This window comes from Ranitomeya imitator, chromosome 9, assembly GCF_032444005.1.
Source record: "Ranitomeya imitator isolate aRanImi1 chromosome 9, aRanImi1.pri, whole genome shotgun sequence".
NCBI lineage: Eukaryota > Metazoa > Chordata > Amphibia > Anura > Dendrobatidae > Ranitomeya > Ranitomeya imitator.
Genome location: NC_091290.1, coordinates 148,436,310 through 148,580,488, shown reverse-complemented (window position 1 = coordinate 148,580,488; position 144,179 = coordinate 148,436,310).

The following is a 144,179-nucleotide window of genomic DNA, read 5'->3' as shown; positions in this document are numbered from 1 at the left end:
AACTAAGGACCCATGCACTGGAAGGTAATGGAGCTAACCACTGAGCCACTGTGCTTACTAAGCTTTATGTGGTGGCTAGGTCATCAATATGTCTATCAGTGCCCAACGACAGGTCATGAAATACTAGAGCGGGTCCAATTGTAATTTCTAAAATACAACTGAGAGGTAGAGTTACTCAGACCTCAGTTGGAATTGAACTAAGGACCAAAGCATAGAAATGTAATCGAGCAAACTACTGAGCCACCATGCTGCTTGAGTATTACGCGATGGTTATGTCATCAATGTGTCTATCCGTGCATACCGACAGTTTGTCAAAAACTAGAACAAGTCCACTTGTATATGTATATCAGTGTAAACCAAAAGGTCATGAAAAAGTAGAGTGGGTCCATTTGCAATTTCTAAAGTGCAACAGAGAGGTAGAATTACTCAGATCTCAGTCACAATTGAACTAAGGACACATGCACTGGAAGGTAATGGAGCTAACCACTGAGCCACTGTGCTTACTAAGCTTTATGTGGTGGCTAGGTCATCAATATGTCCATCAGTGCCCAACGACTGGTCATGAAATACTAGAGAGGGTCCACTTGTAGTTTCTAAAGTACAACTGAGAGGTAGAATTACTCAGACCTCAGTCACAATTGAACTAAGGACCCATGCACTGGAAGGTAATGGAGCTAACCACTGAGCCACTGTGCTTACTAAGCTTTATGTGGTGGCTAGGTCATCAATATGTCTATTAGTGCCCAACGACAGGTCATGAAATACTAGAGCGGGTTCATTTGTAATTTCTTAAGTACAACAGAGGTAGAATTACTCAGACCTCAGCCACAATTGAACTAAAGACCCAATCATTGAAAGGTAATCGAACTAACCTCTGAGCCACTGTGCTGCCTGAGCATACGTGCTACGTGAGCAACTATGCTGCTAGAGCATCCGTGCTGCCTGAGCATGCTTGCTGCCTGAGCATCAGTGCTGCCTGAACATTATAGGTTGGCTAGGTCATCAATTTGTATATCAGTGCACACCAACAGGTCATAAAAAACTAGAGTGGGTCCATTTGCAATTTCTAAAGTGCAACTGAGAGGTAGAATTACTCAGACCTCAGTCACAACTGAACTAAGGACCCATGCACTGGAAGGTAATGGAGCTAACCACTGAGCCACTGTGCTTACTAAGCTTTATGTGGTGGCTAGGTCATCAATATGTCTATCAGTGCCCAACGACTGGTCATGAAATACTAGAGAGGGTCCACTTGTAGTTTCTAAAGTACAACGGAGAGGTAGAATTACTCAGACCTCAGTCACAATTCAACTAAGGACCCATGCACTGGAAGGTAATGGAGCTAACCACTGAGCCACTGTGCTTACTAAGCTTTATGTGGTGGCTAGGTCATCAATATGTCTATCAGTGCCCAACGACTGGTCATGAAATACTAGAGAGGGTCCACTTGTAGTTTCTAAAGTACAACTGAGAGGTAGAATTACTCAGACCTCAGTCACAATTGAACTAAGGACCCATGCACTGGAAGGTAATGGAGCTAACCACTGAGCCACTGTGCTTACTAAGCTTTATGTGGTGGCTAGGTCATCAATATGTCTATCAGTGCCCAACGACTGGTCATGAAATACTAGAGAGGGTCCACTTGTAGTTTCTAAAGTACAACGGAGAGGTAGAATTACTCAGACCTCAGTCACAATTCAACTAAGGACCCATGCACTGGAAGGTAATGGAGCTAACCACTGAGCCACTGTGCTTACTAAGCTTTATGTGGTGGCTAGGTCATCAATATATCTATTAGTGCCCAACGACAGGTCATGAAATACTGGAGCGGGTTCATTTGTAATTTCTTAAGTACAACTGAGAGGTAGAATTACTCAGACCTCAGCCACAATTGAACTAAAGACCCAATCATTGAAAGGTAATCGAACTAACCTCTGAGCCACTGTGCTGCCTGAGCATACGTGCTACGTGAGCAACTATGCTGCTAGAGCATCCGTGCTGCCTGAGCATGCTTGCTGCCTGAGCATCAGTGCTGCCTGAACATTATAGGTTGGCTAGGTCATCAATTTGTATATCAGTGCACACCAACAGGTCATAAAAAACTAGAGTGGGTCCATTTGCAATTTCTAAAGTGCAACTGAGAGGTAGAATTACTCAGACCTCAGTCACAACTGAACTAAGGACCCATGCACTGGAAGGTAATGGAGCTAACCACTGAGCCACTGTGCTTACTAAGCTTTATGTGGTGGCTAGGTCATCAATATGTCTATCAGTGCCCAACGACAGGTCATGAATTACTAGAGCAGGTCCAATTGTAATTTCTAAAATACAACTGAGAGGTAGAGTTACTCAGACCTCAGTTGGAATTGAACTAAGGACCAAAGCATAGAAATGTAATCGAGCAAACTACTGAGCCACCATGCTGCTTGAGTATTACGCGATGGTTATGTCATCAATGTGTCTATCAGTGCATACCGACAGTTTGTCAAAAACTAGAACAAGTCCACTTGTATGTATATGTATATCAGTGTAAACCAACAGGTCTTGAAAAACTAGAGTGGGTCCATTTGCAATTTCTAAAGTGCAACAGAGAGGTAGAATTACTCAGATCTCAGTCACAATTGAACTAAGGACACATGCACTGGAAGGTAATGGAGCTAACCACTAAGCCACTGTGCTTACTAAGCTTTATGTGGTGGCTAGGTCATCAATATGTCCATCAGTGCCCAACGGCTGGTCATGAAATACTAGAGAGGGTCCACTTGTAGTTTCTAAAGTACAACTGAGAGGTAGAATTACTCAGACCTCAGTCACAATTGAACTAAGGACCCATGCACTGGAAGGTAATGGAGCTAACCACTGAGCCACTGTGCTTACTAAGCTTTATGTGGTGGCTAGGTCATCAATATGTCTATTAGTGCCCAACGACAGGGCATGAAATACTAGAGCGGGTTCATTTGTAATTTCTTAAGTACAACTGAGAGGTAGAATTACTCAGACCTCAGCCACAATTGAACTAAAGACCCAATCATTGAAAGGTAATCGAACTAACCTCTGAGACACTGTGCTGCCTGAGCATACGTGTTACGTGGGCAACTATGCTGCTAGAACATCCGTGCTGCCTGAGCATGCTTGCTGCCTGAGCATCAGTGCTGCCTGAACATTATAGGTTGGCTAGGTCATCAATTTGTATATCAGTGCACACCAACAGGTCATAAAAAACTAGAGTGGGTCCATTTGCAATTTCTAAAGTACAACTGAGAGGTAGAATTACTCAGACCTCAGTCACAATTGAACTAAGGACCCATGCACTGGAAGGTAATGGAGCTAACCACTGAGCCACTGTGCTTACTAAGCTTTATGTGGTGGCTAGGTCATCAATATGTCTATCAGTGCCCAACGACAGGTCATGAAATACTAGAGCGGGTCCAATTGTAATTTCTAAAGTACAACTGAGAGGTAGAGTTACTCAGACCTCAGTTGGAATTGAACTAAGGACCAAAGCATAGAAATGTAATCGAGCAAACTACTGAGCCACCATGCTGCATGAGCATTACGCAATGGTTATGTCATCAATGTGCCTATCAGTGCATACCGACAGTCTGTCAAAAACTAGAACAAGTCCAATTGTATGTATATGTATATCAGTGTAAACCAACAGGTCATGAAAAACTAGAGTGGGTCCATTTGCAATTTCTAAAGTGCAACAGAGAGGTAGAATTACTCAGATCTCAGTCACAATTGAACTAAGGACACATGCACTGGAAGGTAATGGAGCTAACCACTGAGCCACTGTGCTTACTAAGCTTTATGTGGTGACTAGGTCATCAATATGTCTATCAGTGCCCAACGACTGGTCATGAAATACTAGAGAGGGTCCACTTGTAGTTTCTAAAGTACAACTGAGAGGTAGAATTACTCAGACCTCAGTCACAATTGAACTAAGGACCCATGCACTGGAAGGTAATGGAGCTAACCACTGAGCCACTGTGCTTACTAAGCTTTATGTGGTGGCTAGGTCATCAATATGTCCATCAGTGCCCAACGACTGGTCATGAAATACTAGAGAGGGTCCACTTGTAGTTTCTAAAGTACAACGGAGAGGTAGAATTACTAAGACCTCAGTCACAATTCAACTAAGGACCCATGCACTGGAAGGTAATGGAGCTAACCACTGAGCCACTGTGCTTACTAAGCTTTATGTGGTGGCTAGGTCATCAATATGTCCATCAGTGCCCAACGACTGGTCATGAAATACTAGAGAGGGTCCACTTGTAGTTTCTAAAGTACAACTGAGAGGTAGAATTACTCAGACCTCAGTCACAATTGAACTAAAGACCCAATCATTGAAAGGTAATCGAACTAACCTCTGAGCCACTGTGCTGCCTGAGCATACGTGCTACGTGAGCAACTATGCTGCTAGAGCATCCGTGCTGCCTGAGCATGCTTGCTGCCTGAGCATCAGTGCTGCCTGAACATTATAGGTTGGCTAGGTCATCAATTTGTATATCAGTGCACACCAACAGGTCATAAAAAACTAGAGTGGGTCCATTTGCAATTTCTAAAGTGCAACTGAGAGGTAGAATTACTCAGACCTCAGTCACAACTCAACTAAGGACCCATGCACTGGAAGGTAATGGAGCTAACCACTGAGCCACTGTGCTTACTAAGCTTTATGTGGTGGCTAGGTCATCAATATGTCTATCAGTGCCCAACGACTGGTCATGAAATACTAGAGAGGGTCCACTTGTAGTTTCTAAAGTACAACTGAGAGGTAGAATTACTCAGACCTCAGTCACAATTGAACTAAGGACCCATGCACTGGAAGGTAATGGAGCTAACCACTGAGCCACTGTGCTTACTAAGCTTTATGTGGTGGCTAGGTCATCAATATGTCTATCAGTGCCCAACGACAGGTCATGAAATACTAGAGCGGGTCCAATTGTAATTTCTAAAATACAACTGAGAGGTAGAGTTACTCAGACCTCAGTTGGAATTGAACTAAGGACCAAAGCATAGAAATGTAATCGAGCAAACTACTGAGCCACCATGCTGCTTGAGTATTACGCGATGGTTATGTCATCAATGTGTCTATCCGTGCATACCGACAGTTTGTCAAAAACTAGAACAAGTCCACTTGTATGTATATGTATATCAGTGTAAACCAAAAGGTCATGAAAAACTAGAGTGGGTCCATTTGCAATTTCTAAAGTGCAACAGAGAGGTAGAATTATTCAGATCTCAGTCACAATTGAACTAAGGACACATGCACTGGAAGGTAATGGAGCTAACCACTGAGCCACTGTGCTTACTAAGCTTTATGTGGTGGCTAGGTCATCAATATGTCTATCAGTGCCCAACGACTGGTCATGAAATACTAGAGAGGGTCCACTTGTAGTTTCTAAAGTACAACTGAGAGGTAGAATTACTCAGACCTCAGTCACAATTGAACTAAGGACCCATGCACTGGAAGGTAATGGAGCTAACCACTGAGCCACTGTGCTTACTAAGCTTTACGTGGTGGCTAGGTCATCAATATGTCTATTAGTGCCCAACGACAGGTCATGAAATACTAGAGCGGGTTCATTTGTAATTTCTTAAGTACAACTGAGAGGTAGAATTACTCAGACCTCAGCCACAATTGAACTAAAGACCCAATCATTGAAAGGTAATCGAACTAACCTCTGAGCCACTGTGCTGCCTGAGCATATGTGCTACGTGAGCAACTATGCTGCTAGAGCATCCGTGCTGCCTGAGCATGCTTGCTGCCTGAGCATCAGTGCTGCCTGAACATTATAGGTTGGCTAGGTCATCAATTTGTATATCAGTGCACACCAACAGGTCATAAAAAACTAGAGTGGGTCCATTTGCAATTTCTAAAGTGCAACTGAGAGGTAGAATTACTCAGACCTCAGTCACAACTGAACTAAGGACCCATGCACTGGAAGGTAATGGAGCTAACCACTGAGCCACTGTGCTTACTAAGCTTTATGTGGTGGCTAGGTCATCAATATGTCTATCAGTGCCCAACGACAGGTCATGAATTACTAGAGCGGGTCCAATTGTAATTTCTAAAATACAACTGAGAGGTAGAGTTACTCAGACCTCAGTTGGAATTGAACTAAGGACCAAAGCATAGAAATGTAATCGAGCAAACTACTGAGCCACCATGCTGCTTGAGTATTACGCGATGGTTATGTCATCAATGTGTCTATCAGTGCATACCGACAGTTTGTCAAAAACTAGAACAAGTCCACTTGTATGTATATGTATATCAGTGTAAACCAACAGGTCATGAAAAACTAGAGTGGGTCCATTTGCAATTTCTAAAGTGCAACAGAGAGGTAGAATTACTCAGACCTCAGTCACAATTGAACTAAAGACCCAATCATTGAAAGGTAATCGAACTAACCTCTGAGCCACTGTGCTGCCTGAGCATACGTGCTACGTGAGCAACTATGCTGCTAGAGCATCCGTGCTGCCTGAGCATGCTTGCTGCCTGAGCATCAGTGCTGCCTGAACATTATAGGTTGGCTAGGTCATCAATTTGTATATCAGTGCACACCAACAGGTCATAAAAAACTAGAGTGGGTCCATTTGCAATTTCTAAAGTGCAACTGAGAGGTAGAATTACTCAGACCTCAGTCACAACTGAACTAAGGACCCATGCACTGGAAGGTAATGGAGCTAACCACTGAGCCACTGTGCTTACTAAGCTTTATGTGGTGGCTAGGTCATCAATATGTCTATCAGTGCCCAACGACTGGTCATGAAATACTAGAGAGGGTCCACTTGTAGTTTCTAAAGTACAACGGAGAGGTAGAATTACTCAGACCTCAGTCACAATTCAACTAAGGACCCATGCACTGGAAGGTAATGGAGCTAACCACTGAGCCACTGTGCTTACTAAGCTTTATGTGGTGGCTAGGTCATCAATATGTCTATCAGTGCCCAACGACTGGTCATGAAATACTAGAGAGGGTCCACTTGTAGTTTCTAAAGTACAACTGAGAGGTAGAATTACTCAGACCTCAGTCACAATTGAACTAAGGACCCATGCACTGGAAGGTAATGGAGCTAACCACTGAGCCACTGTGCTTACTAAGCTTTATGTGGTGGCTAGGTCATCAATATGTCTATCAGTGCCCAACGACTGGTCATGAAATACTAGAGAGGGTCCACTTGTAGTTTCTAAAGTACAACGGAGAGGTAGAATTACTCAGACCTCAGTCACAATTCAACTAAGGACCCATGCACTGGAAGGTAATGGAGCTAACCACTGAGCCACTGTGCTTACTAAGCTTTATGTGGTGGCTAGGTCATCAATGTCTATTAGTGCCCAACGACAGGTCATGAAATACTAGAGCGGGTCCAATTGTAATTTCTAAAGTACAACTGAGAGGTAGAGTTACTCAGACCTCAGTTGGAATTGAACTAAGGACCAAAGCATAGAAATGTAATCGAGCAAACTACTGAGCCACCATGCTGCTTGAGTATTACGCGATGGTTATGTCATCAATGTGTCTATCAGTGCATACCGACAGTTTGTCAAAAACTAGAACAAGTCCACTTGTATGTATATGTATATCAGTGTAAACCAACAGGTCATGAAAAACTAGAGTGGGTCCATTTGCAATTTCTAAAGTGCAACAGAGAGGTAGAATTACTCAGATCTCAGTCACAATTAAACTAAGGACACATGCACTGGAAGGTAATGGAGCTAACCACTGAGCCACTGTGCTTACTAAGCTTTATGTGGTGGCTAGGTCATCAATGTCTATTAGTGCCCAACGACAGGTCATGAAATACTAGAGCGGGTTCATTTGTAATTTCTTAAGTACAACTGAGAGGTAGAATTACTCAGACCTCAGCCACAATTGAACTAAAGACCCAATCATTGAAAGGTAATCGAACTAACCTCTGAGCCACTGTGCTGCCTGAGCATACGTGCTACGTGAGCAACTATGCTGCTAGAGCATCCGTGCTGCCTGAGCATGCTTGCTGCCTGAGCATCAGTGCTGCCTGAACATTATAGGTTGGCTAGGTCATCAATTTGTATATCAGTGCACACCAACAGGTCATAAAAAACTAGAGTGGGTCCATTTGCAATTTCTAAAGTGCAACTGAGAGGTAGAATTACTCAGACCTCAGTCACAACTGAACTAAGGACCCATGCACTGGAAGGTAATGGAGCTAACCACTGAGCCACTGTGCTTACTAAGCTTTATGTGGTGGCTAGGTCATCAATATGTCTATCAGTGCCCAACGACAGGTCATGAATTACTAGAGCGGGTCCAATTGTAATTTCTAAAATACAACTGAGAGGTAGAGTTACTCAGACCTCAGTTGGAATTGAACTAAGGACCAAAGCATAGAAATGTAATCGAGCAAACTACTGAGCCACCATGCTGCTTGAGTATTATGCGATGGTTATGTAATCAATGTGTCTATCAGTGCATACCGACAGTTTGTCAAAAACTAGAACAAGTCCACTTGTATGTATATGTATATCAGTGTAAACCAACAGGTCATGAAAAACTAGAGTGGGTCCATTTGCAATTTCTAAAGTGCAACAGAGAGGTAGAATTACTCAGATCTCAGTCACAATTGAACTAAGGACACATGCACTGGAAGGTAATGGAGCTAACCACTGAGCCACTGTGCTTACTAAGCTTTATGTGGTGGCTAGGTCATCAATATGTCTATCAGTGCCCAACGACTGGTCATGAAATACTAGAGAGGGTCCACTTGTAGTTTCTAAAGTACAACTGAGAGGTAGAATTACTCAGACCTCAGTCACAATTGAACTAAGGACCCATGCACTGTAAGGTAATGGAGCTAACCACTGAGCCACTGTGCTTACTAAGCTTTATGTGGTGGCTAGGTCATCATTATGTCTATTAGTGCCCAACGACAGGTCATGAAATACTAGAGCGGGTTCATTTGTAATTTCTTAAGTACAACTGAGAGGTAGAATTACTCAGACCTCAGCCACAATTGAACTAAAGACCCAATCATTGAAAGGTAATCGAACTAACCTCTGAGCCACTGTGCTGCCTGAGCATACGTGCTACGTGAGCAACTATGCTGCTAGAGCATCCGTGCTGCCTGAGCATGCTTGCTGCCTGAGCATCAGTGCTGCCTGAACATTATAGGTTGGCTAGGTCATCAATTTGTATATCAGTGCACACCAACAGGTCATAAAAAACTAGAGTGGGTCCATTTGCAATTTCTAAAGTGCAACTGAGAGGTAGAATTACTCAGACCTCAGTCACAACTGAACTAAGGACCCATGCACTGGAAGGTAATGGAGCTAACCACTGAGCCACTGTGCTTACTAAGCTTTATGTGGTGGCTAGGTCATCAATATGTCTATCAGTGCCCAACGACAGGTCATGAATTACTAGAGCGGGTCCAATTGTAATTTCTAAAATACAACTGAGAGGTAGAGTTACTCAGACCTCAGTTGGAATTGAACTAAGGACCAAAGCATAGAAATGTAATCGAGCAAACTACTGAGCCACCATGCTGCTTGAGTATTACGCGATGGTTATGTCATCAATGTGTCTATCAGTGCATACCAACAGTTTGTCAAAAACTAGAACAAGTCCACTTGTATGTATATGTATATCAGTGTAAACCAACAGGTCATGAAAAACTAGAGTGGGTCCATTTGCAATTTCTAAAGTGCAATTGAGAGGTAGAATTACTCAGACCTCAGTCACAACTGAACTAAGGACCCATGCACTGGAAGGTAATGGAGCTAACCACTGAGCCACTGTGCTTACTAAGCTTTATGTGGTGGCTAGGTCATCAATATGTCTATCAGTGCCCAACGACAGGTCATGAACTACTAGAGCGGGTCCAATTGTAATTTCTAAAGTACAACTGAGAGGTAGAGTTACTCAGACCTCAGTTGGAATTGAACTAAGGACCAAAGCATAGAAATGTAATCGAGCAAACTACTGAGCCACCATGCTGCTTGAGTATTACGCGATGGTTATGTCATCAGTGTGTCTATCAGTGCATACCGACAGTTTGTCAAAAACTAGAACAAGTCCACTTGTATGTATATGTATATCAGTGTAAACCAACAGGTCATGAAAAACTAGAGTGGGTCCATTTGCAATTTCTAAAGTGCAACAGAGAGGTAGAATTACTCAGATCTCAGTCACAATTGAACTAAGGACACATGCACTGGAAGGTAATGGAGCTAACCACTGAGCCACTGTGCTTACTAAGCTTTATGTGGTGGCTAGGTCATCAATATGTCCATCAGTGCCCAACGACTGGTCATGAAATACTAGAGAGGGTCCACTTGTAGTTTCTAAAGTACAACTGAGAGGTAGAATTACTCAGACCTCAGTCACAATTGAACTAAGGACCCATGCACTGGAAGGTAATGGAGCTAACCACTGAGCCACTGTGCTTACTAAGCTTTATGTGGTGGCTAGGTCATCAATATGTCTATTAGTGCCCAACGACAGGTCATGAAATACTAGAGCGGGTTCATTTGTAATTTCTTAAGTACAACTGAGAGGTAGAATTACTCAGACCTCAGCCACAATTGAACTAAAGACCCAATCATTGAAAGGTAATCGAACTAACCTCTGAGCCACTGTGCTGCCTGAGCATACGTGTTACGTGAGCAACTATGCTGCTAGAGCATCCGTGCTGCCTGAGCATGCTTGCTGCCTGAGCATCAGTGCTGCCTGAACATTATAGGTTGGCTAGGTCATCAATTTGTATATCAGTGCACACCAACAGGTCATAAAAAACTAGAGTGGGTCCATTTGCAATTTCTAAAGTGCAACAGAGAGGTAGAATTACTCAGACCTCAGTCACAACTGAACTAAGGACCCATGCACTGGAAGGTAATGGAGCTAACCACTGAGCCACTGTGCTTACTAAGCTTTATGTGGTGGCTAGGTCATCAATATGTCTATCAGTGCCCAACGACTGGTCATGAAATACTAGAGAGGGTCCACTTGTAGTTTCTAAAGTACAACTGAGAGGTAGAATTACTCAGACCTCAGTCACAATTGAACTAAGGACCCATGCACTGGAAGGTAATGGAGCTAACCACTGAGCCACTGTGCTTACTAAGCTTTATGTGGTGGCTAGGTCATCAATATGTCCATCAGTGCCCAACGACTGGTCATGAAATACTAGAGAGGGTCCACTTGTAGTTTCTAAAGTACAACTGAGAGGTAGAATTACTCAGACCTCAGTCACAATTGAACTAAGGACCCATGCACTGGAAGGTAATGGAGCTAACCACTGAGCCACTGTGCTTACTAAGCTTTATGTGGTGGCTAGGTCATCAATATGTCTATTAGTGCCCAACGACAGGTCATGAAATACTAGAGCGGGTTCATTTGTAATTTCTTAAGTACAACAGAGGTAGAATTACTCAGACCTCAGCCACAATTGAACTAAAGACCCAATCATTGAAAGGTAATCGAACTAACCTCTGAGCCACTGTGCTGCCTGAGCATACGTGCTACGTGAGCAACTATGCTGCTAGAGCATCCGTGCTGCCTGAGCATGCTTGCTGCCTGAGCATCAGTGCTGCCTGAACATTATAGGTTGGCTAGGTCATCAATTTGTATATCAGTGCACACCAACAGGTCATAAAAAACTAGAGTGGGTCCATTTGCAATTTCTAAAGTGCAACTGAGAGGTAGAATTACTCAGACCTCAGTCACAACTGAACTAAGGACCCATGCACTGGAAGGTAATGGAGCTAACCACTGAGCCACTGTGCTTACTAAGCTTTATGTGGTGGCTAGGTCATCAATATGTCTATCAGTGCCCAACGACAGGTCATGAATTACTAGAGCGGGTCCAATTGTAATTTCTAAAATACAACTGAGAGGTAGAGTTACTCAGACCTCAGTTGGAATTGAACTAAGGACCAAAGCATAGAAATGTAATCGAGCAAACTACTGAGCCACCATGCTGCTTGAGTATTACGCGATGGTTATGTCATCAATGTGTCTATCAGTGCATACCGACAGTTTGTCAAAAACTAGAACAAGTCCACTTGTATGTATATGTATATCAGTGTAAACCAACAGGTCATGAAAAACTAGAGTGGGTCCATTTGCAATTTCTAAAGTGCAACAGAGAGGTAGAATTACTCAGATCTCAGTCACAATTGAACTAAGGACACATGCACTGGAAGGTAATGGAGCTAACCACTGAGCCACTGTGCTTACTAAGCTTTATGTGGTGGCTAGGTCATCAATATGTCTATCAGTGCCCAACGACTGGTCATGAAATACTAGAGAGGGTCCACTTGTAGTTTCTAAAGTACAACTGAGAGGTAGAATTACTCAGACCTCAGTCACAATTGAACTAAGGACCCATGCACTGGAAGGTAATGGAGCTAACCACTGAGCCACTGTGCTTACTAAGCTTTATGTGGTGGCTAGGTCATCATTATGTCTATTAGTGCCCAACGACAGGTCATGAAATACTAGAGCGGGTTCATTTGTAATTTCTTAAGTACAACTGAGAGGTAGAATTACTCAGACCTCAGCCACAATTGAACTAAAGACCCAATCATTGAAAGGTAATCGAACTAACCTCTGAGCCACTGTGCTGCCTGAGCATACGTGCTACGTGAGCAACTATGCTGCTAGAGCATCCGTGCTGCCTGAGCATGCTTGCTGCCTGAGCATCAGTGCTGCCTGAACATTATAGGTTGGCTAGGTCATCAATTTGTATATCAGTGCACACCAACAGGTCATAAAAAACTAGAGTGGGTCCATTTGCAATTTCTAAAGTGCAACTGAGAGGTAGAATTACTCAGACCTCAGTCACAACTGAACTAAGGACCCATGCACTGGAAGGTAATGGAGCTAACCACTGAGCCACTGTGCTTACTAAGCTTTATGTGGTGGCTAGGTCATCAATATGTCTATCAGTGCCCAACGACAGGTCATGAATTACTAGAGCGGGTCCAATTGTAATTTCTAAAATACAACTGAGAGGTAGAGTTACTCAGACCTCAGTTGGAATTGAACTAAGGACCAAAGCATAGAAATGTAATCGAGCAAACTACTGAGCCACCATGCTGCTTGAGTATTACGCGATGGTTATGTCATCAATGTGTCTATCAGTGCATACCGACAGTTTGTCAAAAACTAGAACAAGTCCACTTGTATGTATATGTATATCAGTGTAAACCAACAGGTCATGAAAAACTAGAGTGGGTCCATTTGCAATTTCTAAAGTGCAACAGAGAGGTAGAATTACTCAGATCTCAGTCACAATTGAACTAAGGACACATGCACTGGAAGGTAATGGAGCTAACCACTGAGCCACTGTGCTTACTAAGCTTTATGTGGTGGCTAGGTCATCAATATGTCTATCAGTGCCCAACGACTGGTCATGAAATACTAGAGAGGGTCCACTTGTAGTTTCTAAAGTACAACTGAGAGGTAGAATTACTCAGACCTCAGTCACAATTGAACTAAGGACCCATGCACTGGAAGGTAATGGAGCTAACCACTGAGCCACTGTGCTTACTAAGCTTTATGTGGTGGCTAGGTCATCATTATGTCTATTAGTGCCCAACGACAGGTCATGAAATACTAGAGCGGGTTCATTTGTAATTTCTTAAGTACAACTGAGAGGTAGAATTACTCAGACCTCAGCCACAATTGAACTAAAGACCCAATCATTGAAAGGTAATCGAACTAACCTCTGAGCCACTGTGCTGCCTGAGCATACGTGCTACGTGAGCAACTATGCTGCTAGAGCATCCGTGCTGCCTGAGCATGCTTGCTGCCTGAGCATCAGTGCTGCCTGAACATTATAGGTTGGCTAGGTCATCAATTTGTATATCAGTGCACACCAACAGGTCATAAAAAACTAGAGTGGGTCCATTTGCAATTTCTAAAGTGCAACTGAGAGGTAGAATTACTCAGACCTCAGTCACAACTGAACTAAGGACCCATGCACTGGAAGGTAATGGAGCTAACCACTGAGCCACTGTGCTTACTAAGCTTTATGTGGTGGCTAGGTCATCAATATGTCTATCAGTGCCCAACGACAGGTCATGAATTACTAGAGCGGGTCCAATTGTAATTTCTAAAATACAACTGAGAGGTAGAGTTACTCAGACCTCAGTTGGAATTGAACTAAGGACCAAAGCATAGAAATGTAATCGAGCAAACTACTGAGCCACCATGCTGCTTGAGTATTACGCGATGGTTATGTCATCAATGTGTCTATCAGTGCATACCGACAGTTTGTCAAAAACTAGAACAAGTCCACTTGTATGTATATGTATATCAGTGTAAACCAACAGGTCATGAAAAACTAGAGTGGGTCCATTTGCAATTTCTAAAGTGCAACAGAGAGGTAGAATTACTCAGATCTCAGTCACAATTGAACTAAGGACACATGCACTGGAAGGTAATGGAGCTAACCACTGAGCCACTGTGCTTACTAAGCTTTATGTGGTGGCTAGGTCATCAATATGTCTATCAGTGCCCAACGACTGGTCATGAAATACTAGAGAGGGTCCACTTGTAGTTTCTAAAGTACAACTGAGAGGTAGAATTACTCAGACCTCAGTCACAATTGAACTAAGGACCCATGCACTGGAAGGTAATGGAGCTAACCACTGAGCCACTGTGCTTACTAAGCTTTATGTGGTGGCTAGGTCATCATTATGTCTATTAGTGCCCAACGACAGGTCATGAAATACTAGAGCGGGTTCATTTGTAATTTCTTAAGTACAACTGAGAGGTAGAATTACTCAGACCTCAGCCACAATTGAACTAAAGACCCAATCATTGAAAGGTAATCGAACTAACCTCTGAGCCACTGTGCTGCCTGAGCATACGTGCTACGTGAGCAACTATGCTGCTAGAGCATCCGTGCTGCCTGAGCATGCTTGCTGCCTGAGCATCAGTGCTGCCTGAACATTATAGGTTGGCTAGGTCATCAATTTGTATATCAGTGCACACCAACAGGTCATAAAAAACTAGAGTGGGTCCATTTGCAATTTCTAAAGTGCAACTGAGAGGTAGAATTACTCAGACCTCAGTCACAACTGAACTAAGGACCCATGCACTGGAAGGTAATGGAGCTAACCACTGAGCCACTGTGCTTACTAAGCTTTATGTGGTGGCTAGGTCATCAATATGTCTATCAGTGCCCAACGACAGGTCATGAATTACTAGAGCGGGTCCAATTGTAATTTCTAAAATACAACTGAGAGGTAGAGTTACTCAGACCTCAGTTGGAATTGAACTAAGGACCAAAGCATAGAAATGTAATCGAGCAAACTACTGAGCCACCATGCTGCTTGAGTATTACGCGATGGTTATGTCATCAATGTGTCTATCAGTGCATACCAACAGTTTGTCAAAAACTAGAACAAGTCCACTTGTATGTATATGTATATCAGTGTAAACCAACAGGTCATGAAAAACTAGAGTGGGTCCATTTGCAATTTCTAAAGTGCAATTGAGAGGTAGAATTACTCAGACCTCAGTCACAACTGAACTAAGGACCCATGCACTGGAAGGTAATGGAGCTAACCACTGAGCCACTGTGCTTACTAAGCTTTATGTGGTGGCTAGGTCATCAATATGTCTATCAGTGCCCAACGACTGGTCATGAAATACTAGAGAGGGTCCACTTGTAGTTTCTAAAGTACAACTGAGAGGTAGAATTACTCAGACCTCAGTCACAATTGAACTAAGGACCCATGCACTGGAAGGTAATGGAGCTAACCACTGAGCCACTGTGCTTACTAAGCTTTATGTGGTGGCTAGGTCATCATTATGTCTATTAGTGCCCAACGACAGGTCATGAAATACTAGAGCGGGTTCATTTGTAATTTCTTAAGTACAACTGAGAGGTAGAATTACTCAGACCTCAGCCACAATTGAACTAAAGACCCAATCATTGAAAGGTAATCGAACTAACCTCTGAGCCACTGTGCTGCCTGAGCATACGTGCTACGTGAGCAACTATGCTGCTAGAGCATCCGTGCTGCCTGAGCATGCTTGCTGCCTGAGCATCAGTGCTGCCTGAACATTATAGGTTGGCTAGGTCATCAATTTGTATATCAGTGCACACCAACAGGTCATAAAAAACTAGAGTGGGTCCATTTGCAATTTCTAAAGTGCAACTGAGAGGTAGAATTACTCAGACCTCAGTCACAACTGAACTAAGGACCCATGCACTGGAAGGTAATGGAGCTAACCACTGAGCCACTGTGCTTACTAAGCTTTATGTGGTGGCTAGGTCATCAATATGTCTATCAGTGCCCAACGACAGGTCATGAATTACTAGAGCGGGTCCAATTGTAATTTCTAAAATACAACTGAGAGGTAGAGTTACTCAGACCTCAGTTGGAATTGAACTAAGGACCAAAGCATAGAAATGTAATCGAGCAAACTACTGAGCCACCATGCTGCTTGAGTATTACGCGATGGTTATGTCATCAATGTGTCTATCAGTGCATACCGACAGTTTGTCAAAAACTAGAACAAGTCCACTTGTATGTATATGTATATCAGTGTAAACCAACAGGTCATGAAAAACTAGAGTGGGTCCATTTGCAATTTCTAAAGTGCAACAGAGAGGTAGAATTACTCAGATCTCAGTCACAATTGAACTAAGGACACATGCACTGGAAGGTAATGGAGCTAACCACTGAGCCACTGTGCTTACTAAGCTTTATGTGGTGGCTAGGTCATCAATATGTCTATCAGTGCCCAACGACTGGTCATGAAATACTAGAGAGGGTCCACTTGTAGTTTCTAAAGTACAACTGAGAGGTAGAATTACTCAGACCTCAGTCACAATTGAACTAAGGACCCATGCACTGGAAGGTAATGGAGCTAACCACTGAGCCACTGTGCTTACTAAGCTTTATGTGGTGGCTAGGTCATCATTATGTCTATTAGTGCCCAACGACAGGTCATGAAATACTAGAGCGGGTTCATTTGTAATTTCTTAAGTACAACTGAGAGGTAGAATTACTCAGACCTCAGCCACAATTGAACTAAAGACCCAATCATTGAAAGGTAATCGAACTAACCTCTGAGCCACTGTGCTGCCTGAGCATACGTGCTACGTGAGCAACTATGCTGCTAGAGCATCCGTGCTGCCTGAGCATGCTTGCTGCCTGAGCATCAGTGCTGCCTGAACATTATAGGTTGGCTAGGTCATCAATTTGTATATCAGTGCACACCAACAGGTCATAAAAAACTAGAGTGGGTCCATTTGCAATTTCTAAAGTGCAACTGAGAGGTAGAATTACTCAGACCTCAGTCACAACTGAACTAAGGACCCATGCACTGGAAGGTAATGGAGCTAACCACTGAGCCACTGTGCTTACTAAGCTTTATGTGGTGGCTAGGTCATCAATATGTCTATCAGTGCCCAACGACAGGTCATGAATTACTAGAGCGGGTCCAATTGTAATTTCTAAAATACAACTGAGAGGTAGAGTTACTCAGACCTCAGTTGGAATTGAACTAAGGACCAAAGCATAGAAATGTAATCGAGCAAACTACTGAGCCACCATGCTGCTTGAGTATTACGCGATGGTTATGTCATCAATGTGTCTATCAGTGCATACCGACAGTTTGTCAAAAACTAGAACAAGTCCACTTGTATGTATATGTATATCAGTGTAAACCAACAGGTCATGAAAAACTAGAGTGGGTCCATTTGCAATTTCTAAAGTGCAACAGAGAGGTAGAATTACTCAGATCTCAGTCACAATTGAACTAAGGACACATGCACTGGAAGGTAATGGAGCTAACCACTGAGCCACTGTGCTTACTAAGCTTTATGTGGTGGCTAGGTCATCAATATGTCTATCAGTGCCCAACGACTGGTCATGAAATACTAGAGAGGGTCCACTTGTAGTTTCTAAAGTACAACTGAGAGGTAGAATTACTCAGACCTCAGTCACAATTGAACTAAGGACCCATGCACTGGAAGGTAATGGAGCTAACCACTGAGCCACTGTGCTTACTAAGCTTTATGTGGTGGCTAGGTCATCATTATGTCTATTAGTGCCCAACGACAGGTCATGAAATACTAGAGCGGGTTCATTTGTAATTTCTTAAGTACAACTGAGAGGTAGAATTACTCAGACCTCAGCCACAATTGAACTAAAGACCCAATCATTGAAAGGTAATCGAACTAACCTCTGAGCCACTGTGCTGCCTGAGCATACGTGCTACGTGAGCAACTATGCTGCTAGAGCATCCGTGCTGCCTGAGCATGCTTGCTGCCTGAGCATCAGTGCTGCCTGAACATTATAGGTTGGCTAGGTCATCAATTTGTATATCAGTGCACACCAACAGGTCATAAAAAACTAGAGTGGGTCCATTTGCAATTTCTAAAGTGCAACTGAGAGGTAGAATTACTCAGACCTCAGTCACAACTGAACTAAGGACCCATGCACTGGAAGGTAATGGAGCTAACCACTGAGCCACTGTGCTTACTAAGCTTTATGTGGTGGCTAGGTCATCAATATGTCTATCAGTGCCCAACGACAGGTCATGAATTACTAGAGCGGGTCCAATTGTAATTTCTAAAATACAACTGAGAGGTAGAGTTACTCAGACCTCAGTTGGAATTGAACTAAGGACCAAAGCATAGAAATGTAATCGAGCAAACTACTGAGCCACCATGCTGCTTGAGTATTACGCGATGGTTATGTCATCAATGTGTCTATCAGTGCATACCAACAGTTTGTCAAAAACTAGAACAAGTCCACTTGTATGTATATGTATATCAGTGTAAACCAACAGGTCATGAAAAACTAGAGTGGGTCCATTTGCAATTTCTAAAGTGCAATTGAGAGGTAGAATTACTCAGACCTCAGTCACAACTGAACTAAGGACCCATGCACTGGAAGGTAATGGAGCTAACCACTGAGCCACTGTGCTTACTAAGCTTTATGTGGTGGCTAGGTCATCAATATGTCTATCAGTGCCCAACGACTGGTCATGAAATACTAGAGAGGGTCCACTTGTAGTTTCTAAAGTACAACTGAGAGGTAGAATTACTCAGACCTCAGTCACAATTGAACTAAGGACCCATGCACTGGAAGGTAATGGAGCTAACCACTGAGCCACTGTGCTTACTAAGCTTTATGTGGTGGCTAGGTCATCATTATGTCTATTAGTGCCCAACGACAGGTCATGAAATACTAGAGCGGGTTCATTTGTAATTTCTTAAGTACAACTGAGAGGTAGAATTACTCAGACCTCAGCCACAATTGAACTAAAGACCCAATCATTGAAAGGTAATCGAACTAACCTCTGAGCCACTGTGCTGCCTGAGCATACGTGCTACGTGAGCAACTATGCTGCTAGAGCATCCGTGCTGCCTGAGCATGCTTGCTGCCTGAGCATCAGTGCTGCCTGAACATTATAGGTTGGCTAGGTCATCAATTTGTATATCAGTGCACACCAACAGGTCATAAAAAACTAGAGTGGGTCCATTTGCAATTTCTAAAGTGCAACTGAGAGGTAGAATTACTCAGACCTCAGTCACAACTGAACTAAGGACCCATGCACTGGAAGGTAATGGAGCTAACCACTGAGCCACTGTGCTTACTAAGCTTTATGTGGTGGCTAGGTCATCAATATGTCTATCAGTGCCCAACGACAGGTCATGAATTACTAGAGCGGGTCCAATTGTAATTTCTAAAATACAACTGAGAGGTAGAGTTACTCAGACCTCAGTTGGAATTGAACTAAGGACCAAAGCATAGAAATGTAATCGAGCAAACTACTGAGCCACCATGCTGCTTGAGTATTACGCGATGGTTATGTCATCAATGTGTCTATCAGTGCATACCAACAGTTTGTCAAAAACTAGAACAAGTCCACTTGTATGTATATGTATATCAGTGTAAACCAACAGGTCATGAAAAACTAGAGTGGGTCCATTTGCAATTTCTAAAGTGCAATTGAGAGGTAGAATTACTCAGACCTCAGTCACAACTGAACTAAGGACCCATGCACTGGAAGGTAATGGAGCTAACCACTGAGCCACTGTGCTTACTAAGCTTTATGTGGTGGCTAGGTCATCAATATGTCTATCAGTGCCCAACGACTGGTCATGAAATACTAGAGAGGGTCCACTTGTAGTTTCTAAAGTACAACTGAGAGGTAGAATTACTCAGACCTCAGTCACAATTGAACTAAGGACCCATGCACTGGAAGGTAATGGAGCTAACCACTGAGCCACTGTGCTTACTAAGCTTTATGTGGTGGCTAGGTCATCATTATGTCTATTAGTGCCCAACGACAGGTCATGAAATACTAGAGCGGGTTCATTTGTAATTTCTTAAGTACAACTGAGAGGTAGAATTACTCAGACCTCAGCCACAATTGAACTAAAGACCCAATCATTGAAAGGTAATCGAACTAACCTCTGAGCCACTGTGCTGCCTGAGCATACGTGCTACGTGAGCAACTATGCTGCTAGAGCATCCGTGCTGCCTGAGCATGCTTGCTGCCTGAGCATCAGTGCTGCCTGAACATTATAGGTTGGCTAGGTCATCAATTTGTATATCAGTGCACACCAACAGGTCATAAAAAACTAGAGTGGGTCCATTTGCAATTTCTAAAGTGCAACTGAGAGGTAGAATTACTCAGACCTCAGTCACAACTGAACTAAGGACCCATGCACTGGAAGGTAATGGAGCTAACCACTGAGCCACTGTGCTTACTAAGCTTTATGTGGTGGCTAGGTCATCAATATGTCTATCAGTGCCCAACGACAGGTCATGAATTACTAGAGCGGGTCCAATTGTAATTTCTAAAATACAACTGAGAGGTAGAGTTACTCAGACCTCAGTTGGAATTGAACTAAGGACCAAAGCATAGAAATGTAATCGAGCAAACTACTGAGCCACCATGCTGCTTGAGTATTACGCGATGGTTATGTCATCAATGTGTCTATCAGTGCATACCAACAGTTTGTCAAAAACTAGAACAAGTCCACTTGTATGTATATGTATATCAGTGTAAACCAACAGGTCATGAAAAACTAGAGTGGGTCCATTTGCAATTTCTAAAGTGCAATTGAGAGGTAGAATTACTCAGACCTCAGTCACAACTGAACTAAGGACCCATGCACTGGAAGGTAATGGAGCTAACCACTGAGCCACTGTGCTTACTAAGCTTTATGTGGTGGCTAGGTCATCAATATGTCTATCAGTGCCCAACGACAGGTCATGAAATACTAGAGCGGGTTCATTTGTAATTTCTTAAGTACAACAGAGGTAGAATTACTCAGACCTCAGCCACAATTGAACTAAAGACCCAATCATTGAAAGGTAATCGAACTAACCTCTGAGCCACTGTGCTGCCTGAGCATACGTGCTACGTGAGCAACTATGCTGCTAGAGCATCCGTGCTGCCTGAGCATGCTTGCTGCCTGAGCATCAGTGCTGCCTGAACATTATAGGTTGGCTAGGTCATCAATTTGTATATCAGTGCACACCAACAGGTCATAAAAAACTAGAGTGGGTCCATTTGCAATTTCTAAAGTGCAACTGAGAGGTAGAATTACTCAGACCTCAGTCACAACTGAACTAAGGACCCATGCACTGGAAGGTAATGGAGCTAACCACTGAGCCACTGTGCTTACTAAGCTTTATGTGGTGGCTAGGTCATCAATATGTCTATCAGTGCCCAACGACAGGTCATGAATTACTAGAGCGGGTCCAATTGTAATTTCTAAAATACAACTGAGAGGTAGAGTTACTCAGACCTCAGTTGGAATTGAACTAAGGACCAAAGCATAGAAATGTAATCGAGCAAACTACTGAGCCACCATGCTGCTTGAGTATTACGCGATGGTTATGTCATCAATGTGTCTATCAGTGCATACCGACAGTTTGTCAAAAACTAGAACAAGTCCACTTGTATGTATATGTATATCAGTGTAAACCAACAGGTCATGAAAAACTAGAGTGGGTCCATTTGCAATTTCTAAAGTGCAACAGAGAGGTAGAATTACTCAGATCTCAGTCACAATTGAACTAAGGACACATGCACTGGAAGGTAATGGAGCTAACCACTGAGCCACTGTGCTTACTAAGCTTTATGTGGTGGCTAGGTCATCAATATGTCTATCAGTGCCCAACGACTGGTCATGAAATACTAGAGAGGGTCCACTTGTAGTTTCTAAAGTACAACTGAGAGGTAGAATTACTCAGACCTCAGTCACAATTGAACTAAGGACCCATGCACTGGAAGGTAATGGAGCTAACCACTGAGCCACTGTGCTTACTAAGCTTTATGTGGTGGCTAGGTCATCATTATGTCTATTAGTGCCCAACGACAGGTCATGAAATACTAGAGCGGGTTCATTTGTAATTTCTTAAGTACAACTGAGAGGTAGAATTACTCAGACCTCAGCCACAATTGAACTAAAGACCCAATCATTGAAAGGTAATCGAACTAACCTCTGAGCCACTGTGCTGCCTGAGCATACGTGCTACGTGAGCAACTATGCTGCTAGAGCATCCGTGCTGCCTGAGCATGCTTGCTGCCTGAGCATCAGTGCTGCCTGAACATTATAGGTTGGCTAGATCATCAATTTGTATATCAGTGCACACCAACAGGTCATAAAAAACTAGAGTGGGTCCATTTGCAATTTCTAAAGTGCAACTGAGAGGTAGAATTACTCAGACCTCAGTCACAACTGAACTAAGGACCCATGCACTGGAAGGTAATGGAGCTAACCACTGAGCCACTGTGCTTACTAAGCTTTATGTGGTGGCTAGGTCATCAATATGTCTATCAGTGCCCAACGACAGGTCATGAATTACTAGAGCGGGTCCAATTGTAATTTCTAAAATACAACTGAGAGGTAGAGTTACTCAGACCTCAGTTGGAATTGAACTAAGGACCAAAGCATAGAAATGTAATCGAGCAAACTACTGAGCCACCATGCTGCTTGAGTATTACGCGATGGTTATGTCATCAATGTGTCTATCAGTGCATACCGACAGTTTGTCAAAAACTAGAACAAGTCCACTTGTATGTATATGTATATCAGTGTAAACCAACAGGTCATGAAAAACTAGAGTGGGTCCATTTGCAATTTCTAAAGTGCAACAGAGAGGTAGAATTACTCAGATCTCAGTCACAATTGAACTAAGGACACATGCACTGGAAGGTAATGGAGCTAACCACTGAGCCACTGTGCTTACTAAGCTTTATGTGGTGGCTAGGTCATCAATATGTCTATCAGTGCCCAACGACTGGTCATGAAATACTAGAGAGGGTCCACTTGTAGTTTCTAAAGTACAACTGAGAGGTAGAATTACTCAGACCTCAGTCACAATTGAACTAAGGACCCATGCACTGGAAGGTAATGGAGCTAACCACTGAGCCACTGTGCTTACTAAGCTTTATGTGGTGGCTAGGTCATCATTATGTCTATTAGTGCCCAACGACAGGTCATGAAATACTAGAGCGGGTTCATTTGTAATTTCTTAAGTACAACTGAGAGGTAGAATTACTCAGACCTCAGCCACAATTGAACTAAAGACCCAATCATTGAAAGGTAATCGAACTAACCTCTGAGCCACTGTGCTGCCTGAGCATACGTGCTACGTGAGCAACTATGCTGCTAGAGCATCCGTGCTGCCTGAGCATGCTTGCTGCCTGAGCATCAGTGCTGCCTGAACATTATAGGTTGGCTAGGTCATCAATTTGTATATCAGTGCACACCAACAGGTCATAAAAAACTAGAGTGGGTCCATTTGCAATTTCTAAAGTGCAACTGAGAGGTAGAATTACTCAGACCTCAGTCACAACTGAACTAAGGACCCATGCACTGGAAGGTAATGGAGCTAACCACTGAGCCACTGTGCTTACTAAGCTTTATGTGGTGGCTAGGTCATCAATATGTCTATCAGTGCCCAACGACAGGTCATGAATTACTAGAGCGGGTCCAATTGTAATTTCTAAAATACAACTGAGAGGTAGAGTTACTCAGACCTCAGTTGGAATTGAACTAAGGACCAAAGCATAGAAATGTAATCGAGCAAACTACTGAGCCACCATGCTGCTTGAGTATTACGCGATGGTTATGTCATCAATGTGTCTATCAGTGCATACCGACAGTTTGTCAAAAACTAGAACAAGTCCACTTGTATGTATATGTATATCAGTGTAAACCAACAGGTCATGAAAAACTAGAGTGGGTCCATTTGCAATTTCTAAAGTGCAACAGAGAGGTAGAATTACTCAGATCTCAGTCACAATTGAACTAAGGACACATGCACTGGAAGGTAATGGAGCTAACCACTGAGCCACTGTGCTTACTAAGCTTTATGTGGTGGCTAGGTCATCAATATGTCTATCAGTGCCCAACGACTGGTCATGAAATACTAGAGAGGGTCCACTTGTAGTTTCTAAAGTACAACTGAGAGGTAGAATTACTCAGACCTCAGTCACAATTGAACTAAGGACCCATGCACTGGAAGGTAATGGAGCTAACCACTGAGCCACTGTGCTTACTAAGCTTTATGTGGTGGCTAGGTCATCATTATGTCTATTAGTGCCCAACGACAGGTCATGAAATACTAGAGCGGGTTCATTTGTAATTTCTTAAGTACAACTGAGAGGTAGAATTACTCAGACCTCAGCCACAATTGAACTAAAGACCCAATCATTGAAAGGTAATCGAACTAACCTCTGAGCCACTGTGCTGCCTGAGCATACGTGCTACGTGAGCAACTATGCTGCTAGAGCATCCGTGCTGCCTGAGCATGCTTGCTGCCTGAGCATCAGTGCTGCCTGAACATTATAGGTTGGCTAGGTCATCAATTTGTATATCAGTGCACACCAACAGGTCATAAAAAACTAGAGTGGGTCCATTTGCAATTTCTAAAGTGCAACTGAGAGGTAGAATTACTCAGACCTCAGTCACAACTGAACTAAGGACCCATGCACTGGAAGGTAATGGAGCTAACCACTGAGCCACTGTGCTTACTAAGCTTTATGTGGTGGCTAGGTCATCAATATGTCTATCAGTGCCCAACGACAGGTCATGAATTACTAGAGCGGGTCCAATTGTAATTTCTAAAATACAACTGAGAGGTAGAGTTACTCAGACCTCAGTTGGAATTGAACTAAGGACCAAAGCATAGAAATGTAATCGAGCAAACTACTGAGCCACCATGCTGCTTGAGTATTACGCGATGGTTATGTCATCAATGTGTCTATCAGTGCATACCGACAGTTTGTCAAAAACTAGAACAAGTCCACTTGTATGTATATGTATATCAGTGTAAACCAACAGGTCATGAAAAACTAGAGTGGGTCCATTTGCAATTTCTAAAGTGCAACAGAGAGGTAGAATTACTCAGATCTCAGTCACAATTGAACTAAGGACACATGCACTGGAAGGTAATGGAGCTAACCACTGAGCCACTGTGCTTACTAAGCTTTATGTGGTGGCTAGGTCATCAATATGTCTATCAGTGCCCAACGACTGGTCATGAAATACTAGAGAGGGTCCACTTGTAGTTTCTAAAGTACAACTGAGAGGTAGAATTACTCAGACCTCAGTCACAATTGAACTAAGGACCCATGCACTGGAAGGTAATGGAGCTAACCACTGAGCCACTGTGCTTACTAAGCTTTATGTGGTGGCTAGGTCATCATTATGTCTATTAGTGCCCAACGACAGGTCATGAAATACTAGAGCGGGTTCATTTGTAATTTCTTAAGTACAACTGAGAGGTAGAATTACTCAGACCTCAGCCACAATTGAACTAAAGACCCAATCATTGAAAGGTAATCGAACTAACCTCTGAGCCACTGTGCTGCCTGAGCATACGTGCTACGTGAGCAACTATGCTGCTAGAGCATCCGTGCTGCCTGAGCATGCTTGCTGCCTGAGCATCAGTGCTGCCTGAACATTATAGGTTGGCTAGGTCATCAATTTGTATATCAGTGCACACCAACAGGTCATAAAAAACTAGAGTGGGTCCATTTGCAATTTCTAAAGTGCAACTGAGAGGTAGAATTACTCAGACCTCAGTCACAACTGAACTAAGGACCCATGCACTGGAAGGTAATGGAGCTAACCACTGAGCCACTGTGCTTACTAAGCTTTATGTGGTGGCTAGGTCATCAATATGTCTATCAGTGCCCAACGACAGGTCATGAATTACTAGAGCGGGTCCAATTGTAATTTCTAAAATACAACTGAGAGGTAGAGTTACTCAGACCTCAGTTGGAATTGAACTAAGGACCAAAGCATAGAAATGTAATCGAGCAAACTACTGAGCCACCATGCTGCTTGAGTATTACGCGATGGTTATGTCATCAATGTGTCTATCAGTGCATACCAACAGTTTGTCAAAAACTAGAACAAGTCCACTTGTATGTATATGTATATCAGTGTAAACCAACAGGTCATGAAAAACTAGAGTGGGTCCATTTGCAATTTCTAAAGTGCAATTGAGAGGTAGAATTACTCAGACCTCAGTCACAACTGAACTAAGGACCCATGCACTGGAAGGTAATGGAGCTAACCACTGAGCCACTGTGCTTACTAAGCTTTATGTGGTGGCTAGGTCATCAATATGTCTATCAGTGCCCAACGACAGGTCATGAACTACTAGAGCGGGTCCAATTGTAATTTCTAAAGTACAACTGAGAGGTAGAGTTACTCAGACCTCAGTTGGAATTGAACTAAGGACCAAAGCATAGAAATGTAATCGAGCAAACTACGGAGCCACCATGCTGCTTGAGTATTACGCGATGGTTATGTCATCAGTGTGTCTATCAGTGCATACCGACAGTTTGTCAAAAACTAGAACAAGTCCACTTGTATGTATATGTATATCAGTGTAAACCAACAGGTCATGAAAAACTAGAGTGGGTCCATTTGCAATTTCTAAAGTGCAACAGAGAGGTAGAATTACTCAGATCTCAGTCACAATTGAACTAAGGACACATGCACTGGAAGGTAATGGAGCTAACCACTGAGCCACTGTGCTTACTAAGCTTTATGTGGTGGCTAGGTCATCAATATGTCTATCAGTGCCCAACGACTGGTCATGAAATACTAGAGAGGGTCCACTTGTAGTTTCTAAAGTACAACTGAGAGGTAGAATTACTCAGACCTCAGTCACAATTGAACTAAGGACCCATGCACTGGAAGGTAATGGAGCTAACCACTGAGCCACTGTGCTTACTAAGCTTTATGTGGTGGCTAGGTCATCATTATGTCTATTAGTGCCCAACGACAGGTCATGAAATACTAGAGCGGGTTCATTTGTAATTTCTTAAGTACAACTGAGAGGTAGAATTACTCAGACCTCAGCCACAATTGAACTAAAGACCCAATCATTGAAAGGTAATCGAACTAACCTCTGAGCCACTGTGCTGCCTGAGCATACGTGCTACGTGAGCAACTATGCTGCTAGAGCATCCGTGCTGCCTGAGCATGCTTGCTGCCTGAGCATCAGTGCTGCCTGAACATTATAGGTTGGCTAGGTCATCAATTTGTATATCAGTGCACACCAACAGGTCATAAAAAACTAGAGTGGGTCCATTTGCAATTTCTAAAGTGCAACTGAGAGGTAGAATTACTCAGACCTCAGTCACAACTGAACTAAGGACCCATGCACTGGAAGGTAATGGAGCTAACCACTGAGCCACTGTGCTTACTAAGCTTTATGTGGTGGCTAGGTCATCAATATGTCTATCAGTGCCCAACGACAGGTCATGAACTACTAGAGCGGGTCCAATTGTAATTTCTAAAGTACAACTGAGAGGTAGAGTTACTCAGACCTCAGTTGGAATTGAACTAAGGACCAAAGCATAGAAATGTAATCGAGCAAACTACTGAGCCACCATGCTGCTTGAGTATTACGCGATGGTTATGTCATCAGTGTGTCTATCAGTGCATACCGACAGTTTGTCAAAAACTAGAACAAGTCCACTTGTATGTATATGTATATCAGTGTAAACCAACAGGTCATGAAAAACTAGAGTGGGTCCATTTGCAATTTCTAAAGTGCAACAGAGAGGTAGAATTACTCAGATCTCAGTCACAATTGAACTAAGGACACATGCACTGGAAGGTAATGGAGCTAACCACTGAGCCACTGTGCTTACTAAGCTTTATGTGGTGGCTAGGTCATCAATATGTCCATCAGTGCCCAACGACTGGTCATGAAATACTAGAGAGGGTCCACTTGTAGTTTCTAAAGTACAACTGAGAGGTAGAATTACTCAGACCTCAGTCACAATTGAACTAAGGACCCATGCACTGGAAGGTAATGGAGCTAACCACTGAGCCACTGTGCTTACTAAGCTTTATGTGGTGGCTAGGTCATCAATATGTCCATCAGTGCCCAACGACTGGTCATGAAATACTAGAGAGGGTCCACTTGTAGTTTCTAAAGTACAACTGAGAGGTAGAATTACTCAGACCTCAGTCACAATTGAACTAAGGACCCATGCACTGGAAGGTAATGGAGCTAACCACTGAGCCACTGTGCTTACTAAGCTTTATGTGGTGGCTAGGTCATCAATATGTCTATTAGTGCCCAACGACAGGTCATGAAATACTAGAGCGGGTTCATTTGTAATTTCTTAAGTACAACTGAGAGGTAGAATTACTCAGACCTCAGCCACAATTGAACTAAAGACCCAATCATTGAAAGGTAATCGAACTAACCTCTGAGCCACTGTGCTGCCTGAGCATACGTGCTACGTGAGCAACTATGCTGCTAGAGCATCCGTGCTGCCTGAGCATGCTTGCTGCCTGAGCATCAGTGCTGCCTGAACATTATAGGTTGGCTAGGTCATCAATTTGTATATCAGTGCACACCAACAGGTCATAAAAAACTAGAGTGGGTCCATTTGCAATTTCTAAAGTGCAACTGAGAGGTAGAATTACTCAGACCTCAGTCACAACTGAACTAAGGACCCATGCACTGGAAGGTAATGGAGCTAACCACTGAGCCACTGTGCTTACTAAGCTTTATGTGGTGGCTAGGTCATCAATATGTCTATCAGTGCCCAACGACAGGTCATGAATTACTAGAGCGGGTCCAATTGTAATTTCTAAAATACAACTGAGAGGTAGAGTTACTCAGACCTCAGTTGGAATTGAACTAAGGACCAAAGCATAGAAATGTAATCGAGCAAACTACTGAGCCACCATGCTGCTTGAGTATTACGCGATGGTTATGTCATCAATGTGTCTATCAGTGCATACCGACAGTTTGTCAAAAACTAGAACAAGTCCACTTGTATGTATATGTATATCAGTGTAAACCAACAGGTCATGAAAAACTAGAGTGGGTCCATTTGCAATTTCTAAAGTGCAACAGAGAGGTAGAATTACTCAGATCTCAGTCACAATTGAACTAAGGACACATGCACTGGAAGGTAATGGAGCTAACCACTGAGCCACTGTGCTTACTAAGCTTTATGTGGTGGCTAGGTCATCAATATGTCTATCAGTGCCCAACGACTGGTCATGAAATACTAGAGAGGGTCCACTTGTAGTTTCTAAAGTACAACTGAGAGGTAGAATTACTCAGACCTCAGTCACAATTGAACTAAGGACCCATGCACTGGAAGGTAATGGAGCTAACCACTGAGCCACTGTGCTTACTAAGCTTTATGTGGTGGCTAGGTCATCATTATGTCTATTAGTGCCCAACGACAGGTCATGAAATACTAGAGCGGGTTCATTTGTAATTTCTTAAGTACAACTGAGAGGTAGAATTACTCAGACCTCAGCCACAATTGAACTAAAGACCCAATCATTGAAAGGTAATCGAACTAACCTCTGAGCCACTGTGCTGCCTGAGCATACGTGCTACGTGAGCAACTATGCTGCTAGAGCATCCGTGCTGCCTGAGCATGCTTGCTGCCTGAGCATCAGTGCTGCCTGAACATTATAGGTTGGCTAGGTCATCAATTTGTATATCAGTGCACACCAACAGGTCATAAAAAACTAGAGTGGGTCCATTTGCAATTTCTAAAGTGCAACTGAGAGGTAGAATTACTCAGACCTCAGTCACAACTGAACTAAGGACCCATGCACTGGAAGGTAATGGAGCTAACCACTGAGCCACTGTGCTTACTAAGCTTTATGTGGTGGCTAGGTCATCAATATGTCTATCAGTGCCCAACGACAGGTCATGAATTACTAGAGCGGGTCCAATTGTAATTTCTAAAATACAACTGAGAGGTAGAGTTACTCAGACCTCAGTTGGAATTGAACTAAGGACCAAAGCATAGAAATGTAATCGAGCAAACTACTGAGCCACCATGCTGCTTGAGTATTACGCGATGGTTATGTCATCAATGTGTCTATCAGTGCATACCGACAGTTTGTCAAAAACTAGAACAAGTCCACTTGTATGTATATGTATATCAGTGTAAACCAACAGGTCATGAAAAACTAGAGTGGGTCCATTTGCAATTTCTAAAGTGCAACAGAGAGGTAGAATTACTCAGATCTCAGTCACAATTGAACTAAGGACACATGCACTGGAAGGTAATGGAGCTAACCACTGAGCCACTGTGCTTACTAAGCTTTATGTGGTGGCTAGGTCATCAATATGTCTATCAGTGCCCAACGACTGGTCATGAAATACTAGAGAGGGTCCACTTGTAGTTTCTAAAGTACAACTGAGAGGTAGAATTACTCAGACCTCAGTCACAATTGAACTAAGGACCCATGCACTGGAAGGTAATGGAGCTAACCACTGAGCCACTGTGCTTACTAAGCTTTATGTGGTGGCTAGGTCATCATTATGTCTATTAGTGCCCAACGACAGGTCATGAAATACTAGAGCGGGTTCATTTGTAATTTCTTAAGTACAACTGAGAGGTAGAATTACTCAGACCTCAGCCACAATTGAACTAAAGACCCAATCATTGAAAGGTAATCGAACTAACCTCTGAGCCACTGTGCTGCCTGAGCATACGTGCTACGTGAGCAACTATGCTGCTAGAGCATCCGTGCTGCCTGAGCATGCTTGCTGCCTGAGCATCAGTGCTGCCTGAACATTATAGGTTGGCTAGGTCATCAATTTGTATATCAGTGCACACCAACAGGTCATAAAAAACTAGAGTGGGTCCATTTGCAATTTCTAAAGTGCAACTGAGAGGTAGAATTACTCAGACCTCAGTCACAACTGAACTAAGGACCCATGCACTGGAAGGTAATGGAGCTAACCACTGAGCCACTGTGCTTACTAAGCTTTATGTGGTGGCTAGGTCATCAATATGTCTATCAGTGCCCAACGACAGGTCATGAATTACTAGAGCGGGTCCAATTGTAATTTCTAAAATACAACTGAGAGGTAGAGTTACTCAGACCTCAGTTGGAATTGAACTAAGGACCAAAGCATAGAAATGTAATCGAGCAAACTACTGAGCCACCATGCTGCTTGAGTATTACGCGATGGTTATGTCATCAATGTGTCTATCAGTGCATACCAACAGTTTGTCAAAAACTAGAACAAGTCCACTTGTATGTATATGTATATCAGTGTAAACCAACAGGTCATGAAAAACTAGAGTGGGTCCATTTGCAATTTCTAAAGTGCAATTGAGAGGTAGAATTACTCAGACCTCAGTCACAACTGAACTAAGGACCCATGCACTGGAAGGTAATGGAGCTAACCACTGAGCCACTGTGCTTACTAAGCTTTATGTGGTGGCTAGGTCATCAATATGTCTATCAGTGCCCAACGACAGGTCATGAACTACTAGAGCGGGTCCAATTGTAATTTCTAAAGTACAACTGAGAGGTAGAGTTACTCAGACCTCAGTTGGAATTGAACTAAGGACCAAAGCATAGAAATGTAATCGAGCAAACTACGGAGCCACCATGCTGCTTGAGTATTACGCGATGGTTATGTCATCAGTGTGTCTATCAGTGCATACCGACAGTTTGTCAAAAACTAGAACAAGTCCACTTGTATGTATATGTATATCAGTGTAAACCAACAGGTCATGAAAAACTAGAGTGGGTCCATTTGCAATTTCTAAAGTGCAACAGAGAGGTAGAATTACTCAGATCTCAGTCACAATTGAACTAAGGACACATGCACTGGAAGGTAATGGAGCTAACCACTGAGCCACTGTGCTTACTAAGCTTTATGTGGTGGCTAGGTCATCAATATGTCTATCAGTGCCCAACGACTGGTCATGAAATACTAGAGAGGGTCCACTTGTAGTTTCTAAAGTACAACTGAGAGGTAGAATTACTCAGACCTCAGTCACAATTGAACTAAGGACCCATGCACTGGAAGGTAATGGAGCTAACCACTGAGCCACTGTGCTTACTAAGCTTTATGTGGTGGCTAGGTCATCATTATGTCTATTAGTGCCCAACGACAGGTCATGAAATACTAGAGCGGGTTCATTTGTAATTTCTTAAGTACAACTGAGAGGTAGAATTACTCAGACCTCAGCCACAATTGAACTAAAGACCCAATCATTGAAAGGTAATCGAACTAACCTCTGAGCCACTGTGCTGCCTGAGCATACGTGCTACGTGAGCAACTATGCTGCTAGAGCATCCGTGCTGCCTGAGCATGCTTGCTGCCTGAGCATCAGTGCTGCCTGAACATTATAGGTTGGCTAGGTCATCAATTTGTATATCAGTGCACACCAACAGGTCATAAAAAACTAGAGTGGGTCCATTTGCAATTTCTAAAGTGCAACTGAGAGGTAGAATTACTCAGACCTCAGTCACAACTGAACTAAGGACCCATGCACTGGAAGGTAATGGAGCTAACCACTGAGCCACTGTGCTTACTAAGCTTTATGTGGTGGCTAGGTCATCAATATGTCTATCAGTGCCCAACGACAGGTCATGAACTACTAGAGCGGGTCCAATTGTAATTTCTAAAGTACAACTGAGAGGTAGAGTTACTCAGACCTCAGTTGGAATTGAACTAAGGACCAAAGCATAGAAATGTAATCGAGCAAACTACTGAGCCACCATGCTGCTTGAGTATTACGCGATGGTTATGTCATCAGTGTGTCTATCAGTGCATACCGACAGTTTGTCAAAAACTAGAACAAGTCCACTTGTATGTATATGTATATCAGTGTAAACCAACAGGTCATGAAAAACTAGAGTGGGTCCATTTGCAATTTCTAAAGTGCAACAGAGAGGTAGAATTACTCAGATCTCAGTCACAATTGAACTAAGGACACATGCACTGGAAGGTAATGGAGCTAACCACTGAGCCACTGTGCTTACTAAGCTTTATGTGGTGGCTAGGTCATCAATATGTCCATCAGTGCCCAACGACTGGTCATGAAATACTAGAGAGGGTCCACTTGTAGTTTCTAAAGTACAACTGAGAGGTAGAATTACTCAGACCTCAGTCACAATTGAACTAAGGACCCATGCACTGGAAGGTAATGGAGCTAACCACTGAGCCACTGTGCTTACTAAGCTTTATGTGGTGGCTAGGTCATCAATATGTCCATCAGTGCCCAACGACTGGTCATGAAATACTAGAGAGGGTCCACTTGTAGTTTCTAAAGTACAACTGAGAGGTAGAATTACTCAGACCTCAGTCACAATTGAACTAAGGACCCATGCACTGGAAGGTAATGGAGCTAACCACTGAGCCACTGTGCTTACTAAGCTTTATGTGGTGGCTAGGTCATCAATATGTCTATTAGTGCCCAACGACAGGTCATGAAATACTAGAGCGGGTTCATTTGTAATTTCTTAAGTACAACAGAGGTAGAATTACTCAGACCTCAGCCACAATTGAACTAAAGACCCAATCATTGAAAGGTAATCGAACTAACCTCTGAGCCACTGTGCTGCCTGAGCATACGTGCTACGTGAGCAACTATGCTGCTAGAGCATCCGTGCTGCCTGAGCATGCTTGCTGCCTGAGCATCAGTGCTGCCTGAACATTATAGGTTGGCTAGGTCATCAATTTGTATATCAGTGCACACCAACAGGTCATAAAAAACTAGAGTGGGTCCATTTGCAATTTCTAAAGTGCAACTGAGAGGTAGAATTACTCAGACCTCAGTCACAACTGAACTAAGGACCCATGCACTGGAAGGTAATGGAGCTAACCACTGAGCCACTGTGCTTACTAAGCTTTATGTGGTGGCTAGGTCATCAATATGTCTATCAGTGCCCAACGACTGGTCATGAAATACTAGAGAGGGTCCACTTGTAGTTTCTAAAGTACAACTGAGAGGTAGAATTACTCAGACCTCAGTCACAATTGAACTAAGGACCCATGCACTGGAAGGTAATGGAGCTAACCACTGAGCCACTGTGCTTACTAAGCTTTATGTGGTGGCTAGGTCATCAATATGTCTATTAGTGCCCAACGACAGGTCATGAAATACTAGAGCGGGTTCATTTGTAATTTCTTAAGTACAACTGAGAGGTAGAATTACTCAGACCTCAGCCACAATTGAACTAAAGACCCAATCATTGAAAGGTAATCGAACTAACCTCTGAGCCACTGTGCTGCCTGAGCATACGTGCTACGTGAGCAACTATGCTGCTAGAGCATCCGTGCTGCCTGAGCATGCTTGCTGCCTGAGCATCAGTGCTGCCTGAACATTATAGGTTGGCTAGGTCATCAATTTGTATATCAGTGCACACCAACAGGTCATAAAAAACTAGAGTGGGTCCATTTGCAATTTCTAAAGTACAACTGAGAGGTAGAATTACTCAGACCTCAGTCACAATTGAACTAAGGACCCATGCACTGGAAGGTAATGGAGCTAACCACTGAGCCACTGTGCTTACTAAGCTTTATGTGGTGGCTAGGTCATCAATATGTCTATCAGTGCCCAACGACAGGTCATGAAATACTAGAGCGGGTCCAATTGTAATTTCTAAAGTACAACTGAGAGGTAGAGTTACTCAGACCTCAGTTGGAATTGAACTAAGGACCAAAGCATAGAAATGTAATCGAGCAAACTACTGAGCCACCATGCTGCATGAGCATTACGCAATGGTTATGTCATCAATGTGCCTATCAGTGCATACCGACAGTCTGTCAAAAACTAGAACAAGTCCAATTGTATGTATATGTATATCAGTGTAAACCAACAGGTCATGAAAAACTAGAGTGGGTCCATTTGCAATTTCTAAAGTGCAACAGAGAGGTAGAATTACTCAGATCTCAGTCACAATTGAACTAAGGACACATGCACTGGAAGGTAATGGAGCTAACCACTGAGCCACTGTGCTTACTAAGCTTTATGTGGTGACTAGGTCATCAATATGTCTATCAGTGCCCAACGACTGGTCATGAAATACTAGAGAGGGTCCACTTGTAGTTTCTAAAGTACAACTGAGAGGTAGAATTACTCAGACCTCAGTCACAATTGAACTAAGGACCCATGCACTGGAAGGTAATGGAGCTAACCACTGAGCCACTGTGCTTACTAAGCTTTATGTGGTGGCTAGGTCATCAATATGTCCATCAGTGCCCAACGACTGGTCATGAAATACTAGAGAGGGTCCACTTGTAGTTTCTAAAGTACAACGGAGAGGTAGAATTACTAAGACCTCAGTCACAATTCAACTAAGGACCCATGCACTGGAAGGTAATGGAGCTAACCACTGAGCCACTGTGCTTACTAAGCTTTATGTGGTGGCTAGGTCATCAATATGTCCATCAGTGCCCAACGACTGGTCATGAAATACTAGAGAGGGTCCACTTGTAGTTTCTAAAGTACAACTGAGAGGTAGAATTACTCAGACCTCAGTCACAATTGAACTAAAGACCCAATCATTGAAAGGTAATCGAACTAACCTCTGAGCCACTGTGCTGCCTGAGCATACGTGCTACGTGAGCAACTATGCTGCTAGAGCATCCGTGCTGCCTGAGCATGCTTGCTGCCTGAGCATCAGTGCTGCCTGAACATTATAGGTTGGCTAGGTCATCAATTTGTATATCAGTGCACACCAACAGGTCATAAAAAACTAGAGTGGGTCCATTTGCAATTTCTAAAGTGCAACTGAGAGGTAGAATTACTCAGACCTCAGTCACAACTCAACTAAGGACCCATGCACTGGAAGGTAATGGAGCTAACCACTGAGCCACTGTGCTTACTAAGCTTTATGTGGTGGCTAGGTCATCAATATGTCTATCAGTGCCCAACGACTGGTCATGAAATACTAGAGAGGGTCCACTTGTAGTTTCTAAAGTACAACTGAGAGGTAGAATTACTCAGACCTCAGTCACAATTGAACTAAGGACCCATGCACTGGAAGGTAATGGAGCTAACCACTGAGCCACTGTGCTTACTAAGCTTTATGTGGTGGCTAGGTCATCAATATGTCTATCAGTGCCCAACGACAGGTCATGAAATACTAGAGCGGGTCCAATTGTAATTTCTAAAATACAACTGAGAGGTAGAGTTACTCAGACCTCAGTTGGAATTGAACTAAGGACCAAAGCATAGAAATGTAATCGAGCAAACTACTGAGCCACCATGCTGCTTGAGTATTACGCGATGGTTATGTCATCAATGTGTCTATCCGTGCATACCGACAGTTTGTCAAAAACTAGAACAAGTCCACTTGTATGTATATGTATATCAGTGTAAACCAAAAGGTCATGAAAAACTAGAGTGGGTCCATTTGCAATTTCTAAAGTGCAACAGAGAGGTAGAATTACTCAGATCTCAGTCACAATTGAACTAAGGACACATGCACTGGAAGGTAATGGAGCTAACCACTGAGCCACTGTGCTTACTAAGCTTTATGTGGTGGCTAGGTCATCAATATGTCCATCAGTGCCCAACGACTGGTCATGAAATACTAGAGAGGGTCCACTTGTAGTTTCTAAAGTACAACTGAGAGGTAGAATTACTCAGACCTCAGTCACAATTGAACTAAGGACCCATGCACTGGAAGGTAATGGAGCTAACCACTGAGCCACTGTGCTTACTAAGCTTTATGTGGTGGCTAGGTCATCAATATGTCTATTAGTGCCCAACGACAGGTCATGAAATACTAGAGCGGGTTCATTTGTAATTTCTTAAGTACAACAGAGGTAGAATTACTCAGACCTCAGCCACAATTGAACTAAAGACCCAATCATTGAAAGGTAATCGAACTAACCTCTGAGCCACTGTGCTGCCTGAGCATACGTGCTACGTGAGCAACTATGCTGCTAGAGCATCCGTGCTGCCTGAGCATGCTTGCTGCCTGAGCATCAGTGCTGCCTGAACATTATAGGTTGGCTAGGTCATCAATTTGTATATCAGTGCACACCAACAGGTCATAAAAAACTAGAGTGGGTCCATTTGCAATTTCTAAAGTGCAACTGAGAGGTAGAATTACTCAGACCTCAGTCACAACTGAACTAAGGACCCATGCACTGGAAGGTAATGGAGCTAACCACTGAGCCACTGTGCTTACTAAGCTTTATGTGGTGGCTAGGTCATCAATATGTCTATCAGTGCCCAACGACTGGTCATGAAATACTAGAGAGGGTCCACTTGTAGTTTCTAAAGTACAACGGAGAGGTAGAATTACTCAGACCTCAGTCACAATTCAACTAAGGACCCATGCACTGGAAGGTAATGGAGCTAACCACTGAGCCACTGTGCTTACTAAGCTTTATGTGGTGGCTAGGTCATCAATATGTCTATCAGTGCCCAACGACTGGTCATGAAATACTAGAGAGGGTCCACTTGTAGTTTCTAAAGTACAACTGAGAGGTAGAATTACTCAGACCTCAGTCACAATTGAACTAAGGACCCATGCACTGGAAGGTAATGGAGCTAACCACTGAGCCACTGTGCTTACTAAGCTTTATGTGGTGGCTAGGTCATCAATATGTCTATCAGTGCCCAACGACTGGTCATGAAATACTAGAGAGGGTCCACTTGTAGTTTCTAAAGTACAACGGAGAGGTAGAATTACTCAGACCTCAGTCACAATTCAACTAAGGACCCATGCACTGGAAGGTAATGGAGCTAACCACTGAGCCACTGTGCTTACTAAGCTTTATGTGGTGGCTAGGTCATCAATATATCTATTAGTGCCCAACGACAGGTCATGAAATACTAGAGCGGGTTCATTTGTAATTTCTTAAGTACAACTGAGAGGTAGAATTACTCAGACCTCAGCCACAATTGAACTAAAGACCCAATCATTGAAAGGTAATCGAACTAACCTCTGAGCCACTGTGCTGCCTGAGCATACGTGCTACGTGAGCAACTATGCTGCTAGAGCATCCGTGCTGCCTGAGCATGCTTGCTGCCTGAGCATCAGTGCTGCCTGAACATTATAGGTTGGCTAGGTCATCAATTTGTATATCAGTGCACACCAACAGGTCATAAAAAACTAGAGTGGGTCCATTTGCAATTTCTAAAGTGCAACTGAGAGGTAGAATTACTCAGACCTCAGTCACAACTGAACTAAGGACCCATGCACTGGAAGGTAATGGAGCTAACCACTGAGCCACTGTGCTTACTAAGCTTTATGTGGTGGCTAGGTCATCAATATGTCTATCAGTGCCCAACGACAGGTCATGAATTACTAGAGCAGGTCCAATTGTAATTTCTAAAATACAACTGAGAGGTAGAGTTACTCAGACCTCAGTTGGAATTGAACTAAGGACCAAAGCATAGAAATGTAATCGAGCAAACTACTGAGCCACCATGCTGCTTGAGTATTACGCGATGGTTATGTCATCAATGTGTCTATCAGTGCATACCGACAGTTTGTCAAAAACTAGAACAAGTCCACTTGTATGTATATGTATATCAGTGTAAACCAACAGGTCTTGAAAAACTAGAGTGGGTCCATTTGCAATTTCTAAAGTGCAACAGAGAGGTAGAATTACTCAGATCTCAGTCACAATTGAACTAAGGACACATGCACTGGAAGGTAATGGAGCTAACCACTAAGCCACTGTGCTTACTAAGCTTTATGTGGTGGCTAGGTCATCAATATGTCCATCAGTGCCCAACGGCTGGTCATGAAATACTAGAGAGGGTCCACTTGTAGTTTCTAAAGTACAACTGAGAGGTAGAATTACTCAGACCTCAGTCACAATTGAACTAAGGACCCATGCACTGGAAGGTAATGGAGCTAACCACTGAGCCACTGTGCTTACTAAGCTTTATGTGGTGGCTAGGTCATCAATATGTCTATTAGTGCCCAACGACAGGTCATGAAATACTAGAGCGGGTTCATTTGTAATTTCTTAAGTACAACTGAGAGGTAGAATTACTCAGACCTCAGCCACAATTGAACTAAAGACCCAATCATTGAAAGGTAATCGAACTAACCTCTGAGCCACTGTGCTGCCTGAGCATACGTGTTACGTGGGCAACTATGCTGCTAGAACATCCGTGCTGCCTGAGCATGCTTGCTGCCTGAGCATCAGTGCTGCCTGAACATTATAGGTTGGCTAGGTCATCAATTTGTATATCAGTGCACACCAACAGGTCATAAAAAACCAGAGTGGGTCCATTTGCAATTTCTAAAGTGCAACTGAGAGGTAGAATTACTCAGACCTCAGTCACAACTGAACTAAGGACCCATGCACTGGAAGGTAATGGAGCTAACCACTGAGCCACTGTGCTTACTAAGCTTTATGTGGTGGCTAGGTCATCAATATGTCTATCAGTGCCCAACGACTTGTCATGAAATACTAGAGAGGGTCCACTTGTAGTTTCTAAAGTACAACTGAGAGGTAGAATTACTCAGACCTCAGTCACAATTGAACTAAGGACCCATGCACTGGAAGGTAATGGAGCTAACCACTGAGCCACTGTGCTTACTAAGCTTTATGTGGTGGCTAGGTCATCATTATGTCTATTAGTGCCCAACGACAGGTCATGAAATACTAGAGCGGGTTCATTTGTAATTTCTTAAGTACAACTGAGAGGTAGAATTACTCAGACCTCAGCCACAATTGAACTAAAGACCCAATCATTGAAAGGTAATCGAACTAACCTCTGAGCCACTGTGCTGCCTGAGCATACGTGCTACGTGAGCAACTATGCTGCTAGAGCATCCGTGCTGCCTGAGCATGCTTGCTGCCTGAGCATCAGTGCTGCCTGAACATTATAGGTTGGCTAGGTCATCAATTTGTATATCAGTGCACACCAACAGGTCATAAAAAACTAGAGTGGGTCCATTTGCAATTTCTAAAGTGCAACTGAGAGGTAGAATTACTCAGACCTCAGTCACAACTGAACTAAGGACCCATGCACTGGAAGGTAATGGAGCTAACCACTGAGCCACTGTGCTTACTAAGCTTTATGTGGTGGCTAGGTCATCAATATGTCTATCAGTGCCCAACGACAGGTCATGAATTACTAGAGCGGGTCCAATTGTAATTTCTAAAATACAACTGAGAGGTAGAGTTACTCAGACCTCAGTTGGAATTGAACTAAGGACCAAAGCATAGAAATGTAATCGAGCAAACTACTGAGCCACCATGCTGCTTGAGTATTACGCGATGGTTATGTCATCAATGTGTCTATCAGTGCATACCGACAGTTTGTCAAAAACTAGAACAAGTCCACTTGTATGTATATGTATATCAGTGTAAACCAACAGGTCATGAAAAACTAGAGTGGGTCCATTTGCAATTTCTAAAGTGCAACAGAGAGGTAGAATTACTCAGATCTCAGTCACAATTGAACTAAGGACACATGCACTGGAAGGTAATGGAGCTAACCACTGAGCCACTGTGCTTACTAAGCTTTATGTGGTGGCTAGGTCATCAATATGTCTATCAGTGCCCAACGACTGGTCATGAAATACTAGAGAGGGTCCACTTGTAGTTTCTAAAGTACAACTGAGAGGTAGAATTACTCAGACCTCAGTCACAATTGAACTAAGGACCCATGCACTGGAAGGTAATGGAGCTAACCACTGAGCCACTGTGCTTACTAAGCTTTATGTGGTGGCTAGGTCATCATTATGTCTATTAGTGCCCAACGACAGGTCATGAAATACTAGAGCGGGTTCATTTGTAATTTCTTAAGTACAACTGAGAGGTAGAATTACTCAGACCTCAGCCACAATTGAACTAAAGACCCAATCATTGAAAGGTAATCGAACTAACCTCTGAGCCACTGTGCTGCCTGAGCATACGTGCTACGTGAGCAACTATGCTGCTAGAGCATCCGTGCTGCCTGAGCATGCTTGCTGCCTGAGCATCAGTGCTGCCTGAACATTATAGGTTGGCTAGGTCATCAATTTGTATATCAGTGCACACCAACAGGTCATAAAAAACTAGAGTGGGTCCATTTGCAATTTCTAAAGTGCAACTGAGAGGTAGAATTACTCAGACCTCAGTCACAACTGAACTAAGGACCCATGCACTGGAAGGTAATGGAGCTAACCACTGAGCCACTGTGCTTACTAAGCATTATGTGGTGGCTAGGTCATCAATATGTCTATCAGTGCCCAACGACAGGTCATGAATTACTAGAGCGGGTCCAATTGTAATTTCTAAAATACAACTGAGAGGTAGAGTTACTCAGACCTCAGTTGGAATTGAACTAAGGACCAAAGCATAGAAATGTAATCGAGCAAACTACTGAGCCACCATGCTGCTTGAGTATTACGCGATGGTTATGTCATCAATGTGTCTATCAGTGCATACCGACAGTTTGTCAAAAACTAGAACAAGTCCACTTGTATGTATATGTATATCAGTGTAAACCAACAGGTCATGAAAAACTAGAGTGGGTCCATTTGCAATTTCTAAAGTGCAACAGAGAGGTAGAATTACTCAGATCTCAGTCACAATTGAACTAAGGACACATGCACTGGAAGGTAATGGAGCTAACCACTGAGCCACTGTGCTTACTAAGCTTTATGTGGTGGCTAGGTCATCAATATGTCTATCAGTGCCCAACGACTGGTCATGAAATACTAGAGAGGGTCCACTTGTAGTTTCTAAAGTACAACTGAGAGGTAGAATTACTCAGACCTCAGTCACAATTGAACTAAGGACCCATGCACTGGAAGGTAATGGAGCTAACCACTGAGCCACTGTGCTTACTAAGCTTTATGTGGTGGCTAGGTCATCATTATGTCTATTAGTGCCCAACGACAGGTCATGAAATACTAGAGCGGGTTCATTTGTAATTTCTTAAGTACAACTGAGAGGTAGAATTACTCAGACCTCAGCCACAATTGAACTAAAGACCCAATCATTGAAAGGTAATCGAACTAACCTCTGAGCCACTGTGCTGCCTGAGCATACGTGCTACGTGAGCAACTATGCTGCTAGAGCATCCGTGCTGCCTGAGCATGCTTGCTGCCTGAGCATCAGTGCTGCCTGAACATTATAGGTTGGCTAGGTCATCAATTTGTATATCAGTGCACACCAACAGGTCATAAAAAACTAGAGTGGGTCCATTTGCAATTTCTAAAGTGCAACTGAGAGGTAGAATTACTCAGACCTCAGTCACAACTGAACTAAGGACCCATGCACTGGAAGGTAATGGAGCTAACCACTGAGCCACTGTGCTTACTAAGCTTTATGTGGTGGCTAGGTCATCAATATGTCTATCAGTGCCCAACGACAGGTCATGAATTACTAGAGCGGGTCCAATTGTAATTTCTAAAATACAACTGAGAGGTAGAGTTACTCAGACCTCAGTTGGAATTGAACTAAGGACCAAAGCATAGAAATGTAATCGAGCAAACTACTGAGTCACCATGCTGCTTGAGTATTACGCGATGGTTATGTCATCAATGTGTCTATCAGTGCATACCAACAGTTTGTCAAAAACTAGAACAAGTCCACTTGTATGTATATGTATATCAGTGTAAACCAACAGGTCATGAAAAACTAGAGTGGGTCCATTTGCAATTTCTAAAGTGCAACAGAGAGGTAGAATTACTCAGATCTCAGTCACAATTCAACTAAGGACACATGCACTGGAAGGTAATGGAGCTAACCACTGAGCCACTGTGCTTACTAAGCTTTATGTGGTGGCTAGGTCATCAATATGTCTATCAGTGCCCAACGACTAGTCATGAAATACTAGAGAGGGTCCACTTGTAGTTTCTAAAGTACAACTGAGAGGTAGAATTACTCAGACCTCAGTCACAATTGAACTAAGGACCCATGCACTGGAAGGTAATGGAGCTAACCACTGAGCCACTGTGCTTACTAAGCTTTATGTGGTGGCTAGGTCATCAATATGTCTATTAGTGCCCAACGACAGGTCATGAAATACTAGAGCGGGTTCATTTGTAATTTCTTAAGTACAACTGAGAGGTAGAATTACTCAGACCTCAGCCACAATTGAACTAAAGACCCAATCATTGAAAGGTAATCGAACTAACCTCTGAGCCACTGTGCTGCCTGAGCATACGTGTTACGTGGGCAACTATGCTGCTAGAACATCCGTGCTGCCTGAGCATGCTTGCTGCCTGAGCATCAGTGCTGCCTGAACATTATAGGTTGGCTAGGTCATCAATTTGTATATCAGTGCACACCAACAGGTCATAAAAAACTAGAGTGGGTCCATTTGCAATTTCTAAAGTGCAACTGAGAGGTAGAATTACTCAGACCTCAGTCACAACTGAACTAAGGACCCATGCACTGGAAGGTAATGGAGCTAACCACTGAGCCACTGTGCTTACTAAGCTTTATGTGGTGGCTAGGTCATCAATATGTCTATCAGTGCCCAACGACTGGTCATGAAATACTAGAGAGGGTCCACTTGTAGTTTCTAAAGTACAACTGAGAGGTAGAATTACTCAGACCTCAGTCACAATTGAACTAAGGACCCATGCACTGGAAGGTAATGGAGCTAACCACTGAGCCACTGTGCTTACTAAGCTTTATGTGGTGGCTAGGTCATCAATATGTCTATTAGTGCCCAACGACAGGTCATGAAATACTAGAGCGGGTTCATTTGTAATTTCTTAAGTACAACTGAGAGGTAGAATTACTCAGACCTCAGCCACAATTGAACTAAAGACCCAATCATTGAAAGGTAATCGAACTAACCTCTGAGCCACTGTGCTGCCTGAGCATACGTGCTACGTGAGCAACTATGCTGCCAGAGTATCCGTGCTGCCTGAGCATGCTTGCTGCCTGAGCATCAGTGCTGCCTGAACATTAGAGATTGGCTAGGTCATCAATTTGTATATCAGTGCACACCAACAGGTCATAAAAAACTAGAGTGGGTCCATTTGCAATTTCTAAAGTACAACTGAGAGGTAGAATTACTCAGACCTCAGTCACAATTGAACTAAGGACCCATGCACTGGAAGGTAATGGAGCTAACCACTGAGCCACTGTGCTTACTAAGCTTTATGTGGTGGCTAGGTCATCAATATGTCTATCAGTGCCCAACGACTGGTCATGAAATACTAGAGAGGGTTCACTTGTAGTTTCTAAAGTACAACGGAGAGGTAGAATTACTCAGACCTCAGTCACAATTCAACTAAGGACCCATGCACTGGAAGGTAATGGAGCTAACCACTGAGCCACTGTGCTTACTAAGCTTTATGTGGTGGCTAGGTCATCAATATGTCTATCAGTGCCCAACGACTGGTCATGAAATACTAGAGAGGGTCCACTTGTAGTTTCTAAAGTACAACTGAGAGGTAGAATTACTCAGACCTCAGTCACAATTGAACTAAGGACCCATGCACTGGAAGGTAATGGAGCTAACCACTGAGCCACTGTGCTTACTAAGCTTTATGTGGTGGCTAGGTCATCAATATGTCTATCAGTGCCCAACGACTGGTCATGAAATACTAGAGAGGGTCCACTTGTAGTTTCTAAAGTACAACGGAGAGGTAGAATTACTCAGACCTCAGTCACAATTCAACTAAGGACCCATGCACTGGAAGGTAATGGAGCTAACCACTGAGCCACTGTGCTTACTAAGCTTTATGTGGTGGCTAGGTCATCAATGTCTATTAGTGCCCAACGACAGGTCATGAAATACTAGAGCGGGTTCATTTGTAATTTCTTAAGTACAACTGAGAGGTAGAATTACTCAGACCTCAGCCACAATTGAACTAAAGACCCAATCATTGAAAGGTAATCGAACTAACCTCTGAGCCACTGTGCTGCCTGAGCATACGTGCTACGTGAGCAACTATGCTGCTAGAGCATCCGTGCTGCCTGAGCATCAGTGCTGCCTGAGCATCAGTGCTGCCTGAACATTATAGGTTGGCTAGGTCATCAATTTGTATATCAGTGCACACCAACAGGTCATAAAAAACTAGAGTGGGTCCATTTGCAATTTCTAAAGTGCAACTGAGAGGTAGAATTACTCAGACCTCAGTCACAACTGAACTAAGGACCCATGCACTGGAAGGTAATGGAGCTAACCACTGAGCCACTGTGCTTACTAAGCTTTATGTGGTGGCTAGGTCATCAATATGTCTATCAGTGCCCAACGACAGGTCATGAATTACTAGAGCGGGTCCAATTGTAATTTCTAAAATACAACTGAGAGGTAGAGTTACTCAGACCTCAGTTGGAATTGAACTAAGGACCAAAGCATAGAAATGTAATCGAGCAAACTACTGAGCCACCATGCTGCTTGAGTATTACGCGATGGTTATGTCATCAATGTGTCTATCAGTGCATACCGACAGTTTGTCAAAAACTAGAACAAGTCCACTTGTATGTATATGTATATCAGTGTAAACCAACAGGTCATGAAAAACTAGAGTGGGTCCATTTGCAATTTCTAAAGTGCAACAGAGAGGTAGAATTACTCAGATCTCAGTCACAATTGAACTAAGGACACATGCACTGGAAGGTAATGGAGCTAACCACTGAGCCACTGTGCTTACTAAGCTTTATGTGGTGGCTAGGTCATCAATATGTCTATCAGTGCCCAACGACTGGTCATGAAATACTAGAGAGGGTCCACTTGTAGTTTCTAAAGTACAACTGAGAGGTAGAATTACTCAGACCTCAGTCACAATTGAACTAAGGACCCATGCACTGGAAGGTAATGGAGCTAACCACTGAGCCACTGTGCTTACTAAGCTTTATGTGGTGGCTAGGTCATCAATATGTCTATTAGTGCCCAACGACAGGTCATGAAATACTAGAGCGGGTTCATTTGTAATTTCTTAAGTACAACTGAGAGGTAGAATTACTCAGACCTCAGCCACAATTGAACTAAAGACCCAATCATTGAAAGGTAATCGAACTAACCTCTGAGCCACTGTGCTGCCTGAGCATACGTGCTACGTGAGCAACTATGCTGCTAGAGCATCCGTGCTGCCTGAGCATGCTTGCTGCCTGAGCATCAGTGCTGCCTGAACATTATAGGTTGGCTAGGTCATCAATTTGTATATCAGTGCACACCAACAGGTCATAAAAAACTAGAGTGGGTCCATTTGCAATTTCTAAAGTGCAACTGAGAGGTAGAATTACTCAGACCTCAGTCACAACTGAACTAAGGACCCATGCACTGGAAGGTAATGGAGCTAACCACTGAGCCACTGTGCTTACTAAGCCTTATGTGGTGGCTAGGTCATCAATATGTCTATCAGTGCCCAACGACAGGTCATGAAATACTAGAGCGGGTCCAATTGTAATTTCTAAAGTACAACTGAGAGGTAGAGTTACTCAGACCTCAGTTGGAATTGAACTAAGGACCAAAGCATAGAAATGTAATCGAGCAAACTACTGAGCCACCATGCTGCTTGAGTATTACGCGATGGTTATGTCATCAATGTGTCTATCAGTGCATACCGACAGTTTGTCAAAAACTAGAACAAGTCCACTTGTATGTATATGTATATCAGTGTAAACCAACAGGTCATGAAAAACTAGAGTGGGTCCATTTGCAATTTCTAAAGTGCAACTGAGAGGTAGAATTACTCAGACCTCAGTCACAACTGAACTAAGGACCCATGCACTGGAAGGTAATGGAGCTAACCACTGAGCCACTGTGCTTACTAAGCTTTATGTGGTGGCTAGGTCATCAATATGTCCATCAGTGCCCAACGACTGGTCATGAAATACTAGAGAGGGTCCACTTGTAGTTTCTAAAGTACAACTGAGAGGTAGAATTACTCAGACCTCAGTCACAATTGAACTAAAGACCCAATCATTGAAAGGTAATCGAACTAACCTCTGAGCCACTGTGCTGCCTGAGCATACGTGCTACGTGAGCAACTATGCTGCTAGAGCATCCGTGCTGCCTGAGCATGCTTGCTGCCTGAGCATCAGTGCTGCCTGAACATTATAGGTTGGCTAGGTCATCAATTTGTATATCAGTGCACACCAACAGGTCATAAAAAACTAGAGTGGGTCCATTTGCAATTTCTAAAGTGCAACTGAGAGGTAGAATTACTCAGACCTCAGTCACAACTCAACTAAGGACCCATGCACTGGAAGGTAATGGAGCTAACCACTGAGCCACTGTGCTTACTAAGCTTTATGTGGTGGCTAGGTCATCAATATGTCTATCAGTGCCCAACGACTGGTCATGAAATACTAGAGAGGGTCCACTTGTAGTTTCTAAAGTACAACTGAGAGGTAGAATTACTCAGACCTCAGTCACAATTGAACTAAGGACCCATGCACTGGAAGGTAAAGGAGCTAACCACTGAGCCACTGTGCTTACTAAGCTTTATGTGGTGGCTAGGTCATCAATATGTCTATCAGTGCCCAACGACAGGTCATGAAATACTAGAGCGGGTCCAATTGTAATTTCTAAAATACAACTGAGAGGTAGAGTTACTCAGACCTCAGTTGGAATTGAACTAAGGACCAAAGCATAGAAATGTAATCGAGCAAACTACTGAGCCACCATGCTGCTTGAGTATTACGCGATGGTTATGTCATCAATGTGTCTATCCGTGCATACCGACAGTTTGTCAAAAACTAGAACAAGTCCACTTGTATGTATATGTATATCAGTGTAAACCAAAAGGTCATGAAAAACTAGAGTGGGTCCATTTGCAATTTCTAAAGTGCAACAGAGAGGTAGAATTACTCAGATCTCAGTCACAATTGAACTAAGGACACATGCACTGGAAGGTAATGGAGCTAACCACTGAGCCACTGTGCTTACTAAGCTTTATGTGGTGGCTAGGTCATCAATATGTCCATCAGTGCCCAACGACTGGTCATGAAATACTAGAGAGGGTCCACTTGTAGTTTCTAAAGTACAACTGAGAGGTAGAATTACTCAGACCTCAGTCACAATTGAACTAAGGACCCATGCACTGGAAGGTAATGGAGCTAACCACTGAGCCACTGTGCTTACTAAGCTTTATGTGGTGGCTAGGTCATCAATATGTCTATTAGTGCCCAACGACAGGTCATGAAATACTAGAGCGGGTTCATTTGTAATTTCTTAAGTACAACAGAGGTAGAATTACTCAGACCTCAGCCACAATTGAACTAAAGACCCAATCATTGAAAGGTAATCGAACTAACCTCTGAGCCACTGTGCTGCCTGAGCATACGTGCTACGTGAGCAACTATGCTGCTAGAGCATCCGTGCTGCCTGAGCATGCTTGCTGCCTGAGCATCAGTGCTGCCTGAACATTATAGGTTGGCTAGGTCATCAATTTGTATATCAGTGCACACCAACAGGTCATAAAAAACTAGAGTGGGTCCATTTGCAATTTCTAAAGTGCAACTGAGAGGTAGAATTACTCAGACCTCAGTCACAACTGAACTAAGGACCCATGCACTGGAAGGTAATGGAGCTAACCACTGAGCCACTGTGCTTACTAAGCTTTATGTGGTGGCTAGGTCATCAATATGTCTATCAGTGCCCAACGACTGGTCATGAAATACTAGAGAGGGTCCACTTGTAGTTTCTAAAGTACAACGGAGAGGTAGAATTACTCAGACCTCAGTCACAATTCAACTAAGGACCCATGCACTGGAAGGTAATGGAGCTAACCACTGAGCCACTGTGCTTACTAAGCTTTATGTGGTGGCTAGGTCATCAATATGTCTATCAGTGCCCAACGACTGGTCATGAAATACTAGAGAGGGTCCACTTGTAGTTTCTAAAGTACAACTGAGAGGTAGAATTACTCAGACCTCAGTCACAATTGAACTAAGGACCCATGCACTGGAAGGTAATGGAGCTAACCACTGAGCCACTGTGCTTACTAAGCTTTATGTGGTGGCTAGGTCATCAATATGTCTATCAGTGCCCAACGACTGGTCATGAAATACTAGAGAGGGTCCACTTGTAGTTTCTAAAGTACAACGGAGAGGTAGAATTACTCAGACCTCAGTCACAATTCAACTAAGGACCCATGCACTGGAAGGTAATGGAGCTAACCACTGAGCCACTGTGCTTACTAAGCTTTATGTGGTGGCTAGGTCATCAATATATCTATTAGTGCCCAACGACAGGTCATGAAATACTAGAGCGGGTTCATTTGTAATTTCTTAAGTACAACTGAGAGGTAGAATTACTCAGACCTCAGCCACAATTGAACTAAAGACCCAATCATTGAAAGGTAATCGAACTAACCTCTGAGCCACTGTGCTGCCTGAGCATACGTGCTACGTGAGCAACTATGCTGCTAGAGCATCCGTGCTGCCTGAGCATGCTTGCTGCCTGAGCATCAGTGCTGCCTGAACATTATAGGTTGGCTAGGTCATCAATTTGTATATCAGTGCACACCAACAGGTCATAAAAAACTAGAGTGGGTCCATTTGCAATTTCTAAAGTGCAACTGAGAAGTAGAATTACTCAGACCTCAGTCACAACTGAACTAAGGACCCATGCACTGGAAGGTAATGGAGCTAACCACTGAGCCACTGTGCTTACTAAGCTTTATGTGGTGGCTAGGTCATCAATGTCTATTAGTGCCCAACGACAGGTCATGAAATACTAGAGCGGGTCCAATTGTAATTTCTAAAGTACAACTGAGAGGTAGAGTTACTCAGACCTCAGTTGGAATTGAACTAAGGACCAAAGCATAGAAATGTAATCGAGCAAACTACTGAGCCACCATGCTGCTTGAGTATTACGCGATGGTTATGTCATCAATGTGTCTATCAGTGCATACCGACAGTTTGTCAAAAACTAGAACAAGTCCACTTGTATGTATATGTATATCAGTGTAAACCAACAGGTCTTGAAAAACTAGAGTGGGTCCATTTGCAATTTCTAAAGTGCAACAGAGAGGTAGAATTACTCAGATCTCAGTCACAATTGAACTAAGGACACATGCACTGGAAGGTAATGGAGCTAACCACTAAGCCACTGTGCTTACTAAGCTTTATGTGGTGGCTAGGTCATCAATATGTCCATCAGTGCCCAACGGCTGGTCATGAAATACTAGAGAGGGTCCACTTGTAGTTTCTAAAGTACAACTGAGAGGTAGAATTACTCAGACCTCAGTCACAATTGAACTAAGGACCCATGCACTGGAAGGTAATGGAGCTAACCACTGAGCCACTGTGCTTACTAAGCTTTATGTGGTGGCTAGGTCATCAATATGTCTATTAGTGCCCAACGACAGGTCATGAAATACTAGAGCGGGTTCATTTGTAATTTCTTAAGTACAACTGAGAGGTAGAATTACTCAGACCTCAGCCACAATTGAACTAAAGACCCAATCATTGAAAGGTAATCGAACTAACCTCTGAGCCACTGTGCTGCCTGAGCATACGTGTTACGTGGGCAACTATGCTGCTAGAACATCCGTGCTGCCTGAGCATGCTTGCTGCCTGAGCATCAGTGCTGCCTGAACATTATAGGTTGGCTAGGTCATCAATTTGTATATCAGTGCACACCAACAGGTCATAAAAAACTAGAGTGGGTCCATTTGCAATTTCTAAAGTGCAACTGAGAGGTAGAATTACTCAGACCTCAGTCACAACTGAACTAAGGACCCATGCACTGGAAGGTAATGGAGCTAACCACTGAGCCACTGTGCTTACTAAGCTTTATGTGGTGGCTAGGTCATCAATATGTCTATCAGTGCCCAACGACTGGTCATGAAATACTAGAGAGGGTCCACTTGTAGTTTCTAAAGTACAACTGAGAGGTAGAATTACTCAGACCTCAGTCACAATTGAACTAAGGACCCATGCACTGGAAGGTAATGGAGCTAACCACTGAGCCACTGTGCTTACTAAGCCTTATGTGGTGGCTAGGTCATCAATATGTCTATCAGTGCCCAACGACAGGTCATGAATTACTAGAGCGGGTCCAATTGTAATTTCTAAAATACAACTGAGAGGTAGAGTTACTCAGACCTCAGTTGGAATTGAACTAAGGACCAAAGCATAGAAATGTAATCGAGCAAACTACTGAGCCACCATGCTGCTTGAGTATTACGCGATGGTTATGTCATCAATGTGTCTATCAGTGCATACCGACAGTTTGTCAAAAACTAGAACAAGTCCACTTGTATGTATATGTATATCAGTGTAAACCAACAGGTCATGAAAAACTAGAGTGGGTCCATTTGCAATTTCTAAAGTGCAACAGAGAGGTAGAATTACTCAGACCTCAGTCACAATTGAACTAAAGACCCAATCATTGAAAGGTAATCGAACTAACCTCTGAGCCACTGTGCTGCCTGAGCATACGTGCTACGTGAGCAACTATGCTGCTAGAGCATCCGTGCTGCCTGAGCATGCTTGCTGCCTGAGCATCAGTGCTGCCTGAACATTATAGGTTGGCTAGGTCATCAATTTGTATATCAGTGCACACCAACAGGTCATAAAAAACTAGAGTGGGTCCATTTGCAATTTCTAAAGTGCAACTGAGAGGTAGAATTACTCAGACCTCAGTCACAACTGAACTAAGGACCCATGCACTGGAAGGTAATGGAGCTAACCACTGAGCCACTGTGCTTACTAAGCTTTATGTGGTGGCTAGGTCATCAATATGTCTATCAGTGCCCAACGACAGGTCATGAATTACTAGAGCGGGTCCAATTGTAATTTCTAAAATACAACTGAGAGGTAGAGTTACTCAGACCTCAGTTGGAATTGAACTAAGGACCAAAGCATAGAAATGTAATCGAGCAAACTACTGAGCCACCATGCTGCTTGAGTATTACGCGATGGTTATGTCATCAATGTGTCTATCAGTGCATACCGACAGTTTGTCAAAAACTAGAACAAGTCCACTTGTATGTATATGTATATCAGTGTAAACCAAAAGGTCATGAAAAACTAGAGTGGGTCCATTTGCAATTTCTAAAGTGCAACAGAGAGGTAGAATTACTCAGATCTCAGTCACAATTGAACTAAGGACACATGCACTGGAAGGTAATGGAGCTAACCACTGAGCCACTGTGCTTACTAAGCTTTATGTGGTGGCTAGGTCATCAATATGTCCATCAGTGCCCAACGACTGGTCATGAAATACTAGAGAGGGTCCACTTGTAGTTTCTAAAGTACAACTGAGAGGTAGAATTACTCAGACCTCAGTCACAATTGAACTAAGGACCCATGCACTGGAAGGTAATGGAGCTAACCACTGAGCCACTGTGATTACTAAGCTTTATGTGGTGGCTAGGTCATCAATATGTCTATTAGTGCCCAACGACAGGTCATGAAATACTAGAGCGGGTTCATTTGTAATTTCTTAAGTACAACAGAGGTAGAATTACTCAGACCTCAGCCACAATTGAACTAAAGACCCAATCATTGAAAGGTAATCGAACTAACCTCTGAGCCACTGTGCTGCCTGAGCATACGTGCTACGTGAGCAACTATGCTGCTAGAGCATCCGTGCTGCCTGAGCATGCTTGCTGCCTGAGCATCAGTGCTGCCTGAACATTATAGGTTGGCTAGGTCATCAATTTGTATATCAGTGCACACCAACAGGTCATAAAAAACTAGAGTGGGTCCATTTGCAATTTCTAAAGTGCAACTGAGAGGTAGAATTACTCAGACCTCAGTCACAACTGAACTAAGGACCCATGCACTGGAAGGTAATGGAGCTAACCACTGAGCCACTGTGCTTACTAAGCTTTATGTGGTGGCTAGGTCATCAATATGTCTATCAGTGCCCAACGACTGGTCATGAAATACTAGAGAGGGTCCACTTGTAATTTCTAAAGTACAACGGAGAGGTAGAATTACTCAGACCTCAGTCACAATTCAACTAAGGACCCATGCACTGGAAGGTAATGGAGCTAACCACTGAGCCACTGTGCTTACTAAGCTTTATGTGGTGGCTAGGTCATCAATATGTCTATCAGTGCCCAACGACTGGTCATGAAATACTAGAGAGGGTCCACTTGTAGTTTCTAAAGTACAACTGAGAGGTAGAATTACTCAGACCTCAGTCACAATTGAACTAAGGACCCATGCACTGGAAGGTAATGGAGCTAACCACTGAGCCACTGTGCTTACTAAGCTTTATGTGGTGGCTAGGTCATCAATATGTCTATCAGTGCCCAACGACTGGTCATGAAATACTAGAGAGGGTCCACTTGTAGTTTCTAAAGTACAACGGAGAGGTAGAATTACTCAGACCTCAGTCACAATTCAACTAAGGACCCATGCACTGGAAGGTAATGGAGCTAACCACTGAGCCACTGTGCTTACTAAGCTTTATGTGGTGGCTAGGTCATCAATGTCTATTAGTGCCCAACGACAGGTCATGAAATACTAGAGCGGGTCCAATTGTAATTTCTAAAGTACAACTGAGAGGTAGAGTTACTCAGACCTCAGTTGGAATTGAACTAAGGACCAAAGCATAGAAATGTAATCGAGCAAACTACTGAGCCACCATGCTGCTTGAGTATTACGCGATGGTTATGTCATCAATGTGTCTATCAGTGCATACCGACAGTTTGTCAAAAACTAGAACAAGTCCACTTGTATGTATATGTATATCAGTGTAAACCAACAGGTCATGAAAAACTAGAGTGGGTCCATTTGCAATTTCTAAAGTGCAACAGAGAGGTAGAATTACTCAGATCTCAGTCACAATTAAACTAAGGACACATGCACTGGAAGGTAATGGAGCTAACCACTGAGCCACTGTGCTTACTAAGCTTTATGTGGTGGCTAGGTCATCAATGTCTATTAGTGCCCAACGACAGGTCATGAAATACTAGAGCGGGTTCATTTGTAATTTCTTAAGTACAACTGAGAGGTAGAATTACTCAGACCTCAGCCACAATTGAACTAAAGACCCAATCATTGAAAGGTAATCGAACTAACCTCTGAGCCACTGTGCTGCCTGAGCATACGTGCTACGTGAGCAACTATGCTGCTAGAGCATCCGTGCTGCCTGAGCATGCTTGCTGCCTGAGCATCAGTGCTGCCTGAACATTATAGGTTGGCTAGGTCATCAATTTGTATATCAGTGCACACCAACAGGTCATAAAAAACTAGAGTGGGTCCATTTGCAATTTCTAAAGTGCAACTGAGAGGTAGAATTACTCAGACCTCAGTCACAACTGAACTAAGGACCCATGCACTGGAAGGTAATGGAGCTAACCACTGAGCCACTGTGCTTACTAAGCTTTATGTGGTGGCTAGGTCATCAATATGTCTATCAGTGCCCAACGACAGGTCATGAATTACTAGAGCGGGTCCAATTGTAATTTCTAAAATACAACTGAGAGGTAGAGTTACTCAGACCTCAGTTGGAATTGAACTAAGGACCAAAGCATAGAAATGTAATCGAGCAAACTACTGAGCCACCATGCTGCTTGAGTATTACGCGATGGTTATGTCATCAATGTGTCTATCAGTGCATACCGACAGTTTGTCAAAAACTAGAACAAGTCCACTTGTATGTATATGTATATCAGTGTAAACCAACAGGTCATGAAAAACTAGAGTGGGTCCATTTGCAATTTCTAAAGTGCAACAGAGAGGTAGAATTACTCAGATCTCAGTCACAATTGAACTAAGGACACATGCACTGGAAGGTAATGGAGCTAACCACTGAGCCACTGTGCTTACTAAGCTTTATGTGGTGGCTAGGTCATCAATATGTCTATCAGTGCCCAACGACTGGTCATGAAATACTAGAGAGGGTCCACTTGTAGTTTCTAAAGTACAACTGAGAGGTAGAATTACTCAGACCTCAGTCACAATTGAACTAAGGACCCATGCACTGGAAGGTAATGGAGCTAACCACTGAGCCACTGTGCTTACTAAGCTTTATGTGGTGGCTAGGTCATCATTATGTCTATTAGTGCCCAACGACAGGTCATGAAATACTAGAGCGGGTTCATTTGTAATTTCTTAAGTACAACTGAGAGGTAGAATTACTCAGACCTCAGCCACAATTGAACTAAAGACCCAATCATTGAAAGGTAATCGAACTAACCTCTGAGCCACTGTGCTGCCTGAGCATACGTGCTACGTGAGCAACTATGCTGCTAGAGCATCCGTGCTGCCTGAGCATGCTTGCTGCCTGAGCATCAGTGCTGCCTGAACATTATAGGTTGGCTAGGTCATCAATTTGTATATCAGTGCACACCAACAGGTCATAAAAAACTAGAGTGGGTCCATTTGCAATTTCTAAAGTGCAACTGAAAGGTAGAATTACTCAGACCTCAGTCACAACTGAACTAAGGACCCATGCACTGGAAGGTAATGGAGCTAACCACTGAGCCACTGTGCTTACTAAGCTTTATGTGGTGGCTAGGTCATCAATATGTCTATCAGTGCCCAACGACAGGTCATGAATTACTAGAGCGGGTCCAATTGTAATTTCTAAAATACAACTGAGAGGTAGAGTTACTCAGACCTCAGTTGGAATTGAACTAAGGACCAAAGCATAGAAATGTAATCGAGCAAACTACTGAGCCACCATGCTGCTTGAGTATTACGCGATGGTTATGTCATCAATGTGTCTATCAGTGCATACCGACAGTTTGTCAAAAACTAGAACAAGTCCACTTGTATGTATATGTATATCAGTGTAAACCAACAGGTCATGAAAAACTAGAGTGGGTCCATTTGCAATTTCTAAAGTGCAACAGAGAGGTAGAATTACTCAGATCTCAGTCACAATTGAACTAAGGACACATGCACTGGAAGGTAATGGAGCTAACCTCTGAGCCACTGTGCTTACTAAGCTTTATGTGGTGGCTAGGTCATCAATATGTCTATCAGTGCCCAACGACTGGTCATGAAATACTAGAGAGGGTCCACTTGTAGTTTCTAAAGTACAACTGAGAGGTAGAATTACTCAGACCTCAGTCACAATTGAACTAAGGACCCATGCACTGGAAGGTAATGGAGCTAACCACTGAGCCACTGTGCTTACTAAGCTTTATGTGGTGGCTAGGTCATCATTATGTCTATTAGTGCCCAACGACAGGTCATGAAATACTAGAGCGGGTTCATTTGTAATTTCTTAAGTACAACTGAGAGGTAGAATTACTCAGACCTCAGCCACAATTGAACTAAAGACCCAATCATTGAAAGGTAATCGAACTAACCTCTGAGCCACTGTGCTGCCTGAGCATACGTGCTACGTGAGCAACTATGCTGCTAGAGCATCCGTGCTGCCTGAGCATGCTTGCTGCCTGAGCATCAGTGCTGCCTGAACATTATAGGTTGGCTAGGTCATCAATTTGTATATCAGTGCACACCAACAGGTCATAAAAAACTAGAGTGGGTCCATTTGCAATTTCTAAAGTGCAACTGAGAGGTAGAATTACTCAGACCTCAGTCACAACTGAACTAAGGACCCATGCACTGGAAGGTAATGGAGCTAACCACTGAGCCACTGTGCTTACTAAGCTTTATGTGGTGGCTAGGTCATCAATATGTCTATCAGTGCCCAACGACAGGTCATGAATTACTAGAGCGGGTCCAATTGTAATTTCTAAAATACAACTGAGAGGTAGAGTTACTCAGACCTCAGTTGGAATTGAACTAAGGACCAAAGCATAGAAATGTAATCGAGCAAACTACTGAGCCACCATGCTGCTTGAGTATTACGCGATGGTTATGTCATCAATGTGTCTATCAGTGCATACCGACAGTTTGTCAAAAACTAGAACAAGTCCACTTGTATGTATATGTATATCAGTGTAAACCAACAGGTCATGAAAAACTAGAGTGGGTCCATTTGCAATTTCTAAAGTGCAACAGAGAGGTAGAATTACTCAGATCTCAGTCACAATTGAACTAAGGACACATGCACTGGAAGGTAATGGAGCTAACCACTGAGCCACTGTGCTTACTAAGCTTTATGTGGTGGCTAGGTCATCAATATGTCTATCAGTGCCCAACGACTGGTCATGAAATACTAGAGAGGGTCCACTTGTAGTTTCTAAAGTACAACTGAGAGGTAGAATTACTCAGACCTCAGTCACAATTGAACTAAGGACCCATGCACTGGAAGGTAATGGAGCTAACCACTGAGCCACTGTGCTTACTAAGCTTTATGTGGTGGCTAGGTCATCATTATGTCTATTAGTGCCCAACGACAGGTCATGAAATACTAGAGCGGGTTCATTTGTAATTTCTTAAGTACAACTGAGAGGTAGAATTACTCAGACCTCAGCCACAATTGAACTAAAGACCCAATCATTGAAAGGTAATCGAACTAACCTCTGAGCCACTGTGCTGCCTGAGCATACGTGCTACGTGAGCAACTATGCTGCTAGAGCATCCGTGCTGCCTGAGCATGCTTGCTGCCTGAGCATCAGTGCTGCCTGAACATTATAGGTTGGCTAGGTCATCAATTTGTATATCAGTGCACACCAACAGGTCATAAAAAACTAGAGTGGGTCCATTTGCAATTTCTAAAGTGCAACTGAGAGGTAGAATTACTCAGACCTCAGTCACAACTGAACTAAGGACCCATGCACTGGAAGGTAATGGAGCTAACCACTGAGCCACTGTGCTTACTAAGCTTTATGTGGTGGCTAGGTCATCAATATGTCTATCAGTGCCCAACGACAGGTCATGAATTACTAGAGCGGGTCCAATTGTAATTTCTAAAATACAACTGAGAGGTAGAGTTACTCAGACCTCAGTTGGAATTGAACTAAGGACCAAAGCATAGAAATGTAATCGAGCAAACAACTGAGCCACCATGCTGCTGGAGTATTACGCGATGGTTATGTCATCAATGTGTCTATCAGTGCATACCAACAGTTTGTCAAAAACTAGAACAAGTCCACTTGTATGTATATGTATATCAGTGTAAACCAACAGGTCATGAAAAACTAGAGTGGGTCCATTTGCAATTTCTAAAGTGCAATTGAGAGGTAGAATTACTCAGACCTCAGTCACAACTGAACTAAGGACCCATGCACTGGAAGGTAATGGAGCTAACCACTGAGCCACTGTGCTTACTAAGCTTTATGTGGTGGCTAGGTCATCAATATGTCTATCAGTGCCCAACGACAGGTCATGAACTACTAGAGCGGGTCCAATTGTAATTTCTAAAGTACAACTGAGAGGTAGAGTTACTCAGACCTCAGTTGGAATTGAACTAAGGACCAAAGCATAGAAATGTAATCGAGCAAACTACTGAGCCACCATGCTGCTTGAGTATTACGCGATGGTTATGTCATCAGTGTGTCTATCAGTGCATACCGACAGTTTGTCAAAAACTAGAACAAGTCCACTTGTATGTATATGTATATCAGTGTAAACCAACAGGTCATGAAAAACTAGAGTGGGTCCATTTGCAATTTCTAAAGTGCAACAGAGAGGTAGAATTACTCAGATCTCAGTCACAATTGAACTAAGGACACATGCACTGGAAGGTAATGGAGCTAACCACTGAGCCACTGTGCTTACTAAGCTTTATGTGGTGGCTAGGTCATCAATATGTCCATCAGTGCCCAACGACTGGTCATGAAATACTAGAGAGGGTCCACTTGTAGTTTCTAAAGTACAACTGAGAGGTAGAATTACTCAGACCTCAGTCACAATTGAACTAAGGACCCATGCACTGGAAGGTAATGGAGCTAACCACTGAGCCACTGTGCTTACTAAGCTTTATGTGGTGGCTAGGTCATCAATATGTCTATTAGTGCCCAACGACAGGTCATGAAATACTAGAGCGGGTTCATTTGTAATTTCTTAAGTACAACTGAGAGGTAGAATTACTCAGACCTCAGCCACAATTGAACTAAAGACCCAATCATTGAAAGGTAATCGAACTAACCTCTGAGCCACTGTGCTGCCTGAGCATACGTGTTACGTGAGCAACTATGCTGCTAGAGCATCCGTGCTGCCTGAGCATGCTTGCTGCCTGAGCATCAGTGCTGCCTGAACATTATAGGTTGGCTAGGTCATCAATTTGTATATCAGTGCACACCAACAGGTCATAAAAAACTAGAGTGGGTCCATTTGCAATTTCTAAAGTGCAACAGAGAGGTAGAATTACTCAGACCTCAGTCACAACTGAACTAAGGACCCATGCACTGGAAGGTAATGGAGCTAACCACTGAGCCACTGTGCTTACTAAGCTTTATGTGGTGGCTAGGTCATCAATATGTCTATCAGTGCCCAACGACTGGTCATGAAATACTAGAGAGGGTCCACTTGTAGTTTCTAAAGTACAACTGAGAGGTAGAATTACTCAGACCTCAGTCACAATTGAACTAAGGACCCATGCACTGGAAGGTAATGGAGCTAACCACTGAGCCACTGTGCTTACTAAGCTTTATGTGGTGGCTAGGTCATCAATATGTCCATCAGTGCCCAACGACTGGTCATGAAATACTAGAGAGGGTCCACTTGTAGTTTCTAAAGTACAACTGAGAGGTAGAATTACTCAGACCTCAGTCACAATTGAACTAAGGACCCATGCACTGGAAGGTAATGGAGCTAACCACTGAGCCACTGTGCTTACTAAGCTTTATGTGGTGGCTAGGTCATCAATATGTCTATTAGTGCCCAACGACAGGTCATGAAATACTAGAGCGGGTTCATTTGTAATTTCTTAAGTACAACAGAGGTAGAATTACTCAGACCTCAGCCACAATTGAACTAAAGACCCAATCATTGAAAGGTAATCGAACTAACCTCTGAGCCACTGTGCTGCCTGAGCATACGTGCTACGTGAGCAACTATGCTGCCAGAGTATCCGTGCTGCCTGAGCATGCTTGCTGCCTGAGCATCAGTGCTGCCTGAACATTAGAGATTGGCTAGGTCATCAATTTGTATATCAGTGCACACCAACAGGTCATAAAAAACTAGAGTGGGTCCATTTGCAATTTCTAAAGTGCAACTGAGAGGTAGAATTACTCAGACCTCAGTCACAACTGAACTAAGAACCCATGCACTGGAAGGTAATGGAGCTAACCACTGAGCCACTGTGCTTACTAAGCTTTATGTGGTGGCTAGGTCATCAATATGTCTATCAGTGCCCAACGACTGGTCATGAAATACTAGAGAGGGTCCACTTGTAGTTTCTAAAGTACAACTGAGAGGTAGAATTACTCAGACCTCAGTCACAATTGAACTAAGGACCCATGCACTGGAAGGTAAAGGAGCTAACCACTGAGCCACTGTGCTTACTAAGCTTTATGTGGTGGCTAGGTCATCAATATGTCTATCAGTGCCCAACGACAGGTCATGATATACTAGAGCGGGTCCAATTGTAATTTCTAAAGTACAACTCAGAGGTAGAGTTACTCAGACCTCAGTTGGAATTGAACTAAGGACCAAAGCATAGAAATGTAATCGAGCAAACTACTGAGCCACCATGCTGCTTGAGTATTACGCGATGGTTATGTCATCAGTGTGTCTATCAGTGCATACCGACAGTTTGTCAAAAACTAGAACAAGTCCACTTGTATGTATATGTATATCAGTGTAAACCAACAGGTCATGAAAAACTAGAGTGGGTCCATTTGCAATTTCTAAAGTGCAACAGAGAGGTAGAATTACTCAGATCTCAGTCACAATTGAACTAAGGACACATGCACTGGAAGGTAATGGAGCTAACCACTGAGCCACTGTGCTTACTAAGCTTTATGTGGTGGCTAGGTCATCAATATGTCCATCAGTGCCCAACGACTGGTCATGAAATACTAGAGAGGGTCCACTTGTAGTTTCTAAAGTACAACTGAGAGGTAGAATTACTCAGACCTCAGTCACAATTGAACTAAGGAACCATGCACTGGAAGGTAATGGAGCTAACCACTGAGCCACTGTGCTTACTAAGCTTTATGTGGTGGCTAGGTCATCAATATGTCTATTAGTGCCCAACGACAGGTCATGAAATACTAGAGCGGGTTCATTTGTAATTTCTTAAGTACAACTGAGAGGTAGAATTACTCAGACCTCAGCCACAATTGAACTAAAGACCCAATCATTGAAAGGTAATCGAACTAACCTCTGAGCCACTGTGCTGCCTGAGCATACGTGCTACGTGAGCAACTATGCTGCTAGAGCATCCGTGCTGCCTGAGCATGCTTGCTGCCTGAGCATCAGTGCTGCCTGAACATTATAGGTTGGCTAGGTCATCAATTTGTATATCAGTGCACACCAACAGGTCATAAAAAACTAGAGTGGGTCCATTTGCAATTTCTAAAGTACAACTGAGAGGTAGAATTACTCAGACCTCAGTCACAATTGAACTAAGGACCCATGCACTGGAAGGTAATGGAGCTAACCACTGAGCCACTGTGCTTACTAAGCTTTATGTGGTGGCTAGGTCATCAATATGTCTATCAGTGCCCAACGACAGGTCATGAAATACTAGAGCGGGTCCAATTGTAATTTCTAAAGTACAACTGAGAGGTAGAGTTACTCAGACCTCAGTTGGAATTGAACTAAGGACCAAAGCATAGAAATGTAATCGAGCAAACTACTGAGCCACCATGCTGCATGAGCATTACGCAATGGTTATGTCATCAATGTGCCTATCAGTGCATACCGACAGTCTGTCAAAAACTAGAACAAGTCCAATTGTATGTATATGTATATCAGTGTAAACCAACAGGTCATGAAAAACTAGAGTGGGTCCATTTGCAATTTCTAAAGTGCAACAGAGAGGTAGAATTACTCAGATCTCAGTCACAATTGAACTAAGGACACATGCACTGGAAGGTAATGGAGCTAACCACTGAGCCACTGTGCTTACTAAGCTTTATGTGGTGACTAGGTCATCAATATGTCTATCAGTGCCCAACGACTGGTCATGAAATACTAGAGAGGGTCCACTTGTAGTTTCTAAAGTACAACTGAGAGGTAGAATTACTCAGACCTCAGTCACAATTGAACTAAGGACCCATGCACTGGAAGGTAATGGAGCTAACCACTGAGCCACTGTGCTTACTAAGCTTTATGTGGTGGCTAGGTCATCAATATGTCCATCAGTGCCCAACGACTGGTCATGAAATACTAGAGAGGGTCCACTTGTAGTTTCTAAAGTACAACGGAGAGGTAGAATTACTAAGACCTCAGTCACAATTCAACTAAGGACCCATGCACTGGAAGGTAATGGAGCTAACCACTGAGCCACTGTGCTTACTAAGCTTTATGTGGTGGCTAGGTCATCAATATGTCCATCAGTGCCCAACGACTGGTCATGAAATACTAGAGAGGGTCCACTTGTAGTTTCTAAAGTACAACTGAGAGGTAGAATTACTCAGACCTCAGTCACAATTGAACTAAAGACCCAATCATTGAAAGGTAATCGAACTAACCTCTGAGCCACTGTGCTGCCTGAGCATACGTGCTACGTGAGCAACTATGCTGCTAGAGCATCCGTGCTGCCTGAGCATGCTTGCTGCCTGAGCATCAGTGCTGCCTGAACATTATAGGTTGGCTAGGTCATCAATTTGTATATCAGTGCACACCAACAGGTCATAAAAAACTAGAGTGGGTCCATTTGCAATTTCTAAAGTGCAACTGAGAGGTAGAATTACTCAGACCTCAGTCACAACTCAACTAAGGACCCATGCACTGGAAGGTAATGGAGCTAACCACTGAGCCACTGTGCTTACTAAGCTTTATGTGGTGGCTAGGTCATCAATATGTCTATCAGTGCCCAACGACTGGTCATGAAATACTAGAGAGGGTCCACTTGTAGTTTCTAAAGTACAACTGAGAGGTAGAATTACTCAGACCTCAGTCACAATTGAACTAAGGACCCATGCACTGGAAGGTAATGGAGCTAACCACTGAGCCACTGTGCTTACTAAGCTTTATGTGGTGGCTAGGTCATCAATATGTCTATCAGTGCCCAACGACAGGTCATGAAATACTAGAGCGGGTCCAATTGTAATTTCTAAAATACAACTGAGAGGTAGAGTTACTCAGACCTCAGTTGGAATTGAACTAAGGACCAAAGCATAGAAATGTAATCGAGCAAACTACTGAGCCACCATGCTGCTTGAGTATTACGCGATGGTTATGTCATCAATGTGTCTATCCGTGCATACCGACAGTTTGTCAAAAACTAGAACAAGTCCACTTGTATATGTATATCAGTGTAAACCAAAAGGTCATGAAAAAGTAGAGTGGGTCCATTTGCAATTTCTAAAGTGCAACAGAGAGGTAGAATTACTCAGATCTCAGTCACAATTGAACTAAGGACACATGCACTGGAAGGTAATGGAGCTAACCACTGAGCCACTGTGCTTACTAAGCTTTATGTGGTGGCTAGGTCATCAATATGTCCATCAGTGCCCAACGACTGGTCATGAAATACTAGAGAGGGTCCACTTGTAGTTTCTAAAGTACAACTGAGAGGTAGAATTACTCAGACCTCAGTCACAATTGAACTAAGGACCCATGCACTGGAAGGTAATGGAGCTAACCACTGAGCCACTGTGCTTACTAAGCTTTATGTGGTGGCTAGGTCATCAATATGTCTATTAGTGCCCAACGACAGGTCATGAAATACTAGAGCGGGTTCATTTGTAATTTCTTAAGTACAACAGAGGTAGAATTACTCAGACCTCAGCCACAATTGAACTAAAGACCCAATCATTGAAAGGTAATCGAACTAACCTCTGAGCCACTGTGCTGCCTGAGCATACGTGCTACGTGAGCAACTATGCTGCTAGAGCATCCGTGCTGCCTGAGCATGCTTGCTGCCTGAGCATCAGTGCTGCCTGAACATTATAGGTTGGCTAGGTCATCAATTTGTATATCAGTGCACACCAACAGGTCATAAAAAACTAGAGTGGGTCCATTTGCAATTTCTAAAGTGCAACTGAGAGGTAGAATTACTCAGACCTCAGTCACAACTGAACTAAGGACCCATGCACTGGAAGGTAATGGAGCTAACCACTGAGCCACTGTGCTTACTAAGCTTTATGTGGTGGCTAGGTCATCAATATGTCTATCAGTGCCCAACGACTGGTCATGAAATACTAGAGAGGGTCCACTTGTAGTTTCTAAAGTACAACGGAGAGGTAGAATTACTCAGACCTCAGTCACAATTCAACTAAGGACCCATGCACTGGAAGGTAATGGAGCTAACCACTGAGCCACTGTGCTTACTAAGCTTTATGTGGTGGCTAGGTCATCAATATGTCTATCAGTGCCCAACGACTGGTCATGAAATACTAGAGAGGGTCCACTTGTAGTTTCTAAAGTACAACTGAGAGGTAGAATTACTCAGACCTCAGTCACAATTGAACTAAGGACCCATGCACTGGAAGGTAATGGAGCTAACCACTGAGCCACTGTGCTTACTAAGCTTTATGTGGTGGCTAGGTCATCAATATGTCTATCAGTGCCCAACGACTGGTCATGAAATACTAGAGAGGGTCCACTTGTAGTTTCTAAAGTACAACGGAGAGGTAGAATTACTCAGACCTCAGTCACAATTCAACTAAGGACCCATGCACTGGAAGGTAATGGAGCTAACCACTGAGCCACTGTGCTTACTAAGCTTTATGTGGTGGCTAGGTCATCAATATATCTATTAGTGCCCAACGACAGGTCATGAAATACTAGAGCGGGTTCATTTGTAATTTCTTAAGTACAACTGAGAGGTAGAATTACTCAGACCTCAGCCACAATTGAACTAAAGACCCAATCATTGAAAGGTAATCGAACTAACCTCTGAGCCACTGTGCTGCCTGAGCATACGTGCTACGTGAGCAACTATGCTGCTAGAGCATCCGTGCTGCCTGAGCATGCTTGCTGCCTGAGCATCAGTGCTGCCTGAACATTATAGGTTGGCTAGGTCATCAATTTGTATATCAGTGCACACCAACAGGTCATAAAAAACTAGAGTGGGTCCATTTGCAATTTCTAAAGTGCAACTGAGAGGTAGAATTACTCAGACCTCAGTCACAACTGAACTAAGGACCCATGCACTGGAAGGTAATGGAGCTAACCACTGAGCCACTGTGCTTACTAAGCTTTATGTGGTGGCTAGGTCATCAATATGTCTATCAGTGCCCAACGACAGGTCATGAATTACTAGAGCAGGTCCAATTGTAATTTCTAAAATACAACTGAGAGGTAGAGTTACTCAGACCTCAGTTGGAATTGAACTAAGGACCAAAGCATAGAAATGTAATCGAGCAAACTACTGAGCCACCATGCTGCTTGAGTATTACGCGATGGTTATGTCATCAATGTGTCTATCAGTGCATACCGACAGTTTGTCAAAAACTAGAACAAGTCCACTTGTATGTATATGTATATCAGTGTAAACCAACAGGTGTTGAAAAACTAGAGTGGGTCCATTTGCAATTTCTAAAGTGCAACAGAGAGGTAGAATTACTCAGATCTCAGTCACAATTGAACTAAGGACACATGCACTGGAAGGTAATGGAGCTAACCACTAAGCCACTGTGCTTACTAAGCTTTATGTGGTGGCTAGGTCATCAATATGTCCATCAGTGCCCAACGGCTGGTCATGAAATACTAGAGAGGGTCCACTTGTAGTTTCTAAAGTACAACTGAGAGGTAGAATTACTCAGACCTCAGTCACAATTGAACTAAGGACCCATGCACTGGAAGGTAATGGAGCTAACCACTGAGCCACTGTGCTTACTAAGCTTTATGTGGTGGCTAGGTCATCAATATGTCTATTAGTGCCCAACGACAGGGCATGAAATACTAGAGCGGGTTCATTTGTAATTTCTTAAGTACAACTGAGAGGTAGAATTACTCAGACCTCAGCCACAATTGAACTAAAGACCCAATCATTGAAAGGTAATCGAACTAACCTCTGAGACACTGTGCTGCCTGAGCATACGTGTTACGTGGGCAACTATGCTGCTAGAACATCCGTGCTGCCTGAGCATGCTTGCTGCCTGAGCATCAGTGCTGCCTGAACATTATAGGTTGGCTAGGTCATCAATTTGTATATCAGTGCACACCAACAGGTCATAAAAAACTAGAGTGGGTCCATTTGCAATTTCTAAAGTACAACTGAGAGGTAGAATTACTCAGACCTCAGTCACAATTGAACTAAGGACCCATGCACTGGAAGGTAATGGAGCTAACCACTGAGCCACTGTGCTTACTAAGCTTTATGTGGTGGCTAGGTCATCAATATGTCTATCAGTGCCCAACGACAGGTCATGAAATACTAGAGCGGGTCCAATTGTAATTTCTAAAGTACAACTGAGAGGTAGAGTTACTCAGACCTCAGTTGGAATTGAACTAAGGACCAAAGCATAGAAATGTAATCGAGCAAACTACTGAGCCACCATGCTGCATGAGCATTACGCAATGGTTATGTCATCAATGTGCCTATCAGTGCATACCGACAGTCTGTCAAAAACTAGAACAAGTCCAATTGTATGTATATGTATATCAGTGTAAACCAACAGGTCATGAAAAACTAGAGTGGGTCCATTTGCAATTTCTAAAGTGCAACAGAGAGGTAGAATTACTCAGATCTCAGTCACAATTGAACTAAGGACACATGCACTGGAAGGTAATGGAGCTAACCACTGAGCCACTGTGCTTACTAAGCTTTATGTGGTGACTAGGTCATCAATATGTCTATCAGTGCCCAACGACTGGTCATGAAATACTAGAGAGGGTCCACTTGTAGTTTCTAAAGTACAACTGAGAGGTAGAATTACTCAGACCTCAGTCACAATTCAACTAAGGACCCATGCACTGGAAGGTAATGGAGCTAACCACTGAGCCACTGTGCTTACTAAGCTTTATGTGGTGGCTAGGTCATCAATATGTCCATCAGTGCCCAACGACTGGTCATGAAATACTAGAGAGGGTCCACTTGTAGTTTCTAAAGTACAACTGAGAGGTAGAATTACTCAGACCTCAGTCACAATTGAACTAAAGACCCAATCATTGAAAGGTAATCGAACTAACCTCTGAGCCACTGTGCTGCCTGAGCATACGTGCTACGTGAGCAACTATGCTGCTAGAGCATCCGTGCTGCCTGAGCATGCTTGCTGCCTGAGCATCAGTGCTGCCTGAACATTATAGGTTGGCTAGGTCATCAATTTGTATATCAGTGCACACCAACAGGTCATAAAAAACTAGAGTGGGTCCATTTGCAATTTCTAAAGTGCAACTGAGAGGTAGAATTACTCAGACCTCAGTCACAACTCAACTAAGGACCCATGCACTGGAAGGTAATGGAGCTAACCACTGAGCCACTGTGCTTACTAAGCTTTATGTGGTGGCTAGGTCATCAATATGTCTATCAGTGCCCAACGACTGGTCATGAAATACTAGAGAGGGTCCACTTGTAGTTTCTAAAGTACAACTGAGAGGTAGAATTACTCAGACCTCAGTCACAATTGAACTAAGGACCCATGCACTGGAAGGTAATGGAGCTAACCACTGAGCCACTGTGCTTACTAAGCTTTATGTGGTGGCTAGGTCATCAATATGTCTATCAGTGCCCAACGACAGGTCATGAAATACTAGAGCGGGTCCAATTGTAATTTCTAAAATACAACTGAGAGGTAGAGTTACTCAGACCTCAGTTGGAATTGAACTAAGGACCAAAGCATAGAAATGTAATCGAGCAAACTACTGAGCCACCATGCTGCTTGAGTATTACGCGATGGTTATGTCATCAATGTGTCTATCCGTGCATACCGACAGTTTGTCAAAAACTAGAACAAGTCCACTTGTATGTATATGTATATCAGTGTAAACCAAAAGGTCATGAAAAACTAGAGTGGGTCCATTTGCAATTTCTAAAGTGCAACAGAGAGGTAGAATTATTCAGATCTCAGTCACAATTGAACTAAGGACACATGCACTGGAAGGTAATGGAGCTAACCACTGAGCCACTGTGCTTACTAAGCTTTATGTGGTGGCTAGGTCATCAATATGTCCATCAGTGCCCAACGACTGGTCATGAAATACTAGAGAGGGTCCACTTGTAGTTTCTAAAGTACAACTGAGAGGTAGAATTACTCAGACCTCAGTCACAATTGAACTAAGGACCCATGCACTGGAAGGTAATGGAGCTAACCACTGAGCCACTGTGCTTACTAAGCTTTATGTGGTGGCTAGGTCATCAATATGTCTATTAGTGCCCAACGACAGGTCATGAAATACTAGAGCGGGTTCATTTGTAATTTCTTAAGTACAACAGAGGTAGAATTACTCAGACCTCAGCCACAATTGAACTAAAGACCCAATCATTGAAAGGTAATCGAACTAACCTCTGAGCCACTGTGCTGCCTGAGCATACGTGCTACGTGAGCAACTATGCTGCTAGAGCATCCGTGCTGCCTGAGCATGCTTGCTGCCTGAGCATCAGTGCTGCCTGAACATTATAGGTTGGCTAGGTCATCAATTTGTATATCAGTGCACACCAACAGGTCATAAAAAACTAGAGTGGGTCCATTTGCAATTTCTAAAGTGCAACTGAGAGGTAGAATTACTCAGACCTCAGTCACAACTGAACTAAGGACCCATGCACTGGAAGGTAATGGAGCTAACCACTGAGCCACTGTGCTTACTAAGCTTTATGTGGTGGCTAGGTCATCAATATGTCTATCAGTGCCCAACGACTGGTCATGAAATACTAGAGAGGGTCCACTTGTAGTTTCTAAAGTACAACTGAGAGGTAGAATTACTCAGACCTCAGTCACAATTGAACTAAGGACCCATGCACTGGAAGGTAATGGAGCTAACCACTGAGCCACTGTGCTTACTAAGCTTTATGTGGTGGCTAGGTCATCAATATGTCTATCAGTGCCCAACGACTGGTCATGAAATACTAGAGAGGGTCCACTTGTAGTTTCTAAAGTACAACGGAGAGGTAGAATTACTCAGACCTCAGTCACAATTCAACTAAGGACCCATGCACTGGAAGGTAATGGAGCTAACCACTGAGCCACTGTGCTTACTAAGCTTTATGTGGTGGCTAGGTCATCAATATATCTATTAGTGCCCAACGACAGGTCATGAAATACTAGAGCGGGTTCATTTGTAATTTCTTAAGTACAACTGAGAGGTAGAATTACTCAGACCTCAGCCACAATTGAACTAAAGACCCAATCATTGAAAGGTAATCGAACTAACCTCTGAGCCACTGTGCTGCCTGAGCATACGTGCTACGTGAGCAACTATGCTGCTAGAGCATCCGTGCTGCCTGAGCATGCTTGCTGCCTGAGCATCAGTGCTGCCTGAACATTATAGGTTGGCTAGGTCATCAATTTGTATATCAGTGCACACCAACAGGTCATAAAAAACTAGAGTGGGTCCATTTGCAATTTCTAAAGTGCAACTGAGAGGTAGAATTACTCAGACCTCAGTCACAACTGAACTAAGGACCCATGCACTGGAAGGTAATGGAGCTAACCACTGAGCCACTGTGCTTACTAAGCTTTATGTGGTGGCTAGGTCATCAATATGTCTATCAGTGCCCAACGACAGGTCATGAATTACTAGAGCAGGTCCAATTGTAATTTCTAAAATACAACTGAGAGGTAGAGTTACTCAGACCTCAGTTGGAATTGAACTAAGGACCAAAGCATAGAAATGTAATCGAGCAAACTACTGAGCCACCATGCTGCTTGAGTATTACGCGATGGTTATGTCATCAATGTGTCTATCAGTGCATACCGACAGTTTGTCAAAAACTAGAACAAGTCCACTTGTATGTATATGTATATCAGTGTAAACCAACAGGTCTTGAAAAACTAGAGTGGGTCCATTTGCAATTTCTAAAGTGCAACAGAGAGGTAGAATTACTCAGATCTCAGTCACAATTGAACTAAGGACACATGCACTGGAAGGTAATGGAGCTAACCACTAAGCCACTGTGCTTACTAAGCTTTATGTGGTGGCTAGGTCATCAATATGTCCATCAGTGCCCAACGGCTGGTCATGAAATACTAGAGAGGGTCCACTTGTAGTTTCTAAAGTACAACTGAGAGGTAGAATTACTCAGACCTCAGTCACAATTGAACTAAGGACCCATGCACTGGAAGGTAATGGAGCTAACCACTGAGCCACTGTGCTTACTAAGCTTTATGTGGTGGCTAGGTCATCAATATGTCTATTAGTGCCCAACGACAGGTCATGAAATACTAGAGCGGGTTCATTTGTAATTTCTTAAGTACAACTGAGAGGTAGAATTACTCAGACCTCAGCCACAATTGAACTAAAGACCCAATCATTGAAAGGTAATCGAACTAACCTCTGAGCCACTGTGCTGCCTGAGCATACGTGTTACGTGGGCAACTATGCTGCTAGAACATCCGTGCTGCCTGAGCATGCTTGCTGCCTGAGCATCAGTGCTGCCTGAACATTATAGGTTGGCTAGGTCATCAATTTGTATATCAGTGCACACCAACAGGTCATAAAAAACTAGAGTGGGTCCATTTGCAATTTCTAAAGTGCAACTGAGAGGTAGAATTACTCAGACCTCAGTCACAACTGAACTAAGGACCCATGCACTGGAAGGTAATGGAGCTAACCACTGAGCCACTGTGCTTACTAAGCTTTATGTGGTGGCTAGGTCATCAATATGTCTATCAGTGCCCAACGACTGGTCATGAAATACTAGAGAGGGTCCACTTGTAGTTTCTAAAGTACAACTGAGAGGTAGAATTACTCAGACCTCAGTCACAATTGAACTAAGGACCCATGCACTGGAAGGTAATGGAGCTAACCACTGAGCCACTGTGCTTACTAAGCTTTACGTGGTGGCTAGGTCATCAATATGTCTATTAGTGCCCAACGACAGGTCATGAAATACTAGAGCGGGTTCATTTGTAATTTCTTAAGTACAACTGAGAGGTAGAATTACTCAGACCTCAGCCACAATTGAACTAAAGACCCAATCATTGAAAGGTAATCGAACTAACCTCTGAGCCACTGTGCTGCCTGAGCATACGTGCTACGTGAGCAACTATGCTGCTAGAGCATCCGTGCTGCCTGAGCATGCTTGCTGCCTGAGCATCAGTGCTGCCTGAACATTATAGGTTGGCTAGGTCATCAATTTGTATATCAGTGCACACCAACAGGTCATAAAAAACTAGAGTGGGTCCATTTGCAATTTCTAAAGTGCAACTGAGAGGTAGAATTACTCAGACCTCAGTCACAACTGAACTAAGGACCCATGCACTGGAAGGTAATGGAGCTAACCACTGAGCCACTGTGCTTACTAAGCTTTATGTGGTGGCTAGGTCATCAATATGTCTATCAGTGCCCAACGACAGGTCATGAATTACTAGAGCGGGTCCAATTGTAATTTCTAAAATACAACTGAGAGGTAGAGTTACTCAGACCTCAGTTGGAATTGAACTAAGGACCAAAGCATAGAAATGTAATCGAGCAAACTACTGAGCCACCATGCTGCTTGAGTATTACGCGATGGTTATGTCATCAATGTGTCTATCAGTGCATACCGACAGTTTGTCAAAAACTAGAACAAGTCCACTTGTATGTATATGTATATCAGTGTAAACCAACAGGTCATGAAAAACTAGAGTGGGTCCATTTGCAATTTCTAAAGTGCAACAGAGAGGTAGAATTACTCAGACCTCAGTCACAATTGAACTAAAGACCCAATCATTGAAAGGTAATCGAACTAACCTCTGAGCCACTGTGCTGCCTGAGCATACGTGCTACGTGAGCAACTATGCTGCTAGAGCATCCGTGCTGCCTGAGCATGCTTGCTGCCTGAGCATCAGTGCTGCCTGAACATTATAGGTTGGCTAGGTCATCAATTTGTATATCAGTGCACACCAACAGGTCATAAAAAACTAGAGTGGGTCCATTTGCAATTTCTAAAGTGCAACTGAGAGGTAGAATTACTCAGACCTCAGTCACAACTGAACTAAGGACCCATGCACTGGAAGGTAATGGAGCTAACCACTGAGCCACTGTGCTTACTAAGCTTTATGTGGTGGCTAGGTCATCAATATGTCTATCAGTGCCCAACGACTGGTCATGAAATACTAGAGAGGGTCCACTTGTAGTTTCTAAAGTACAACGGAGAGGTAGAATTACTCAGACCTCAGTCACAATTCAACTAAGGACCCATGCACTGGAAGGTAATGGAGCTAACCACTGAGCCACTGTGCTTACTAAGCTTTATGTGGTGGCTAGGTCATCAATATGTCTATCAGTGCCCAACGACTGGTCATGAAATACTAGAGAGGGTCCACTTGTAGTTTCTAAAGTACAACTGAGAGGTAGAATTACTCAGACCTCAGTCACAATTGAACTAAGGACCCATGCACTGGAAGGTAATGGAGCTAACCACTGAGCCACTGTGCTTACTAAGCTTTATGTGGTGGCTAGGTCATCAATATGTCTATCAGTGCCCAACGACTGGTCATGAAATACTAGAGAGGGTCCACTTGTAGTTTCTAAAGTACAACGGAGAGGTAGAATTACTCAGACCTCAGTCACAATTCAACTAAGGACCCATGCACTGGAAGGTAATGGAGCTAACCACTGAGCCACTGTGCTTACTAAGCTTTATGTGGTGGCTAGGTCATCAATATGTCTATCAGTGCCCAACGACAGGTCATGAACTACTAGAGCGGGTCCAATTGTAATTTCTAAAGTACAACTGAGAGGTAGAGTTACTCAGACCTCAGTTGGAATTGAACTAAGGACCAAAGCATAGAAATGTAATCGAGCAAACTACTGAGCCACCATGCTGCTTGAGTATTACGCGATGGTTATGTCATCAGTGTGTCTATCAGTGCATACCGACAGTTTGTCAAAAACTAGAACAAGTCCACTTGTATGTATATGTATATCAGTGTAAACCAACAGGTCATGAAAAACTAGAGTGGGTCCATTTGCAATTTCTAAAGTGCAACAGAGAGGTAGAATTACTCAGATCTCAGTCACAATTGAACTAAGGACACATGCACTGGAAGGTAATGGAGCTAACCACTGAGCCACTGTGCTTACTAAGCTTTATGTGGTGGCTAGGTCATCAATATGTCCATCAGTGCCCAACGACTGGTCATGAAATACTAGAGAGGGTCCACTTGTAGTTTCTAAAGTACAACTGAGAGGTAGAATTACTCAGACCTCAGTCACAATTGAACTAAGGACCCATGCACTGGAAGGTAATGGAGCTAACCACTGAGCCACTGTGCTTACTAAGCTTTATGTGGTGGCTAGGTCATCAATATGTCCATCAGTGCCCAACGACTGGTCATGAAATACTAGAGAGGGTCCACTTGTAGTTTCTAAAGTACAACTGAGAGGTAGAATTACTCAGACCTCAGTCACAATTGAACTAAGGACCCATGCACTGGAAGGTAATGGAGCTAACCACTGAGCCACTGTGCTTACTAAGCTTTATGTGGTGGCTAGGTCATCAATATGTCTATTAGTGCCCAACGACAGGTCATGAAATACTAGAGCGGGTTCATTTGTAATTTCTTAAGTACAACTGAGAGGTAGAATTACTCAGACCTCAGCCACAATTGAACTAAAGACCCAATCATTGAAAGGTAATCGAACTAACCTCTGAGCCACTGTGCTGCCTGAGCATACGTGCTACGTGAGCAACTATGCTGCTAGAGCATCCGTGCTGCCTGAGCATGCTTGCTGCCTGAGCATCAGTGCTGCCTGAACATTATAGGTTGGCTAGGTCATCAATTTGTATATCAGTGCACACCAACAGGTCATAAAAAACTAGAGTGGGTCCATTTGCAATTTCTAAAGTGCAACTGAGAGGTAGAATTACTCAGACCTCAGTCACAACTGAACTAAGGACCCATGCACTGGAAGGTAATGGAGCTAACCACTGAGCCACTGTGCTTACTAAGCTTTATGTGGTGGCTAGGTCATCAATATGTCTATCAGTGCCCAACGACAGGTCATGAATTACTAGAGCGGGTCCAATTGTAATTTCTAAAATACAACTGAGAGGTAGAGTTACTCAGACCTCAGTTGGAATTGAACTAAGGACCAAAGCATAGAAATGTAATCGAGCAAACTACTGAGCCACCATGCTGCTTGAGTATTACGCGATGGTTATGTCATCAATGTGTCTATCAGTGCATACCGACAGTTTGTCAAAAACTAGAACAAGTCCACTTGTATGTATATGTATATCAGTGTAAACCAACAGGTCATGAAAAACTAGAGTGGGTCCATTTGCAATTTCTAAAGTGCAACAGAGAGGTAGAATTACTCAGATCTCAGTCACAATTGAACTAAGGACACATGCACTGGAAGGTAATGGAGCTAACCACTGAGCCACTGTGCTTACTAAGCTTTATGTGGTGGCTAGGTCATCAATATGTCTATCAGTGCCCAACGACTGGTCATGAAATACTAGAGAGGGTCCACTTGTAGTTTCTAAAGTACAACTGAGAGGTAGAATTACTCAGACCTCAGTCACAATTGAACTAAGGACCCATGCACTGGAAGGTAATGGAGCTAACCACTGAGCCACTGTGCTTACTAAGCTTTATGTGGTGGCTAGGTCATCATTATGTCTATTAGTGCCCAACGACAGGTCATGAAATACTAGAGCGGGTTCATTTGTAATTTCTTAAGTACAACTGAGAGGTAGAATTACTCAGACCTCAGCCACAATTGAACTAAAGACCCAATCATTGAAAGGTAATCGAACTAACCTCTGAGCCACTGTGCTGCCTGAGCATACGTGCTACGTGAGCAACTATGCTGCTAGAGCATCCGTGCTGCCTGAGCATGCTTGCTGCCTGAGCATCAGTGCTGCCTGAACATTATAGGTTGGCTAGGTCATCAATTTGTATATCAGTGCACACCAACAGGTCATAAAAAACTAGAGTGGGTCCATTTGCAATTTCTAAAGTGCAACTGAGAGGTAGAATTACTCAGACCTCAGTCACAACTGAACTAAGGACCCATGCACTGGAAGGTAATGGAGCTAACCACTGAGCCACTGTGCTTACTAAGCTTTATGTGGTGGCTAGGTCATCAATATGTCTATCAGTGCCCAACGACAGGTCATGAATTACTAGAGCGGGTCCAATTGTAATTTCTAAAATACAACTGAGAGGTAGAGTTACTCAGACCTCAGTTGGAATTGAACTAAGGACCAAAGCATAGAAATGTAATCGAGCAAACTACTGAGCCACCATGCTGCTTGAGTATTACGCGATGGTTATGTCATCAATGTGTCTATCAGTGCATACCGACAGTTTGTCAAAAACTAGAACAAGTCCACTTGTATGTATATGTATATCAGTGTAAACCAACAGGTCATGAAAAACTAGAGTGGGTCCATTTGCAATTTCTAAAGTGCAACAGAGAGGTAGAATTACTCAGATCTCAGTCACAATTGAACTAAGGACACATGCACTGGAAGGTAATGGAGCTAACCACTGAGCCACTGTGCTTACTAAGCTTTATGTGGTGGCTAGGTCATCAATATGTCTATCAGTGCCCAACGACTGGTCATGAAATACTAGAGAGGGTCCACTTGTAGTTTCTAAAGTACAACTGAGAGGTAGAATTACTCAGACCTCAGTCACAATTGAACTAAGGACCCATGCACTGGAAGGTAATGGAGCTAACCACTGAGCCACTGTGCTTACTAAGCTTTATGTGGTGGCTAGGTCATCATTATGTCTATTAGTGCCCAACGACAGGTCATGAAATACTAGAGCGGGTTCATTTGTAATTTCTTAAGTACAACTGAGAGGTAGAATTACTCAGACCTCAGCCACAATTGAACTAAAGACCCAATCATTGAAAGGTAATCGAACTAACCTCTGAGCCACTGTGCTGCCTGAGCATACGTGCTACGTGAGCAACTATGCTGCTAGAGCATCCGTGCTGCCTGAGCATGCTTGCTGCCTGAGCATCAGTGCTGCCTGAACATTATAGGTTGGCTAGGTCATCAATTTGTATATCAGTGCACACCAACAGGTCATAAAAAACTAGAGTGGGTCCATTTGCAATTTCTAAAGTGCAACTGAGAGGTAGAATTACTCAGACCTCAGTCACAACTGAACTAAGGACCCATGCACTGGAAGGTAATGGAGCTAACCACTGAGCCACTGTGCTTACTAAGCTTTATGTGGTGGCTAGGTCATCAATATGTCTATCAGTGCCCAACGACAGGTCATGAATTACTAGAGCGGGTCCAATTGTAATTTCTAAAATACAACTGAGAGGTAGAGTTACTCAGACCTCAGTTGGAATTGAACTAAGGACCAAAGCATAGAAATGTAATCGAGCAAACTACTGAGCCACCATGCTGCTTGAGTATTACGCGATGGTTATGTCATCAATGTGTCTATCAGTGCATACCAACAGTTTGTCAAAAACTAGAACAAGTCCACTTGTATGTATATGTATATCAGTGTAAACCAACAGGTCATGAAAAACTAGAGTGGGTCCATTTGCAATTTCTAAAGTGCAATTGAGAGGTAGAATTACTCAGACCTCAGTCACAACTGAACTAAGGACCCATGCACTGGAAGGTAATGGAGCTAACCACTGAGCCACTGTGCTTACTAAGCTTTATGTGGTGGCTAGGTCATCAATATGTCTATCAGTGCCCAACGACAGGTCATGAACTACTAGAGCGGGTCCAATTGTAATTTCTAAAGTACAACTGAGAGGTAGAGTTACTCAGACCTCAGTTGGAATTGAACTAAGGACCAAAGCATAGAAATGTAATCGAGCAAACTACGGAGCCACCATGCTGCTTGAGTATTACGCGATGGTTATGTCATCAGTGTGTCTATCAGTGCATACCGACAGTTTGTCAAAAACTAGAACAAGTCCACTTGTATGTATATGTATATCAGTGTAAACCAACAGGTCATGAAAAACTAGAGTGGGTCCATTTGCAATTTCTAAAGTGCAACAGAGAGGTAGAATTACTCAGATCTCAGTCACAATTGAACTAAGGACACATGCACTGGAAGGTAATGGAGCTAACCACTGAGCCACTGTGCTTACTAAGCTTTATGTGGTGGCTAGGTCATCAATATGTCTATCAGTGCCCAACGACTGGTCATGAAATACTAGAGAGGGTCCACTTGTAGTTTCTAAAGTACAACTGAGAGGTAGAATTACTCAGACCTCAGTCACAATTGAACTAAGGACCCATGCACTGGAAGGTAATGGAGCTAACCACTGAGCCACTGTGCTTACTAAGCTTTATGTGGTGGCTAGGTCATCATTATGTCTATTAGTGCCCAACGACAGGTCATGAAATACTAGAGCGGGTTCATTTGTAATTTCTTAAGTACAACTGAGAGGTAGAATTACTCAGACCTCAGCCACAATTGAACTAAAGACCCAATCATTGAAAGGTAATCGAACTAACCTCTGAGCCACTGTGCTGCCTGAGCATACGTGCTACGTGAGCAACTATGCTGCTAGAGCATCCGTGCTGCCTGAGCATGCTTGCTGCCTGAGCATCAGTGCTGCCTGAACATTATAGGTTGGCTAGGTCATCAATTTGTATATCAGTGCACACCAACAGGTCATAAAAAACTAGAGTGGGTCCATTTGCAATTTCTAAAGTGCAACTGAGAGGTAGAATTACTCAGACCTCAGTCACAACTGAACTAAGGACCCATGCACTGGAAGGTAATGGAGCTAACCACTGAGCCACTGTGCTTACTAAGCTTTATGTGGTGGCTAGGTCATCAATATGTCTATCAGTGCCCAACGACAGGTCATGAACTACTAGAGCGGGTCCAATTGTAATTTCTAAAGTACAACTGAGAGGTAGAGTTACTCAGACCTCAGTTGGAATTGAACTAAGGACCAAAGCATAGAAATGTAATCGAGCAAACTACTGAGCCACCATGCTGCTTGAGTATTACGCGATGGTTATGTCATCAGTGTGTCTATCAGTGCATACCGACAGTTTGTCAAAAACTAGAACAAGTCCACTTGTATGTATATGTATATCAGTGTAAACCAACAGGTCATGAAAAACTAGAGTGGGTCCATTTGCAATTTCTAAAGTGCAACAGAGAGGTAGAATTACTCAGATCTCAGTCACAATTGAACTAAGGACACATGCACTGGAAGGTAATGGAGCTAACCACTGAGCCACTGTGCTTACTAAGCTTTATGTGGTGGCTAGGTCATCAATATGTCCATCAGTGCCCAACGACTGGTCATGAAATACTAGAGAGGGTCCACTTGTAGTTTCTAAAGTACAACTGAGAGGTAGAATTACTCAGACCTCAGTCACAATTGAACTAAGGACCCATGCACTGGAAGGTAATGGAGCTAACCACTGAGCCACTGTGCTTACTAAGCTTTATGTGGTGGCTAGGTCATCAATATGTCCATCAGTGCCCAACGACTGGTCATGAAATACTAGAGAGGGTCCACTTGTAGTTTCTAAAGTACAACTGAGAGGTAGAATTACTCAGACCTCAGTCACAATTGAACTAAGGACCCATGCACTGGAAGGTAATGGAGCTAACCACTGAGCCACTGTGCTTACTAAGCTTTATGTGGTGGCTAGGTCATCAATATGTCTATTAGTGCCCAACGACAGGTCATGAAATACTAGAGCGGGTTCATTTGTAATTTCTTAAGTACAACAGAGGTAGAATTACTCAGACCTCAGCCACAATTGAACTAAAGACCCAATCATTGAAAGGTAATCGAACTAACCTCTGAGCCACTGTGCTGCCTGAGCATACGTGCTACGTGAGCAACTATGCTGCTAGAGCATCCGTGCTGCCTGAGCATGCTTGCTGCCTGAGCATCAGTGCTGCCTGAACATTATAGGTTGGCTAGGTCATCAATTTGTATATCAGTGCACACCAACAGGTCATAAAAAACTAGAGTGGGTCCATTTGCAATTTCTAAAGTGCAACTGAGAGGTAGAATTACTCAGACCTCAGTCACAACTGAACTAAGGACCCATGCACTGGAAGGTAATGGAGCTAACCACTGAGCCACTGTGCTTACTAAGCTTTATGTGGTGGCTAGGTCATCAATATGTCTATCAGTGCCCAACGACTGGTCATGAAATACTAGAGAGGGTCCACTTGTAGTTTCTAAAGTACAACTGAGAGGTAGAATTACTCAGACCTCAGTCACAATTGAACTAAGGACCCATGCACTGGAAGGTAATGGAGCTAACCACTGAGCCACTGTGCTTACTAAGCTTTATGTGGTGGCTAGGTCATCAATATGTCTATTAGTGCCCAACGACAGGTCATGAAATACTAGAGCGGGTTCATTTGTAATTTCTTAAGTACAACTGAGAGGTAGAATTACTCAGACCTCAGCCACAATTGAACTAAAGACCCAATCATTGAAAGGTAATCGAACTAACCTCTGAGCCACTGTGCTGCCTGAGCATACGTGCTACGTGAGCAACTATGCTGCTAGAGCATCCGTGCTGCCTGAGCATGCTTGCTGCCTGAGCATCAGTGCTGCCTGAACATTATAGGTTGGCTAGGTCATCAATTTGTATATCAGTGCACACCAACAGGTCATAAAAAACTAGAGTGGGTCCATTTGCAATTTCTAAAGTACAACTGAGAGGTAGAATTACTCAGACCTCAGTCACAATTGAACTAAGGACCCATGCACTGGAAGGTAATGGAGCTAACCACTGAGCCACTGTGCTTACTAAGCTTTATGTGGTGGCTAGGTCATCAATATGTCTATCAGTGCCCAACGACAGGTCATGAAATACTAGAGCGGGTCCAATTGTAATTTCTAAAGTACAACTGAGAGGTAGAGTTACTCAGACCTCAGTTGGAATTGAACTAAGGACCAAAGCATAGAAATGTAATCGAGCAAACTACTGAGCCACCATGCTGCATGAGCATTACGCAATGGTTATGTCATCAATGTGCCTATCAGTGCATACCGACAGTCTGTCAAAAACTAGAACAAGTCCAATTGTATGTATATGTATATCAGTGTAAACCAACAGGTCATGAAAAACTAGAGTGGGTCCATTTGCAATTTCTAAAGTGCAACAGAGAGGTAGAATTACTCAGATCTCAGTCACAATTGAACTAAGGACACATGCACTGGAAGGTAATGGAGCTAACCACTGAGCCACTGTGCTTACTAAGCTTTATGTGGTGACTAGGTCATCAATATGTCTATCAGTGCCCAACGACTGGTCATGAAATACTAGAGAGGGTCCACTTGTAGTTTCTAAAGTACAACTGAGAGGTAGAATTACTCAGACCTCAGTCACAATTGAACTAAGGACCCATGCACTGGAAGGTAATGGAGCTAACCACTGAGCCACTGTGCTTACTAAGCTTTATGTGGTGGCTAGGTCATCAATATGTCCATCAGTGCCCAACGACTGGTCATGAAATACTAGAGAGGGTCCACTTGTAGTTTCTAAAGTACAACGGAGAGGTAGAATTACTAAGACCTCAGTCACAATTCAACTAAGGACCCATGCACTGGAAGGTAATGGAGCTAACCACTGAGCCACTGTGCTTACTAAGCTTTATGTGGTGGCTAGGTCATCAATATGTCCATCAGTGCCCAACGACTGGTCATGAAATACTAGAGAGGGTCCACTTGTAGTTTCTAAAGTACAACTGAGAGGTAGAATTACTCAGACCTCAGTCACAATTGAACTAAAGACCCAATCATTGAAAGGTAATCGAACTAACCTCTGAGCCACTGTGCTGCCTGAGCATACGTGCTACGTGAGCAACTATGCTGCTAGAGCATCCGTGCTGCCTGAGCATGCTTGCTGCCTGAGCATCAGTGCTGCCTGAACATTATAGGTTGGCTAGGTCATCAATTTGTATATCAGTGCACACCAACAGGTCATAAAAAACTAGAGTGGGTCCATTTGCAATTTCTAAAGTGCAACTGAGAGGTAGAATTACTCAGACCTCAGTCACAACTCAACTAAGGACCCATGCACTGGAAGGTAATGGAGCTAACCACTGAGCCACTGTGCTTACTAAGCTTTATGTGGTGGCTAGGTCATCAATATGTCTATCAGTGCCCAACGACTGGTCATGAAATACTAGAGAGGGTCCACTTGTAGTTTCTAAAGTACAACTGAGAGGTAGAATTACTCAGACCTCAGTCACAATTGAACTAAGGACCCATGCACTGGAAGGTAATGGAGCTAACCACTGAGCCACTGTGCTTACTAAGCTTTATGTGGTGGCTAGGTCATCAATATGTCTATCAGTGCCCAACGACAGGTCATGAAATACTAGAGCGGGTCCAATTGTAATTTCTAAAATACAACTGAGAGGTAGAGTTACTCAGACCTCAGTTGGAATTGAACTAAGGACCAAAGCATAGAAATGTAATCGAGCAAACTACTGAGCCACCATGCTGCTTGAGTATTACGCGATGGTTATGTCATCAATGTGTCTATCCGTGCATACCGACAGTTTGTCAAAAACTAGAACAAGTCCACTTGTATGTATATGTATATCAGTGTAAACCAAAAGGTCATGAAAAACTAGAGTGGGTCCATTTGCAATTTCTAAAGTGCAACAGAGAGGTAGAATTACTCAGATCTCAGTCACAATTGAACTAAGGACACATGCACTGGAAGGTAATGGAGCTAACCACTGAGCCACTGTGCTTACTAAGCTTTATGTGGTGGCTAGGTCATCAATATGTCCATCAGTGCCCAACGACTGGTCATGAAATACTAGAGAGGGTCCACTTGTAGTTTCTAAAGTACAACTGAGAGGTAGAATTACTCAGACCTCAGTCACAATTGAACTAAGGACCCATGCACTGGAAGGTAATGGAGCTAACCACTGAGCCACTGTGCTTACTAAGCTTTATGTGGTGGCTAGGTCATCAATATGTCTATTAGTGCCCAACGACAGGTCATGAAATACTAGAGCGGGTTCATTTGTAATTTCTTAAGTACAACAGAGGTAGAATTACTCAGACCTCAGCCACAATTGAACTAAAGACCCAATCATTGAAAGGTAATCGAACTAACCTCTGAGCCACTGTGCTGCCTGAGCATACGTGCTACGTGAGCAACTATGCTGCTAGAGCATCCGTGCTGCCTGAGCATGCTTGCTGCCTGAGCATCAGTGCTGCCTGAACATTATAGGTTGGCTAGGTCATCAATTTGTATATCAGTGCACACCAACAGGTCATAAAAAACTAGAGTGGGTCCATTTGCAATTTCTAAAGTGCAACTGAGAGGTAGAATTACTCAGACCTCAGTCACAACTGAACTAAGGACCCATGCACTGGAAGGTAATGGAGCTAACCACTGAGCCACTGTGCTTACTAAGCTTTATGTGGTGGCTAGGTCATCAATATGTCTATCAGTGCCCAACGACTGGTCATGAAATACTAGAGAGGGTCCACTTGTAGTTTCTAAAGTACAACGGAGAGGTAGAATTACTCAGACCTCAGTCACAATTCAACTAAGGACCCATGCACTGGAAGGTAATGGAGCTAACCACTGAGCCACTGTGCTTACTAAGCTTTATGTGGTGGCTAGGTCATCAATATGTCTATCAGTGCCCAACGACTGGTCATGAAATACTAGAGAGGGTCCACTTGTAGTTTCTAAAGTACAACTGAGAGGTAGAATTACTCAGACCTCAGTCACAATTGAACTAAGGACCCATGCACTGGAAGGTAATGGAGCTAACCACTGAGCCACTGTGCTTACTAAGCTTTATGTGGTGGCTAGGTCATCAATATGTCTATCAGTGCCCAACGACTGGTCATGAAATACTAGAGAGGGTCCACTTGTAGTTTCTAAAGTACAACGGAGAGGTAGAATTACTCAGACCTCAGTCACAATTCAACTAAGGACCCATGCACTGGAAGGTAATGGAGCTAACCACTGAGCCACTGTGCTTACTAAGCTTTATGTGGTGGCTAGGTCATCAATATATCTATTAGTGCCCAACGACAGGTCATGAAATACTAGAGCGGGTTCATTTGTAATTTCTTAAGTACAACTGAGAGGTAGAATTACTCAGACCTCAGCCACAATTGAACTAAAGACCCAATCATTGAAAGGTAATCGAACTAACCTCTGAGCCACTGTGCTGCCTGAGCATACGTGCTACGTGAGCAACTATGCTGCTAGAGCATCCGTGCTGCCTGAGCATGCTTGCTGCCTGAGCATCAGTGCTGCCTGAACATTATAGGTTGGCTAGGTCATCAATTTGTATATCAGTGCACACCAACAGGTCATAAAAAACTAGAGTGGGTCCATTTGCAATTTCTAAAGTGCAACTGAGAGGTAGAATTACTCAGACCTCAGTCACAACTGAACTAAGGACCCATGCACTGGAAGGTAATGGAGCTAACCACTGAGCCACTGTGCTTACTAAGCTTTATGTGGTGGCTAGGTCATCAATATGTCTATCAGTGCCCAACGACAGGTCATGAATTACTAGAGCAGGTCCAATTGTAATTTCTAAAATACAACTGAGAGGTAGAGTTACTCAGACCTCAGTTGGAATTGAACTAAGGACCAAAGCATAGAAATGTAATCGAGCAAACTACTGAGCCACCATGCTGCTTGAGTATTACGCGATGGTTATGTCATCAATGTGTCTATCAGTGCATACCGACAGTTTGTCAAAAACTAGAACAAGTCCACTTGTATGTATATGTATATCAGTGTAAACCAACAGGTCTTGAAAAACTAGAGTGGGTCCATTTGCAATTTCTAAAGTGCAACAGAGAGGTAGAATTACTCAGATCTCAGTCACAATTGAACTAAGGACACATGCACTGGAAGGTAATGGAGCTAACCACTAAGCCACTGTGCTTACTAAGCTTTATGTGGTGGCTAGGTCATCAATATGTCCATCAGTGCCCAACGGCTGGTCATGAAATACTAGAGAGGGTCCACTTGTAGTTTCTAAAGTACAACTGAGAGGTAGAATTACTCAGACCTCAGTCACAATTGAACTAAGGACCCATGCACTGGAAGGTAATGGAGCTAACCACTGAGCCACTGTGCTTACTAAGCTTTATGTGGTGGCTAGGTCATCAATATGTCTATTAGTGCCCAACGACAGGTCATGAAATACTAGAGCGGGTTCATTTGTAATTTCTTAAGTACAACTGAGAGGTAGAATTACTCAGACCTCAGCCACAATTGAACTAAAGACCCAATCATTGAAAGGTAATCGAACTAACCTCTGAGCCACTGTGCTGCCTGAGCATACGTGTTACGTGGGCAACTATGCTGCTAGAACATCCGTGCTGCCTGAGCATGCTTGCTGCCTGAGCATCAGTGCTGCCTGAACATTATAGGTTGGCTAGGTCATCAATTTGTATATCAGTGCACACCAACAGGTCATAAAAAACCAGAGTGGGTCCATTTGCAATTTCTAAAGTGCAACTGAGAGGTAGAATTACTCAGACCTCAGTCACAACTGAACTAAGGACCCATGCACTGGAAGGTAATGGAGCTAACCACTGAGCCACTGTGCTTACTAAGCTTTATGTGGTGGCTAGGTCATCAATATGTCTATCAGTGCCCAACGACTTGTCATGAAATACTAGAGAGGGTCCACTTGTAGTTTCTAAAGTACAACTGAGAGGTAGAATTACTCAGACCTCAGTCACAATTGAACTAAGGACCCATGCACTGGAAGGTAATGGAGCTAACCACTGAGCCACTGTGCTTACTAAGCTTTATGTGGTGGCTAGGTCATCATTATGTCTATTAGTGCCCAACGACAGGTCATGAAATACTAGAGCGGGTTCATTTGTAATTTCTTAAGTACAACTGAGAGGTAGAATTACTCAGACCTCAGCCACAATTGAACTAAAGACCCAATCATTGAAAGGTAATCGAACTAACCTCTGAGCCACTGTGCTGCCTGAGCATACGTGCTACGTGAGCAACTATGCTGCTAGAGCATCCGTGCTGCCTGAGCATGCTTGCTGCCTGAGCATCAGTGCTGCCTGAACATTATAGGTTGGCTAGGTCATCAATTTGTATATCAGTGCACACCAACAGGTCATAAAAAACTAGAGTGGGTCCATTTGCAATTTCTAAAGTGCAACTGAGAGGTAGAATTACTCAGACCTCAGTCACAACTGAACTAAGGACCCATGCACTGGAAGGTAATGGAGCTAACCACTGAGCCACTGTGCTTACTAAGCTTTATGTGGTGGCTAGGTCATCAATATGTCTATCAGTGCCCAACGACAGGTCATGAATTACTAGAGCGGGTCCAATTGTAATTTCTAAAATACAACTGAGAGGTAGAGTTACTCAGACCTCAGTTGGAATTGAACTAAGGACCAAAGCATAGAAATGTAATCGAGCAAACTACTGAGCCACCATGCTGCTTGAGTATTACGCGATGGTTATGTCATCAATGTGTCTATCAGTGCATACCGACAGTTTGTCAAAAACTAGAACAAGTCCACTTGTATGTATATGTATATCAGTGTAAACCAACAGGTCATGAAAAACTAGAGTGGGTCCATTTGCAATTTCTAAAGTGCAACAGAGAGGTAGAATTACTCAGATCTCAGTCACAATTGAACTAAGGACACATGCACTGGAAGGTAATGGAGCTAACCACTGAGCCACTGTGCTTACTAAGCTTTATGTGGTGGCTAGGTCATCAATATGTCTATCAGTGCCCAACGACTGGTCATGAAATACTAGAGAGGGTCCACTTGTAGTTTCTAAAGTACAACTGAGAGGTAGAATTACTCAGACCTCAGTCACAATTGAACTAAGGACCCATGCACTGGAAGGTAATGGAGCTAACCACTGAGCCACTGTGCTTACTAAGCTTTATGTGGTGGCTAGGTCATCATTATGTCTATTAGTGCCCAACGACAGGTCATGAAATACTAGAGCGGGTTCATTTGTAATTTCTTAAGTACAACTGAGAGGTAGAATTACTCAGACCTCAGCCACAATTGAACTAAAGACCCAATCATTGAAAGGTAATCGAACTAACCTCTGAGCCACTGTGCTGCCTGAGCATACGTGCTACGTGAGCAACTATGCTGCTAGAGCATCCGTGCTGCCTGAGCATGCTTGCTGCCTGAGCATCAGTGCTGCCTGAACATTATAGGTTGGCTAGGTCATCAATTTGTATATCAGTGCACACCAACAGGTCATAAAAAACTAGAGTGGGTCCATTTGCAATTTCTAAAGTGCAACTGAGAGGTAGAATTACTCAGACCTCAGTCACAACTGAACTAAGGACCCATGCACTGGAAGGTAATGGAGCTAACCACTGAGCCACTGTGCTTACTAAGCATTATGTGGTGGCTAGGTCATCAATATGTCTATCAGTGCCCAACGACAGGTCATGAATTACTAGAGCGGGTCCAATTGTAATTTCTAAAATACAACTGAGAGGTAGAGTTACTCAGACCTCAGTTGGAATTGAACTAAGGACCAAAGCATAGAAATGTAATCGAGCAAACTACTGAGCCACCATGCTGCTTGAGTATTACGCGATGGTTATGTCATCAATGTGTCTATCAGTGCATACCGACAGTTTGTCAAAAACTAGAACAAGTCCACTTGTATGTATATGTATATCAGTGTAAACCAACAGGTCATGAAAAACTAGAGTGGGTCCATTTGCAATTTCTAAAGTGCAACAGAGAGGTAGAATTACTCAGATCTCAGTCACAATTGAACTAAGGACACATGCACTGGAAGGTAATGGAGCTAACCACTGAGCCACTGTGCTTACTAAGCTTTATGTGGTGGCTAGGTCATCAATATGTCTATCAGTGCCCAACGACTGGTCATGAAATACTAGAGAGGGTCCACTTGTAGTTTCTAAAGTACAACTGAGAGGTAGAATTACTCAGACCTCAGTCACAATTGAACTAAGGACCCATGCACTGGAAGGTAATGGAGCTAACCACTGAGCCACTGTGCTTACTAAGCTTTATGTGGTGGCTAGGTCATCATTATGTCTATTAGTGCCCAACGACAGGTCATGAAATACTAGAGCGGGTTCATTTGTAATTTCTTAAGTACAACTGAGAGGTAGAATTACTCAGACCTCAGCCACAATTGAACTAAAGACCCAATCATTGAAAGGTAATCGAACTAACCTCTGAGCCACTGTGCTGCCTGAGCATACGTGCTACGTGAGCAACTATGCTGCTAGAGCATCCGTGCTGCCTGAGCATGCTTGCTGCCTGAGCATCAGTGCTGCCTGAACATTATAGGTTGGCTAGGTCATCAATTTGTATATCAGTGCACACCAACAGGTCATAAAAAACTAGAGTGGGTCCATTTGCAATTTCTAAAGTGCAACTGAGAGGTAGAATTACTCAGACCTCAGTCACAACTGAACTAAGGACCCATGCACTGGAAGGTAATGGAGCTAACCACTGAGCCACTGTGCTTACTAAGCTTTATGTGGTGGCTAGGTCATCAATATGTCTATCAGTGCCCAACGACAGGTCATGAATTACTAGAGCGGGTCCAATTGTAATTTCTAAAATACAACTGAGAGGTAGAGTTACTCAGACCTCAGTTGGAATTGAACTAAGGACCAAAGCATAGAAATGTAATCGAGCAAACTACTGAGTCACCATGCTGCTTGAGTATTACGCGATGGTTATGTCATCAATGTGTCTATCAGTGCATACCAACAGTTTGTCAAAAACTAGAACAAGTCCACTTGTATGTATATGTATATCAGTGTAAACCAACAGGTCATGAAAAACTAGAGTGGGTCCATTTGCAATTTCTAAAGTGCAACAGAGAGGTAGAATTACTCAGATCTCAGTCACAATTCAACTAAGGACACATGCACTGGAAGGTAATGGAGCTAACCACTGAGCCACTGTGCTTACTAAGCTTTATGTGGTGGCTAGGTCATCAATATGTCTATCAGTGCCCAACGACTAGTCATGAAATACTAGAGAGGGTCCACTTGTAGTTTCTAAAGTACAACTGAGAGGTAGAATTACTCAGACCTCAGTCACAATTGAACTAAGGACCCATGCACTGGAAGGTAATGGAGCTAACCACTGAGCCACTGTGCTTACTAAGCTTTATGTGGTGGCTAGGTCATCAATATGTCTATTAGTGCCCAACGACAGGTCATGAAATACTAGAGCGGGTTCATTTGTAATTTCTTAAGTACAACTGAGAGGTAGAATTACTCAGACCTCAGCCACAATTGAACTAAAGACCCAATCATTGAAAGGTAATCGAACTAACCTCTGAGCCACTGTGCTGCCTGAGCATACGTGTTACGTGGGCAACTATGCTGCTAGAACATCCGTGCTGCCTGAGCATGCTTGCTGCCTGAGCATCAGTGCTGCCTGAACATTATAGGTTGGCTAGGTCATCAATTTGTATATCAGTGCACACCAACAGGTCATAAAAAACTAGAGTGGGTCCATTTGCAATTTCTAAAGTGCAACTGAGAGGTAGAATTACTCAGACCTCAGTCACAACTGAACTAAGGACCCATGCACTGGAAGGTAATGGAGCTAACCACTGAGCCACTGTGCTTACTAAGCTTTATGTGGTGGCTAGGTCATCAATATGTCTATCAGTGCCCAACGACTGGTCATGAAATACTAGAGAGGGTCCACTTGTAGTTTCTAAAGTACAACTGAGAGGTAGAATTACTCAGACCTCAGTCACAATTGAACTAAGGACCCATGCACTGGAAGGTAATGGAGCTAACCACTGAGCCACTGTGCTTACTAAGCTTTATGTGGTGGCTAGGTCATCAATATGTCTATTAGTGCCCAACGACAGGTCATGAAATACTAGAGCGGGTTCATTTGTAATTTCTTAAGTACAACTGAGAGGTAGAATTACTCAGACCTCAGCCACAATTGAACTAAAGACCCAATCATTGAAAGGTAATCGAACTAACCTCTGAGCCACTGTGCTGCCTGAGCATACGTGCTACGTGAGCAACTATGCTGCCAGAGTATCCGTGCTGCCTGAGCATGCTTGCTGCCTGAGCATCAGTGCTGCCTGAACATTAGAGATTGGCTAGGTCATCAATTTGTATATCAGTGCACACCAACAGGTCATAAAAAACTAGAGTGGGTCCATTTGCAATTTCTAAAGTACAACTGAGAGGTAGAATTACTCAGACCTCAGTCACAATTGAACTAAGGACCCATGCACTGGAAGGTAATGGAGCTAACCACTGAGCCACTGTGCTTACTAAGCTTTATGTGGTGGCTAGGTCATCAATATGTCTATCAGTGCCCAACGACTGGTCATGAAATACTAGAGAGGGTTCACTTGTAGTTTCTAAAGTACAACGGAGAGGTAGAATTACTCAGACCTCAGTCACAATTCAACTAAGGACCCATGCACTGGAAGGTAATGGAGCTAACCACTGAGCCACTGTGCTTACTAAGCTTTATGTGGTGGCTAGGTCATCAATATGTCTATCAGTGCCCAACGACTGGTCATGAAATACTAGAGAGGGTCCACTTGTAGTTTCTAAAGTACAACTGAGAGGTAGAATTACTCAGACCTCAGTCACAATTGAACTAAGGACCCATGCACTGGAAGGTAATGGAGCTAACCACTGAGCCACTGTGCTTACTAAGCTTTATGTGGTGGCTAGGTCATCAATATGTCTATCAGTGCCCAACGACTGGTCATGAAATACTAGAGAGGGTCCACTTGTAGTTTCTAAAGTACAACGGAGAGGTAGAATTACTCAGACCTCAGTCACAATTCAACTAAGGACCCATGCACTGGAAGGTAATGGAGCTAACCACTGAGCCACTGTGCTTACTAAGCTTTATGTGGTGGCTAGGTCATCAATGTCTATTAGTGCCCAACGACAGGTCATGAAATACTAGAGCGGGTTCATTTGTAATTTCTTAAGTACAACTGAGAGGTAGAATTACTCAGACCTCAGCCACAATTGAACTAAAGACCCAATCATTGAAAGGTAATCGAACTAACCTCTGAGCCACTGTGCTGCCTGAGCATACGTGCTACGTGAGCAACTATGCTGCTAGAGCATCCGTGCTGCCTGAGCATCAGTGCTGCCTGAGCATCAGTGCTGCCTGAACATTATAGGTTGGCTAGGTCATCAATTTGTATATCAGTGCACACCAACAGGTCATAAAAAACTAGAGTGGGTCCATTTGCAATTTCTAAAGTGCAACTGAGAGGTAGAATTACTCAGACCTCAGTCACAACTGAACTAAGGACCCATGCACTGGAAGGTAATGGAGCTAACCACTGAGCCACTGTGCTTACTAAGCTTTATGTGGTGGCTAGGTCATCAATATGTCTATCAGTGCCCAACGACAGGTCATGAATTACTAGAGCGGGTCCAATTGTAATTTCTAAAATACAACTGAGAGGTAGAGTTACTCAGACCTCAGTTGGAATTGAACTAAGGACCAAAGCATAGAAATGTAATCGAGCAAACTACTGAGCCACCATGCTGCTTGAGTATTACGCGATGGTTATGTCATCAATGTGTCTATCAGTGCATACCGACAGTTTGTCAAAAACTAGAACAAGTCCACTTGTATGTATATGTATATCAGTGTAAACCAACAGGTCATGAAAAACTAGAGTGGGTCCATTTGCAATTTCTAAAGTGCAACAGAGAGGTAGAATTACTCAGATCTCAGTCACAATTGAACTAAGGACACATGCACTGGAAGGTAATGGAGATAACCACTGAGCCACTGTGCTTACTAAGCTTTATGTGGTGGCTAGGTCATCAATATGTCTATCAGTGCCCAACGACTGGTCATGAAATACTAGAGAGGGTCCACTTGTAGTTTCTAAAGTACAACTGAGAGGTAGAATTACTCAGACCTCAGTCACAATTGAACTAAGGACCCATGCACTGGAAGGTAATGGAGCTAACCACTGAGCCACTGTGCTTACTAAGCTTTATGTGGTGGCTAGGTCATCAATATGTCTATTAGTGCCCAACGACAGGTCATGAAATACTAGAGCGGGTTCATTTGTAATTTCTTAAGTACAACTGAGAGGTAGAATTACTCAGACCTCAGCCACAATTGAACTAAAGACCCAATCATTGAAAGGTAATCGAACTAACCTCTGAGCCACTGTGCTGCCTGAGCATACGTGCTACGTGAGCAACTATGCTGCTAGAGCATCCGTGCTGCCTGAGCATGCTTGCTGCCTGAGCATCAGTGCTGCCTGAACATTATAGGTTGGCTAGGTCATCAATTTGTATATCAGTGCACACCAACAGGTCATAAAAAACTAGAGTGGGTCCATTTGCAATTTCTAAAGTGCAACTGAGAGGTAGAATTACTCAGACCTCAGTCACAACTGAACTAAGGACCCATGCACTGGAAGGTAATGGAGCTAACCACTGAGCCACTGTGCTTACTAAGCCTTATGTGGTGGCTAGGTCATCAATATGTCTATCAGTGCCCAACGACAGGTCATGAAATACTAGAGCGGGTCCAATTGTAATTTCTAAAGTACAACTGAGAGGTAGAGTTACTCAGACCTCAGTTGGAATTGAACTAAGGACCAAAGCATAGAAATGTAATCGAGCAAACTACTGAGCCACCATGCTGCTTGAGTATTACGCGATGGTTATGTCATCAATGTGTCTATCAGTGCATACCGACAGTTTGTCAAAAACTAGAACAAGTCCACTTGTATGTATATGTATATCAGTGTAAACCAACAGGTCATGAAAAACTAGAGTGGGTCCATTTGCAATTTCTAAAGTGCAACTGAGAGGTAGAATTACTCAGACCTCAGTCACAACTGAACTAAGGACCCATGCACTGGAAGGTAATGGAGCTAACCACTGAGCCACTGTGCTTACTAAGCTTTATGTGGTGGCTAGGTCATCAATATGTCCATCAGTGCCCAACGACTGGTCATGAAATACTAGAGAGGGTCCACTTGTAGTTTCTAAAGTACAACTGAGAGGTAGAATTACTCAGACCTCAGTCACAATTGAACTAAAGACCCAATCATTGAAAGGTAATCGAACTAACCTCTGAGCCACTGTGCTGCCTGAGCATACGTGCTACGTGAGCAACTATGCTGCTAGAGCATCCGTGCTGCCTGAGCATGCTTGCTGCCTGAGCATCAGTGCTGCCTGAACATTATAGGTTGGCTAGGTCATCAATTTGTATATCAGTGCACACCAACAGGTCATAAAAAACTAGAGTGGGTCCATTTGCAATTTCTAAAGTGCAACTGAGAGGTAGAATTACTCAGACCTCAGTCACAACTCAACTAAGGACCCATGCACTGGAAGGTAATGGAGCTAACCACTGAGCCACTGTGCTTACTAAGCTTTATGTGGTGGCTAGGTCATCAATATGTCTATCAGTGCCCAACGACTGGTCATGAAATACTAGAGAGGGTCCACTTGTAGTTTCTAAAGTACAACTGAGAGGTAGAATTACTCAGACCTCAGTCACAATTGAACTAAGGACCCATGCACTGGAAGGTAAAGGAGCTAACCACTGAGCCACTGTGCTTACTAAGCTTTATGTGGTGGCTAGGTCATCAATATGTCTATCAGTGCCCAACGACAGGTCATGAAATACTAGAGCGGGTCCAATTGTAATTTCTAAAATACAACTGAGAGGTAGAGTTACTCAGACCTCAGTTGGAATTGAACTAAGGACCAAAGCATAGAAATGTAATCGAGCAAACTACTGAGCCACCATGCTGCTTGAGTATTACGCGATGGTTATGTCATCAATGTGTCTATCCGTGCATACCGACAGTTTGTCAAAAACTAGAACAAGTCCACTTGTATGTATATGTATATCAGTGTAAACCAAAAGGTCATGAAAAACTAGAGTGGGTCCATTTGCAATTTCTAAAGTGCAACAGAGAGGTAGAATTACTCAGATCTCAGTCACAATTGAACTAAGGACACATGCACTGGAAGGTAATGGAGCTAACCACTGAGCCACTGTGCTTACTAAGCTTTATGTGGTGGCTAGGTCATCAATATGTCCATCAGTGCCCAACGACTGGTCATGAAATACTAGAGAGGGTCCACTTGTAGTTTCTAAAGTACAACTGAGAGGTAGAATTACTCAGACCTCAGTCACAATTGAACTAAGGACCCATGCACTGGAAGGTAATGGAGCTAACCACTGAGCCACTGTGCTTACTAAGCTTTATGTGGTGGCTAGGTCATCAATATGTCTATTAGTGCCCAACGACAGGTCATGAAATACTAGAGCGGGTTCATTTGTAATTTCTTAAGTACAACAGAGGTAGAATTACTCAGACCTCAGCCACAATTGAACTAAAGACCCAATCATTGAAAGGTAATCGAACTAACCTCTGAGCCACTGTGCTGCCTGAGCATACGTGCTACGTGAGCAACTATGCTGCTAGAGCATCCGTGCTGCCTGAGCATGCTTGCTGCCTGAGCATCAGTGCTGCCTGAACATTATAGGTTGGCTAGGTCATCAATTTGTATATCAGTGCACACCAACAGGTCATAAAAAACTAGAGTGGGTCCATTTGCAATTTCTAAAGTGCAACTGAGAGGTAGAATTACTCAGACCTCAGTCACAACTGAACTAAGGACCCATGCACTGGAAGGTAATGGAGCTAACCACTGAGCCACTGTGCTTACTAAGCTTTATGTGGTGGCTAGGTCATCAATATGTCTATCAGTGCCCAACGACTGGTCATGAAATACTAGAGAGGGTCCACTTGTAGTTTCTAAAGTACAACGGAGAGGTAGAATTACTCAGACCTCAGTCACAATTCAACTAAGGACCCATGCACTGGAAGGTAATGGAGCTAACCACTGAGCCACTGTGCTTACTAAGCTTTATGTGGTGGCTAGGTCATCAATATGTCTATCAGTGCCCAACGACTGGTCATGAAATACTAGAGAGGGTCCACTTGTAGTTTCTAAAGTACAACTGAGAGGTAGAATTACTCAGACCTCAGTCACAATTGAACTAAGGACCCATGCACTGGAAGGTAATGGAGCTAACCACTGAGCCACTGTGCTTACTAAGCTTTATGTGGTGGCTAGGTCATCAATATGTCTATCAGTGCCCAACGACTGGTCATGAAATACTAGAGAGGGTCCACTTGTAGTTTCTAAAGTACAACGGAGAGGTAGAATTACTCAGACCTCAGTCACAATTCAACTAAGGACCCATGCACTGGAAGGTAATGGAGCTAACCACTGAGCCACTGTGCTTACTAAGCTTTATGTGGTGGCTAGGTCATCAATATATCTATTAGTGCCCAACGACAGGTCATGAAATACTAGAGCGGGTTCATTTGTAATTTCTTAAGTACAACTGAGAGGTAGAATTACTCAGACCTCAGCCACAATTGAACTAAAGACCCAATCATTGAAAGGTAATCGAACTAACCTCTGAGCCACTGTGCTGCCTGAGCATACGTGCTACGTGAGCAACTATGCTGCTAGAGCATCCGTGCTGCCTGAGCATGCTTGCTGCCTGAGCATCAGTGCTGCCTGAACATTATAGGTTGGCTAGGTCATCAATTTGTATATCAGTGCACACCAACAGGTCATAAAAAACTAGAGTGGGTCCATTTGCAATTTCTAAAGTGCAACTGAGAAGTAGAATTACTCAGACCTCAGTCACAACTGAACTAAGGACCCATGCACTGGAAGGTAATGGAGCTAACCACTGAGCCACTGTGCTTACTAAGCTTTATGTGGTGGCTAGGTCATCAATGTCTATTAGTGCCCAACGACAGGTCATGAAATACTAGAGCGGGTCCAATTGTAATTTCTAAAGTACAACTGAGAGGTAGAGTTACTCAGACCTCAGTTGGAATTGAACTAAGGACCAAAGCATAGAAATGTAATCGAGCAAACTACTGAGCCACCATGCTGCTTGAGTATTACGCGATGGTTATGTCATCAATGTGTCTATCAGTGCATACCGACAGTTTGTCAAAAACTAGAACAAGTCCACTTGTATGTATATGTATATCAGTGTAAACCAACAGGTCTTGAAAAACTAGAGTGGGTCCATTTGCAATTTCTAAAGTGCAACAGAGAGGTAGAATTACTCAGATCTCAGTCACAATTGAACTAAGGACACATGCACTGGAAGGTAATGGAGCTAACCACTAAGCCACTGTGCTTACTAAGCTTTATGTGGTGGCTAGGTCATCAATATGTCCATCAGTGCCCAACGGCTGGTCATGAAATACTAGAGAGGGTCCACTTGTAGTTTCTAAAGTACAACTGAGAGGTAGAATTACTCAGACCTCAGTCACAATTGAACTAAGGACCCATGCACTGGAAGGTAATGGAGCTAACCACTGAGCCACTGTGCTTACTAAGCTTTATGTGGTGGCTAGGTCATCAATATGTCTATTAGTGCCCAACGACAGGTCATGAAATACTAGAGCGGGTTCATTTGTAATTTCTTAAGTACAACTGAGAGGTAGAATTACTCAGACCTCAGCCACAATTGAACTAAAGACCCAATCATTGAAAGGTAATCGAACTAACCTCTGAGCCACTGTGCTGCCTGAGCATACGTGTTACGTGGGCAACTATGCTGCTAGAACATCCGTGCTGCCTGAGCATGCTTGCTGCCTGAGCATCAGTGCTGCCTGAACATTATAGGTTGGCTAGGTCATCAATTTGTATATCAGTGCACACCAACAGGTCATAAAAAACTAGAGTGGGTCCATTTGCAATTTCTAAAGTGCAACTGAGAGGTAGAATTACTCAGACCTCAGTCACAACTGAACTAAGGACCCATGCACTGGAAGGTAATGGAGCTAACCACTGAGCCACTGTGCTTACTAAGCTTTATGTGGTGGCTAGGTCATCAATATGTCTATCAGTGCCCAACGACTGGTCATGAAATACTAGAGAGGGTCCACTTGTAGTTTCTAAAGTACAACTGAGAGGTAGAATTACTCAGACCTCAGTCACAATTGAACTAAGGACCCATGCACTGGAAGGTAATGGAGCTAACCACTGAGCCACTGTGCTTACTAAGCCTTATGTGGTGGCTAGGTCATCAATATGTCTATCAGTGCCCAACGACAGGTCATGAATTACTAGAGCGGGTCCAATTGTAATTTCTAAAATACAACTGAGAGGTAGAGTTACTCAGACCTCAGTTGGAATTGAACTAAGGACCAAAGCATAGAAATGTAATCGAGCAAACTACTGAGCCACCATGCTGCTTGAGTATTACGCGATGGTTATGTCATCAATGTGTCTATCAGTGCATACCGACAGTTTGTCAAAAACTAGAACAAGTCCACTTGTATGTATATGTATATCAGTGTAAACCAACAGGTCATGAAAAACTAGAGTGGGTCCATTTGCAATTTCTAAAGTGCAACAGAGAGGTAGAATTACTCAGACCTCAGTCACAATTGAACTAAAGACCCAATCATTGAAAGGTAATCGAACTAACCTCTGAGCCACTGTGCTGCCTGAGCATACGTGCTACGTGAGCAACTATGCTGCTAGAGCATCCGTGCTGCCTGAGCATGCTTGCTGCCTGAGCATCAGTGCTGCCTGAACATTATAGGTTGGCTAGGTCATCAATTTGTATATCAGTGCACACCAACAGGTCATAAAAAACTAGAGTGGGTCCATTTGCAATTTCTAAAGTGCAACTGAGAGGTAGAATTACTCAGACCTCAGTCACAACTGAACTAAGGACCCATGCACTGGAAGGTAATGGAGCTAACCACTGAGCCACTGTGCTTACTAAGCTTTATGTGGTGGCTAGGTCATCAATATGTCTATCAGTGCCCAACGACAGGTCATGAATTACTAGAGCGGGTCCAATTGTAATTTCTAAAATACAACTGAGAGGTAGAGTTACTCAGACCTCAGTTGGAATTGAACTAAGGACCAAAGCATAGAAATGTAATCGAGCAAACTACTGAGCCACCATGCTGCTTGAGTATTACGCGATGGTTATGTCATCAATGTGTCTATCAGTGCATACCGACAGTTTGTCAAAAACTAGAACAAGTCCACTTGTATGTATATGTATATCAGTGTAAACCAAAAGGTCATGAAAAACTAGAGTGGGTCCATTTGCAATTTCTAAAGTGCAACAGAGAGGTAGAATTACTCAGATCTCAGTCACAATTGAACTAAGGACACATGCACTGGAAGGTAATGGAGCTAACCACTGAGCCACTGTGCTTACTAAGCTTTATGTGGTGGCTAGGTCATCAATATGTCCATCAGTGCCCAACGACTGGTCATGAAATACTAGAGAGGGTCCACTTGTAGTTTCTAAAGTACAACTGAGAGGTAGAATTACTCAGACCTCAGTCACAATTGAACTAAGGACCCATGCACTGGAAGGTAATGGAGCTAACCACTGAGCCACTGTGATTACTAAGCTTTATGTGGTGGCTAGGTCATCAATATGTCTATTAGTGCCCAACGACAGGTCATGAAATACTAGAGCGGGTTCATTTGTAATTTCTTAAGTACAACAGAGGTAGAATTACTCAGACCTCAGCCACAATTGAACTAAAGACCCAATCATTGAAAGGTAATCGAACTAACCTCTGAGCCACTGTGCTGCCTGAGCATACGTGCTACGTGAGCAACTATGCTGCTAGAGCATCCGTGCTGCCTGAGCATGCTTGCTGCCTGAGCATCAGTGCTGCCTGAACATTATAGGTTGGCTAGGTCATCAATTTGTATATCAGTGCACACCAACAGGTCATAAAAAACTAGAGTGGGTCCATTTGCAATTTCTAAAGTGCAACTGAGAGGTAGAATTACTCAGACCTCAGTCACAACTGAACTAAGGACCCATGCACTGGAAGGTAATGGAGCTAACCACTGAGCCACTGTGCTTACTAAGCTTTATGTGGTGGCTAGGTCATCAATATGTCTATCAGTGCCCAACGACTGGTCATGAAATACTAGAGAGGGTCCACTTGTAATTTCTAAAGTACAACGGAGAGGTAGAATTACTCAGACCTCAGTCACAATTCAACTAAGGACCCATGCACTGGAAGGTAATGGAGCTAACCACTGAGCCACTGTGCTTACTAAGCTTTATGTGGTGGCTAGGTCATCAATATGTCTATCAGTGCCCAACGACTGGTCATGAAATACTAGAGAGGGTCCACTTGTAGTTTCTAAAGTACAACTGAGAGGTAGAATTACTCAGACCTCAGTCACAATTGAACTAAGGACCCATGCACTGGAAGGTAATGGAGCTAACCACTGAGCCACTGTGCTTACTAAGCTTTATGTGGTGGCTAGGTCATCAATATGTCTATCAGTGCCCAACGACTGGTCATGAAATACTAGAGAGGGTCCACTTGTAGTTTCTAAAGTACAACGGAGAGGTAGAATTACTCAGACCTCAGTCACAATTCAACTAAGGACCCATGCACTGGAAGGTAATGGAGCTAACCACTGAGCCACTGTGCTTACTAAGCTTTATGTGGTGGCTAGGTCATCAATGTCTATTAGTGCCCAACGACAGGTCATGAAATACTAGAGCGGGTCCAATTGTAATTTCTAAAGTACAACTGAGAGGTAGAGTTACTCAGACCTCAGTTGGAATTGAACTAAGGACCAAAGCATAGAAATGTAATCGAGCAAACTACTGAGCCACCATGCTGCTTGAGTATTACGCGATGGTTATGTCATCAATGTGTCTATCAGTGCATACCGACAGTTTGTCAAAAACTAGAACAAGTCCACTTGTATGTATATGTATATCAGTGTAAACCAACAGGTCATGAAAAACTAGAGTGGGTCCATTTGCAATTTCTAAAGTGCAACAGAGAGGTAGAATTACTCAGATCTCAGTCACAATTGAACTAAGGACACATGCACTGGAAGGTAATGGAGCTAACCACTGAGCCACTGTGCTTACTAAGCTTTATGTGGTGGCTAGGTCATCAATATGTCTATCAGTGCCCAACGACTGGTCATGAAATACTAGAGAGGGTCCACTTGTAGTTTCTAAAGTACAACTGAGAGGTAGAATTACTCAGACCTCAGTCACAATTCAACTAAGGACCCATGCACTGGAAGGTAATGGAGCTAACCACTGAGCCACTGTGCTTACTAAGCTTTATGTGGTGGCTAGGTCATCATTATGTCTATTAGTGCCCAACGACAGGTCATGAAATACTAGAGCGGGTTCATTTGTAATTTCTTAAGTACAACTGAGAGGTAGAATTACTCAGACCTCAGCCACAATTGAACTAAAGACCCAATCATTGAAAGGTAATCGAACTAACCTCTGAGCCACTGTGCTGCCTGAGCATACGTGCTACGTGAGCAACTATGCTGCTAGAGCATCCGTGCTGCCTGAGCATGCTTGCTGCCTGAGCATCAGTGCTGCCTGAACATTATAGGTTGGCTAGGTCATCAATTTGTATATCAGTGCACACCAACAGGTCATAAAAAACTAGAGTGGGTCCATTTGCAATTTCTAAAGTGCAACTGAAAGGTAGAATTACTCAGACCTCAGTCACAACTGAACTAAGGACCCATGCACTGGAAGGTAATGGAGCTAACCACTGAGCCACTGTGCTTACTAAGCTTTATGTGGTGGCTAGGTCATCAATATGTCTATCAGTGCCCAACGACAGGTCATGAATTACTAGAGCGGGTCCAATTGTAATTTCTAAAATACAACTGAGAGGTAGAGTTACTCAGACCTCAGTTGGAATTGAACTAAGGACCAAAGCATAGAAATGTAATCGAGCAAACTACTGAGCCACCATGCTGCTTGAGTATTACGCGATGGTTATGTCATCAATGTGTCTATCAGTGCATACCGACAGTTTGTCAAAAACTAGAACAAGTCCACTTGTATGTATATGTATATCAGTGTAAACCAACAGGTCATGAAAAACTAGAGTGGGTCCATTTGCAATTTCTAAAGTGCAACAGAGAGGTAGAATTACTCAGATCTCAGTCACAATTGAACTAAGGACACATGCACTGGAAGGTAATGGAGCTAACCACTGAGCCACTGTGCTTACTAAGCTTTATGTGGTGGCTAGGTCATCAATATGTCTATCAGTGCCCAACGACTGGTCATGAAATACTAGAGAGGGTCCACTTGTAGTTTCTAAAGTACAACTGAGAGGTAGAATTACTCAGACCTCAGTCACAATTGAACTAAGGACCCATGCACTGGAAGGTAATGGAGCTAACCACTGAGCCACTGTGCTTACTAAGCTTTATGTGGTGGCTAGGTCATCATTATGTCTATTAGTGCCCAACGACAGGTCATGAAATACTAGAGCGGGTTCATTTGTAATTTCTTAAGTACAACTGAGAGGTAGAATTACTCAGACCTCAGCCACAATTGAACTAAAGACCCAATCATTGAAAGGTAATCGAACTAACCTCTGAGCCACTGTGCTGCCTGAGCATACGTGCTACGTGAGCAACTATGCTGCTAGAGCATCCGTGCTGCCTGAGCATGCTTGCTGCCTGAGCATCAGTGCTGCCTGAACATTATAGGTTGGCTAGGTCATCAATTTGTATATCAGTGCACACCAACAGGTCATAAAAAACTAGAGTGGGTCCATTTGCAATTTCTAAAGTGCAACTGAGAGGTAGAATTACTCAGACCTCAGTCACAACTGAACTAAGGACCCATGCACTGGAAGGTAATGGAGCTAACCACTGAGCCACTGTGCTTACTAAGCTTTATGTGGTGGCTAGGTCATCAATATGTCTATCAGTGCCCAACGACAGGTCATGAATTACTAGAGCGGGTCCAATTGTAATTTCTAAAATACAACTGAGAGGTAGAGTTACTCAGACCTCAGTTGGAATTGAACTAAGGACCAAAGCATAGAAATGTAATCGAGCAAACAACTGAGCCACCATGCTGCTGGAGTATTACGCGATGGTTATGTCATCAATGTGTCTATCAGTGCATACCAACAGTTTGTCAAAAACTAGAACAAGTCCACTTGTATGTATATGTATATCAGTGTAAACCAACAGGTCATGAAAAACTAGAGTGGGTCCATTTGCAATTTCTAAAGTGCAATTGAGAGGTAGAATTACTCAGACCTCAGTCACAACTGAACTAAGGACCCATGCACTGGAAGGTAATGGAGCTAACCACTGAGCCACTGTGCTTACTAAGCTTTATGTGGTGGCTAGGTCATCAATATGTCTATCAGTGCCCAACGACAGGTCATGAACTACTAGAGCGGGTCCAATTGTAATTTCTAAAGTACAACTGAGAGGTAGAGTTACTCAGACCTCAGTTGGAATTGAACTAAGGACCAAAGCATAGAAATGTAATCGAGCAAACTACTGAGCCACCATGCTGCTTGAGTATTACGCGATGGTTATGTCATCAGTGTGTCTATCAGTGCATACCGACAGTTTGTCAAAAACTAGAACAAGTCCACTTGTATGTATATGTATATCAGTGTAAACCAACAGGTCATGAAAAACTAGAGTGGGTCCATTTGCAATTTCTAAAGTGCAACAGAGAGGTAGAATTACTCAGATCTCAGTCACAATTGAACTAAGGACACATGCACTGGAAGGTAATGGAGCTAACCACTGAGCCACTGTGCTTACTAAGCTTTATGTGGTGGCTAGGTCATCAATATGTCCATCAGTGCCCAACGACTGGTCATGAAATACTAGAGAGGGTCCACTTGTAGTTTCTAAAGTACAACTGAGAGGTAGAATTACTCAGACCTCAGTCACAATTGAACTAAGGACCCATGCACTGGAAGGTAATGGAGCTAACCACTGAGCCACTGTGCTTACTAAGCTTTATGTGGTGGCTAGGTCATCAATATGTCTATTAGTGCCCAACGACAGGTCATGAAATACTAGAGCGGGTTCATTTGTAATTTCTTAAGTACAACTGAGAGGTAGAATTACTCAGACCTCAGCCACAATTGAACTAAAGACCCAATCATTGAAAGGTAATCGAACTAACCTCTGAGCCACTGTGCTGCCTGAGCATACGTGTTACGTGAGCAACTATGCTGCTAGAGCATCCGTGCTGCCTGAGCATGCTTGCTGCCTGAGCATCAGTGCTGCCTGAACATTATAGGTTGGCTAGGTCATCAATTTGTATATCAGTGCACACCAACAGGTCATAAAAAACTAGAGTGGGTCCATTTGCAATTTCTAAAGTGCAACAGAGAGGTAGAATTACTCAGACCTCAGTCACAACTGAACTAAGGACCCATGCACTGGAAGGTAATGGAGCTAACCACTGAGCCACTGTGCTTACTAAGCTTTATGTGGTGGCTAGGTCATCAATATGTCTATCAGTGCCCAACGACTGGTCATGAAATACTAGAGAGGGTCCACTTGTAGTTTCTAAAGTACAACTGAGAGGTAGAATTACTCAGACCTCAGTCACAATTGAACTAAGGACCCATGCACTGGAAGGTAATGGAGCTAACCACTGAGCCACTGTGCTTACTAAGCTTTATGTGGTGGCTAGGTCATCAATATGTCCATCAGTGCCCAACGACTGGTCATGAAATACTAGAGAGGGTCCACTTGTAGTTTCTAAAGTACAACTGAGAGGTAGAATTACTCAGACCTCAGTCACAATTGAACTAAGGACCCATGCACTGGAAGGTAATGGAGCTAACCACTGAGCCACTGTGCTTACTAAGCTTTATGTGGTGGCTAGGTCATCAATATGTCTATTAGTGCCCAACGACAGGTCATGAAATACTAGAGCGGGTTCATTTGTAATTTCTTAAGTACAACAGAGGTAGAATTACTCAGACCTCAGCCACAATTGAACTAAAGACCCAATCATTGAAAGGTAATCGAACTAACCTCTGAGCCACTGTGCTGCCTGAGCATACGTGCTACGTGAGCAACTATGCTGCCAGAGTATCCGTGCTGCCTGAGCATGCTTGCTGCCTGAGCATCAGTGCTGCCTGAACATTAGAGATTGGCTAGGTCATCAATTTGTATATCAGTGCACACCAACAGGTCATAAAAAACTAGAGTGGGTCCATTTGCAATTTCTAAAGTGCAACTGAGAGGTAGAATTACTCAGACCTCAGTCACAACTGAACTAAGAACCCATGCACTGGAAGGTAATGGAGCTAACCACTGAGCCACTGTGCTTACTAAGCTTTATGTGGTGGCTAGGTCATCAATATGTCTATCAGTGCCCAACGACTGGTCATGAAATACTAGAGAGGGTCCACTTGTAGTTTCTAAAGTACAACTGAGAGGTAGAATTACTCAGACCTCAGTCACAATTGAACTAAGGACCCATGCACTGGAAGGTAAAGGAGCTAACCACTGAGCCACTGTGCTTACTAAGCTTTATGTGGTGGCTAGGTCATCAATATGTCTATCAGTGCCCAACGACAGGTCATGATATACTAGAGCGGGTCCAATTGTAATTTCTAAAGTACAACTCAGAGGTAGAGTTACTCAGACCTCAGTTGGAATTGAACTAAGGACCAAAGCATAGAAATGTAATCGAGCAAACTACTGAGCCACCATGCTGCTTGAGTATTACGCGATGGTTATGTCATCAGTGTGTCTATCAGTGCATACCGACAGTTTGTCAAAAACTAGAACAAGTCCACTTGTATGTATATGTATATCAGTGTAAACCAACAGGTCATGAAAAACTAGAGTGGGTCCATTTGCAATTTCTAAAGTGCAACAGAGAGGTAGAATTACTCAGATCTCAGTCACAATTGAACTAAGGACACATGCACTGGAAGGTAATGGAGCTAACCACTGAGCCACTGTGCTTACTAAGCTTTATGTGGTGGCTAGGTCATCAATATGTCCATCAGTGCCCAACGACTGGTCATGAAATACTAGAGAGGGTCCACTTGTAGTTTCTAAAGTACAACTGAGAGGTAGAATTACTCAGACCTCAGTCACAATTGAACTAAGGAACCATGCACTGGAAGGTAATGGAGCTAACCACTGAGCCACTGTGCTTACTAAGCTTTATGTGGTGGCTAGGTCATCAATATGTCTATTAGTGCCCAACGACAGGTCATGAAATACTAGAGCGGGTTCATTTGTAATTTCTTAAGTACAACTGAGAGGTAGAATTACTCAGACCTCAGCCACAATTGAACTAAAGACCCAATCATTGAAAGGTAATCGAACTAACCTCTGAGCCACTGTGCTGCCTGAGCATACGTGCTACGTGAGCAACTATGCTGCTAGAGCATCCGTGCTGCCTGAGCATGCTTGCTGCCTGAGCATCAGTGCTGCCTGAACATTATAGGTTGGCTAGGTCATCAATTTGTATATCAGTGCACACCAACAGGTCATAAAAAACTAGAGTGGGTCCATTTGCAATTTCTAAAGTACAACTGAGAGGTAGAATTACTCAGACCTCAGTCACAATTGAACTAAGGACCCATGCACTGGAAGGTAATGGAGCTAACCACTGAGCCACTGTGCTTACTAAGCTTTATGTGGTGGCTAGGTCATCAATATGTCTATCAGTGCCCAACGACAGGTCATGAAATACTAGAGCGGGTCCAATTGTAATTTCTAAAGTACAACTGAGAGGTAGAGTTACTCAGACCTCAGTTGGAATTGAACTAAGGACCAAAGCATAGAAATGTAATCGAGCAAACTACTGAGCCACCATGCTGCATGAGCATTACGCAATGGTTATGTCATCAATGTGCCTATCAGTGCATACCGACAGTCTGTCAAAAACTAGAACAAGTCCAATTGTATGTATATGTATATCAGTGTAAACCAACAGGTCATGAAAAACTAGAGTGGGTCCATTTGCAATTTCTAAAGTGCAACAGAGAGGTAGAATTACTCAGATCTCAGTCACAATTGAACTAAGGACACATGCACTGGAAGGTAATGGAGCTAACCACTGAGCCACTGTGCTTACTAAGCTTTATGTGGTGACTAGGTCATCAATATGTCTATCAGTGCCCAACGACTGGTCATGAAATACTAGAGAGGGTCCACTTGTAGTTTCTAAAGTACAACTGAGAGGTAGAATTACTCAGACCTCAGTCACAATTGAACTAAGGACCCATGCACTGGAAGGTAATGGAGCTAACCACTGAGCCACTGTGCTTACTAAGCTTTATGTGGTGGCTAGGTCATCAATATGTCCATCAGTGCCCAACGACTGGTCATGAAATACTAGAGAGGGTCCACTTGTAGTTTCTAAAGTACAACGGAGAGGTAGAATTACTAAGACCTCAGTCACAATTCAACTAAGGACCCATGCACTGGAAGGTAATGGAGCTAACCACTGAGCCACTGTGCTTACTAAGCTTTATGTGGTGGCTAGGTCATCAATATGTCCATCAGTGCCCAACGACTGGTCATGAAATACTAGAGAGGGTCCACTTGTAGTTTCTAAAGTACAACTGAGAGGTAGAATTACTCAGACCTCAGTCACAATTGAACTAAAGACCCAATCATTGAAAGGTAATCGAACTAACCTCTGAGCCACTGTGCTGCCTGAGCATACGTGCTACGTGAGCAACTATGCTGCTAGAGCATCCGTGCTGCCTGAGCATGCTTGCTGCCTGAGCATCAGTGCTGCCTGAACATTATAGGTTGGCTAGGTCATCAATTTGTATATCAGTGCACACCAACAGGTCATAAAAAACTAGAGTGGGTCCATTTGCAATTTCTAAAGTGCAACTGAGAGGTAGAATTACTCAGACCTCAGTCACAACTCAACTAAGGACCCATGCACTGGAAGGTAATGGAGCTAACCACTGAGCCACTGTGCTTACTAAGCTTTATGTGGTGGCTAGGTCATCAATATGTCTATCAGTGCCCAACGACTGGTCATGAAATACTAGAGAGGGTCCACTTGTAGTTTCTAAAGTACAACTGAGAGGTAGAATTACTCAGACCTCAGTCACAATTGAACTAAGGACCCATGCACTGGAAGGTAATGGAGCTAACCACTGAGCCACTGTGCTTACTAAGCTTTATGTGGTGGCTAGGTCATCAATATGTCTATCAGTGCCCAACGACAGGTCATGAAATACTAGAGCGGGTCCAATTGTAATTTCTAAAATACAACTGAGAGGTAGAGTTACTCAGACCTCAGTTGGAATTGAACTAAGGACCAAAGCATAGAAATGTAATCGAGCAAACTACTGAGCCACCATGCTGCTTGAGTATTACGCGATGGTTATGTCATCAATGTGTCTATCCGTGCATACCGACAGTTTGTCAAAAACTAGAACAAGTCCACTTGTATATGTATATCAGTGTAAACCAAAAGGTCATGAAAAAGTAGAGTGGGTCCATTTGCAATTTCTAAAGTGCAACAGAGAGGTAGAATTACTCAGATCTCAGTCACAATTGAACTAAGGACACATGCACTGGAAGGTAATGGAGCTAACCACTGAGCCACTGTGCTTACTAAGCTTTATGTGGTGGCTAGGTCATCAATATGTCCATCAGTGCCCAACGACTGGTCATGAAATACTAGAGAGGGTCCACTTGTAGTTTCTAAAGTACAACTGAGAGGTAGAATTACTCAGACCTCAGTCACAATTGAACTAAGGACCCATGCACTGGAAGGTAATGGAGCTAACCACTGAGCCACTGTGCTTACTAAGCTTTATGTGGTGGCTAGGTCATCAATATGTCTATTAGTGCCCAACGACAGGTCATGAAATACTAGAGCGGGTTCATTTGTAATTTCTTAAGTACAACAGAGGTAGAATTACTCAGACCTCAGCCACAATTGAACTAAAGACCCAATCATTGAAAGGTAATCGAACTAACCTCTGAGCCACTGTGCTGCCTGAGCATACGTGCTACGTGAGCAACTATGCTGCTAGAGCATCCGTGCTGCCTGAGCATGCTTGCTGCCTGAGCATCAGTGCTGCCTGAACATTATAGGTTGGCTAGGTCATCAATTTGTATATCAGTGCACACCAACAGGTCATAAAAAACTAGAGTGGGTCCATTTGCAATTTCTAAAGTGCAACTGAGAGGTAGAATTACTCAGACCTCAGTCACAACTGAACTAAGGACCCATGCACTGGAAGGTAATGGAGCTAACCACTGAGCCACTGTGCTTACTAAGCTTTATGTGGTGGCTAGGTCATCAATATGTCTATCAGTGCCCAACGACTGGTCATGAAATACTAGAGAGGGTCCACTTGTAGTTTCTAAAGTACAACGGAGAGGTAGAATTACTCAGACCTCAGTCACAATTCAACTAAGGACCCATGCACTGGAAGGTAATGGAGCTAACCACTGAGCCACTGTGCTTACTAAGCTTTATGTGGTGGCTAGGTCATCAATATGTCTATCAGTGCCCAACGACTGGTCATGAAATACTAGAGAGGGTCCACTTGTAGTTTCTAAAGTACAACTGAGAGGTAGAATTACTCAGACCTCAGTCACAATTGAACTAAGGACCCATGCACTGGAAGGTAATGGAGCTAACCACTGAGCCACTGTGCTTACTAAGCTTTATGTGGTGGCTAGGTCATCAATATGTCTATCAGTGCCCAACGACTGGTCATGAAATACTAGAGAGGGTCCACTTGTAGTTTCTAAAGTACAACGGAGAGGTAGAATTACTCAGACCTCAGTCACAATTCAACTAAGGACCCATGCACTGGAAGGTAATGGAGCTAACCACTGAGCCACTGTGCTTACTAAGCTTTATGTGGTGGCTAGGTCATCAATATATCTATTAGTGCCCAACGACAGGTCATGAAATACTAGAGCGGGTTCATTTGTAATTTCTTAAGTACAACTGAGAGGTAGAATTACTCAGACCTCAGCCACAATTGAACTAAAGACCCAATCATTGAAAGGTAATCGAACTAACCTCTGAGCCACTGTGCTGCCTGAGCATACGTGCTACGTGAGCAACTATGCTGCTAGAGCATCCGTGCTGCCTGAGCATGCTTGCTGCCTGAGCATCAGTGCTGCCTGAACATTATAGGTTGGCTAGGTCATCAATTTGTATATCAGTGCACACCAACAGGTCATAAAAAACTAGAGTGGGTCCATTTGCAATTTCTAAAGTGCAACTGAGAGGTAGAATTACTCAGACCTCAGTCACAACTGAACTAAGGACCCATGCACTGGAAGGTAATGGAGCTAACCACTGAGCCACTGTGCTTACTAAGCTTTATGTGGTGGCTAGGTCATCAATATGTCTATCAGTGCCCAACGACAGGTCATGAATTACTAGAGCAGGTCCAATTGTAATTTCTAAAATACAACTGAGAGGTAGAGTTACTCAGACCTCAGTTGGAATTGAACTAAGGACCAAAGCATAGAAATGTAATCGAGCAAACTACTGAGCCACCATGCTGCTTGAGTATTACGCGATGGTTATGTCATCAATGTGTCTATCAGTGCATACCGACAGTTTGTCAAAAACTAGAACAAGTCCACTTGTATGTATATGTATATCAGTGTAAACCAACAGGTGTTGAAAAACTAGAGTGGGTCCATTTGCAATTTCTAAAGTGCAACAGAGAGGTAGAATTACTCAGATCTCAGTCACAATTGAACTAAGGACACATGCACTGGAAGGTAATGGAGCTAACCACTAAGCCACTGTGCTTACTAAGCTTTATGTGGTGGCTAGGTCATCAATATGTCCATCAGTGCCCAACGGCTGGTCATGAAATACTAGAGAGGGTCCACTTGTAGTTTCTAAAGTACAACTGAGAGGTAGAATTACTCAGACCTCAGTCACAATTGAACTAAGGACCCATGCACTGGAAGGTAATGGAGCTAACCACTGAGCCACTGTGCTTACTAAGCTTTATGTGGTGGCTAGGTCATCAATATGTCTATTAGTGCCCAACGACAGGGCATGAAATACTAGAGCGGGTTCATTTGTAATTTCTTAAGTACAACTGAGAGGTAGAATTACTCAGACCTCAGCCACAATTGAACTAAAGACCCAATCATTGAAAGGTAATCGAACTAACCTCTGAGACACTGTGCTGCCTGAGCATACGTGTTACGTGGGCAACTATGCTGCTAGAACATCCGTGCTGCCTGAGCATGCTTGCTGCCTGAGCATCAGTGCTGCCTGAACATTATAGGTTGGCTAGGTCATCAATTTGTATATCAGTGCACACCAACAGGTCATAAAAAACTAGAGTGGGTCCATTTGCAATTTCTAAAGTACAACTGAGAGGTAGAATTACTCAGACCTCAGTCACAATTGAACTAAGGACCCATGCACTGGAAGGTAATGGAGCTAACCACTGAGCCACTGTGCTTACTAAGCTTTATGTGGTGGCTAGGTCATCAATATGTCTATCAGTGCCCAACGACAGGTCATGAAATACTAGAGCGGGTCCAATTGTAATTTCTAAAGTACAACTGAGAGGTAGAGTTACTCAGACCTCAGTTGGAATTGAACTAAGGACCAAAGCATAGAAATGTAATCGAGCAAACTACTGAGCCACCATGCTGCATGAGCATTACGCAATGGTTATGTCATCAATGTGCCTATCAGTGCATACCGACAGTCTGTCAAAAACTAGAACAAGTCCAATTGTATGTATATGTATATCAGTGTAAACCAACAGGTCATGAAAAACTAGAGTGGGTCCATTTGCAATTTCTAAAGTGCAACAGAGAGGTAGAATTACTCAGATCTCAGTCACAATTGAACTAAGGACACATGCACTGGAAGGTAATGGAGCTAACCACTGAGCCACTGTGCTTACTAAGCTTTATGTGGTGACTAGGTCATCAATATGTCTATCAGTGCCCAACGACTGGTCATGAAATACTAGAGAGGGTCCACTTGTAGTTTCTAAAGTACAACTGAGAGGTAGAATTACTCAGACCTCAGTCACAATTCAACTAAGGACCCATGCACTGGAAGGTAATGGAGCTAACCACTGAGCCACTGTGCTTACTAAGCTTTATGTGGTGGCTAGGTCATCAATATGTCCATCAGTGCCCAACGACTGGTCATGAAATACTAGAGAGGGTCCACTTGTAGTTTCTAAAGTACAACTGAGAGGTAGAATTACTCAGACCTCAGTCACAATTGAACTAAAGACCCAATCATTGAAAGGTAATCGAACTAACCTCTGAGCCACTGTGCTGCCTGAGCATACGTGCTACGTGAGCAACTATGCTGCTAGAGCATCCGTGCTGCCTGAGCATGCTTGCTGCCTGAGCATCAGTGCTGCCTGAACATTATAGGTTGGCTAGGTCATCAATTTGTATATCAGTGCACACCAACAGGTCATAAAAAACTAGAGTGGGTCCATTTGCAATTTCTAAAGTGCAACTGAGAGGTAGAATTACTCAGACCTCAGTCACAACTCAACTAAGGACCCATGCACTGGAAGGTAATGGAGCTAACCACTGAGCCACTGTGCTTACTAAGCTTTATGTGGTGGCTAGGTCATCAATATGTCTATCAGTGCCCAACGACTGGTCATGAAATACTAGAGAGGGTCCACTTGTAGTTTCTAAAGTACAACTGAGAGGTAGAATTACTCAGACCTCAGTCACAATTGAACTAAGGACCCATGCACTGGAAGGTAATGGAGCTAACCACTGAGCCACTGTGCTTACTAAGCTTTATGTGGTGGCTAGGTCATCAATATGTCTATCAGTGCCCAACGACAGGTCATGAAATACTAGAGCGGGTCCAATTGTAATTTCTAAAATACAACTGAGAGGTAGAGTTACTCAGACCTCAGTTGGAATTGAACTAAGGACCAAAGCATAGAAATGTAATCGAGCAAACTACTGAGCCACCATGCTGCTTGAGTATTACGCGATGGTTATGTCATCAATGTGTCTATCCGTGCATACCGACAGTTTGTCAAAAACTAGAACAAGTCCACTTGTATGTATATGTATATCAGTGTAAACCAAAAGGTCATGAAAAACTAGAGTGGGTCCATTTGCAATTTCTAAAGTGCAACAGAGAGGTAGAATTATTCAGATCTCAGTCACAATTGAACTAAGGACACATGCACTGGAAGGTAATGGAGCTAACCACTGAGCCACTGTGCTTACTAAGCTTTATGTGGTGGCTAGGTCATCAATATGTCCATCAGTGCCCAACGACTGGTCATGAAATACTAGAGAGGGTCCACTTGTAGTTTCTAAAGTACAACTGAGAGGTAGAATTACTCAGACCTCAGTCACAATTGAACTAAGGACCCATGCACTGGAAGGTAATGGAGCTAACCACTGAGCCACTGTGCTTACTAAGCTTTATGTGGTGGCTAGGTCATCAATATGTCTATTAGTGCCCAACGACAGGTCATGAAATACTAGAGCGGGTTCATTTGTAATTTCTTAAGTACAACAGAGGTAGAATTACTCAGACCTCAGCCACAATTGAACTAAAGACCCAATCATTGAAAGGTAATCGAACTAACCTCTGAGCCACTGTGCTGCCTGAGCATACGTGCTACGTGAGCAACTATGCTGCTAGAGCATCCGTGCTGCCTGAGCATGCTTGCTGCCTGAGCATCAGTGCTGCCTGAACATTATAGGTTGGCTAGGTCATCAATTTGTATATCAGTGCACACCAACAGGTCATAAAAAACTAGAGTGGGTCCATTTGCAATTTCTAAAGTGCAACTGAGAGGTAGAATTACTCAGACCTCAGTCACAACTGAACTAAGGACCCATGCACTGGAAGGTAATGGAGCTAACCACTGAGCCACTGTGCTTACTAAGCTTTATGTGGTGGCTAGGTCATCAATATGTCTATCAGTGCCCAACGACTGGTCATGAAATACTAGAGAGGGTCCACTTGTAGTTTCTAAAGTACAACTGAGAGGTAGAATTACTCAGACCTCAGTCACAATTGAACTAAGGACCCATGCACTGGAAGGTAATGGAGCTAACCACTGAGCCACTGTGCTTACTAAGCTTTATGTGGTGGCTAGGTCATCAATATGTCTATCAGTGCCCAACGACTGGTCATGAAATACTAGAGAGGGTCCACTTGTAGTTTCTAAAGTACAACGGAGAGGTAGAATTACTCAGACCTCAGTCACAATTCAACTAAGGACCCATGCACTGGAAGGTAATGGAGCTAACCACTGAGCCACTGTGCTTACTAAGCTTTATGTGGTGGCTAGGTCATCAATATATCTATTAGTGCCCAACGACAGGTCATGAAATACTAGAGCGGGTTCATTTGTAATTTCTTAAGTACAACTGAGAGGTAGAATTACTCAGACCTCAGCCACAATTGAACTAAAGACCCAATCATTGAAAGGTAATCGAACTAACCTCTGAGCCACTGTGCTGCCTGAGCATACGTGCTACGTGAGCAACTATGCTGCTAGAGCATCCGTGCTGCCTGAGCATGCTTGCTGCCTGAGCATCAGTGCTGCCTGAACATTATAGGTTGGCTAGGTCATCAATTTGTATATCAGTGCACACCAACAGGTCATAAAAAACTAGAGTGGGTCCATTTGCAATTTCTAAAGTGCAACTGAGAGGTAGAATTACTCAGACCTCAGTCACAACTGAACTAAGGACCCATGCACTGGAAGGTAATGGAGCTAACCACTGAGCCACTGTGCTTACTAAGCTTTATGTGGTGGCTAGGTCATCAATATGTCTATCAGTGCCCAACGACAGGTCATGAATTACTAGAGCAGGTCCAATTGTAATTTCTAAAATACAACTGAGAGGTAGAGTTACTCAGACCTCAGTTGGAATTGAACTAAGGACCAAAGCATAGAAATGTAATCGAGCAAACTACTGAGCCACCATGCTGCTTGAGTATTACGCGATGGTTATGTCATCAATGTGTCTATCAGTGCATACCGACAGTTTGTCAAAAACTAGAACAAGTCCACTTGTATGTATATGTATATCAGTGTAAACCAACAGGTCTTGAAAAACTAGAGTGGGTCCATTTGCAATTTCTAAAGTGCAACAGAGAGGTAGAATTACTCAGATCTCAGTCACAATTGAACTAAGGACACATGCACTGGAAGGTAATGGAGCTAACCACTAAGCCACTGTGCTTACTAAGCTTTATGTGGTGGCTAGGTCATCAATATGTCCATCAGTGCCCAACGGCTGGTCATGAAATACTAGAGAGGGTCCACTTGTAGTTTCTAAAGTACAACTGAGAGGTAGAATTACTCAGACCTCAGTCACAATTGAACTAAGGACCCATGCACTGGAAGGTAATGGAGCTAACCACTGAGCCACTGTGCTTACTAAGCTTTATGTGGTGGCTAGGTCATCAATATGTCTATTAGTGCCCAACGACAGGTCATGAAATACTAGAGCGGGTTCATTTGTAATTTCTTAAGTACAACTGAGAGGTAGAATTACTCAGACCTCAGCCACAATTGAACTAAAGACCCAATCATTGAAAGGTAATCGAACTAACCTCTGAGCCACTGTGCTGCCTGAGCATACGTGTTACGTGGGCAACTATGCTGCTAGAACATCCGTGCTGCCTGAGCATGCTTGCTGCCTGAGCATCAGTGCTGCCTGAACATTATAGGTTGGCTAGGTCATCAATTTGTATATCAGTGCACACCAACAGGTCATAAAAAACTAGAGTGGGTCCATTTGCAATTTCTAAAGTGCAACTGAGAGGTAGAATTACTCAGACCTCAGTCACAACTGAACTAAGGACCCATGCACTGGAAGGTAATGGAGCTAACCACTGAGCCACTGTGCTTACTAAGCTTTATGTGGTGGCTAGGTCATCAATATGTCTATCAGTGCCCAACGACTGGTCATGAAATACTAGAGAGGGTCCACTTGTAGTTTCTAAAGTACAACTGAGAGGTAGAATTACTCAGACCTCAGTCACAATTGAACTAAGGACCCATGCACTGGAAGGTAATGGAGCTAACCACTGAGCCACTGTGCTTACTAAGCTTTACGTGGTGGCTAGGTCATCAATATGTCTATTAGTGCCCAACGACAGGTCATGAAATACTAGAGCGGGTTCATTTGTAATTTCTTAAGTACAACTGAGAGGTAGAATTACTCAGACCTCAGCCACAATTGAACTAAAGACCCAATCATTGAAAGGTAATCGAACTAACCTCTGAGCCACTGTGCTGCCTGAGCATACGTGCTACGTGAGCAACTATGCTGCTAGAGCATCCGTGCTGCCTGAGCATGCTTGCTGCCTGAGCATCAGTGCTGCCTGAACATTATAGGTTGGCTAGGTCATCAATTTGTATATCAGTGCACACCAACAGGTCATAAAAAACTAGAGTGGGTCCATTTGCAATTTCTAAAGTGCAACTGAGAGGTAGAATTACTCAGACCTCAGTCACAACTGAACTAAGGACCCATGCACTGGAAGGTAATGGAGCTAACCACTGAGCCACTGTGCTTACTAAGCTTTATGTGGTGGCTAGGTCATCAATATGTCTATCAGTGCCCAACGACAGGTCATGAATTACTAGAGCGGGTCCAATTGTAATTTCTAAAATACAACTGAGAGGTAGAGTTACTCAGACCTCAGTTGGAATTGAACTAAGGACCAAAGCATAGAAATGTAATCGAGCAAACTACTGAGCCACCATGCTGCTTGAGTATTACGCGATGGTTATGTCATCAATGTGTCTATCAGTGCATACCGACAGTTTGTCAAAAACTAGAACAAGTCCACTTGTATGTATATGTATATCAGTGTAAACCAACAGGTCATGAAAAACTAGAGTGGGTCCATTTGCAATTTCTAAAGTGCAACAGAGAGGTAGAATTACTCAGACCTCAGTCACAATTGAACTAAAGACCCAATCATTGAAAGGTAATCGAACTAACCTCTGAGCCACTGTGCTGCCTGAGCATACGTGCTACGTGAGCAACTATGCTGCTAGAGCATCCGTGCTGCCTGAGCATGCTTGCTGCCTGAGCATCAGTGCTGCCTGAACATTATAGGTTGGCTAGGTCATCAATTTGTATATCAGTGCACACCAACAGGTCATAAAAAACTAGAGTGGGTCCATTTGCAATTTCTAAAGTGCAACTGAGAGGTAGAATTACTCAGACCTCAGTCACAACTGAACTAAGGACCCATGCACTGGAAGGTAATGGAGCTAACCACTGAGCCACTGTGCTTACTAAGCTTTATGTGGTGGCTAGGTCATCAATATGTCTATCAGTGCCCAACGACTGGTCATGAAATACTAGAGAGGGTCCACTTGTAGTTTCTAAAGTACAACGGAGAGGTAGAATTACTCAGACCTCAGTCACAATTCAACTAAGGACCCATGCACTGGAAGGTAATGGAGCTAACCACTGAGCCACTGTGCTTACTAAGCTTTATGTGGTGGCTAGGTCATCAATATGTCTATCAGTGCCCAACGACTGGTCATGAAATACTAGAGAGGGTCCACTTGTAGTTTCTAAAGTACAACTGAGAGGTAGAATTACTCAGACCTCAGTCACAATTGAACTAAGGACCCATGCACTGGAAGGTAATGGAGCTAACCACTGAGCCACTGTGCTTACTAAGCTTTATGTGGTGGCTAGGTCATCAATATGTCTATCAGTGCCCAACGACTGGTCATGAAATACTAGAGAGGGTCCACTTGTAGTTTCTAAAGTACAACGGAGAGGTAGAATTACTCAGACCTCAGTCACAATTCAACTAAGGACCCATGCACTGGAAGGTAATGGAGCTAACCACTGAGCCACTGTGCTTACTAAGCTTTATGTGGTGGCTAGGTCATCAATGTCTATTAGTGCCCAACGACAGGTCATGAAATACTAGAGCGGGTCCAATTGTAATTTCTAAAGTACAACTGAGAGGTAGAGTTACTCAGACCTCAGTTGGAATTGAACTAAGGACCAAAGCATAGAAATGTAATCGAGCAAACTACTGAGCCACCATGCTGCTTGAGTATTACGCGATGGTTATGTCATCAATGTGTCTATCAGTGCATACCGACAGTTTGTCAAAAACTAGAACAAGTCCACTTGTATGTATATGTATATCAGTGTAAACCAACAGGTCATGAAAAACTAGAGTGGGTCCATTTGCAATTTCTAAAGTGCAACAGAGAGGTAGAATTACTCAGATCTCAGTCACAATTAAACTAAGGACACATGCACTGGAAGGTAATGGAGCTAACCACTGAGCCACTGTGCTTACTAAGCTTTATGTGGTGGCTAGGTCATCAATGTCTATTAGTGCCCAACGACAGGTCATGAAATACTAGAGCGGGTTCATTTGTAATTTCTTAAGTACAACTGATAGGTAGAATTACTCAGACCTCAGCCACAATTGAACTAAAGACCCAATCATTGAAAGGTAATCGAACTAACCTCTGAGCCACTGTGCTGCCTGAGCATACGTGCTACGTGAGCAACTATGCTGCTAGAGCATCCGTGCTGCCTGAGCATGCTTGCTGCCTGAGCATCAGTGCTGCCTGAACATTATAGGTTGGCTAGGTCATCAATTTGTATATCAGTGCACACCAACAGGTCATAAAAAACTAGAGTGGGTCCATTTGCAATTTCTAAAGTGCAACTGAGAGGTAGAATTACTCAGACCTCAGTCACAACTGAACTAAGGACCCATGCACTGGAAGGTAATGGAGCTAACCACTGAGCCACTGTGCTTACTAAGCTTTATGTGGTGGCTAGGTCATCAATATGTCTATCAGTGCCCAACGACAGGTCATGAATTACTAGAGCGGGTCCAATTGTAATTTCTAAAATACAACTGAGAGGTAGAGTTACTCAGACCTCAGTTGGAATTGAACTAAGGACCAAAGCATAGAAATGTAATCGAGCAAACTACTGAGCCACCATGCTGCTTGAGTATTACGCGATGGTTATGTCATCAATGTGTCTATCAGTGCATACCGACAGTTTGTCAAAAACTAGAACAAGTCCACTTGTATGTATATGTATATCAGTGTAAACCAACAGGTCATGAAAAACTAGAGTGGGTCCATTTGCAATTTCTAAAGTGCAACAGAGAGGTAGAATTACTCAGATCTCAGTCACAATTGAACTAAGGACACATGCACTGGAAGGTAATGGAGCTAACCACTGAGCCACTGTGCTTACTAAGCTTTATGTGGTGGCTAGGTCATCAATATGTCTATCAGTGCCCAACGACTGGTCATGAAATACTAGAGAGGGTCCACTTGTAGTTTCTAAAGTACAACTGAGAGGTAGAATTACTCAGACCTCAGTCACAATTGAACTAAGGACCCATGCACTGGAAGGTAATGGAGCTAACCACTGAGCCACTGTGCTTACTAAGCTTTATGTGGTGGCTAGGTCATCATTATGTCTATTAGTGCCCAACGACAGGTCATGAAATACTAGAGCGGGTTCATTTGTAATTTCTTAAGTACAACTGAGAGGTAGAATTACTCAGACCTCAGCCACAATTGAACTAAAGACCCAATCATTGAAAGGTAATCGAACTAACCTCTGAGCCACTGTGCTGCCTGAGCATACGTGCTACGTGAGCAACTATGCTGCTAGAGCATCCGTGCTGCCTGAGCATGCTTGCTGCCTGAGCATCAGTGCTGCCTGAACATTATAGGTTGGCTAGGTCATCAATTTGTATATCAGTGCACACCAACAGGTCATAAAAAACTAGAGTGGGTCCATTTGCAATTTCTAAAGTGCAACTGAGAGGTAGAATTACTCAGACCTCAGTCACAACTGAACTAAGGACCCATGCACTGGAAGGTAATGGAGCTAACCACTGAGCCACTGTGCTTACTAAGCTTTATGTGGTGGCTAGGTCATCAATATGTCTATCAGTGCCCAACGACAGGTCATGAATTACTAGAGCGGGTCCAATTGTAATTTCTAAAATACAACTGAGAGGTAGAGTTACTCAGACCTCAGTTGGAATTGAACTAAGGACCAAAGCATAGAAATGTAATCGAGCAAACTACTGAGCCACCATGCTGCTTGAGTATTACGCGATGGTTATGTCATCAATGTGTCTATCAGTGCATACCAACAGTTTGTCAAAAACTAGAACAAGTCCACTTGTATGTATATGTATATCAGTGTAAACCAACAGGTCATGAAAAACTAGAGTGGGTCCATTTGCAATTTCTAAAGTGCAATTGAGAGGTAGAATTACTCAGACCTCAGTCACAACTGAACTAAGGACCCATGCACTGGAAGGTAATGGAGCTAACCACTGAGCCACTGTGCTTACTAAGCGTTATGTGGTGGCTAGGTCATCAATATGTCTATCAGTGCCCAACGACAGGTCATGAACTACTAGAGCGGGTCCAATTGTAATTTCTAAAGTACAACTGAGAGGTAGAGTTACTCAGACCTCAGTTGGAATTGAACTAAGGACCAAAGCATAGAAATGTAATCGAGCAAACTACTGAGCCACCATGCTGCTTGAGTATTACGCGATGGTTATGTCATCAGTGTGTCTATCAGTGCATACCGACAGTTTGTCAAAAACTAGAACAAGTCCACTTGTATGTATATGTATATCAGTGTAAACCAACAGGTCATGAAAAACTAGAGTGGGTCCATTTGCAATTTCTAAAGTGCAACAGAGAGGTAGAATTACTCAGATCTCAGTCACAATTGAACTAAGGACACATGCACTGGAAGGTAATGGAGCTAACCACTGAGCCACTGTGCTTACTAAGCTTTATGTGGTGGCTAGGTCATCAATATGTCCATCAGTGCCCAACGACTGGTCATGAAATACTACAGAGGGTCCACTTGTAGTTTCTAAAGTACAACTGAGAGGTAGAATTACTCAGACCTCAGTCACAATTGAACTAAGGACCCATGCACTGGAAGGTAATGGAGCTAACCACTGAGCCACTGTGCTTACTAAGCTTTATGTGGTGGCTAGGTCATCAATATGTCTATTAGTGCCCAACGACAGGTCATGAAATACTAGAGCGGGTTCATTTGTAATTTCTTAAGTACAACTGAGAGGTAGAATTACTCAGACCTCAGCCACAATTGAACTAAAGACCCAATCATTGAAAGGTAATCGAACTAACCTCTGAGCCACTGTGCTGCCTGAGCATACGTGTTACGTGAGCAACTATGCTGCTAGAGCATCCGTGCTGCCTGAGCATGCTTGCTGCCTGAGCATCAGTGCTGCCTGAACATTATAGGTTGGCTAGGTCATCAATTTGTATATCAGTGCACACCAACAGGTCATAAAAAACTAGAGTGGGTCCATTTGCAATTTCTAAAGTGCAACAGAGAGGTAGAATTACTCAGACCTCAGTCACAACTGAACTAAGGACCCATGCACTGGAAGGTAATGGAGCTAACCACTGAGCCACTGTGCTTACTAAGCTTTATGTGGTGGCTAGGTCATCAATATGTCTATCAGTGCCCAACGACTGGTCATGAAATACTAGAGAGGGTCCACTTGTAGTTTCTAAAGTACAACTGAGAGGTAGAATTACTCAGACCTCAGTCACAATTGAACTAAGGACCCATGCACTGGAAGGTAATGGAGCTAACCACTGAGCCACTGTGCTTACTAAGCTTTATGTGGTGGCTAGGTCATCAATATGTCCATCAGTGCCCAACGACTGGTCATGAAATACTAGAGAGGGTCCACTTGTAGTTTCTAAAGTACAACTGAGAGGTAGAATTACTCAGACCTCAGTCACAATTGAACTAAGGACCCATGCACTGGAAGGTAATGGAGCTAACCACTGAGCCACTGTGCTTACTAAGCTTTATGTGGTGGCTAGGTCATCAATATGTCCATCAGTGCCCAACGACTGGTCATGAAATACTAGAGAGGGTCCACTTGTAGTTTCTAAAGTACAACTGAGAGGTAGAATTACTCAGACCTCAGTCACAATTGAACTAAGGACCCATGCACTGGAAGGTAATGGAGCTAACCACTGAGCCACTGTGCTTACTAAGCTTTATGTGGTGGCTAGGTCATCAATATGTCTATTAGTGCCCAACGACAGGTCATGAATTACTAGAGCGGGTCCAATTGTAATTTCTAAAATACAACTGAGAGGTAGAGTTACTCAGACCTCAGTTGGAATTGAACTAAGGACCAAAGCATAGAAATGTAATCGAGCAAACTACTGAGCCACCATGCTGCTTGAGTATTACGCGATGGTTATGTCATCAATGTGTCTATCAGTGCATACCGACAGTTTGTCAAAAACTAGAACAAGTCCACTTGTATGTATATGTATATCAGTGTAAACCAACAGGTCATGAAAAACTAGAGTGGGTCCATTTGCAATTTCTAAAGTGCAACAGAGAGGTAGAATTACTCAGATCTCAGTCACAATTGAACTAAGGACACATGCACTGGAAGGTAATGGAGCTAACCACTGAGCCACTGTGCTTACTAAGCTTTATGTGGTGGCTAGGTCATCAATATGTCTATCAGTGCCCAACGACTGGTCATGAAATACTAGAGAGGGTCCACTTGTAGTTTCTAAAGTACAACTGAGAGGTAGAATTACTCAGACCTCAGTCACAATTGAACTAAGGACCCATGCACTGGAAGGTAATGGAGCTAACCACTGAGCCACTGTGCTTACTAAGCTTTATGTGGTGGCTAGGTCATCATTATGTCTATTAGTGCCCAACGACAGGTCATGAAATACTAGAGCGGGTTCATTTGTAATTTCTTAAGTACAACTGAGAGGTAGAATTACTCAGACCTCAGCCACAATTGAACTAAAGACCCAATCATTGAAAGGTAATCGAACTAACCTCTGAGCCACTGTGCTGCCTGAGCATACGTGCTACGTGAGCAACTATGCTGCTAGAGCATCCGTGCTGCCTGAGCATGCTTGCTGCCTGAGCATCAGTGCTGCCTGAACATTATAGGTTGGCTAGGTCATCAATTTGTATATCAGTGCACACCAACAGGTCATAAAAAACTAGAGTGGGTCCATTTGCAATTTCTAAAGTGCAACTGAGAGGTAGAATTACTCAGACCTCAGTCACAACTGAACTAAGGACCCATGCACTGGAAGGTAATGGAGCTAACCACTGAGCCACTGTGCTTACTAAGCTTTATGTGGTGGCTAGGTCATCAATATGTCTATCAGTGCCCAACGACAGGTCATGAATTACTAGAGCGGGTCCAATTGTAATTTCTAAAATACAACTGAGAGGTAGAGTTACTCAGACCTCAGTTGGAATTGAACTAAGGACCAAAGCATAGAAATGTAATCGAGCAAACTACTGAGCCACCATGCTGCTTGAGTATTACGCGATGGTTATGTCATCAATGTGTCTATCAGTGCATACCGACAGTTTGTCAAAAACTAGAACAAGTCCACTTGTATGTATATGTATATCAGTGTAAACCAACAGGTCATGAAAAACTAGAGTGGGTCCATTTGCAATTTCTAAAGTGCAACAGAGAGGTAGAATTACTCAGATCTCAGTCACAATTGAACTAAGGACACATGCACTGGAAGGTAATGGAGCTAACCACTGAGCCACTGTGCTTACTAAGCTTTATGTGGTGGCTAGGTCATCAATATGTCTATCAGTGCCCAACGACTGGTCATGAAATACTAGAGAGGGTCCACTTGTAGTTTCTAAAGTACAACTGAGAGGTAGAATTACTCAGACCTCAGTCACAATTGAACTAAGGACCCATGCACTGGAAGGTAATGGAGCTAACCACTGAGCCACTGTGCTTACTAAGCTTTATGTGGTGGCTAGGTCATCATTATGTCTATTAGTGCCCAACGACAGGTCATGAAATACTAGAGCGGGTTCATTTGTAATTTCTTAAGTACAACTGAGAGGTAGAATTACTCAGACCTCAGCCACAATTGAACTAAAGACCCAATCATTGAAAGGTAATCGAACTAACCTCTGAGCCACTGTGCTGCCTGAGCATACGTGCTACGTGAGCAACTATGCTGCTAGAGCATCCGTGCTGCCTGAGCATGCTTGCTGCCTGAGCATCAGTGCTGCCTGAACATTATAGGTTGGCTAGGTCATCAATTTGTATATCAGTGCACACCAACAGGTCATAAAAAACTAGAGTGGGTCCATTTGCAATTTCTAAAGTGCAACTGAGAGGTAGAATTACTCAGACCTCAGTCACAACTGAACTAAGGACCCATGCACTGGAAGGTAATGGAGCTAACCACTGAGCCACTGTGCTTACTAAGCTTTATGTGGTGGCTAGGTCATCAATATGTCTATCAGTGCCCAACGACAGGTCATGAATTACTAGAGCGGGTCCAATTGTAATTTCTAAAATACAACTGAGAGGTAGAGTTACTCAGACCTCAGTTGGAATTGAACTAAGGACCAAAGCATAGAAATGTAATCGAGCAAACTACTGAGCCACCATGCTGCTTGAGTATTACGCGATGGTTATGTCATCAATGTGTCTATCAGTGCATACCAACAGTTTGTCAAAAACTAGAACAAGTCCACTTGTATGTATATGTATATCAGTGTAAACCAACAGGTCATGAAAAACTAGAGTGGGTCCATTTGCAATTTCTAAAGTGCAATTGAGAGGTAGAATTACTCAGACCTCAGTCACAACTGAACTAAGGACCCATGCACTGGAAGGTAATGGAGCTAACCACTGAGCCACTGTGCTTACTAAGCTTTATGTGGTGGCTAGGTCATCAATATGTCTATCAGTGCCCAACGACTGGTCATGAAATACTAGAGAGGGTCCACTTGTAGTTTCTAAAGTACAACTGAGAGGTAGAATTACTCAGACCTCAGTCACAATTGAACTAAGGACCCATGCACTGGAAGGTAATGGAGCTAACCACTGAGCCACTGTGCTTACTAAGCTTTATGTGGTGGCTAGGTCATCATTATGTCTATTAGTGCCCAACGACAGGTCATGAAATACTAGAGCGGGTTCATTTGTAATTTCTTAAGTACAACTGAGAGGTAGAATTACTCAGACCTCAGCCACAATTGAACTAAAGACCCAATCATTGAAAGGTAATCGAACTAACCTCTGAGCCACTGTGCTGCCTGAGCATACGTGCTACGTGAGCAACTATGCTGCTAGAGCATCCGTGCTGCCTGAGCATGCTTGCTGCCTGAGCATCAGTGCTGCCTGAACATTATAGGTTGGCTAGGTCATCAATTTGTATATCAGTGCACACCAACAGGTCATAAAAAACTAGAGTGGGTCCATTTGCAATTTCTAAAGTGCAACTGAGAGGTAGAATTACTCAGACCTCAGTCACAACTGAACTAAGGACCCATGCACTGGAAGGTAATGGAGCTAACCACTGAGCCACTGTGCTTACTAAGCTTTATGTGGTGGCTAGGTCATCAATATGTCTATCAGTGCCCAACGACAGGTCATGAATTACTAGAGCGGGTCCAATTGTAATTTCTAAAATACAACTGAGAGGTAGAGTTACTCAGACCTCAGTTGGAATTGAACTAAGGACCAAAGCATAGAAATGTAATCGAGCAAACTACTGAGCCACCATGCTGCTTGAGTATTACGCGATGGTTATGTCATCAATGTGTCTATCAGTGCATACCAACAGTTTGTCAAAAACTAGAACAAGTCCACTTGTATGTATATGTATATCAGTGTAAACCAACAGGTCATGAAAAACTAGAGTGGGTCCATTTGCAATTTCTAAAGTGCAATTGAGAGGTAGAATTACTCAGACCTCAGTCACAACTGAACTAAGGACCCATGCACTGGAAGGTAATGGAGCTAACCACTGAGCCACTGTGCTTACTAAGCTTTATGTGGTGGCTAGGTCATCAATATGTCTATCAGTGCCCAACGACTGGTCATGAAATACTAGAGAGGGTCCACTTGTAGTTTCTAAAGTACAACTGAGAGGTAGAATTACTCAGACCTCAGTCACAATTGAACTAAGGACCCATGCACTGGAAGGTAATGGAGCTAACCACTGAGCCACTGTGCTTACTAAGCTTTATGTGGTGGCTAGGTCATCATTATGTCTATTAGTGCCCAACGACAGGTCATGAAATACTAGAGCGGGTTCATTTGTAATTTCTTAAGTACAACTGAGAGGTAGAATTACTCAGACCTCAGCCACAATTGAACTAAAGACCCAATCATTGAAAGGTAATCGAACTAACCTCTGAGCCACTGTGCTGCCTGAGCATACGTGCTACGTGAGCAACTATGCTGCTAGAGCATCCGTGCTGCCTGAGCATGCTTGCTGCCTGAGCATCAGTGCTGCCTGAACATTATAGGTTGGCTAGGTCATCAATTTGTATATCAGTGCACACCAACAGGTCATAAAAAACTAGAGTGGGTCCATTTGCAATTTCTAAAGTGCAACTGAGAGGTAGAATTACTCAGACCTCAGTCACAACTGAACTAAGGACCCATGCACTGGAAGGTAATGGAGCTAACCACTGAGCCACTGTGCTTACTAAGCTTTATGTGGTGGCTAGGTCATCAATATGTCTATCAGTGCCCAACGACAGGTCATGAATTACTAGAGCGGGTCCAATTGTAATTTCTAAAATACAACTGAGAGGTAGAGTTACTCAGACCTCAGTTGGAATTGAACTAAGGACCAAAGCATAGAAATGTAATCGAGCAAACTACTGAGCCACCATGCTGCTTGAGTATTACGCGATGGTTATGTCATCAATGTGTCTATCAGTGCATACCAACAGTTTGTCAAAAACTAGAACAAGTCCACTTGTATGTATATGTATATCAGTGTAAACCAACAGGTCATGAAAAACTAGAGTGGGTCCATTTGCAATTTCTAAAGTGCAATTGAGAGGTAGAATTACTCAGACCTCAGTCACAACTGAACTAAGGACCCATGCACTGGAAGGTAATGGAGCTAACCACTGAGCCACTGTGCTTACTAAGCTTTATGTGGTGGCTAGGTCATCAATATGTCTATCAGTGCCCAACGACAGGTCATGAAATACTAGAGCGGGTTCATTTGTAATTTCTTAAGTACAACAGAGGTAGAATTACTCAGACCTCAGCCACAATTGAACTAAAGACCCAATCATTGAAAGGTAATCGAACTAACCTCTGAGCCACTGTGCTGCCTGAGCATACGTGCTACGTGAGCAACTATGCTGCTAGAGCATCCGTGCTGCCTGAGCATGCTTGCTGCCTGAGCATCAGTGCTGCCTGAACATTATAGGTTGGCTAGGTCATCAATTTGTATATCAGTGCACACCAACAGGTCATAAAAAACTAGAGTGGGTCCATTTGCAATTTCTAAAGTGCAACTGAGAGGTAGAATTACTCAGACCTCAGTCACAACTGAACTAAGGACCCATGCACTGGAAGGTAATGGAGCTAACCACTGAGCCACTGTGCTTACTAAGCTTTATGTGGTGGCTAGGTCATCAATATGTCTATCAGTGCCCAACGACAGGTCATGAATTACTAGAGCGGGTCCAATTGTAATTTCTAAAATACAACTGAGAGGTAGAGTTACTCAGACCTCAGTTGGAATTGAACTAAGGACCAAAGCATAGAAATGTAATCGAGCAAACTACTGAGCCACCATGCTGCTTGAGTATTACGCGATGGTTATGTCATCAATGTGTCTATCAGTGCATACCGACAGTTTGTCAAAAACTAGAACAAGTCCACTTGTATGTATATGTATATCAGTGTAAACCAACAGGTCATGAAAAACTAGAGTGGGTCCATTTGCAATTTCTAAAGTGCAACAGAGAGGTAGAATTACTCAGATCTCAGTCACAATTGAACTAAGGACACATGCACTGGAAGGTAATGGAGCTAACCACTGAGCCACTGTGCTTACTAAGCTTTATGTGGTGGCTAGGTCATCAATATGTCTATCAGTGCCCAACGACTGGTCATGAAATACTAGAGAGGGTCCACTTGTAGTTTCTAAAGTACAACTGAGAGGTAGAATTACTCAGACCTCAGTCACAATTGAACTAAGGACCCATGCACTGGAAGGTAATGGAGCTAACCACTGAGCCACTGTGCTTACTAAGCTTTATGTGGTGGCTAGGTCATCATTATGTCTATTAGTGCCCAACGACAGGTCATGAAATACTAGAGCGGGTTCATTTGTAATTTCTTAAGTACAACTGAGAGGTAGAATTACTCAGACCTCAGCCACAATTGAACTAAAGACCCAATCATTGAAAGGTAATCGAACTAACCTCTGAGCCACTGTGCTGCCTGAGCATACGTGCTACGTGAGCAACTATGCTGCTAGAGCATCCGTGCTGCCTGAGCATGCTTGCTGCCTGAGCATCAGTGCTGCCTGAACATTATAGGTTGGCTAGGTCATCAATTTGTATATCAGTGCACACCAACAGGTCATAAAAAACTAGAGTGGGTCCATTTGCAATTTCTAAAGTGCAACTGAGAGGTAGAATTACTCAGACCTCAGTCACAACTGAACTAAGGACCCATGCACTGGAAGGTAATGGAGCTAACCACTGAGCCACTGTGCTTACTAAGCTTTATGTGGTGGCTAGGTCATCAATATGTCTATCAGTGCCCAACGACAGGTCATGAATTACTAGAGCGGGTCCAATTGTAATTTCTAAAATACAACTGAGAGGTAGAGTTACTCAGACCTCAGTTGGAATTGAACTAAGGACCAAAGCATAGAAATGTAATCGAGCAAACTACTGAGCCACCATGCTGCTTGAGTATTACGCGATGGTTATGTCATCAATGTGTCTATCAGTGCATACCGACAGTTTGTCAAAAACTAGAACAAGTCCACTTGTATGTATATGTATATCAGTGTAAACCAACAGGTCATGAAAAACTAGAGTGGGTCCATTTGCAATTTCTAAAGTGCAACAGAGAGGTAGAATTACTCAGATCTCAGTCACAATTGAACTAAGGACACATGCACTGGAAGGTAATGGAGCTAACCACTGAGCCACTGTGCTTACTAAGCTTTATGTGGTGGCTAGGTCATCAATATGTCTATCAGTGCCCAACGACTGGTCATGAAATACTAGAGAGGGTCCACTTGTAGTTTCTAAAGTACAACTGAGAGGTAGAATTACTCAGACCTCAGTCACAATTGAACTAAGGACCCATGCACTGGAAGGTAATGGAGCTAACCACTGAGCCACTGTGCTTACTAAGCTTTATGTGGTGGCTAGGTCATCATTATGTCTATTAGTGCCCAACGACAGGTCATGAAATACTAGAGCGGGTTCATTTGTAATTTCTTAAGTACAACTGAGAGGTAGAATTACTCAGACCTCAGCCACAATTGAACTAAAGACCCAATCATTGAAAGGTAATCGAACTAACCTCTGAGCCACTGTGCTGCCTGAGCATACGTGCTACGTGAGCAACTATGCTGCTAGAGCATCCGTGCTGCCTGAGCATGCTTGCTGCCTGAGCATCAGTGCTGCCTGAACATTATAGGTTGGCTAGGTCATCAATTTGTATATCAGTGCACACCAACAGGTCATAAAAAACTAGAGTGGGTCCATTTGCAATTTCTAAAGTGCAACTGAGAGGTAGAATTACTCAGACCTCAGTCACAACTGAACTAAGGACCCATGCACTGGAAGGTAATGGAGCTAACCACTGAGCCACTGTGCTTACTAAGCTTTATGTGGTGGCTAGGTCATCAATATGTCTATCAGTGCCCAACGACAGGTCATGAATTACTAGAGCGGGTCCAATTGTAATTTCTAAAATACAACTGAGAGGTAGAGTTACTCAGACCTCAGTTGGAATTGAACTAAGGACCAAAGCATAGAAATGTAATCGAGCAAACTACTGAGCCACCATGCTGCTTGAGTATTACGCGATGGTTATGTCATCAATGTGTCTATCAGTGCATACCGACAGTTTGTCAAAAACTAGAACAAGTCCACTTGTATGTATATGTATATCAGTGTAAACCAACAGGTCATGAAAAACTAGAGTGGGTCCATTTGCAATTTCTAAAGTGCAACAGAGAGGTAGAATTACTCAGATCTCAGTCACAATTGAACTAAGGACACATGCACTGGAAGGTAATGGAGCTAACCACTGAGCCACTGTGCTTACTAAGCTTTATGTGGTGGCTAGGTCATCAATATGTCTATCAGTGCCCAACGACTGGTCATGAAATACTAGAGAGGGTCCACTTGTAGTTTCTAAAGTACAACTGAGAGGTAGAATTACTCAGACCTCAGTCACAATTGAACTAAGGACCCATGCACTGGAAGGTAATGGAGCTAACCACTGAGCCACTGTGCTTACTAAGCTTTATGTGGTGGCTAGGTCATCATTATGTCTATTAGTGCCCAACGACAGGTCATGAAATACTAGAGCGGGTTCATTTGTAATTTCTTAAGTACAACTGAGAGGTAGAATTACTCAGACCTCAGCCACAATTGAACTAAAGACCCAATCATTGAAAGGTAATCGAACTAACCTCTGAGCCACTGTGCTGCCTGAGCATACGTGCTACGTGAGCAACTATGCTGCTAGAGCATCCGTGCTGCCTGAGCATGCTTGCTGCCTGAGCATCAGTGCTGCCTGAACATTATAGGTTGGCTAGGTCATCAATTTGTATATCAGTGCACACCAACAGGTCATAAAAAACTAGAGTGGGTCCATTTGCAATTTCTAAAGTGCAACTGAGAGGTAGAATTACTCAGACCTCAGTCACAACTGAACTAAGGACCCATGCACTGGAAGGTAATGGAGCTAACCACTGAGCCACTGTGCTTACTAAGCTTTATGTGGTGGCTAGGTCATCAATATGTCTATCAGTGCCCAACGACAGGTCATGAATTACTAGAGCGGGTCCAATTGTAATTTCTAAAATACAACTGAGAGGTAGAGTTACTCAGACCTCAGTTGGAATTGAACTAAGGACCAAAGCATAGAAATGTAATCGAGCAAACTACTGAGCCACCATGCTGCTTGAGTATTACGCGATGGTTATGTCATCAATGTGTCTATCAGTGCATACCGACAGTTTGTCAAAAACTAGAACAAGTCCACTTGTATGTATATGTATATCAGTGTAAACCAACAGGTCATGAAAAACTAGAGTGGGTCCATTTGCAATTTCTAAAGTGCAACAGAGAGGTAGAATTACTCAGATCTCAGTCACAATTGAACTAAGGACACATGCACTGGAAGGTAATGGAGCTAACCACTGAGCCACTGTGCTTACTAAGCTTTATGTGGTGGCTAGGTCATCAATATGTCTATCAGTGCCCAACGACTGGTCATGAAATACTAGAGAGGGTCCACTTGTAGTTTCTAAAGTACAACTGAGAGGTAGAATTACTCAGACCTCAGTCACAATTGAACTAAGGACCCATGCACTGGAAGGTAATGGAGCTAACCACTGAGCCACTGTGCTTACTAAGCTTTATGTGGTGGCTAGGTCATCATTATGTCTATTAGTGCCCAACGACAGGTCATGAAATACTAGAGCGGGTTCATTTGTAATTTCTTAAGTACAACTGAGAGGTAGAATTACTCAGACCTCAGCCACAATTGAACTAAAGACCCAATCATTGAAAGGTAATCGAACTAACCTCTGAGCCACTGTGCTGCCTGAGCATACGTGCTACGTGAGCAACTATGCTGCTAGAGCATCCGTGCTGCCTGAGCATGCTTGCTGCCTGAGCATCAGTGCTGCCTGAACATTATAGGTTGGCTAGGTCATCAATTTGTATATCAGTGCACACCAACAGGTCATAAAAAACTAGAGTGGGTCCATTTGCAATTTCTAAAGTGCAACTGAGAGGTAGAATTACTCAGACCTCAGTCACAACTGAACTAAGCACCCATGCACTGGAAGGTAATGGAGCTAACCACTGAGCCACTGTGCTTACTAAGCTTTATGTGGTGGCTAGGTCATCAATATGTCTATCAGTGCCCAACGACAGGTCATGAATTACTAGAGCGGGTCCAATTGTAATTTCTAAAATACAACTGAGAGGTAGAGTTACTCAGACCTCAGTTGGAATTGAACTAAGGACCAAAGCATAGAAATGTAATCGAGCAAACTACTGAGCCACCATGCTGCTTGAGTATTACGCGATGGTTATGTCATCAATGTGTCTATCAGTGCATACCAACAGTTTGTCAAAAACTAGAACAAGTCCACTTGTATGTATATGTATATCAGTGTAAACCAACAGGTCATGAAAAACTAGAGTGGGTCCATTTGCAATTTCTAAAGTGCAATTGAGAGGTAGAATTACTCAGACCTCAGTCACAACTGAACTAAGGACCCATGCACTGGAAGGTAATGGAGCTAACCACTGAGCCACTGTGCTTACTAAGCTTTATGTGGTGGCTAGGTCATCAATATGTCTATCAGTGCCCAACGACAGGTCATGAACTACTAGAGCGGGTCCAATTGTAATTTCTAAAGTACAACTGAGAGGTAGAGTTACTCAGACCTCAGTTGGAATTGAACTAAGGACCAAAGCATAGAAATGTAATCGAGCAAACTACTGAGCCACCATGCTGCTTGAGTATTACGCGATGGTTATGTCATCAGTGTGTCTATCAGTGCATACCGACAGTTTGTCAAAAACTAGAACAAGTCCACTTGTATGTATATGTATATCAGTGTAAACCAACAGGTCATGAAAAACTAGAGTGGGTCCATTTGCAATTTCTAAAGTGCAACAGAGAGGTAGAATTACTCAGATCTCAGTCACAATTGAACTAAGGACACATGCACTGGAAGGTAATGGAGCTAACCACTGAGCCACTGTGCTTACTAAGCTTTATGTGGTGGCTAGGTCATCAATATGTCCATCAGTGCCCAACGACTGGTCATGAAATACTAGAGAGGGTCCACTTGTAGTTTCTAAAGTACAACTGAGAGGTAGAATTACTCAGACCTCAGTCACAATTGAACTAAGGACCCATGCACTGGAAGGTAATGGAGCTAACCACTGAGCCACTGTGCTTACTAAGCTTTATGTGGTGGCTAGGTCATCAATATGTCCATCAGTGCCCAACGACTGGTCATGAAATACTAGAGAGGGTCCACTTGTAGTTTCTAAAGTACAACTGAGAGGTAGAATTACTCAGACCTCAGTCACAATTGAACTAAGGACCCATGCACTGGAAGGTAATGGAGCTAACCACTGAGCCACTGTGCTTACTAAGCTTTATGTGGTGGCTAGGTCATCAATATGTCTATTAGTGCCCAACGACAGGTCATGAAATACTAGAGCGGGTTCATTTGTAATTTCTTAAGTACAACAGAGGTAGAATTACTCAGACCTCAGCCACAATTGAACTAAAGACCCAATCATTGAAAGGTAATCGAACTAACCTCTGAGCCACTGTGCTGCCTGAGCATACGTGCTACGTGAGCAACTATGCTGCTAGAGCATCCGTGCTGCCTGAGCATGCTTGCTGCCTGAGCATCAGTGCTGCCTGAACATTATAGGTTGGCTAGGTCATCAATTTGTATATCAGTGCACACCAACAGGTCATAAAAAACTAGAGTGGGTCCATTTGCAATTTCTAAAGTGCAACTGAGAGGTAGAATTACTCAGACCTCAGTCACAACTGAACTAAGGACCCATGCACTGGAAGGTAATGGAGCTAACCACTGAGCCACTGTGCTTACTAAGCTTTATGTGGTGGCTAGGTCATCAATATGTCTATCAGTGCCCAACGACTGGTCATGAAATACTAGAGAGGGTCCACTTGTAGTTTCTAAAGTACAACTGAGAGGTAGAATTACTCAGACCTCAGTCACAATTGAACTAAGGACCCATGCACTGGAAGGTAATGGAGCTAACCACTGAGCCACTGTGCTTACTAAGCTTTATGTGGTGGCTAGGTCATCAATATGTCTATTAGTGCCCAACGACAGGTCATGAAATACTAGAGCGGGTTCATTTGTAATTTCTTAAGTACAACTGAGAGGTAGAATTACTCAGACCTCAGCCACAATTGAACTAAAGACCCAATCATTGAAAGGTAATCGAACTAACCTCTGAGCCACTGTGCTGCCTGAGCATACGTGCTACGTGAGCAACTATGGTGCTAGAGCATCCGTGCTGCCTGAGCATGCTTGCTGCCTGAGCATCAGTGCTGCCTGAACATTATAGGTTGGCTAGGTCATCAATTTGTATATCAGTGCACACCAACAGGTCATAAAAAACTAGAGTGGGTCCATTTGCAATTTCTAAAGTACAACTGAGAGGTAGAATTACTCAGACCTCAGTCACAATTGAACTAAGGACCCATGCACTGGAAGGTAATGGAGCTAACCACTGAGCCACTGTGCTTACTAAGCTTTATGTGGTGGCTAGGTCATCAATATGTCTATCAGTGCCCAACGACAGGTCATGAAATACTAGAGCGGGTCCAATTGTAATTTCTAAAGTACAACTGAGAGGTAGAGTTACTCAGACCTCAGTTGGAATTGAACTAAGGACCAAAGCATAGAAATGTAATCGAGCAAACTACTGAGCCACCATGCTGCATGAGCATTACGCAATGGTTATGTCATCAATGTGCCTATCAGTGCATACCGACAGTCTGTCAAAAACTAGAACAAGTCCAATTGTATGTATATGTATATCAGTGTAAACCAACAGGTCATGAAAAACTAGAGTGGGTCCATTTGCAATTTCTAAAGTGCAACAGAGAGGTAGAATTACTCAGATCTCAGTCACAATTGAACTAAGGACACATGCACTGGAAGGTAATGGAGCTAACCACTGAGCCACTGTGCTTACTAAGCTTTATGTGGTGACTAGGTCATCAATATGTCTATCAGTGCCCAACGACTGGTCATGAAATACTAGAGAGGGTCCACTTGTAGTTTCTAAAGTACAACTGAGAGGTAGAATTACTCAGACCTCAGTCACAATTGAACTAAGGACCCATGCACTGGAAGGTAATGGAGCTAACCACTGAGCCACTGTGCTTACTAAGCTTTATGTGGTGGCTAGGTCATCAATATGTCCATCAGTGCCCAACGACTGGTCATGAAATACTAGAGAGGGTCCACTTGTAGTTTCTAAAGTACAACGGAGAGGTAGAATTACTAAGACCTCAGTCACAATTCAACTAAGGACCCATGCACTGGAAGGTAATGGAGCTAACCACTGAGCCACTGTGCTTACTAAGCTTTATGTGGTGGCTAGGTCATCAATATGTCCATCAGTGCCCAACGACTGGTCATGAAATACTAGAGAGGGTCCACTTGTAGTTTCTAAAGTACAACTGAGAGGTAGAATTACTCAGACCTCAGTCACAATTGAACTAAAGACCCAATCATTGAAAGGTAATCGAACTAACCTCTGAGCCACTGTGCTGCCTGAGCATACGTGCTACGTGAGCAACTATGCTGCTAGAGCATCCGTGCTGCCTGAGCATGCTTGCTGCCTGAGCATCAGTGCTGCCTGAACATTATAGGTTGGCTAGGTCATCAATTTGTATATCAGTGCACACCAACAGGTCATAAAAAACTAGAGTGGGTCCATTTGCAATTTCTAAAGTGCAACTGAGAGGTAGAATTACTCAGACCTCAGTCACAACTCAACTAAGGACCCATGCACTGGAAGGTAATGGAGCTAACCACTGAGCCACTGTGCTTACTAAGCTTTATGTGGTGGCTAGGTCATCAATATGTCTATCAGTGCCCAACGACTGGTCATGAAATACTAGAGAGGGTCCACTTGTAGTTTCTAAAGTACAACTGAGAGGTAGAATTACTCAGACCTCAGTCACAATTGAACTAAGGACCCATGCACTGGAAGGTAATGGAGCTAACCACTGAGCCACTGTGCTTACTAAGCTTTATGTGGTGGCTAGGTCATCAATATGTCTATCAGTGCCCAACGACAGGTCATGAATTACTAGAGCGGGTCCAATTGTAATTTCTAAAATACAACTGAGAGGTAGAGTTACTCAGACCTCAGTTGGAATTGAACTAAGGACCAAAGCATAGAAATGTAATCGAGCAAACTACTGAGCCACCATGCTGCTTGAGTATTACGCGATGGTTATGTCATCAATGTGTCTATCAGTGCATACCGACAGTTTGTCAAAAACTAGAACAAGTCCACTTGTATGTATATGTATATCAGTGTAAACCAACAGGTCATGAAAAACTAGAGTGGGTCCATTTGCAATTTCTAAAGTGCAACAGAGAGGTAGAATTACTCAGATCTCAGTCACAATTGAACTAAGGACACATGCACTGGAAGGTAATGGAGCTAACCACTGAGCCACTGTGCTTACTAAGCTTTATGTGGTGGCTAGGTCATCAATATGTCTATCAGTGCCCAACGACTGGTCATGAAATACTAGAGAGGGTCCACTTGTAGTTTCTAAAGTACAACTGAGAGGTAGAATTACTCAGACCTCAGTCACAATTGAACTAAGGACCCATGCACTGGAAGGTAATGGAGCTAACCACTGAGCCACTGTGCTTACTAAGCTTTATGTGGTGGCTAGGTCATCATTATGTCTATTAGTGCCCAACGACAGGTCATGAAATACTAGAGCGGGTTCATTTGTAATTTCTTAAGTACAACTGAGAGGTAGAATTACTCAGACCTCAGCCACAATTGAACTAAAGACCCAATCATTGAAAGGTAATCGAACTAACCTCTGAGCCACTGTGCTGCCTGAGCATACGTGCTACGTGAGCAACTATGCTGCTAGAGCATCCGTGCTGCCTGAGCATGCTTGCTGCCTGAGCATCAGTGCTGCCTGAACATTATAGGTTGGCTAGGTCATCAATTTGTATATCAGTGCACACCAACAGGTCATAAAAAACTAGAGTGGGTCCATTTGCAATTTCTAAAGTGCAACTGAGAGGTAGAATTACTCAGACCTCAGTCACAACTGAACTAAGGACCCATGCACTGGAAGGTAATGGAGCTAACCACTGAGCCACTGTGCTTACTAAGCTTTATGTGGTGGCTAGGTCATCAATATGTCTATCAGTGCCCAACGACAGGTCATGAATTACTAGAGCGGGTCCAATTGTAATTTCTAAAATACAACTGAGAGGTAGAGTTACTCAGACCTCAGTTGGAATTGAACTAAGGACCAAAGCATAGAAATGTAATCGAGCAAACTACTGAGCCACCATGCTGCTTGAGTATTACGCGATGGTTATGTCATCAATGTGTCTATCAGTGCATACCGACAGTTTGTCAAAAACTAGAACAAGTCCACTTGTATGTATATGTATATCAGTGTAAACCAACAGGTCATGAAAAACTAGAGTGGGTCCATTTGCAATTTCTAAAGTGCAACAGAGAGGTAGAATTACTCAGATCTCAGTCACAATTGAACTAAGGACACATGCACTGGAAGGTAATGGAGCTAACCACTGAGCCACTGTGCTTACTAAGCTTTATGTGGTGGCTAGGTCATCAATATGTCTATCAGTGCCCAACGACTGGTCATGAAATACTAGAGAGGGTCCACTTGTAGTTTCTAAAGTACAACTGAGAGGTAGAATTACTCAGACCTCAGTCACAATTGAACTAAGGACCCATGCACTGGAAGGTAATGGAGCTAACCACTGAGCCACTGTGCTTACTAAGCTTTATGTGGTGGCTAGGTCATCATTATGTCTATTAGTGCCCAACGACAGGTCATGAAATACTAGAGCGGGTTCATTTGTAATTTCTTAAGTACAACTGAGAGGTAGAATTACTCAGACCTCAGCCACAATTGAACTAAAGACCCAATCATTGAAAGGTAATCGAACTAACCTCTGAGCCACTGTGCTGCCTGAGCATACGTGCTACGTGAGCAACTATGCTGCTAGAGCATCCGTGCTGCCTGAGCATGCTTGCTGCCTGAGCATCAGTGCTGCCTGAACATTATAGGTTGGCTAGGTCATCAATTTGTATATCAGTGCACACCAACAGGTCATAAAAAACTAGAGTGGGTCCATTTGCAATTTCTAAAGTGCAACTGAGAGGTAGAATTACTCAGACCTCAGTCACAACTGAACTAAGGACCCATGCACTGGAAGGTAATGGAGCTAACCACTGAGCCACTGTGCTTACTAAGCTTTATGTGGTGGCTAGGTCATCAATATGTCTATCAGTGCCCAACGACAGGTCATGAATTACTAGAGCGGGTCCAATTGTAATTTCTAAAATACAACTGAGAGGTAGAGTTACTCAGACCTCAGTTGGAATTGAACTAAGGACCAAAGCATAGAAATGTAATCGAGCAAACTACTGAGCCACCATGCTGCTTGAGTATTACGCGATGGTTATGTCATCAATGTGTCTATCAGTGCATACCGACAGTTTGTCAAAAACTAGAACAAGTCCACTTGTATGTATATGTATATCAGTGTAAACCAACAGGTCATGAAAAACTAGAGTGGGTCCATTTGCAATTTCTAAAGTGCAACAGAGAGGTAGAATTACTCAGATCTCAGTCACAATTGAACTAAGGACACATGCACTGGAAGGTAATGGAGCTAACCACTGAGCCACTGTGCTTACTAAGCTTTATGTGGTGGCTAGGTCATCAATATGTCTATCAGTGCCCAACGACTGGTCATGAAATACTAGAGAGGGTCCACTTGTAGTTTCTAAAGTACAACTGAGAGGTAGAATTACTCAGACCTCAGTCACAATTGAACTAAGGACCCATGCACTGGAAGGTAATGGAGCTAACCACTGAGCCACTGTGCTTACTAAGCTTTATGTGGTGGCTAGGTCATCATTATGTCTATTAGTGCCCAACGACAGGTCATGAAATACTAGAGCGGGTTCATTTGTAATTTCTTAAGTACAACTGAGAGGTAGAATTACTCAGACCTCAGCCACAATTGAACTAAAGACCCAATCATTGAAAGGTAATCGAACTAACCTCTGAGCCACTGTGCTGCCTGAGCATACGTGCTACGTGAGCAACTATGCTGCTAGAGCATCCGTGCTGCCTGAGCATGCTTGCTGCCTGAGCATCAGTGCTGCCTGAACATTATAGGTTGGCTAGGTCATCAATTTGTATATCAGTGCACACCAACAGGTCATAAAAAACTAGAGTGGGTCCATTTGCAATTTCTAAAGTGCAACTGAGAGGTAGAATTACTCAGACCTCAGTCACAACTGAACTAAGCACCCATGCACTGGAAGGTAATGGAGCTAACCACTGAGCCACTGTGCTTACTAAGCTTTATGTGGTGGCTAGGTCATCAATATGTCTATCAGTGCCCAACGACAGGTCATGAATTACTAGAGCGGGTCCAATTGTAATTTCTAAAATACAACTGAGAGGTAGAGTTACTCAGACCTCAGTTGGAATTGAACTAAGGACCAAAGCATAGAAATGTAATCGAGCAAACTACTGAGCCACCATGCTGCTTGAGTATTACGCGATGGTTATGTCATCAATGTGTCTATCAGTGCATACCAACAGTTTGTCAAAAACTAGAACAAGTCCACTTGTATGTATATGTATATCAGTGTAAACCAACAGGTCATGAAAAACTAGAGTGGGTCCATTTGCAATTTCTAAAGTGCAATTGAGAGGTAGAATTACTCAGACCTCAGTCACAACTGAACTAAGGACCCATGCACTGGAAGGTAATGGAGCTAACCACTGAGCCACTGTGCTTACTAAGCTTTATGTGGTGGCTAGGTCATCAATATGTCTATCAGTGCCCAACGACAGGTCATGAACTACTAGAGCGGGTCCAATTGTAATTTCTAAAGTACAACTGAGAGGTAGAGTTACTCAGACCTCAGTTGGAATTGAACTAAGGACCAAAGCATAGAAATGTAATCGAGCAAACTACTGAGCCACCATGCTGCTTGAGTATTACGCGATGGTTATGTCATCAGTGTGTCTATCAGTGCATACCGACAGTTTGTCAAAAACTAGAACAAGTCCACTTGTATGTATATGTATATCAGTGTAAACCAACAGGTCATGAAAAACTAGAGTGGGTCCATTTGCAATTTCTAAAGTGCAACAGAGAGGTAGAATTACTCAGATCTCAGTCACAATTGAACTAAGGACACATGCACTGGAAGGTAATGGAGCTAACCACTGAGCCACTGTGCTTACTAAGCTTTATGTGGTGGCTAGGTCATCAATATGTCCATCAGTGCCCAACGACTGGTCATGAAATACTAGAGAGGGTCCACTTGTAGTTTCTAAAGTACAACTGAGAGGTAGAATTACTCAGACCTCAGTCACAATTGAACTAAGGACCCATGCACTGGAAGGTAATGGAGCTAACCACTGAGCCACTGTGCTTACTAAGCTTTATGTGGTGGCTAGGTCATCAATATGTCCATCAGTGCCCAACGACTGGTCATGAAATACTAGAGAGGGTCCACTTGTAGTTTCTAAAGTACAACTGAGAGGTAGAATTACTCAGACCTCAGTCACAATTGAACTAAGGACCCATGCACTGGAAGGTAATGGAGCTAACCACTGAGCCACTGTGCTTACTAAGCTTTATGTGGTGGCTAGGTCATCAATATGTCTATTAGTGCCCAACGACAGGTCATGAAATACTAGAGCGGGTTCATTTGTAATTTCTTAAGTACAACAGAGGTAGAATTACTCAGACCTCAGCCACAATTGAACTAAAGACCCAATCATTGAAAGGTAATCGAACTAACCTCTGAGCCACTGTGCTGCCTGAGCATACGTGCTACGTGAGCAACTATGCTGCTAGAGCATCCGTGCTGCCTGAGCATGCTTGCTGCCTGAGCATCAGTGCTGCCTGAACATTATAGGTTGGCTAGGTCATCAATTTGTATATCAGTGCACACCAACAGGTCATAAAAAACTAGAGTGGGTCCATTTGCAATTTCTAAAGTGCAACTGAGAGGTAGAATTACTCAGACCTCAGTCACAACTGAACTAAGGACCCATGCACTGGAAGGTAATGGAGCTAACCACTGAGCCACTGTGCTTACTAAGCTTTATGTGGTGGCTAGGTCATCAATATGTCTATCAGTGCCCAACGACTGGTCATGAAATACTAGAGAGGGTCCACTTGTAGTTTCTAAAGTACAACTGAGAGGTAGAATTACTCAGACCTCAGTCACAATTGAACTAAGGACCCATGCACTGGAAGGTAATGGAGCTAACCACTGAGCCACTGTGCTTACTAAGCTTTATGTGGTGGCTAGGTCATCAATATGTCTATTAGTGCCCAACGACAGGTCATGAAATACTAGAGCGGGTTCATTTGTAATTTCTTAAGTACAACTGAGAGGTAGAATTACTCAGACCTCAGCCACAATTGAACTAAAGACCCAATCATTGAAAGGTAATCGAACTAACCTCTGAGCCACTGTGCTGCCTGAGCATACGTGCTACGTGAGCAACTATGCTGCTAGAGCATCCGTGCTGCCTGAGCATGCTTGCTGCCTGAGCATCAGTGCTGCCTGAACATTATAGGTTGGCTAGGTCATCAATTTGTATATCAGTGCACACCAACAGGTCATAAAAAACTAGAGTGGGTCCATTTGCAATTTCTAAAGTACAACTGAGAGGTAGAATTACTCAGACCTCAGTCACAATTGAACTAAGGACCCATGCACTGGAAGGTAATGGAGCTAACCACTGAGCCACTGTGCTTACTAAGCTTTATGTGGTGGCTAGGTCATCAATATGTCTATCAGTGCCCAACGACAGGTCATGAAATACTAGAGCGGGTCCAATTGTAATTTCTAAAGTACAACTGAGAGGTAGAGTTACTCAGACCTCAGTTGGAATTGAACTAAGGACCAAAGCATAGAAATGTAATCGAGCAAACTACTGAGCCACCATGCTGCATGAGCATTACGCAATGGTTATGTCATCAATGTGCCTATCAGTGCATACCGACAGTCTGTCAAAAACTAGAACAAGTCCAATTGTATGTATATGTATATCAGTGTAAACCAACAGGTCATGAAAAACTAGAGTGGGTCCATTTGCAATTTCTAAAGTGCAACAGAGAGGTAGAATTACTCAGATCTCAGTCACAATTGAACTAAGGACACATGCACTGGAAGGTAATGGAGCTAACCACTGAGCCACTGTGCTTACTAAGCTTTATGTGGTGACTAGGTCATCAATATGTCTATCAGTGCCCAACGACTGGTCATGAAATACTAGAGAGGGTCCACTTGTAGTTTCTAAAGTACAACTGAGAGGTAGAATTACTCAGACCTCAGTCACAATTGAACTAAGGACCCATGCACTGGAAGGTAATGGAGCTAACCACTGAGCCACTGTGCTTACTAAGCTTTATGTGGTGGCTAGGTCATCAATATGTCCATCAGTGCCCAACGACTGGTCATGAAATACTAGAGAGGGTCCACTTGTAGTTTCTAAAGTACAACGGAGAGGTAGAATTACTAAGACCTCAGTCACAATTCAACTAAGGACCCATGCACTGGAAGGTAATGGAGCTAACCACTGAGCCACTGTGCTTACTAAGCTTTATGTGGTGGCTAGGTCATCAATATGTCCATCAGTGCCCAACGACTGGTCATGAAATACTAGAGAGGGTCCACTTGTAGTTTCTAAAGTACAACTGAGAGGTAGAATTACTCAGACCTCAGTCACAATTGAACTAAAGACCCAATCATTGAAAGGTAATCGAACTAACCTCTGAGCCACTGTGCTGCCTGAGCATACGTGCTACGTGAGCAACTATGCTGCTAGAGCATCCGTGCTGCCTGAGCATGCTTGCTGCCTGAGCATCAGTGCTGCCTGAACACTATAGGTTGGCTAGGTCATCAATTTGTATATCAGTGCACACCAACAGGTCATAAAAAACTAGAGTGGGTCCATTTGCAATTTCTAAAGTGCAACTGAGAGGTAGAATTACTCAGACCTCAGTCACAACTCAACTAAGGACCCATGCACTGGAAGGTAATGGAGCTAACCACTGAGCCACTGTGCTTACTAAGCTTTATGTGGTGGCTAGGTCATCAATATGTCTATCAGTGCCCAACGACTGGTCATGAAATACTAGAGAGGGTCCACTTGTAGTTTCTAAAGTACAACTGAGAGGTAGAATTACTCAGACCTCAGTCACAATTGAACTAAGGACCCATGCACTGGAAGGTAATGGAGCTAACCACTGAGCCACTGTGCTTACTAAGCTTTATGTGGTGGCTAGGTCATCAATATGTCTATCAGTGCCCAACGACAGGTCATGAAATACTAGAGCGGGTCCAATTGTAATTTCTAAAATACAACTGAGAGGTAGAGTTACTCAGACCTCAGTTGGAATTGAACTAAGGACCAAAGCATAGAAATGTAATCGAGCAAACTACTGAGCCACCATGCTGCTTGAGTATTACGCGATGGTTATGTCATCAATGTGTCTATCCGTGCATACCGACAGTTTGTCAAAAACTAGAACAAGTCCACTTGTATGTATATGTATATCAGTGTAAACCAAAAGGTCATGAAAAACTAGAGTGGGTCCATTTGCAATTTCTAAAGTGCAACAGAGAGGTAGAATTACTCAGATCTCAGTCACAATTGAACTAAGGACACATGCACTGGAAGGTAATGGAGCTAACCACTGAGCCACTGTGCTTACTAAGCTTTATGTGGTGGCTAGGTCATCAATATGTCCATCAGTGCCCAACGACTGGTCATGAAATACTAGAGAGGGTCCACTTGTAGTTTCTAAAGTACAACTGAGAGGTAGAATTACTCAGACCTCAGTCACAATTGAACTAAGGACCCATGCACTGGAAGGTAATGGAGCTAACCACTGAGCCACTGTGCTTACTAAGCTTTATGTGGTGGCTAGGTCATCAATATGTCTATTAGTGCCCAACGACAGGTCATGAAATACTAGAGCGGGTTCATTTGTAATTTCTTAAGTACAACAGAGGTAGAATTACTCAGACCTCAGCCACAATTGAACTAAAGACCCAATCATTGAAAGGTAATCGAACTAACCTCTGAGCCACTGTGCTGCCTGAGCATACGTGCTACGTGAGCAACTATGCTGCTAGAGCATCCGTGCTGCCTGAGCATGCTTGCTGCCTGAGCATCAGTGCTGCCTGAACATTATAGGTTGGCTAGGTCATCAATTTGTATATCAGTGCACACCAACAGGTCATAAAAAACTAGAGTGGGTCCATTTGCAATTTCTAAAGTGCAACTGAGAGGTAGAATTACTCAGACCTCAGTCACAACTGAACTAAGGACCCATGCACTGGAAGGTAATGGAGCTAACCACTGAGCCACTGTGCTTACTAAGCTTTATGTGGTGGCTAGGTCATCAATATGTCTATCAGTGCCCAACGACTGGTCATGAAATACTAGAGAGGGTCCACTTGTAGTTTCTAAAGTACAACGGAGAGGTAGAATTACTCAGACCTCAGTCACAATTCAACTAAGGACCCATGCACTGGAAGGTAATGGAGCTAACCACTGAGCCACTGTGCTTACTAAGCTTTATGTGGTGGCTAGGTCATCAATATGTCTATCAGTGCCCAACGACTGGTCATGAAATACTAGAGAGGGTCCACTTGTAGTTTCTAAAGTACAACTGAGAGGTAGAATTACTCAGACCTCAGTCACAATTGAACTAAGGACCCATGCACTGGAAGGTAATGGAGCTAACCACTGAGCCACTGTGCTTACTAAGCTTTATGTGGTGGCTAGGTCATCAATATGTCTATCAGTGCCCAACGACTGGTCATGAAATACTAGAGAGGGTCCACTTGTAGTTTCTAAAGTACAACGGAGAGGTAGAATTACTCAGACCTCAGTCACAATTCAACTAAGGACCCATGCACTGGAAGGTAATGGAGCTAACCACTGAGCCACTGTGCTTACTAAGCTTTATGTGGTGGCTAGGTCATCAATATATCTATTAGTGCCCAACGACAGGTCATGAAATACTAGAGCGGGTTCATTTGTAATTTCTTAAGTACAACTGAGAGGTAGAATTACTCAGACCTCAGCCACAATTGAACTAAAGACCCAATCATTGAAAGGTAATCGAACTAACCTCTGAGCCACTGTGCTGCCTGAGCATACGTGCTACGTGAGCAACTATGCTGCTAGAGCATCCGTGCTGCCTGAGCATGCTTGCTGCCTGAGCATCAGTGCTGCCTGAACATTATAGGTTGGCTAGGTCATCAATTTGTATATCAGTGCACACCAACAGGTCATAAAAAACTAGAGTGGGTCCATTTGCAATTTCTAAAGTGCAACTGAGAGGTAGAATTACTCAGACCTCAGTCACAACTGAACTAAGGACCCATGCACTGGAAGGTAATGGAGCTAACCACTGAGCCACTGTGCTTACTAAGCTTTATGTGGTGGCTAGGTCATCAATATGTCTATCAGTGCCCAACGACAGGTCATGAATTACTAGAGCAGGTCCAATTGTAATTTCTAAAATACAACTGAGAGGTAGAGTTACTCAGACCTCAGTTGGAATTGAACTAAGGACCAAAGCATAGAAATGTAATCGAGCAAACTACTGAGCCACCATGCTGCTTGAGTATTACGCGATGGTTATGTCATCAATGTGTCTATCAGTGCATACCGACAGTTTGTCAAAAACTAGAACAAGTCCACTTGTATGTATATGTATATCAGTGTAAACCAACAGGTCTTGAAAAACTAGAGTGGGTCCATTTGCAATTTCTAAAGTGCAACAGAGAGGTAGAATTACTCAGATCTCAGTCACAATTGAACTAAGGACACATGCACTGGAAGGTAATGGAGCTAACCACTAAGCCACTGTGCTTACTAAGCTTTATGTGGTGGCTAGGTCATCAATATGTCCATCAGTGCCCAACGGCTGGTCATGAAATACTAGAGAGGGTCCACTTGTAGTTTCTAAAGTACAACTGAGAGGTAGAATTACTCAGACCTCAGTCACAATTGAACTAAGGACCCATGCACTGGAAGGTAATGGAGCTAACCACTGAGCCACTGTGCTTACTAAGCTTTATGTGGTGGCTAGGTCATCAATATGTCTATTAGTGCCCAACGACAGGTCATGAAATACTAGAGCGGGTTCATTTGTAATTTCTTAAGTACAACTGAGAGGTAGAATTACTCAGACCTCAGCCACAATTGAACTAAAGACCCAATCATTGAAAGGTAATCGAACTAACCTCTGAGCCACTGTGCTGCCTGAGCATACGTGTTACGTGGGCAACTA